The 127,784-nt window shown below is 48.7% G+C and overlaps 4 protein-coding genes and 1 non-coding gene across 5 annotated transcripts; 3 read left to right on the top strand and 2 right to left on the bottom strand.

Annotated features, from left to right (window-relative positions):
• The first annotated feature begins 5,264 nt into the window (after positions 1–5,264).
• On the top strand, positions 5,265–39,517 carry DHCR24 (24-dehydrocholesterol reductase). The gene is made up of 9 exons (XM_019957393.2): positions 5,265–5,611; positions 10,016–10,171; positions 19,226–19,331; positions 19,981–20,099; positions 21,263–21,526; positions 26,341–26,484; positions 34,636–34,833; positions 35,003–35,181; positions 36,679–39,517. The coding sequence occupies exons 1-9, from the start codon at positions 5,381–5,383 to the stop codon at positions 36,830–36,832; spliced, it is 1,551 nt and encodes a 516-aa protein (XP_019812952.2). The 5' UTR covers positions 5,265–5,380; the 3' UTR covers positions 36,833–39,517.
• LOC139182385 (small nucleolar RNA SNORA8) lies at positions 18,592–18,742 on the bottom strand. The gene has a single exon (XR_011566050.1). It is a non-coding gene; the product is annotated as a small nucleolar RNA SNORA8 (small nucleolar RNA).
• Positions 39,518–47,415: 7,898 nt separating the features above from the next.
• CIMAP2 (ciliary microtubule associated protein 2) lies at positions 47,416–78,224 on the bottom strand. The gene is made up of 10 exons (XM_070786473.1): positions 78,102–78,224; positions 75,856–75,943; positions 75,238–75,402; positions 74,926–75,048; positions 68,904–69,041; positions 68,623–68,766; positions 66,771–66,932; positions 65,632–65,739; positions 62,814–62,947; positions 47,416–47,538 (listed from the first exon to the last, which is right to left on the bottom strand). The coding sequence occupies exons 1-10, from the start codon at positions 78,149–78,151 to the stop codon at positions 47,472–47,474; spliced, it is 1,179 nt and encodes a 392-aa protein (XP_070642574.1). The 5' UTR covers positions 78,152–78,224; the 3' UTR covers positions 47,416–47,471.
• Positions 78,225–83,014: 4,790 nt separating this feature from the next.
• On the top strand, positions 83,015–107,345 carry TTC22 (tetratricopeptide repeat domain 22). Its single transcript, XM_019957394.2, has 7 exons — positions 83,015–83,736; positions 99,195–99,250; positions 99,443–99,558; positions 100,179–100,297; positions 102,063–102,224; positions 104,572–104,724; positions 105,273–107,345. The coding sequence occupies exons 1-7, from the start codon at positions 83,170–83,172 to the stop codon at positions 105,807–105,809; spliced, it is 1,710 nt and encodes a 569-aa protein (XP_019812953.2). The 5' UTR covers positions 83,015–83,169; the 3' UTR covers positions 105,810–107,345.
• Positions 107,346–121,523: 14,178 nt separating this feature from the next.
• On the top strand, positions 121,524–127,370 carry PARS2 (prolyl-tRNA synthetase 2, mitochondrial). The gene is made up of 2 exons (XM_019957396.2): positions 121,524–121,615; positions 122,602–127,370. The coding sequence occupies exon 2, from the start codon at positions 122,631–122,633 to the stop codon at positions 124,056–124,058; it is 1,428 nt and encodes a 475-aa protein (XP_019812955.2). The 5' UTR covers positions 121,524–121,615; positions 122,602–122,630; the 3' UTR covers positions 124,059–127,370.
• Positions 127,371–127,784: the final 414 nt, after the last annotated feature.

Raw genomic sequence — 127,784 nt, forward strand, 5'->3', positions numbered from 1 at the left:
CTGGTTCATGATAGTTTTCCTAGAAGGTCAAGTGCCCAGCACCTTATTTTCCTTGTCCAGCTCCCTTACCTCTCCAAACACTGACACATCAAGGGCACATCAAGGCCTAATTTACAGTATTGTTTTGAAAGTTATATTAAGATGATGGATGTCATGCCTGACCTGATTCAACAGTGCTCAATTCCTCTCCTTTTTCTCTTCTGTTCTGCCAGAAACATTTTCTCTCCTTTTTAAGTGTTCTGTGTAATTGGACCACTCATGAGGTTCACTCATGGATTCAGTCCTGGTCAGGGAGCTAAGAGTCTGCAAGCTGTGTGGCACAGCCAAAAAAGAGAAAACTTAGATGCAACGAAACCTGGAAATACTGTTGTTTATACAGGTTGCTTGTTAAAATAAAATTCTGAGTATATTACTCTGAAATTTTTAATAGTTTTTCTGGCTCCCAAGTGAAGTGCAGAGTCAGTACCATGGTCTGGCTCCTGCCTGCCTCCTCCACTCTTCTTTCCTTAAGCTCCAGCCACACAGGATTTCTTCCTATGTGTCCTCCCAGGCCCAAGGCCTTCCTTCCAAGAGGCTATATCCTCCATCTTGACCAGTCTCACCCCAAATTGTTGCCTGCGTTGTATCTGTTCACTTTTCAGGTTTGTCAGGGAAACTGTCCCCTTCTCCCCCAGACAAGATCTTGTTAAAATGAAGATTCTGTCAGTCCAGGGTGGAGTCTAAGGTTCTGCATTTCTACCAATCTCCCAGGTGATTCCAATGCGGTCAGTCCAACAACCACATTTTGAGTAGGAGGCTTTGGACCTCATGAAGTCCCTTGTTCCTTGAATGTGCAACTTGTGTACTGTGTTCAAAAACATGGATGATAACGAAATTCACTGGAACTTTGCCTGTCATGACAAAATAAAGATCCTTCAACAGAGGATTGATTAAATAAGTTAAGCCACACACACACACCTGTACACATACACACACACATACTTTGGAATATAAGGAAACCATTTTAAATGTCTATAGCTTATGGTTAATTTTTTATAAAGCAAATTGTAAAGCTCTCATTGAATTGACCTTCAGGGAATTATGTATGTATGTATATGTATATGGGGCCAGAGTTATATCTAGGAAGATGTTTATGAATATGGGAACTTTAGTTGTCTTTTGATGATAAGCCATTTGAGGGAAGTACAAGATTCAATCCACTGGGAATCAGATAGTTCTATAGTATATATTTAATGAAAGAAATCCACATATAAGTAGACTCACACAGTTCAAACCCATGTTGTTCAAGGGTCATCTGTATATACACACATACATATAAAATACAACTCTTCATGTGCTTTCATAGAACCCTATAATTCCTTACCATAGTACTTAACACACTGTTTCACAATTGCCTATTCATCTGTCCAGGTCCTTCACAATGATCTGTCAGGGCAATGGCTGTATCTAGTTCGCTACAGTATCCCCAGTACATTGCACAATTATTGCATGTCAACAATTACTGAATATATGGTTAATATCCATCTAAGAATGATCCCCCTTTTTCCCCCAGGATGTTGCTGTATCTGATGGATCTCCTGGAACCGTGATCACTCTGGCCATTATCTGGGAAGCTAACCCAGGAAAGACAGAGTAAGCAGAACAGGAAGAATAATGTCTTTCAAGCTGTCATTGAGCCAATGACTTAACCAACTCTGGGTCAATCTACACTAGGACTTTTGGCTATATGAGAAAATAAACACCCTTGTTGTTGCTGGTGTTTGAGTTAGAAAGCATGACCAGTGAGAAACTGAGTAAATCAAAGAATGAATGACTCTGACCACTAGCATAAGAAAGCCAGCTCCCCTAGAATGGAGTTAAAGTCTTGTCCTGGAGACTTCAAAAACTGCTTACTGTTCTTAAGACACTCAAGGTGATAAAACAAGCAAAGTCTTGATAATCTAGATGCGAGATTACAGTTTTCTTATTTCTTATTATAGTTTTCTAGATAAACTGGACTTTTAGGCAAAAACTGCACTTTGCAAGGAAAAACAATCTCACTAGGGCTTCATTTAAAACCAAAGATAAATATTCTTAGAGACATTTCAGAGTCAATACATATTTAATCCAATCTCCTAAATGTTAGCACATGTAAGCATAACTTGGAGACTTTTTTTAAAAGCTGACTCTTGGGCCTCACCTAGGGAGATTTTGATTCAGTGGGGTGTGGTGGGATTCAGGAATCTGCATTTTAGCCAGTAATCTGATGTGGATTGTCTCAGAATACATTTCAAGAAACTCTATTCTAAAGCTTCCACTTTGTATATCTAGATCCTAACCATAAGAAATGATGTTTCACATAATAATCAAGGGAGCAGATTCAAGTGATGGAAAGATCCACAAGATGGGAGCCATATCTGGACTTCTCTATTCACTAGACTAAGACACTGATCAGGCAAGTCTCTTAAGATCTCTATGTCTAAATGTCCCCATTTATTAAAAACTCAGATTAACAGTTCTCTGCATTGCCAGTCCTCAGACTGGTTATAAAGACCAGAATGATCTCAGTAGCTGTTCTGTAAAAATATAATAAAATGCTCTTTGTTAGAACTCTGGTGTTTACTGACCTCCTTAATAAGTAAAATTATTTGTGTTGTTTAGGGTCTATTCATTCACATTTTAAAAAGAGTGTTACATGGCCAAACTGTAAAAGGGATTTTGCTTAATTCCCGGTTAACCTGAGTACTTGTTAACCAGAACATCCTATTCCTAAGCATTATAACTAGGTTTCCATGAAAATAATACACATTTATTAACAACAATTTGTGAGTAGACTCCTTATCAAAGAGAGCTTCCTTGATTTGGGCAAAAATTAATGGGCCCAACAACTCACAGAACTGGAGAAATCGTATATCTGATAAAGGATAATATCTAAAGTACATAGAGAACTCCTAAAACTCAACAACAACAACAAAAAACCCATTCAAAATAGGCAAAGGATTTCATAGACATTTCTCTAAAGAAGACATAGGGATAGCCAAAAAGCACATGAAAAAAACATTTAACATCATTAATCAATAGGGAAATGCAAATCAAAATCACAATGAGATACTACCTCACAAACATTAGGATGACTACTGTCAAAAAAAAAAAAATAGAAAGCAACAAATATTGGGACAGCAACAGTGGAGCAATACGGCAGCTGAAAAATTAAACACACAATTACCATACGATCCAGCAATTCCACTTCTGGATACATGCCAGAAGAATTAAAAGCAAGGTTTTCAGAAAGATATTTGCACATCCATGTTTATAGCAAAATTATTCACAAGAGTTAAAACATAGAAGCAACCCAAGTGTCCATGAATGGATAAACAGATAAGCAAACTGTGGTACCTTAAAAAATGGAATATTATTCAGTCTTAAAAAGGAAAATAATCAAAGTCAAAATTAATAACGAGGTATTTTGCATTCTCTTTTTTGTACTGTCTTTGAAATCCAGTTCGTGTTTTACACTGAAAATGTCTCAGTCTGGACCAGCCGCATACCAGTAGCTGGTAGCTCTTGTGTTAAGACTGTACAGGTCTAGATGATTCATTTTTGAAACCCAGTGCAAACACCCTCTCACTATTTGATTTTGATCTTTGAATGTTCAAGCCTCTATCTACATTCTTCACTCATTCATTGGTCAGCAAACACTGGGATGTCCACTGTGCACCAAGTATTATGCTAGAAAGTGGAAATACAGTCTGTGATGGTGAGAGACACCCAGAGATGGCTATGAAATAATATAAAAGAATTGTAACATAGAATATTGTTGTTACTGAGTCTCTTAAGTCAGAATACAACTCTTTTGCAACCCCATGAACTGTAGCTCACCAGGCTCCTCTGTTCACAGGATTTCCCAGGTAAGAATACTGGAGTGGATTGCCATTTCCTCCTCCAGGAGAATCTTCCCCACCCAGGGATCAAATCCATGTCTCCTGCATTGGCAGGTGTTCTTTACCACTGAACCAACCAGGGAAGCCCCATGACACAGAATAGACGCACTCTATTTTATGGGCACCTGAAAGGGGAAGGACATGTAGTTTTAGAGGTGGCCCTGAGCTGACTTCAAGGACCTGTAATGTTAGCTACGAATAGAATGGCAAAGGGCATGCCAGAGGTGTCAGCTTGATCAAAGGCCTGAAATGAGGGATGGGGGTCCCCGGCAACCGCTAAAGAGTGCCTGTTAGGGCAAAGGTGAAAAAGGAAAGTGGGGAGGTAAGCAGAGCCAGTGAAAGGCCTAGTGAGTCATGCTAGGCTTCTGAAATTAAAAAAAAAAACTACACTTCCTAAAATTTCAGAAATAATTGTCTCTCTGCAGCATCCTGTGGAATGCAAATGATACTGGATTTAAGCTTTTGCTGGTAACAGTCGTGCTCCTCTGGATTAGCTCCTCCAAGAGGGCAGGGCCATCTGCTATGCTCACCACCCTGCCCCAGTGTCTGCAACACTGCCTGGTAGAGAGGGCGCTAGAAGTTTACAGAGCCGGTTCCTTCCTTTAGTCCTTTCCTCAAGTCTTCCCCTTCCGCTCAGTCCAGCGGGAGAGGGGGAAGGGCGCCAGCCCTAGCCTGCGCTTCGAAAGTCCTCCAGAGGCAGGCCTCATCCTTCTAGGATGTTTCCTCGTCCATAAAATGGGTTCATAACTACCCGCCGCGCCGAACTGTTGCGTAACTCGAATTAGAGAAAGCGCCTGGAAAAATGAAAAGGTGCGCTTCTTGGCCTTGAGGGTAGACTGACTTGACCCGTGGACTTCAAGGCCAGTTTTCCACCCTCCCTGGCCCAGATGGGCATCCTCGGCCAAAGTGCAGGGTGATCGATCCCAGAGCGTGGGACGCCCAGAACCGACACCCTGGGAGGTAACCCTACGCATGACTGCTTAACGCGGCTCTCGAAGAGGCGCCACCTAAGGAGGAGGGGTGGAGGTTGCAACCGCTCCCCTCGGTGTTGGGGCTACTCCTCAGTTTCCAGGGCCTGGACATCCGAATCCCGCAGCCCGCTCCCCGAAGACCCCCGCAGACCAGAGCGCAGCAGACCCCTCCAGCACGCTGGTCCCCGACCACCCCCTCCCAGCGTGTCCGAGAGGAGAAGAGGGTGGAGCGGACAGGCTCCCGCAGCCAATAAAATCAGCGGGTTCCTGGTCCGATCCCCGGCGCGGCTCGCCATTGGTCGCCACCAGGGTCTCGGCCCACCGAACCTTTGCGACCCGAGCCAATCGCTAGACGGCGAGGGGTCCTTAGGCTCGCGGGGAGCCGGAGGCGGGCGGCTGCGAGTGCAAGCAGGCGAGGAGCCGGTGGCGGTGACAAGCGGCGCGAGCCCGCAAACCGCCTCCCGCGTGCGGCGTGCCACCGGCTCCACCATGGAGCCCGCTGTGTCGCTGGCCGTGTGCGCGCTGCTCTTCCTGCTCTGGGTTCGGGTGAAGGGGCTGGAGTTCGTTCTCATCCACCAGCGCTGGGTGTTTGTGTGCCTCTTCCTCCTACCTCTCTCGCTCATCTTCGACATCTACTACTACGTGCGCGCCTGGGTGGTGTTCAAGCTCAGCAGCGCACCGCGGCTGCACGAACAGCGCGTGCGGGACATCCAGAAACAGGTGAGCGGCGCCGGGTGGGGCGGGAGCCAGGCGCAAAGTGGTGCGCGGCGCGGAGCAAGGGCTTCCTTGAAGAGGTGGCATTTGAGCGAGATTTGAACTCAACAGAAATGTGATGGGGGCGGGGGTGCTTCCTGAGAGGGAACGGAGTAAGCAAAGGCGTTGAATAGAACATTGCTCCGACATTTATGGAGTGCCTACTGTGTGCAGAGTACGTGCGGGTTATCTGACGAGATGTAAAGAATCGTACTTAGGTAGCTCTCACCAGGCCCAGATGGTTTCAGAGGAGGAGCCGGGCTTCAAGGAAGTGCACTTGGCGCTGGTGACTGGGAAGTAGCGGGAATGATCCGGGGAACGTGTGAGCATATAAGGGGAGGGGCTGAAGGTCCGAAAGTCAGTTTGAAGCTAGGTTGCGGGCGGGGGCTTCAGTTTGGAGTTTACTCTGTAGCAAGGAGCTTTTCACGCGCTTAGATTAGAGGACTAAAGTGACTAAAGAAGGTAGCACCACACCAGGGTGGGGAGCCTCGCAGACCCTGCGCCAGGCGCTCACTCAAGAAGGCAGTGTCCTTCCCTATGTCAGCGCTCACAGAACCCGTACGCCTGCTGCAGCTCACAGCCGAGCCTTTTCCTTCTGTGCCATCGCCAGAATGGACATCAGGCATGAACATCAGGCCTGGGCAGTTTCTTGGCGCCCTCTGCCCCTCCGTATGTTCCTTTCTTACTGGCCTCGGGTTGCACAGAGCTTCTGTTTCCTGCAGCCACCCTCACCACAGGTGTTGCAGCCTCCATGTTCTGTTTGCTGCTGGCTGAGTGCTGCCGATAAGAGCGTGAAGACGAATGCGGAGAGCCACCGATGGGAGGGATAGACCTTGGACCCCGTGGGAGCAGGTAGCATCTGGAAGCCCTTTACTCAGGCTGCCATGGATTGTGCTAGTCACAGTCACAGCTCCAGAGCCCTCCCGACTTTCGGTCCTGTTTCCTAGTTCTTTCTATGTGCTCAGATTCTCAATTTCCCTGCTTATCTTCCCTATCAGAGTGTGAGCTCCATGAAGGCAGACTGCTGACTCCTCTCTGTCCAATGAGTTCTGGCCCAAAGCAGCGCAGTGAGCACTTCTGAACCTAAGCTAAACCAAAGGGCTTCCTCAGTGGCTCAGTGGTAGAAAATCTTCCTGCAATGCAGAATCCCTGGGTCAGGAAGGTCCCCTGGAGAAGGAAATGGCAACCCACTCCAGTATTTTTTTCCTAGGGAATCCCATGGACAGAGGAGCCTGGCAGGCTACAACAGTCAGTCCCTGGAGTCACAGAGTTGGACACGACTGAGCGACTAAACAGCAACATTAGGGACAGGAAGACAAGGGGTCTTGCCAGACCAACCCACTGCTGTGGCCCTACCCTGTGCCACACTCTGTGCCACTGATGTTCATTATTTTTCATCCTCACCGCATTGCTGATAGGTCTTTGTGGGGGTTTTTTGCATTTATTACTTTTTTGGTGGCACTTCTTCCTGGACTATAAGTTTTTGTTTCTTCAGTTTCTTCTGGGGTATCCTCTTCTTTCATGCAACATCCTCTTCTGGTTGAAGAACGATCTGCTCTTTATCAGTAAGGATCATCCCAGTATGGCAGAGAGAGTTCACGTACAGGTTGATCCGACCAAGAGCTCTGTAAGTCCTGAGCTGCGTCTTGAGGCTCAATGACCAGAAAAGCTACATCTAAGCCCTTAAATTCACCATTACTCTCTGCACTTTTGAGCATGTGCAGTAAGGATTCAGCACTCTTTTTTGGGCCACCAATCCTGCATCCAGCCCCACTGTTTGGCCTGGGCCCACCTACAAGCTCCACCATTGTAACGGCGGAATGGCACACATTGCTTCTGTAGAGTGACATCCTTGGTGGCTTTTCGGATATGTATACTCTTAATGGCCTGGGCAGTTTCACGGGTGTTCTTAAAGTGAACACGAAGGTTCAAACCTCTTGAGTTGCATAATTTTGTGGAGTTTTCTGGGTCAAGTAAATAGTAAACCATTTTCAGAGGTCACCTCTGGCCACTTACCAGAAAAGGACCACCCTGGGAGATCTTGCACCTGTTCTACAGATGTGCCTAAGATGGTATAGCTAGTAAATGGGTCTGGAAGCCAGGTCAGCGCAATCTCTGAACCTGAACTCTGACGTTGCTTCTTTCCCAGTCCTTTCCATTCTACCCTGGAGGTCTGGTTCTGTTGCCTCACTCCTGGAAAGTGATGATAGCTACCTGACCAGTTGCCCATTTCCTGGGCCCTGCCCACCTTTCTCTGGCTTGCCCTGCCATAAGGGCATGGTGCCACAGGATTACCTCCCTGCCCAAAATCTTGGTTGGCTCCCATCAGAATCCATCCCAACCAGTGTTTCCAGCTTGGAACAACAGGAGTTCCAGTCCCGTCCTCCACCCCCAGTTCCCATTCCTGGCTGCATGCAGCTCTCCCAATGCATCCTGCCCACCTCCAGGTTTGTATTAAGTCCTGGAACTGCAGAGTTGGGCAGGGGCAAAGTCTGCTTGGTCACACACCCTACTCATAGGAATCCCTTCCTCAGTTACACCCCTCTGTGCAAAACCTCTGCTTCACATGGGACTCTGGCCTCTCTGATCGCAGAACAGTTCTTCCCCATGTTGAGCTTCCCCATGTTGCCTGATGAGTTTCAGTGCAGCCTATTCTAGGACTCTCGATTGCAAGTGACAGAAACTCAGCTCCAACTGGCTTGAGCAAAAGGGGACTTTATTGACCCAGGTCTTGAAAAGTCCCGAAGTAGGACTTGCCGGGGAATCCAATGGTTAAGCCTCTGCTCTTACTCTGAGTTTTTAATGCAGGAGGCACGAGTTCGACCCCTGGTCTGGGAACTAAGATTCCCACCTGCCACAGGGTCTGGCCAAAAAAAGAGAGAAAAGTCCAGGAAAAAAAGCGGCTCAGACCTCACTGGATCCAGCATCAGTCTCTGTCTTTCCACCCAGCTGTCATTCTTGGCTCTGCTTTGTTCTGAGTTGACTTCATTCTCAGGGAGGCTGTCTCCCTGCAGGGGCCCCAGCAGTGTCTGGCTTATATCCAGCCAGCCTAGCAACTCCTGTAAAGTGAGAGGCCCTCTTCTGGAATTGGTCTTCATTGGCTTAACTTGGATCATAGGCCTGTCCCTGAACTGGTCACTGTGGCCAGGGGAATGGAGTCAGACCTCAGTCACATGCCCATCTCTGGCGGCAATCAGCATCACCCGGACCAAAGAAAGATGGGACTGTTAGAAGCAGATGAAGAGGACATGGATGGTCGCAGGTCACAGCAGCAGATGTCCACCTCCCTGCCATTTTCCATCAGCAAGAAGGGTTTGCTTCCTCCCATGTTCCTCCTGAGCCGTTTGTTCTGTGTGTTTTGTGCTCGGGTCTCTTATAGCAGAGCTTTAGCAGAAGTTCTTCCTTCCATGTCTGATGGTGAGTCTGGCCTCCTTTGCTGGTTCCCTCCTGCTCAGAGTGATACACGAGTTAATACGCACAGATGCTTAGAACAGGGCTTGGCACATCATCAGCTTCAGTAAGTGTTAGCTGTTACTCTGTTGCCAATTAATATAAGCCCGTTTATCCTTCCAGGCCTGAAGTTGGGTAGTCCTGAGTTTGTGATGGACAGGGAGGCCTGGCGTGCTGCAATTCATGGGGTCGCAAAGAGTCGGATACGACTGAGCGACTGATCTGATCTGATCTGATGGTGAATCTGGGCTTTGCCCTTCAGCAGTTGCATAATGTTGGGCAAGTTATTTTGCCTCTCATTTTCTTCATCTGCAAAAGGAGGCAGATCATCCCAAACACCTGGGTTGTTGTGAGAATTAAATGAAACAAGACACAACAGGTGCCTGGCGCAGGGGGCGCAGCTAGTAGATACTGGGTTGAACAAAAAATTTGCTGGGTACGTGAAAGCCTGAACGAACTTTGCAGCCAACCCAATAGTTACCATTTGTGTGCTGCTGCTGCTGCTAAGTCGCTTCAGTTGTGTCCGACTCTGTGCGACCCCGTAGACGGCAGCCCACTAGGCTCCTCTGTCCCTGTGTGGTTGTTATTATTTCCAATATAACACCTGCCCTGAACTTTGCAGTTAGAATAAATGTTTTCAAAGCACTTTGATCCTGCTTTCCAGCTCTTTCTTCATTTTGCTTTGTGGTGTAGCAACACTTTGACTTTTCTGTCGGCCTCACTAGCCAAGGAGAGTCCAGAGGGTAAGGCCAGTGGGCCTTTCATCATCCCACTCCCCCAGGTGTCTGGAAGGATTCAGGCCTCTGTAAATGGTTGCTGACAAGTGAAGGCACTGTTCCCCGCCCCTTCTGCTGAAGGCAGGGCTATAAGCTGCCAGAGGATCCCTGCGGGTGCCAGCTCAGCCTCTGCTCGTGTCTGCAGGTTCGGGAATGGAAGGAGCAGGGCAGCAAGACCTTCATGTGCACGGGGCGGCCTGGCTGGCTCACTGTTTCACTGCGGGTTGGGAAGTACAAGAAGACACACAAAAACATCATGATCAACCTGATGGACATTCTGGAGGTGGACACCAAGAAACAGGTGAGAGAAGTGGCATGGTTCTCTGGCTCTGGGAGTGGGTGGGGCACTGCCCCTGGTGCAGATGACTCACAGGGAGATAATTTTAACCAAAGGCATCCCAGAGTGAACAGGACCAAGGCCCTCGGTCATCATAGAAGGCTCTGCCCACCATTGTCATCCTGCAGAGCCTCACAGCTTTGGAAGAGATTGGTCACAGCTTTGGAAGAGATTGGTCATAGCCCCATCTCACAGGCGGGCAGACTGAGAGCTCAGGGTGATTCTTTGTTTATCTGCCACTCCACAGAAGACAGGGATGGGGAAATCATGGGCAAGAATGAACCTGTTTACCTCTTCCCAGTAAGGAAGTGTGCTGGTGAAAATGGGACTGTGGAGGTAGCTCAGAGGATAGGCCTCATTCCAAGCTTTCTGGGGACCCACTTGTTAATAGCCCTAAATGTGTGCATCCTCTTTGGTCTATCTAGTATTTCTACTACTTGAAACCGGGCTCTCAGAAAAGGGAAATAAAGACAACAGAGAAAGAGAGGGATATTATATTACAACTTTATTTTTAATCAAAGACAATATGATATTCAATAGTAGGGAGTTGTTATATATGGTATATCCACATGATAGCATTTTGTTGTGACGCCTTATCCAAGTTACTTAATTTCCCTGTGCCTTTTCCTCCCCCTTAACAGCTTTATTGGCATATACTTGACATATAATAAACTGTACATAGAGTTTTTATACATAGAACATGTACCATGTACCCTCTCTTCTTTTGTATGGCTTCTTTCACTCAGCATAATTATTCTGAGATTCATCCATGTATTAGAAGTACACTGTTTTATTGCTGTGTGGTATTCCAATCACAGCTTGTTTATCCTTTCACTTATTGATGGACATTTGGGTTGTTTCCAGTTTGGGTCTATTACAAGTAAAAGGGTGAGGAACATTTGGATATAGTCCAAACTGTTGTGTGGACATTTGCCCTTTTTTGAGGTAAATACCCGGCAGTGGAGCCCCTGGGTCATATGGTAGGTGTATGTTTAACTTTCGAAGAAACTGCCAAATTATTTTCTAAAGTAGTTGTAACATGTACATCTCCACAAGTGTTCTAGTTGCTCCATATCATTGTAAACTTGGTATAGTTAATTTTAGCCATTCAATTGTTGTAGGTATCTCAGTGTGATTTTTAACTGTTAATGACTAATGAATGATGTTGGGCATCTCTTCATGTGCATATTTGCTGTTTTTATGCCTGTGGTGAAGTACTTGTTCAAGTCTTTTGCTAAAAATTTTTAATTGGGTTGTTTGTTTTCTCGCTGTGTATTCTAGAAACAAGACCTTCATCAGATATGCGGTTTGCATATATTTTCCCCTGGTGTTTTTGGCTTGTCTTTTGAAAACCAGAAGTTGTTTTAATTTTGACGAAGTCCAGTTTAGTAATTGCTTTTATAGATTGTGCTTTTAATGTTTTACTTAAAAAATCTTGCCCTACTCCATGTCTTAAAGGTTTTCTCTTCTGTTTTCTTCCAGAAGTATTATACTTTTAGGGTTTACACTTAAAACTATGATTCATTTTGAGTTTGCATTTGATATGAGATATGGGTCCAGAATTTTTTTTTGCATGTGGATTTCCAATTGTTCCAGCTTCTTTTGTTGAAAAGACAATCCTTTCTCCACTAAATTGCATTTGCACCTTTGCTGAAATCAGTTGTCCGTATTTTCAGGTCTTTTTCTGGACTCTGCTGTTCTGTTGATCTGTTTGCCTGTCTGTATGCCAAGAACACATTGTCTTGAATACTATAGCTTTATATTAGTAAGTCCAAAATAATGAGTTGGGAATTTTTCCTTCCTTTTCACTTTTCCAGAGGAGTTTGTATAGAATTGGTTTTGTTTGTTTAAAAGTCAGTGGAATTAACCAGGGAAGCCCTCTGAACCTGGAGTTCTCTTTGCAAGCAAGTTTTTAACTACAAATTAAGTTTTTTAAAAATAAATATAGGGCTCTTCAATTTATTTGTTTCTTCTTGGTGAGCTTTGGCAGTTTGTGTCTCTGAAGGCATTTGTCTATTTCATTGAGTTGTATAGTTGATTGACGTAAGGTTATTCGTAATATCCCCTTACTGCCTTGTGGACATGTATAGAATCTGTGGTGATGTCGTGTCTTTCATTTCTGATACTGATCATTTGTGTCTGCTCCCTTTTCTTCCTTAGCAATCTGACTAGAAGTTAATCAATTTTACTGATCTTCTCAAAGAACCAGCTTTTGGTTTCATTGATTTTTCTCTCTCTCTTTTTTTTGGTTTTCTATTTCATTGACTTCCACTTTGATCTTTGCTAATTTCTTATGCTGACTTTGGGTTTAATTTTACTCTTCTTTGTCTAGTTTTTTAAGGTAACAGCTGAGGTCATTGACTTAGACATTTCTTTATTTCTATTATGGATGTTTAGTGCTATAAATTTCCCCCTAAGCACTGTTTTAGAGCTGTCCCCAAATCGGATATCTTACCTTTTCATTTTCATTCAATTCAAATTACTTTCTAGTTTCGTTTTTGATATCTGCTTTGACCCAGAGGTTTTTTAGAAGCATGTTATTTAGTCTCTAAATACTTAGGAATTTTCCAGAGATCTTACTATTACTGATTTCTAATTTAATACAGTTGTCAGAAAACATACTTTATATGATTAAAATGCTTTTTGGCTTACTGAGACTTACGTATGGGCTAGAATACAGTCTACTTGATAAATGTTCCTTGTACCTTTTTTTTGTTTTTGAACCTTTTTTTTTTTTTCATTTTTGAATGTATATTCTGTTTGGGGATGATGTGTACTATAAGTCTCAATTAGGTCCAGTTGGTTGATAGTGTTGTCCAAGTTTTCTATATCCTTATGAAATTTTCTCTCTACTTATTCTATCAGTTATTGAAAGGGCGATATTGCAATCTCTGTGATTATAGATTTGTTTTTATCTCTTGCACTTCTTACAGCTTTGCTTATATAATTTGAAGCTCTGTTATTAGGTATACAAATGCTTGGGATTTTTATTTCCTCTTGATTAATTGATCCCTTTATCATTGTGAATTACCTTTTTTAAAAAATTTCTTTTATCGAAAACCAGTTGTTTACAGTGTCGTGTTAATTTCTGCTGTACAGCAAAGTGACCCAACTATATGTATATATTCTTTTTCATATTCTTTTTCATTGTGATTTATTATGGGATACTGAGTATAGTTCCCTGTGCTATACAGTAGGACCTTGTTGTTTATCCTTTCTAAATATAATAGTTTGCATCTACTAATTCCAAACTCTCAATCCAACCATCTGCCCTGCCACTCGGTTTGGCAACCACAAGTCTGTCCTCTCTGTCTGTGAGTGTTTTTGTTTCATAGATAAGTATATATGTGTCATTTTTAAATGTAAAGTATAATTGATTTCCAATGTGTTAATTTCTGCTGTACAACAAAATGATTCAGTTGTGTGTGTCTCTGTGAAAGTGAAGTCACTTAGTCGTGTCCGATTCTTTGCGACCCCATGGACTGTAGCCTACCAGACTCCTCCGTCCACGGAATTTTCCAGGCAAGAGTACTGGAGTGGGTTGCCATTTCCTTCTCCAGGGGATCTTCCTGACCCAGGGATTGAACCCAGGTCTCCCGCATTATAGGCAGACGCTTTACCATCTGAACCACCAGAGAAGTCAAGCTGTGTGTCTCTATATAAATATATATGTATTCTTTTTCATATTCCTTTCCATTATGGTTTATCACAGGATATTGAATGTAGTCCCCTGTGCTGTACCATAGGACCTTATTTATCTGTTCTGTGTATAATAGTTTGCATATGCTAATCCCAAGCTCCCAATCCTTCCCTCCCCTGTCGCAACCACAAGTCTGTTCTCTGTGTCTGTGGGTCTGTTTTCTGTTTCATAGATATGTTTATTTGTGTCATAATTTAGATTCCACATATAAGTGATATCATATGGTATTTTTCTGACTCCCTTCACTTAATATGATAATCTCTATGTCCATCTATTGGAGAAGGAAATGGCAACCCACTCCAGTGTTCTTGCCTAGAGAATCCCAGGGACGGGGGAGCCTCGTGGGCTGCTGTCTGTGGGGTCGCACAGAGTCGGACACGACTGAAGTGACTTAGCAGCAGCAGCAGCAGCATGTCCATCTATATTGCTACAAATGGAATTATTTCACTCTTTTTTATGGCTGAGTAGTATTCCATGGCAATGGCACCCCACTCCAGTACCCTTGCCTGGAAAATCCCATGGATGGAGGAGCCTGGTGGGCTTCAGTCCATGGGGTCGCTAAGAGTCAGACACGACTGAGCGACTTCACTTTCACTTTTCACTTTCATGCGTTGGAGAAGGAAATGGCAGCCCACTCCAGTGTTCTTGCCTGGAGAGTCCCAGGGACGGGGGAGCCTGGTGGGCTGCCGTCTATGGGGTCGCACAGAGTCGGACACGACTGAAGCGACTTAGCAGCAGCAGCAGCAGCAGTATTCCATGGTATGTATATACCACATCTTCTTTATCCTTTCACCTGTCAATGGACATTTAAATTGTTTCTGTGTTTTGACTATTGTAAACAGTGCTGCTGTAAACATATGGCCATGTTTTATTCCTAGGTCATATTCTTTGTTCAGAAATCTACTTTGTCTAAGTGGCAGCATGGTGTATTTTTTTTCCATCATTTTCCTTTTAATCTATTTGTATCTTTATATTTAAAGAGTTTCTTGTAGATAGCACATAATTAAGTCTTGCTTTTTATCTAACATGAGAATTTCTGCCTTTTAATTCAGATTTAAGGCTACTTACATTTAATGTTATTATTGATAAGAGTTAGTTTAAATTTGTTGCCTTGCCCTTTGTTTTCTGTTTGTGTCATTTGTTCTGCGTTCTCTTTTTCTGTCTGTTTTTTTGGATGAGTGAATCGTTTTTATGATTGTTTTAGCTCTTGTTGACTTAAAGCTGTAAGTCTTTGCTTTGTTGTTTTAGCAGTTGTGTTAGGATTTATGGCGTATACTTTCCTTGTCACTATCTACTTCAAGTGATGGTATCCCATTTGATGTGTACTGCAATAACCTTAATATGCTTCCATTTCTCTCCTCCCTCCTTTGGGCTATTATTGTCATCCTTTTATGTGTGTTATAAGCCCCACACTACATTATTATTGTTACTAGTAGTTATCTTTTAAAGACATTTAAATAAGAAAAATCTTATATAGTTACCTGTATAGTTACCATTTCTTCATTTTGAAGATTTATGTTTCCATCTTTTTCATTTTCCTTCGGCCTGAAGAACCTCCTTTGACACTTAAAAAAAAAAAAAATCTTTAGTTACTTAATTTCTGGCTGCACTGAGTCTTCATTGCTTTGTATGGGGTTTTTCTAGTTGCGGTGAGCGGGGGTTACTCTCCATTGCAATGTGTGGGTTTCTCATTGTGGTGGCTTCTCTTACTGTGACACACGGGCTCTAGAGCACAGGCTTCAGTAGTTGTGGCTCATGGACTCAGTTGCTGTGTGGCAGGTAGAATCTTCCCAGACAAGGGGTCGGACCCGTGTCTCCCTCAGTGGTAGGCAGATTCCTAGCCACCGGACCACTAGGGAGCTGCCATCTTAGTCGTTTTTAAGCATGTCATTCAGTGCTATTAAATCCATGCGACTGTCATTCCGTCACTACCACCATCCGTTGCCATAACTCTTTTCCTCTTGTAAAACTGAAATTCTATACCCGTGAAACAGTAACTCCCTAATCTTCCCTCTCCCTAGACCCTGGCAACCACTTCCTACTATCTGTCTCTATAATTTTGACCACTCCAAGTACCTCGTGTAAGTGGATCATACAGTATTTGTCCTTTTATAACTAGCTTATTTTCCTTAGCAAAATGTCTTTGAGGTTTATTCATGTTATAGCATATTGCAGAATTTTCTTCCTTTTTTAAGGTTGGATAATATCCCATTGTATATTGTACTTCATTTTGCTTATGCATTCATTCATCCATGGACACTTGGGTTGCTTCTATGTTTTAGCTATTGTGAATAATGCTGCTATGCGCATGGGTGTAGAAATATCATTTCAAGACCCTACTTTCAATTATTTTGGGTATATACCCAGAAGTGGAATTGCTATCTCACTTGGCAGTTCTATTTAATTTTTTAAGGAATGGCTGTACTGTTTTCCATAGTGATTGCACCATTTAACATCCCTACCAAGAGTGCACAAGGGTTTTAATTTTTCTAAATCCTTACCAGCACTTGTAATTTTCTGTTTTTGTTTGTGTTTAATAATAGCCATCCTAAGGGCTATGAGGTTGCCTTCATTTCTGAAAGATATCTTCAGTGGGTATGGAATTCCAGGTTGACGGGTCTTTTTCCTTCAGTACTTTGAAGATGCTCCAGCATCTTCTTACTTGCATTATTTCTAATAAGAAATCTCTCATGCTTTGTATGTAACATACCTTTTTCCTTTGACTGCTTTTAAGATTTTCTCTTTGTAACTAGTTTTAAGCAATTATTATGATGTGTCATGGTATAGTTTTCTTCATAATTCTTGTGCTTGGGAGCCATATAATTTTTCATCGTATTTTAAAATTCAAGGGTAATTATTTCTTTAAGTAGTTTTTCTTTCTCTTCCTCTCTCCTTGTGGACTGCTATTACACATAAGTTGGGCCAGTTGAAGTTGTTTCATAGCTCAGCTCACTGATACGCTGTTCATAAAAGTCCCCCCCCCCCGCCCACCGCACTGTATATTTCATTTTGGACAGTTTCTATTGCTGTGTATTAGAATGCACAGTGTCTTCTTCTGCTGTGTCTAATTTGCCATCAATCCTAACCAGTGTATTTTTCATCTCCAACATTGTGGTTTTCATTTCTAGAAGTTTGATTTGGATCTTTTTACTGCCTTTTAAATATCTCTGCTTAACTTTTTGAACATAAGGATTATTAGTAATAATTATTTTAATGCTCTTATTTGCTGATTCTAATATCTATCAGTTTGGGGTCTGTTTTATCAAGACAGATTGATTATTCCCCTCAGGATGGGTTGAATTTTCCTGCCTCTCTGCATGCCTAGTGAACTTTGATTGGATTCTAGACATCATGGATTTTACCTTGTCAGGTGCTGAATATTTCTGTACCCCTGTAAATCTTCCTGAGCTTTGTTCTGAGATATAGCTGAGTTACTGGGAAAGAGTTTGACCTAGTTGGGTATTGAGTGTTCAGGTGGGGTTGAAGTGGCGTGTAATCTAGGGGCAATTATTCCCTGCTGCTGAGGCAAGACCCTTAGAAGTACTCTACCCATTGCCCTAAGAGTCATAAAGTTTTCCAGTCTGGATTGTGGGAATGAATAGTATTTCCTGCCCTGTGTGAGCCCCTGGCTCTGTCACCTTCCAGGCTCTTCCCCTGACCTCAGCCTTGGGTAATTTCCTCCTGTGTACCCATCAGTTCCCAGCTGAATATTCCGTGGGCACTTTGGCAGTACTTCAGAGTTTTCTCTCTGCAGCTCTCTCTTCCCCAGTACTCTGTCCTGCAGACTCTGCTCATCTTTGTCTTATTGGGCCCTCAACTCAGAGTCCACAGGACTCCCCTTCCTGTACTGCCTAATTCCAGGTGGCTAGCTGGGGCAGCCACAGAACTCACCCTGTTTATTTTCTGTCTCTTTGAGATCATTAACTTCATTGTCTGATGTTCACTATGTTGAAAATTCCTGTTTCATTTATTTTGTCCTTTTTTTCCTAGGCAGTACGGTTAAACTAGTTCTTTTTGCTCCATGTTGACGGGAAGCAGAAGACCACTTGATGACACATTCATGTGTCTGGTTTTTTTTTAGTGTAAAAGTTTGTTTTTATGGTGACACAGGCAAAATTATTCAAGTCAACAAATTTTTAAGGAATTTCACATGGTCTGGTTTTTTCTACTGCCAATCATCTTGGTTCCTCCAATGTCTGAGTCATAATCTTCAAGATACCCCTTTCAAAAATAATTTTTGCTCAACCCACAGTTTTCATGTCAGTCGGTCCACAATTCTTTTAGTTGGGCTTCTTTGATCTCCAGGGGAATATGGACACACTTCAGAATTCCCCTACTGCAATCTTTGTGATCCACTTTCCTCAAGCAGCTTGACTTCCCTGGTGGTTCAGATGGTAAAGTGTCTATAATGCGGGAGACCTGGGTTTGATCCCTGGTTCAGGAAGATACCCTGGAGAAGGAAATAGCACCCCACTCCAGTACTCTTGCCTGGAAAATCCCATGGACGGAGGAGCCTGGTAAGCTACAGTCCATGGGGTTGCAAAGAGTTGGACACGACTGAGTGACTTCACTTTCACTTTTCACTTTCCTCAAGCAGCTTACTTTAAGACCATGTTTAGGGTCAGAAAAGATGGATCTGCCTCGAAGGTTATATTAAACTGAACAGTGTAAAAAATTACAGGAATACTGTATCAGTGGAAATACCAGGTCTAACATGAACAGAGCCAAGTAAACAAATCAGTGATGCCAGATACTGAATTAATATTGTACTGTCCTTTGAACAAAAATCGTGTTTTCCAGGAGCATTTAATGACAAGGAATGATGTCACAGTATAGAATTTTTTTATAAAAAGACAAAAATGTCCATGTTAGAAGTGTGTTTGTGTGTGTGTTGTATTAAAACAAAAAACAGCAATATAGATATGCATGGAAAAATATTGAAAGGAGATATAGTCAGTATTAAAATTGATACTTGAAAGAACTAGGATTAATGATTTTTATCTTCTTTGTGTATGCTGTTTCTTCCAAATAAATGAGTATTTCTTCTTCTAGAAGAAAAATAAACTATTAAGTATAAAGATTAAATTATAAATAAATATAGAAGTATAAAAATTAAACCCTAGCAAACCCAGTGCCAGAGGCCCCATTCAATGAAGTTAGAGGTTGTGGAATGCTCTAGAAAGAGGCTGTAAGAGGCCATCCAGGAATCCCCATGGTGATTGTTTGGGAAGGTCTGGGACAACACCTTCTGCAGGCAGAATCCCTCATTCAGCCTGACAGCTTCCTTGTGACCCAGGGTCTCTTTTCTGTGTCAATAGATTGTCCGAGTGGAGCCCTTGGTGACCATGGGTCAGGTGACTGCCCTGCTGACCTCCATTGGCTGGACTCTGCCTGTGTTGCCCGAGCTGGATGACCTCACAGTGGGTAAGCCCTCAGACAGTCCTAGCATCAGAGCCAAGGGACCTCGGCCCACCTTTCATACCATCTGTGATGGAAGTCACCCTGTCTCAGCTTGCCCAGCTCCAAAGTCCAGGTGCACACTGCCTGCCAGTATGTGTCTGAACCCCAAGTGTTATCAGACAGCACGTTTCAATCTCTGGTTCAAACCTGCTTCCCTGTAACATGCACCCATTGCTCCAGGTCTGCCCCGTGGAACACACAGAGCAAGTCTAGTCTCTCCTTCCATAGGATTCCAAGTCCCAGAGTCTTTTCTTCTCCAAGGAAACCCCTTCAGGTCCTTTAGCTGTTTGCAAGTCTTTCCCCCACCCAACCAACCCCCCTTCCGTCAAGGTTCCTGTTGAAATGAATGTGCCTTAAGTTGGGTCTGGCCAGAGGTGGTGGTGTGTCTTCCCCCCATCCCCCACCTCTAAACAAGCCCTCACGCTCACATCTCAGTCCTTCCTCCTCTCTCCTGCTCTCCACATCTGCAGAGATGGGACATCTCTCCTAAGATATGCCAGCCCTAAGGTGCCTCTCTCATGCTGTGAGCGTCCCGGGCTCTAGCGAGGTGTCTTTTCCTAGCTCTCCCCCAACCCCTTCCAGCTCTGCCTAGCTAACACACGTGTCTCTGCAGGAGGACTGATCATGGGCACAGGCATCGAGTCTTCGTCCCATAGGTATGGCTTGTTCCAGCACATCTGCACCGCCTATGAGCTGGTCTTGGCTGATGGCAGCTTTGTGCGATGTACACCGGTGAGTTCAGAGGTGGGAGATGTCCCCACCAGCCTGCCCTGGGCATTAAGGACCCCTGGGAGGTATCTCCCCCGGGGGTGCTTCGTTTAAAGTACACCTGTCCAGTCTAGGTCTGTATTCGTGATAATAACAGTTTCCTATAGCCCCTGAGGTGTGTTCAGATACTGTTATAAATGCTTCATGTATATTGAAGCATTTAGTTGTTAAGCCATCTTATGAGATGGGTACTGTTATTAGCCAGGCTTCTCTGGTGGCTCAGTGGTAAAGAATCCTCCTGCCAATGCAGGAGACACAGGTTCTGTTCCTAGGTTGGGAAGATACCCTGGAGAAGGAAATGGCAACCTACTCCAGTACTCTTGCCTGGGAAATCCCATGAACAGAAGAGCCTGGTGGGCTATAGTCTATGGGGTTGCAAAAGAGTCAGACACAACTTAGTGACTAAACAACACCAACAACTTTTATTAGCCACATTCTACACATAGGAAACCAAAGCACAGAGAGGTTAATAAACTTTTCCCAGATCACATATCTAGTAAATCCCACACGGCTGGGATTCAAACCCTGCTTATTGGACTCCCGTGTCAATGCCCTTAGCCATCCAGGTCACCGTACTGTCTTGAAGTCAGGCCCAAGCATCAACACTCTATGCCGAGGTGAGTTGTAGAGAAAAATAAGAGGGGCTGCTTTGGAGAAAAGAGGCAATTCCACTGCCCCAAGTAGGATGGAAACAGTTAAGGAGCAGGACAGGATCGAAACTTTAAATCAGCTCAGATCTCTCTGAGCATATGAGGGGGCCCCTGGGATGGGAGGAACAGTGATCCCTTAGAAGTAGATGTTTCTGAGAGTCACTCTGTTGACCTCACAGAGACCAGAGCAGGACTCCAGGCTTAAGAGTTCTGGTCTGAACAAGGTATACCTCTTTGAGGATTCATAGCAGTTCAGTGTATTTCCCTAAACCCTCGCCTGGGCCCCGCCTTCTAACCTGTTTACCAGCGGAGAGAGGAGACAGACATTCTTCAATTACTTCCCTGCCCTTGACACAGGTAGTGCCAAGACAGGGATTTAGCCCAGGCCCTGGGTTCTCTGCACCCCACTGCCGACGACACGCTGTGGTACAGGGTCCGGGGGTCAGATGTTCAGCATGTGTCCACTCTGCTTCGCAGATGGAAAACTCAGACCTGTTCTACGCTGTGCCCTGGTCCTGCGGGACTCTGGGCTTCCTGGTGGCTGCCGAGATCCGCATCATCCCTGCCAAGAAGTACATCAAGCTGCGGTTTGAGCCGGTGCGCGGCCTGGAGGCCATCTGTGACAAGTTCACCCGCGAGTCCCAGCAGCCGGAGAACCACTTCGTGGAAGGGCTGCTCTACTCTCTGCACGAGGCCGTCATCATGACGGGGGTCATGACGGACGAGGCAGAGCCCAGCAAGGTAGGACAGAAGGAGGATGGCCCGGGCAGGCTGGGAGCAGAGTCAGATCCCCACCCTGACCCTGGCAGCCACCCTTTTCAAGGGTGTGACCTGGGTCAGCCCACCTGGGGTTCAGGCAGCAGCATCAGTAGTTGGCCATCTTTGGCAGCGACCAAAGCATCCACTTCCTCTGTCCCTACCACCTGCCAGGGACAGGCATAATCTTTGATCCTCGAAGTAGCCCCATTTTACAGATGAGGCAACTAAGGTTCCAAGAGGCCATGTTAACTTCCACAAGATGACAAAGTAATTGATCTTATGCTTCAGAATCCAGATTGACACTGTGTAATTTTTTTTTTTAAGTTTTATTATTTTATTTTTGGCCACACCACCCAACATGCAGGATCTTAGTTCCCTGACCAGGGATTGAACCCACACCCCTGGAAGTAGAAGGGCAGAGTCTTAACCACTGGACCACCAGGGAAGACCCTGCTGTGTATTTTTTAATAGCCAATCTTTGTCCATTAAGAAAGTATTTGTGTCTGATGAGAGGCTTGGAAAGTATACAGAAGTAAAAAGAAAGGCTCCATGCATAAACATGACCCAAGCCAGCTCTTGCTAACCTGTTTGACGGATTTATCTCCTCTCTTTCAATATATAGATTTTTTTAAAGCCTTTACAAAGTCATGTAACAGTGTTGAAATAGTTAAAGTGCATCTCTTTACCCAAGCATGCACCCAGAGTAACCCCTTGTAACACTGCACTCTTTGAGGCCTGTATGTGTGCATGTGTGTTTATGCAAACACACGCTCTCGTATTGTCCTATGATTTCCATTGTTGCCTGCAAATAATTGACCCAACTCATTGCTTCCCAATGAGTATTTTGCTTAAAATGTTTTGCTCTTACAAGTAAGATTACATTGAAGATTCTCTTGCATCTATCCTTGGCCTCTTGTACATGCATTTCTGAAGGACTGAGTCCAAGAAAAGGAATTTCTGATCCAGGGGTTTGAACACATTGAATGTTGATAGATACGACCAGTGGCCCCCCAGGAAAACATGTGTTTCTGTCCACTTCCAGCAACGCAGTGGTGCGTGAGGACACCTTTCTTCCACGTTCTTGCCAGTGCTGGATAGCATCACTCTTTCATTTTTGCCAATCTGATAAGGTTAAAAATAGTAGCTCGTTTTATCTTGCGGTTCTCGGGTACTTTCAACGTTACCATCTCTTTGTAGAGCTTCGGTTTGTCTTCAGCTGTGCTCACTGGTATAAAATTGTTAGTTTTCTGGTTTAGTGTGATAAGCATTTCTGCATGTCAGTTACATTGCCTTCATACTTAATGACTGCAGAAACGTTGCAGTGAGCAAATGCCCTGTCATCTACTAAACCACTGCCCCGTAGTTGGAATGAAAGTTGCATCCAGTTTTTCATTATTTTAATTAACGTAGCAGTGGACATCTTTCGCCTGTAATTTGAGTAATGCCTTAAAGTAGAATCAAATGATAGGCCATCTTAAGGCTCTTATCAGTCCCTATGTACTTAAAGCATTTTAAAATCAAAAGGGACTCAAAAATCATCAGATATGATTCACTCTCCAAATAAGGCATGAAGGTCCAGAGAGGGAAAGAGGCTTCTCTGAGGACACACAGCAGGCCTGGGACAGATTTAAATTTGGGTCCCTGACTCCTGGTTGAGTGTTTGTTACCCTCATACCTGCTTCTAGAATTTAGCATCATCTGCAAACTTTGATCGAGCACCGTTCCTACTAGTGAGACACTAGTGAGCACTGGAGGATGAGGATCCGGGAGCAGGAACAGGACTTCGGACACCAAGCGCAGATGCTCTGGTGCCCCCACGCGCTCACTCTGCCTGAGCTCAGGTTGGGCCAAAGCCCAGGCAGCGTGTCACTCGGAATCTGAACCTAGTCACCTGGCAAGGAGGTCTCATCCAGAGGTTTTCTCTCCTCTGAGGCACTCCCCTGGAGACTGCCAGTGGTGATAAGCTGAGGGCAGGAACCAAGGGGAATCACTTCCCATCTCCCCACCAAAAGTCATCTCTTTGATGTGTTAGATGCCTAAAGCTGAGATTGTGTCCAGGGGGTTGCCTAGCTTTGAAAATGTTTGAACACTCTGACCAGTTCTCTTCTTCCCCAAGAAGACCAGGGTCTTCTCCAGAGGCTTGCCTGGTATCCGTGGCAGAGGGCCTGGGCCTAAGGCCACAGACCTTTGTAATGTGTTCCCATGAACAAGACCCTGTTTCCACATGGAAACTGGGCCGGGGGAGAGTGGTGGATGCCAGAGACGTGTGCACGTGTCATCTGAGGAGCGCATTCCCCCGACATGCCTGTTCAGCAGGCTGCTCAGGAATTTGTCCCTGGGTGCCAGGCACTGCCCACCCGGTGAGGATGCGGCCTGTCCACCCCGCAGATCCTGAGAGGAGCCGGTCCACACCCATTTTACAGGGGAGGCCCAGAGATAGGAAGTGGCTTGTAATCTGAGTGCTCGGGCTGGTACTGGAGCTCCTGTGGTCTCTCGGCTGCCAGTGGGCTGCCATGTGCCCTGGGAGACTCGTACCATCCTGGGCTTCTCTGACACAAATAGTTCCTGATGAGTCATGAGCACCTGTGTGTAGGTACCTCCAAGTCTCGGGTTCATCAAGCGGCTGGTGCCACTGCCATGTATGTGGGCCAGGCCCGCATGGGGTCAGGTCAGATTGCTCTGTTCCTGTTGCGCCTGACTCCTCTCTGCATACACAGGTGGAGGCCAGCCTATGGCGACTTCTGCTTCCATGCTCTGACTGACTTGCACCAACAGGCTCTTTAGCGCATTTGAGCCCAGGCTCAAAGCCTGTGCTTTGTGGTCCTGTTTACTCCCTGCAGAGTGACCTCTCAGCTGAGTGGACCTGCACACAAGGCGATACCTAGATGGGCTGCAAGTGTTGGCTGCCACAGATGGAAGGCACAGGCTGCCTGGCTCTGGGGAGGAAGGAACTGGCAAGGAGCTGAGGGCGTTGAGAGGGCGCAGGAACTGAATACTGTGCCCCTACTGTGGGCAGTCACTATGCTTTGCACTTTCTATATTATCTGTTTCAGTCTTTCCAACCATTTTGCCTATACTGAAAATGAGGCTTGGAGAGGTTAAGTAACCTGCCAGGATCAACCTAGTGCATCAAAAGTGGAAAAAGCAAACTGGCAAACAGCAGGAACAGGGTAGTCCCATTTCTATAAACCCATGTGTGTGTATGAAAATAAAACCTAATGAACACATATTAGCTTTCAGTAGTTCCCCCTGGAGGGTGAGGCTACAGGGGCGTCTCTGTTTCAGGTTACATATTTCTGCAGTGTCTAAGGTTTTCACCAGGAGCGTGTGTTGCTTTTAGATTCAGGAAAAAAAATTAATAGTTGTTTTTCTGTTTTTTTCTTAATAATGCCCACATTCCAGAACCTCCCATTCAAGGTTCTCTGCCATCCAGCCCTGGTGTTCTTTTGCAACAGGGGATGTGCTTGAGTCCTTGCCTTGCCTCTCGCCAGCCTTGTGGCCTTGGGTAGTCTCTTTAACCTTGATGATTCTTTCTCCTGGTTAGTGAGACAGGGACACCTCTTTTGTGGGAGGTTTTGGAGGAGATAATGCGTGTCTACAAGGTCATGGAGCGGGTAAAGAATGAACACATTGGGTGCTGGAGCCGCCTCCCTTGTGGGCATTTAGCCCATGCTAGGCTTATTCTCCAGTGACCCTGGCCTTGCTTCTGTTCTTCTGTTCTTGCTTCTGTTCCTGTCTTATCCTATCCAATGGTCCCCTCTCCTATGTGGCCTTCACTCTCTGCTTCCTCCTGTCCATTTGCTGAGCCCCAGCTGGCTGTTATCTCACCTGCCCCATAAAACTTGGGTGCCTCTCCCACCCCCAGAGAATGGGCCCAAGCGTCTGCAGTGTGTATGTATGTAATTTCTAACAGGCACAAAGATCTCCCACAAAGTATCTATTTTTACTGCCATTTAACATGTGAAGAAACAAGCTCAGAGTGACCTGCTCAGTGTCACACAGCTAGTGGGCTACTAGGCGAGGGCCAGGCCTCAGCCACCCAACCTGGAGCCTGTGACCTTTCTGGGCGGCTGCCCTGCCTCTCTCTCTCTGAAAGCATCGACCCACAGTCCCTTTCATGGGTGAATAAGCTAAGGCCCAGAGAAGCTAAGTCACCCCAGGGCACGCAGTAGGTAAAGTCCTGAACCATTTAAGACTGAAGAAGACACCAGCTAAACGTAAGATTGAGGCTTGGAGACGGCGGGGCTCAATGCCAGGAAGCCATAGCTTTACAGTGAGCATCTCCCTCTGATGTTGGCTGTCTGTGGGGGGAATGCCTTGGCCAGAGGACATGGAGCTTGGTCCAGGGCAGCAGGGAAAGCGTTTTGGTCAGTAAACACTGTCAGCCGAGGACCCAGTGGGACGGGTGAGCCCCACTGTGTGCCAACACTGGCCTCGTGGGAGGCAGGCAGGGAGGAACGTGTCTGTGCGGACCACTGCACTGTGGCCGACCTCAGTAGGCATCAGCTGTTCAGTTCTCTCCCTGACAAGGAGGGGGCTGAGCTCTCGAGACTGTCAGGAGCTCACCATTGGGCCCTGGGCTCACCATTAACCTCCGTGAGCTTTTGCTCTCTCTGCTAGAGAAAACCGCTGTGCTTAACCTCATCCAGCTTTCAAGAGCCTCCAAGGTGATTAACAGACATGAAAGAGCTCTAGGGAGGCCAGGAGTGCTAAACAGAAGCCAGGCATCTCTGTTACACCCCAGTGGCCTCTGGGGCTTGTCTGGAGCCTGACAGCAGTGCCCTCTGGCATTTCAGCTGAACAGCATTGGCAACTACTACAAGCCCTGGTTCTTCAAGCACGTGGAGAACTACCTGAAGACAAACCGAGAGGGCCTGGAGTACATCCCCTTGAGACACTACTATCACCGCCACACGCGCAGCATCTTCTGGGAGCTCCAGGTGAGGCTCGGATTTCCCAGTAGTCCTGGCTCCTCCTGGCCAGGCTGGGAACCGGCGCAGTTTCCCCTCCCCTGGGGGAGAAGAGTGGCTTTGTCCTCAGGAACCGGAGCAGCCTCTCACCGGGCAGTGCAGTGTCTCCTTCTGCGGAAATGGCCGCCTTCCATAAAGCAGCAGAGTTTCCCCGAGTACCAGCCAGAAAGTGGGTCCCCTGGCTGGGTGCTCTGGGGAACTCAGACCTGTCCCATCCTTGAGACACTGTAGCCTGGCCAAGCGGCCAGCCGCCGGCCCTGAGAAGGGCCACAGGAAGTGGCTGGTCCTGCCCAGGGCTGGGGGTTGCTGTCAGGCGTGTCCTTAACTTGTGGGTAAGAATTTGCTACTGTGCCATGAGAGATGGGGAGTGGTGACATTTTAAATAGGGGGTGAGGGAAGGCCTCTCAGGAGCTGCCTTATGAGCAGAGACCAGCATGGGGAAGACACACCAGGCAGAACTTGAGAGAGTGCTCCAGGCAGAACTCAAGAGAGTGCTCCAGGCAGAGGAAGAACCAGAGCACGGCTCCTCAGTGGGCTGGCTGAGTTGCTGTTTTCCTTTTTTTTAATTGAAGTGAAAACATAAACTTAACCATTTTAAAGTATGCAATTCAGTATATTTGGTACATTCCTGATATCGTGTGTCTACTGCCTCTATCTAGTTTTAAAATATTTTCATTGCCCTGCAAGGAAGCCCTGTACCCATTAAGCAGTTACTCCGCATTCTCTTTGCCCAGACTCTGGCAACCAGTGGTCCGTGTTCCATCTCTACGGGTTTACCTATTCTAGACATTTTATATAAATGGAATCACGCAACACATGGCCTTTTGTGTCTGGCTTGTTCACTAAGGCTGTTCTCAGGGTTTATCTACGCTGTAGCATGTATCCGTACATCATTCCTTTGTGTGGCTGAAAAACACCCCATTGTATGGATGAACCACAGTTTGTTTTTCCACTCATCTGCCGGTGGACATTTGAGTTGTTTCCGCCTGTTGGCTTTGTGAATAGCACTGCTGTAAACATTCATGTACACAAATTTATCTGGATACTAGTTTTTGGTTTGGGGGCAGTCTCTGCCTAGGAGTGGGACTGCTGGATCTGTGTGATAATTCTGTGTCTAACTTACTGAGGAACTGCCAGACGTTTTCACGGTGGTGAGCCGTTTTACATTCCTGACAGCAGCATGCAAGGGTTCCAATATCTCTGCATTCTCAGCAGTACTTGCTGTTTTCTGGTGTGTTGCTGTAGCCATCCTAGTGGGTGAGAAGTAGAGTCCTACTGTAATTTTGGTCTGCATTTTCCAAATGACTGATGATGTTGAATATCCTTCCAGTGCCCGTTGGCCATTTGTATATTTTTTGAAGAACTATCTATTCGGATCCTTTGCCCAATTTTAATTACACTGTTGTTGATCTTTGTTGTTTTAAGAGTTCTGTATATATTCTGGATTATTAGACCTTTATCAAACACATGATTTGCAAATATTTCCCCGCATTCTGTAGGTGGTCTTTCACTGCCTTGATAATGTCTTTTGATTTACAAAAGTTTTTGGTTTTGATGATGTCCAGTTTAGTTTTTCTTGCGTTACTCATGCTTTTAAAGGTCGTATCTGTAAGAATCCATTGCTAAATCCAGTGGAGATTTAGCATTAATCATGAAGATTCATTCCTGTGTTATCTTCTAAAAGCTTTATAGTTTTAGCTCTTATATTTAGGTTCTTGATCCATTTCAAGTTTTGTATATTTGGTGAAAGGTGGGGGTCCAACTCCATTTTTTTACATCAAGGCAGGATGCAAGTTGTCACGGCAAGTCTGCATGTTTTTAAAAAACAGCAAGAAGGCCCTTTAGCTAGACCCATGGTGGAGAATGAGGTCGAATAGCAGTTAGAGCCTAGATCATGTAGGTCCTTGTAGTTCAGGGGAGGACTTTCTGTTTTGCTTTGTGTGATAAGAAAGCTAGTGGAGGACTTTGTACAGAAAAATGACATGACCTGATTTTTGTTTTAAAACAATAGTTTTGACAGCTGGATGGAGAGTGGATGGGGTAGGGTGACTTAGATTGGAAGAGAAGAAAGAAGGATTCTGTTGTCTGGAGTGGTAGCAGTGGAGGAGGAAAGGAGTCTCAGATCTGGGAGGTACTGCGAAGATTGAACCAACCAACAGGATTTCCAACAGAGTATGACTCCAAGGTTAGGGACCCAAGCAACTGGGTGACCTGAGGTGCCACTGACTGCCATGGACAATGTGGGTAAGGGGTCTGGGAAGGAAAATTAGAAGTTTGGTCTGGGACATGTCAGCGTGAGATCCTTCTCAGACATCCAGGTGGGATGTCAAGTGGGCAGTTGGCACAAATGTCAGATCTTCAAAGGTTGAAGGATCACATACCACTGTGGGTACTATCAGCAGAGAGATGTTAATTAAAGTCATGGGACTAAACAAGTGAGGGAAGGTAAAGAAGACAAGTCCCAGAGCCAAGCCCTACAGGTCAGGGGAGGAGAAACCAGCCAGGAGAGGAGAATGCGGCATCAGTCGGAGGGAAGGAGAAACCCAGGAGAACTGGCAACCTGGACAGTGTGACAAGAAGGAAGATGAACAACTGTGTCAAATGTCCCTGAGTGAGACGAGAACAAAGAATTGACCTCTGGTCACTGATGACCTTGAGTCATGGGGCTGAAAGCCTGATGTGAGTTAAAGAGAAAACGGAGATAAGGAAGTGGGGACAGTGAAAACAGAGATCTAGGAAGGCTCAGTATCGGGGGAAGCAGAGAAATAGGGTGGTAGCCGGAGGGGGATGTGGGATCGAGAGGAGACAACAGAAGGAGAAATGACTGCATGTTGATGTGCTGGCAGTGCAGGAAAGAGGGTGTGCTCGCAGGGTGAGCCTTGAGCGTGGCGGATCCTGCGCTCGGGTGGAGAGGGTGCCCTTAGTGAGAGCCTGGAGAGTCACCCCTGGACAGTTAATGGAACAGTTGCTATGGGATGTGGGCCTTCTCTTCCAGTTGCTTCTCAGCGAAATAGGAAGCAAGGACTTCAGCCAAGATGAGGGGGCGAGGGGTTGTTGAAGGACTGAGAAGAGAGGAGTTGGGAACTTGTCCCTTGGAGAGTGGGAATGAGTTGACTGGGAAAATGTCATAGGGTTGCCAGGCAACAGTGGCCCTGCCAAAGATTCCTGAGCGTGCATTTACAGAGACCGGCCCTGGTGGCTGTAGGTTTTCACACATTCAGCTGTGTAGATGGGACAGAGAATAAGGAGAAAGTTAGATTTAACCACGGTTGAGATTTTGCGGATGAGTAAGACAAGTGAGGCAGGGTTGGAGAAGCTGGGACAGGATCGTGATGAATTCGGAGCCAGCTTGGGGGAGGGGGTGGTGAGGATATGCGGGGCTGATGGGACTGACATGCTGGCCTGGGTGCCCCTTGGGGTGAAGAGTTGATGTCAGAGCACTGGAGGGCGTAAGCAGCAGGAAGGGAGAGGTAGTGGTGGCCAGAGGACCAATGCGTGAAATGGAAACTGTGGTGTTTTCCCCGACATCCGGTTCTGCAGGAATGAAGTCCTTAGCCCCTGCAGAAGCTGACCTTCAACACACCCTGAAAGGAATTCAGGGTAAAGATCAAGAATGACGCTGTCTGTGCTCTGGGCAAACTACCAGAACAGACCTTCACATAGTTAGAAGATATTTTGAGGAGAAAATTTTCCAAAACTCTTGCATCTTCATGTACTTAGTAAAGCAATAAAACCATTAATAAGACATCTGTTCCTTGTAACTACAAACAACCTTCAACCAAGAGATGTGCTTGATGACAATTGTTTAGTCTCTGAGTCATGTCTGACTCTTCGTGACCCCATGGAGTGTAGCCCACCAGGCTCCTTCTGTCCATGGGATTTCACAGGCAAGAACACCGGAGTGGATAGCCATTCCATTCTCCAAGGTATCTTCCCGACCCAGGGATCAAACCTGAGTCTTCTGCATTGAAAGGCAGTTTCTTTACCACTGAGCCACCAGAGAAGCTCTGGATGACATGTATCCTTTGCCAAAATCACATACATCTTGACCTCACCTTTACCTCTTCACAACAGTTTCACAGCACTGAGAGTGGGTCTTCTGGGCTGCAGTCTCAGTGAGACACTGAATAAACTCAACTCATAGCTCTGACATTATTTTTTTTCTTTCCCCCCAAGTCAACAGAGGTAGTGAATATAACATCAAGAGGTCAGCAAACTTCTTTAAAGGGCCAAATAGCAAAGGCTTTAGGCTCTGCAGATCAAACTTCCTGTCACAGCTGCTCGGCCCTGCCTTTGTAGCCCAAGAGCAGCCCTGGGCGGCGCTTGAACAGATGAGTGTGGCTGTGCTCCAGTGAAACTATATATAAACACAGGCAGGGGCCGGATTTAGCCAGTGGGCTGGATCCACTTGCAGACCGATCCCCACATGCTCTAGTTTGTCATCCTCTGCTCAGGAGCGTGATGCGAAAGTCAGTGCAGAGGCCAGGTGAAAGGGAGGACAAACAGGATTATCGGGGGGGCAGGTGTTAAACCATATCAGTGATAGCATCAGTGTTGGGGAAGGTGGCAGTGATCCGGGCATTTGGGGGCTGGTGGGGGTGGAGGTGGTGGGGATGTCGCTGAGGATTTCCGGAGAAAGGAGGGGCAGAGACCTCGAAGCAGTAACGAGGGGCCAAGAGGAGCCCACCTCACCTCCATCTACTCCAGAGGGTCATGGAGAGAAAATGACACCACGCCAGAGGGCTGCAGCCAGGTATCAGCTAAGAGCACGGAGACAAGTAGATGGTCGAGAGAATAACTTGAGGATGGAACAGGTTTGCTGCTGTTAGACCATGAGAGAGCACAGGGGAGGGGTTGGGAGATGGGGAACAGTGGCTGGTGGGATCAGATGGAAAGATACTGCATGGCTGCAGCACAGCAAGGATGCTGGTTAGAGATACCCAGAAGTCCACAGCAGCTAAGATAAACAGGAAAGTCAGGCACGAAAGACTTACACCTGGTGGTGTCCTACAAGGGGGTGTCGGGCCAGTTCTAAACATGGGCGAGGTCTCTGGGCAGAATGTGGGGCAGTGGTGAGGGGTGCAGGAGTGGGCAGAGAGGGTTGGTTCCTCAAGGCCTGGGGAACCCTGGGCTTCCTCCATCCCTATTAGTCCTGCTTCAAGGAGTGTCCAGGCCCAGAGCATTTGGTGGAAAGTTTTGCCAAAGGCAGAAAACTCCCAACTCCTCCTTTATCCCTGCCAAGAGCAGTGTTAAGGTTGTGGGAGGTGTGAGCAGGAATATTTAAGAGACAGGAAAGGCAAGAGGAGCCAGCAAAGTACATGAGAGCCCAGAATGAGAGTCACAGTAGTTAACATTAATCCCTCCTTATGTGTTAGTTCTTATGTCAAACACTTTATGCCGCTCTCTCCGTCTTCCTGACAACCCTGGAAAGGTAGGTCCTGGTGTTATTTCCCTTCTACAGATGAAGAAGCTGGTTTAGGTTGTCTAAATTAACACAGCTCAGTAAGGGATAGAGTGTAATAGTAAGGGTTATCTATTGCTGCATAATGAATTCACCCCACATTCTGAAGATGAAAGCAGCTGCCATCTGTTACCACACAGTTTCGAGGGTCAGAGATTGGAGAGCAATGATGTGGGTCATTCTGGCTCAGAGTTGCAGTCAAGGTGTCGGTCAGGCTGGTGTGCTAGAGTCTTTAGGAAGGTGAGAATCTGCATTCTGGAAGGCCCCCTAAGGTGGCTGTCAATGAGAAGCCTCTGTTCATTGCCACCTGGGCTGCTCACGTGCCTCACCACAGGGCAGCAGACTTCCCCCAGAGCAGGTGATCCAGAGAGACCATGGAGGGGTCCTCAGTGCCTTCCGTGACCCAGTCTTATCACCTTGCGACTCCCTCCGTATTCTCCTGTTAGAGTGGAGTCTCCAGTCACTCAAGGTTGGGGGAGTTAAGCTCCACCTCTTGCTGCTAAACACTAGCCTTTACTGCCTGAAGTTAAAGGAAGAATCTGAAAGGATGGGTGTATTACTACTGAGATGTGCACACAGGGAGTTTATTTGCGGGGACTCTGGTGATCCTCAGCTGCGAGAGAAAATGCAAGTAGGGGTGGGTGGAGAGACAAGTCGAGGTGTGATACAGTCATAGCAAAGACCTTAGCCAAGCCACAGGGAGGTCTGCAGCTGTGTAATCCTCCCAAGTTGTCTCCCCTTGAGGCCAGGAGCCAGGACTTTGCAGCCCAAGCCCATGAAAGGTCACCTTGGAGACATTGCATGTTGGGTTCCAGGCCATTGCAATAAAGCGAATATCACACTAAAGTGAGTGACACAAATTTTCTGGTTTCCCAGTGCATAGAAAAGTTATGTTTATAGTATACTATAGTCTATTAAGTGAGCACCAGCATTGTGTCTTTTAAAAAAAAAGGATATACCTTAATTTAAAAATACTTTGTTGCTGAAAAATGCTAACCATCATCTGAGCTGTCAGTGAGTCAGAGTATGATGTCAGAGACCACTGGTCACAGATCAGAAGTGCAGTAAAACAAGACAGTCTGTACAGGGTCAGGAAGCCAGGACAAAGAACGCAGTAGCACCCTGTGTGCTGATGCTCAGGGTCCAGTGATAAGCAGGAGCCTAGCAGATGCTGCCAATTGTGAGTTGCAGGTTTTTTAAGCCCACAGACTTGTCTGTGCACCAATGTCTCTAGGAAGGGACACAAATAATTCCTAACAATGCCTGCCTCTGGGGAGGGGAATGAGACTGGGATGGAGGAGGAATGATGAGTGGTCAGGGCTGTGGAAGGAGGCTGGGCCTTTGCCGAGTGTTTCTGCTGTTTCTGCTGTGTGGCTTCTCCAAAGACAACCAAGAGAATAGTAAAGGCCACGCTATTTCCTAAGCTCCTGTTGTATTCCAGTAACTGGTGTAGGAGCTGGAATCGAACAGAGAAGAAAGCAGACAGGCCCCTCCCTTCCTTGCGGAAGAGGGCTGGCAATCAGAGGAGGCGATTCAAGGGGAGGGGAGGGGAGGGGCACACAGCCTCCGAAGCCTAGCATGGTGGCTCCTTTGGGAAGCTGCCCTTGACCCTAGTCTGACGTGGACCCTTTTATGTGCTGCCTCTCTCTGTTGCACCTCTTCCACACCTGGGGTCAGGGACCACGTCTTGGTGACCTGGGTATCTTCAGCACCCAGCACAGAACCTCGCACCTGAGCACATAGGCACCTCATCATTACATAATGAAGGAAGGAATCCCTTGGCTTCAAGGTCCCGGGAGCTGTGAGGATGGGGTGCCAGATGGACGCTGGTCACCTTGAGGAAGATGGCAAGCTGGGAGCAGAGAGGACAATCGTGAGCAGTGGCTCCTCCCGCATGGCAGTTGGAGGCACAGAAGAGGAAGGCCAGCCCTGCTCAGGGGGGTTTCCTGAGAGGCCAGCTTGGGGGAGGCAGGCGGGTGGCCCCATGAGGGGCCACAGGAACAAGAGGAAGCATCTAGTTCTGCCTAGAGTTGAAGATAGCTGTTGAGCTTGGCCTTGACAGGTGAGCAAGAACTTGCAGTTGTGTGTATGGAAGGATGGGGAGCAGTGACAGTTTAATAGGGGTGTCAGAGAAAGCCTCAGGAGATGCTGTCAACCGAAGGCTCGTGGGGCCTGCGCCAGACCTTTGCCACACACACTTGGCTGTGTTACCTTAGGGAAAGTTGCTTAAGCTCTGTGGGTATCCATCTGTCTCGGCAGTCAACAGCGTTTATTTCCCAAGCATTTATGGAACACCCGCACTGTGTCCGCCACAGTGACCTCAACAACCAGAACAGCAATGATGGCTTCGTTGTCGTCTTGCCCCAGGCTGAGTGCCTTCCATTTGGTATTCACTGTTCACTCTCACAAGTCCCATATTACAGATCAGGAAACTGAGCTCAGAAAAGTCAAGTCACCAGCCCACGGATATCACAACTCGTAAATGCCAGAGCCGGGAATCAAACCCAGATCCAGCTGGGTTAACCTTGGGTACCACCACTGCCCCTGCAGATAGGAGTGGACCCGTCGTACTTCTGTGAAGCCCCCAGGGAGGTCCTGGCCCAGGGGGACACTGGGCCCTGCTGGGCTCCTTCTCTCCATCCCCAACCCTCATCTTTCAGGACATCATCCCCTTTGGCAACAACCCCATCTTCCGCTACCTCTTTGGTTGGATGGTGCCTCCCAAGATCTCCCTGCTGAAGCTGACCCAGGGCGAGACGCTGCGCAAGCTGTACGAGCAGCACCACGTGGTACAGGACATGCTGGTGCCCATGAAGTGCCTGCCGCAGGCCCTGCACACCTTCCACAACGACATCCACGTGAGTGGGGCTGGGAACTCAGCTGGGGCTTGCGGGGAGCAGGGGAGAGATGGCTGTTTGGGCAGCAGGGGGCCCCAGGCAGCCATCCTCTGATCAGGAGCGGGGTGGACTGGCTGCAAGCCTTCCACCTGTGTGAGGAAAAGCACTGACCTGCCCTTCCGGCCCCCAGGTCTACCCCATCTGGCTGTGCCCATTCATCCTGCCCAGCCAGCCGGGCCTGGTGCACCCCAAGGGAGATGAGGCCGAGCTCTATGTCGATATCGGTGCCTACGGGGAGCCACGTGTGAAGCATTTTGAAGCCCGGTCCTGCATGAGGCAGTTGGAGAAGTTTGTCCGAAGTGTGCACGGGTGAGCAAGTGCCCAGAGTGTGGACAGTGTCCTGGGAGGGTGCGGGGAAGGCCAAGACGCCAGCTCCATGGCCAGACCCTTGGGTGCTGAACGACCCCTCAGATTCAGGAAGGGAGTTGGGAGATTCTAAGGAGGTGGAATTACAGGTGTTCTTAGCCTTCCCTTATACCTGCATCTCCCGCCCCTCCACTGAGTATCCCAACAGTATACCCTAGCTGCTAGAGCCAGAAACCCAGGAGTTACCCTGCTCCCCACTGCAGGGCAGGCCATGGGAGTGCTTTAGACATAGCCAGGGGCTCCCGCTCCAGGTTGGACACCAAAACTGAGGAGGGAAGACTCAGGACCATGAAAGCCACACAGAGGCCTGGGCAGAGCATCGTTCAGAAATGTCCTGAAACACTGTAGGTGAATCTCAAAATAGTTATGCTGACTGAAAGAAGCCAGGAAAAAAGAGTACTCTATGGTTCTATTTTCATATACATATATATATATATATATATGCTGTTTATATAAAATTCTGGAAAACACAGTTGAACCCATAGTGACAGAAGGCAGGTCTGCCTGGGGTTGTGGAGGGTGATGGATGGCACCAGGGAATTCAGGCTGTGAGGATGGTTATGGCTGTTGTCTGGACTGAGGTGACTGTTTCAAGGTTATAGACATTATATAACATCGAACTTATCAAGCTGTGGTTTTCCTTTTTAATGTATTTTAAAAATTTGCTTATTGTCTATATTTATTTTGTTGAAGTTTAGATGATGTACAATATTATATATTACAGGTATACGATATAGTGATTCACAATTTTTAAAAGTCACGCTCTATTTATGGGCTTCCCAGGTGGCCCTAGTAGTAAGGAACCCGCCTGCTAATGTAGGAGTCATAAGAACCACGAGTTGGATCCCTGGGTTGGAAAGATCCCCTGGAGTGGGCATGGCAACCCATACCAGTATTCTTGCCTGGAAAATCCCACAGACAGAGGAGCCTGGAGGGCTACTACAGTCCATAGGGTCCCAAAGAGTTGGACAGGACTGAAGCAACTTAGCATGAACACATGCCCTGTTTATAGTTATTATAAAATAGTGGGTCTATTTCCCGTGTTATACAATGTATCCGTATAGCTTTGAGCTATATGCTTTCATCACGTGCAGCTTATTGAATGTCAAAAAAGGGAAAGAAAGCGGCCTGGCAACTGCATCAGGGGAGCAGACATGCAGCACACTGCATCCTTCTAACTCTTCCTCTGCTGCCACTTAACGCCCTGAGCCCAGACTCCCCGTCTGCAAAATGGGGTTAAAATTCATGCCCCAACCTCAACCACTAGCTTGTTAGTGGGGGGGTCAAACAAGAGAAATCCCCCAAAAGCTCGCCCTGCCCTGCAGAGCAGGCAGTGCACTAGGGGCGCATTAGGGGTGACTGGAGTTCTCTGCACCCTTTTCCCCTCCTGGGGCCTCTGTGCCCCGCCCCTGAGCCCTCACCCCTGTGTCTGCACTGCAGGTTCCAGATGCTGTATGCCGACTGCTACATGGACCGGGAGGAGTTCTGGGAGATGTTCGACGGCTCCCTGTACCACAGGCTGCGGAAGCAGCTCGGCTGCCAGGATGCCTTCCCTGAGGTCTACGACAAGATCTGCAAGGCTGCCAGGCACTGAGCCGGAGCCCGTCCAGGAGGAGGCAGACGCGAGGGGGGACCCTGTCCCCAGGGCCAGAAGGCATCTACCCTTCACTCAAGCTTGGCTGCTCTGCCAGATCCACACTTTGAGAAAGAAACCCCTCCAGAGACACCCCCTACCCACATGGCCTTGACGGCTTGCTCCCAGCTTCCAGGGGCGGCGGGGTGGAGTGGAAAGGATGTGAGATTTGGAGTCAGACAAACCTGAGTCCAGTTCCCAGTTCAGCCACTCATTAGCTGTGTGACTCCAGGCGAGTCACTGAGCCCTTCTGAGCCCGACTCCTCATCTGTTGAAAGCTGTGGTGGGTAATGCTCCCTGCCTGCTGTGACATCTAAGTCAAGCACCCATTGCAGTAGATGTGCTAAAGAATTGACAGCTACTATTAGCGCAGCTTCCTGCTCAGCATGACATCAGACTAAAGTGCTTTGAATTCCGTGGTTGAGTCCGGGAAGGCTCCACATCAGGTTGCCCGGCTCAGGTTTGGTGGAAAGGGGTGCCCTGGAGTTGCTCTGCCATCACTTGTCAGCCAGAAGAGCTCCTCGCGGAGGGAAGGAAAGAAAGTTCCTTTCCATCGCTGGGCTCTTGGGAGGGCAACAGGTGGGGTGGGCGGGCCCAAGACGTGCTGTGCCAAAGTCAGGTCTGATTCCAAAGTTCCCTCTGTCTTCCTTGGTGACGCCCTGCCCCTTCTTCCTTCATGCTCAGGCTTGCAGGCCCACCGCAACCATTGCCCAAGTCCACTCAGAGAGGACCGTGTGCTTGGAGAAGACACTTCAGGGTGGAATCCTGTCTGGGCCTGGGGCAGGTGGGGTGAGTGGTTTTGGCTCTGAATTGAATCCATAGGACCTGGGCTCATTCTTGTCTCTCTACCCTCCATGCCGCTTGTCCCCAGACCCTGCTTCAACCTGCTGGGGTGTGTCCTCCACTCTGCAGTGGGGCTGGGACTCGGGGTGGGGGGACCACACCAAGCAGGAAAATGGAGCCTGTCATCCTTAGGTCTCGTGGGGATCCTCACTGTGGCGCTGAAAGAAAACAGCATCAACTTGATTTCTCCAACCACTCATCCCCTCCTTTTTTTTTTTCCTTCCTCTCCCCACCCCCAGCTGTAGTTAATTTTAGTGCCTTACAAATCCTAAGCTCAGAGAAAAGTTAGCTTCGTGTCTATTCCAGAGGGAAGGAAACCTTCCCAGGCCCCTGCCCACCTGTTAAAGCTTGGTTGTTTATGCAGCTCCATCTTAAGAACTGCCCAGCCTCAGCTGAAAACCCAGACTCTGAGAGGGAATTATGTAAGGGAATTAAGTGAGCTGGGCCAGGCAGTGATGTTCTGGAATAGAGGAGAGCACTGGCTGGGAGCTGGGAGGCCTGGGTTTCAGTCCTGGCTGTATTCTTCACAAGCTCTGCCTCCATGGACAAGTCATTTGTCCCTCTGAGCTGCAGTTTCCTCATCTGTCACATCCATGTACACAAGACTACCCGAGGCTCTTCTGCTTTAGAAGTGCACGGCTATCTTAAACAGCCGTGATTGCGAACCCCACGAGAAAGCCTCGTCTGCGTGGAAAGTCAGAGGGAAAGTAAATGGTCCAGGTGGGGGTTGTCTGCCATTTCAGATACTTCCTTCAGCCCACGGCCAGCTCTCATCTTTTCAGAAAGGCACATCTGTGGCCTGCAAGGAAGTGTCATTGTCACCACTGGTTGCCAGAAGCCTCCCAGGGTCACACTTTGGCTGCCAAGGCTCACTCCACGCACCCCAGGTTTGGCTCACCATGGTGTCTTGATGTGGTCCTGGGAGTGCCAGGTGCACTCGGGGCACTCAGAAGGCGGAGGAACCACTCTTACCCATTTGGCCTCTGGAGGGGGCATAAAATCAGAAACCTCATTTTCTCGCTTGTATGCAAAGCATGTGAACTCTGGCACTAGCTCCCCCAGTGAGGCCTGTGGGCTTCTTGCTCAGCGGTAAACTGATGATCCTACTTGCTGTAGAGGAAGGGTTAACCCGAGCAAGATAAGGCCCCATCCTTTCAGCAGTGGGGCCTCTGTCCCGGGACCCCTGGGAGTGCAGCCAGAAATGCCAGCAGCCTCTTGTCCTCAGTCCTACAAACCAAAATCCTGCCCTTCTCAGACCTTGCCCAGAACCTGGGGCTGGGAGGGAGGGTCTTGGGGTCACACCAGCCTCAGGGTCATGTTTTGCTTCAGTGATATCTTGCCTAGAAAGGGGCAGTCTTCCAAGCATGTCGAGCTGAGTTGCCAGCTCTTTCTTGCAGCCAGTCTTGTCACTATCCAGCCAGGTGGTGGTTTCAGGTGGAATTAAACTTGGCACGTGGTGGGGTGCAGGGAGCACGTGTGAAAAGTATAAGAAGAGGCCTCTCCCTTCCAGAACCCTGAGTTTCTTGGCTGCATGAAAGTTTTTCTGTAAGATCCAGATTCTAGCCAGTTTCTTTGGCTGGAAGGATGCATAATTAGCTGTTACGGGAAGGGAGGGGGTGGGGATGGGGGGTGGCAGTGTGTGACGTGTGGTATTTTTCTTAAATCATGGGGACCACAGAGAAAGGCGTGGTCCCTCTATCAGGCTCTTACAGCTGCAGGTGCTGTGCCTGCTGTCCGGAACACTTCCTGTCCCTGTGGCTGTGTGGCTGCTCCTTCTGTAAAAATAAAAGTGTGACCTGGAAAGTAGCCTCTGTCATTTCTTGCTCTGGGGACCACGATGTGGAGGCAGTCCTGGTTCAAGCGCAGGCTCTGCCCCTCACTGGGCCAGTTTCCCTTTGAACCTGCACACCCAGGTCTGGATGATGGCATGGCGGAGGGACAGGTGTATTAGGGTAGAGGGGCCAGGGTAATTTTCTTCCCCATTTTTGAATTTCTATCTTTGTCACAATGATCTGGCATGGATGTTAATAATATCTTCCTATTTGCAGGGTAGAGAACAGACTACAGGGAGAAACTGGGAAGCTAGGAGACAAGTGAGAATAGGTGAGGTGATGACTCAAAGTGGGGCTGTGCTTTTTAAGGCATCAAACATGACTGTCAGAAGCTCTGGGCTGCAGTCCTGGCTTTGTCATTGGGATGACCTGACTAATTCTGGCAAATCAGTTAGTCCTGTTGAGACTATTTCCTCGTCTACAGACCAGTGGAGACTACTAACTGTCCACTAAAACCCACTCCTCCCTCTGAGCACAGCCCTGGCCCACACTCCCCAGCCTCCCTTGCCCTCGGGTGTGCTCTTGTGCTAAGAGTCTGTGCAAGAGAATGTGAGCTGCAGTGGGAAAACCCTCTGTGAGGGTCGCCTGTCTTCTGGTACTTCTATGCTGGTGACAACCCGGCCATTGGTGGTGGCAAAGTCACATGGGGAAGGAGCCTGGATCCCCTAATCGCTGTCTGGAAAACTGCCCACCAACCTGGACTTTGGCCTGGTCTGTTAGGGGAACAAGAAATAAACTTTTACTGTAGCTGTGTCACTGCCTATTCAGGACTACTTGTTAGAACAGATTCACTCACCCTCATTACATGAACAGAGATATAAGGGTTGAGTTTAGGGCAATAAAGCTTTATGCAAATCCTAGATATACCTGATGGACATTGTCCCAAAATATATGTGATGTCAGGGTCCCGTCCTACAGTTATTTGAGAGGAACTCTTTAGGAAATTCTTTTTCCAGGTGTTGAGTTTCACAAATCAGGATTTGTAAATTCTCCTTGAAGGAAGAGAAATCTTTTCATGTCCTAAAAAAAGATTTTGTAGTTGAAGCCTTAAATATCACCTTACATATGAATAGCATATAACATAAAATATCTTCTTTAATCCTCACAGTCCTGTAACAAAAGCGGGTCAGTTTTATCCCCATTTTATAGATGAGGAAAGTGAAGCTCAGGAAAGGTCAAGTGATTTGCTTGGAGGCCACATCGAGGCTTTTTACTGAGTTAAACAAGGATGCAGACTCAGCATCTAGTCTTACAACAACAAAATGCTTCACGAGCCTCACCCGGAGCCAGCTGAGAGTAGCTCCAGGCCAGAAACAGTGAAAGCAGACCCTGGGCTGAGCCCCAGACGTGGTGGGGAATCAGGGATCTCTGCATGAACTCGGCTCAGAAAGGAAGTTGCTTAGGAATCAGCAGAGGATTCTGCTTTGACCCAGAGCAGTTCCTTCTGCCAGGGAACCATCTTGCCTGACCACGCCCTCAGCTACATGGGCCGTGTCCTGACACCATTCATGCCAGAGTTGCAACAATTGGTTCTCCAAAATTGGCTGATATAAGAAAGATCACGTGTGTGTGTGTGCATGTACACATACACACACACTACCCAAGTTGAATGTAGACGTATTTCAAAACTATGCTTTCTGGTCGCGTCCTGGTGTTAAGACGGCCCACAGGTTTCTTCCTGTGGGACAAGTCTAGTTACTGCAGGTGACTGCCTGGCATGCTACGTTGGGAAAAACTGGGAGGCTTTGTTGAGGTCTGCTGCTGTGTAGTCTCTAAGTCATGTCTGACTCTTGCAACCCTGTGGACTGTAGCCCGCCAGGGTCCTCTGTCCGTGAGATTTCCTAGGCAAGAGTACTGGAGTAGGTTGCCATTTCCTCCTCCAGGGGATCCTCCCAACCCAGGGATCAAACTTGTGTCTCCCGCTTGGCCGGCAGATTCTTTACCACTGAGCCACCTTGGGAAGCCCTTATGAGGTCTAGGAGGTGGCATTTTGATGCTGTGGACTGAATGTTTATGTCCCCCCCACCCCAAATTCCTATGTTGATGTTCTAACATAGTGGAATCGGGAAATGGGGGCTTTGGAAGGTTAATTAGGCCATGAGGTTGGAGCCCTCATGATAGGAGTAGTGTCCTAAGAAAACACGTGAACTAGCTAGCCCTCTCTGAGGGTACAAGATGTTCATCTGCAAACCAGGAAGAGTGCTTTCATTAGATCTTCCAGCACCTTGGTCTTGGACTTCTCAGCCTCCAAAACCATGTAAACTAAATTGTTGTATAAGCCACCCAATCTATAGTAATTTATTATAGCTGCCTGAACTGCCGAAGACAGATGGTTTGAAGATAGTTGAGACAAGGAACCCAGAAATAGCGGAATCCTTCTCTGCCCATCACACTCCTCCCCATGGGGTTTCCTTTAGGAAGCAGATCCAAGGAAATGATAAGGGGAAAATGGGGCACTGCAAGATGGTAGAAATAAATCCATATATATCTATTTATATCCATATATAGATAAAGAGATAGGTTGATAGATCTGCTCCCAGTTCCTGACACTGAGCTCCTAAATCTCTTGGAATGTCCTGGGTGATGGCATGTCTTTTGCTCTAATGAGATGACTATGGGTGGGCACCTGGATTGCTCTTGGATACGGGTAGTCACCAGAAAGACCAAGCCATGATTAGAAACTAGGAACTTTCAGCCCCTACCACCACCACCGCCACCACCACCCCCATCTTCCAGGGAGGGGAGAGGGACTGCAAATAGAGTTAATGATTGATCATGCCTATGTGAGGAAACCTCTAAAAATCCCAGTATTATGGGGCTTTGGAGAGCTTTTGGGTTGGTGAATACACCCATGTACTGGGAGGAGGACACACTCCAACTCCACAGGAATGGAAGCTCCTGTGCTCAGGACCGTCCCAGACCTCACCTTATGTATCTTTTCATCTGTGTCCTTCATCATATCCTTTAGTACACATGTGCTGTGCTGTGCTTAGCAGTTCAGTCATGTCCAACTCTTCGTGACTCTCTAGACTATAGCCCACCAGGCTCCTCTGTCCATGGGGATTCTCCAGGCAAGAATTCTGGAGTGGGTTGCCATGCCCTTCTCCAGGGGATCTTTGAACCCAGGGTTCGAACCCAGATCTCCCGCATTGCAGACAGATTCTTTACCATCTGAGCCACCTGGGGAAGCTTAGTACACATGTGAATATAAGTATTTTCCTGAATTCTATGAGCCACTCTAGCAAATAATGGAAACCAAGCAGGGAGGAGGTCATAGGAGCCTCCAATTTGAAGCTGTGAGTAACTAGGGGATATACTACTTGCAGTTGGCATCTGAAGTAGGGGGCAGCCTTGTGGGACTGAGCCCTTAACCCTGTGGGATCTGATGCTATCTCCATGTGGTACTGTCAGGATTCAGTTAAATTGTAGGACACTCAGCTGGTGTCACAGAGAATCACTTGGTGTGGGAAAAACCCCACAATCTGGTATCAGAAGTGTGAGTATTATGAGTGATAGTAAAGGAGGCATTGAGGAGGAAAGATTGGGTTTTTCAATGCAGGCACTTACTATCTGGACTGCTGCCGGAGAGCTCCCTGTAAGTCGGGGCTTAGGCTGTCGACTGCACAGTCAACCCCTATTGGGGTGTGCAGGGAGAGACTGGACAGACAGGGAGTTGTGTGGAGTGGCACAGTGGTGCCCAAAGAGGAGGAGTGGGCAAGGTGATACACTGGGATGCTGGAAAAATACTGACAAGTGCTTTGGGTTAGGGTATCCGCATTAGTAGACCCTGAGACAAGGATTTGGTGCGACTAGTTTTATTTGGAAGGTGAAGAAAACACTGGGAGGGGGATGGGCAAGGATGACAGTCAATGAAGTCTGCATTATCAGCAGGCTACAGGACTTCCCTGGTGGCCCAGTGGCTAAGGCTCCTTGCTCCCAGTGCAGGGGTCAGGGTTCCATCCCTGGTCAGGGAACTGGATCCCACATGCTGCAACCAAGAGTTCACAAGGCATAACTAAAGATCCCGGATGCTGCAACTAAAGATCTTACGTGCCACGATGAAAATCGAAGATCCTGTGTGCTATAACTAAGATCTGGCACAGCCAAATAAACAATATTTAAAAAAAAAAAAAGCTTACCACTGTGGGCAACTTGACTTTAATTGCACTGGAAAAAACTCTGAAAGCCTGTGTAAAACATGCACCTCAAAGTTATATCCCACAGAGGGTGAGGGAGCTGGGTGTCTATATCTCAACTTTGATTGGTCCACAGCTTGAGAGCAGCTCCTGAAGGGTGTTAATTCCGTGGCTCTTCCAACCTTCCATGAAAAGAAGCCTTCCATGGCACCAGAGAACCTTCTGCTCCATCATAAGTAGATGTCCCTTTTCAGTGTATGTGATGTTGGTAACACACAGTATTTTGGTATCTCACAGCAAAGTACTTGAGAACTGCCCAATTTAAAGTAGTACACAGGTTTTTCTTATACTCCTAACTTGCTGACTTTCTCTATGGTGACAGTGACTTTGAGTTATGTGGTAAGTTAAAGATATATTTTTAAATTATATTTATTCTATAAGATAAAGCAGTCTTCAAACAAGTTTTATTGTGTATATTTTTTAACTTTTTAATTTTGTATTAATTTTTGATTTACAGAAAAGTTGCAATGACAGTAGAGTTCTCATATCCCCTTCGCCCAACTTCCTCTGTTAATATCGTCTACATCACCATAGTGAAGCGAAGTGAAGTGAAAGTCACTGTCTTGTGTCTGACTCCTTGTGACCTGATGGACTATACAGCCCATGGAATTCTCCAGGCCAGAATACTAGAATGGGTAGCCTTCCCCTTCTCCAGGGGATCTTCCCAACCCAGGGATCAAACCCAGGTCTCCCACATTGCAGGTGGATTCTTTACCAGCTGAGCCACAAGGGAAGACCCATAACCATAGTATAATGATCAAAAATAAGAAATTAATATTGGCATAATATTAACTGAACCACAGACCCTACTTGAATTTCACCAATTTTAACACTAATGTTGCTTTTCTTTCCAAAATCCTGTCTAGGTTCCTACATTGCATTTAGCTGTTTTCTCCTTTGTTGCTGCTGTTGTTCAGTCACTAAGTCATGTCAACTCTGCGACCCCATGGACTGCAGGACACCAGGCTTCCCGTCCCTTCAGTATCTCCCGGAGTTTGCTCCTTAGTTTCTCCTAAGCTGTAAGGGTTTATTGAAATACAATTAACACATAATCAACTGCACATATTAGAAGTGTGCAGTTTGGTTAGTCTTGACATTTGTATGGATATACACAACTGTTTGTTCCTTGGCTTATTGATGGGCATTTGGGTTGTTTCCAGTTTGGGGCTACCACAAATGAAGTGGCTAGGAACATTTCTGTACAGTCTTTGTACAGACACATGCTCTCCTTTCTCTTGGGTAACTCTCAGGAAAGGAATGACTGGATCATGTGGTTGGTATATGGTTAACTTTTTAACTTGCCAAACTGTTTAAAAAAAAAAAAAAACTCATTTTAAAAATTTAGACTTGGGTGTGGTTTCTCCTTATTCTCCTGGGGTTATGATTCTCCTTTCATGCTGGTTGTAGGGCAACTTGAGATCTCATTTTGGGGTCTGTTCCCCATTACACACAGTTATTCATTTTTTTAAATCTTAATTCTATTGTTAAGGTCACACACGTGGTTAATCTTGCTCCATCATTTTTCTTTGATAATAAACTATCCCTGAGCTTAGTGGATTTTGGGGGGCGGGGGCCACACTGCAAGGCATGTGGCTCTTAGTTCCCCAACCAGGGATCTAACCTGCACCCCTTGAAATTGAAATGAGGAGTCTTAACCACTGGTTCACCAGGGAAGTCCCTTGCCAAACTTTTCCAAAGTGGTTTATAACACATATTACTTTGGTATCTCATGGCAAAGTCCTTTATCAGATATATTTTCTCCCACTTTGTGGCTTGTCTTTCCATTCCCTTAACAGTGTCTTTGAAGAATAAATTTAAAAAAATTTAATTAAGTCCAATTTAACTATTTGTTCATACCGTACCAAAGTAGGATCTATAAAAGAACAAATACAGTTGACCCTTGAATAGTATGGGAGTTAGGGTCTCTGACCCTCTGTGCAGTCAAAACGATGTATAACTTTAGAGTCAGTCCTCTGTATCCACAGATCGCTCACACTTGAACTGCTGGACCCACACAGCTCAACCTTTGTTGTTCAAAGGTCTACTGTTCATTTGTATCTAAGAAATTTCTGCCTAACCCGAAGTCCAAAAGTTTTCTTCCCATGTTTTCTTCGGGAAGTTTTATAGTTTAGGTTTTACATTTAGGACTGTGATTCATTTTGACTTTTTTTTTTTTTTCTATGCTGTGAGTCACTGATTACAATTCATTGTTTTTTACATATTGATATTTGATAGTTATAGCACCATTTGTTGAAAAAACTATTCTTTTACCACTGAATTGTTTTTGTACCTTTGTTGAGAATCAGTTGTCCATAGATAAGTGGGTCTGTTCCTGGATTCTTCATTTTATTAATTCGTCTATCCTGATCCCATTCCACACCAGGGAGGAGTAAGGTAATGTTTGTCCTCCAGCTTTACTCATTTTTTTCAAAGTTATTTTGGCTATTTTCTGTCTGTTGTTTTTCCATATAAGTTTTAGGAGCATCTTGTCAGTTTAAAAAATATTACTGGGACTGATCAGTATTGAATTAAATCTATAGATGATATAGGGGAACTGACATCTTAAGAACAGAGTTTTTGATCCATGATTATGGTATATCTCTCCTTTTATTTAGGTCTTCTTTAATTTCTCTCAGAAGCTTTTTAAAGCTTTCACTGTATGAATCTTACACATCTTTCGTCAGATTTATACCTAGGTATTTCACATTTTGATGTTATTATATATGGCATTTTCAATTTCTATTGCTAGTGTACAGAAATTGTTGATTTGAGTATATTGATCTTATTTCCTGAAACACTGCTGACTTATTAGACCTGGTGTGCACCTAGTTTGGCTTATCAGCCTTTTTGAGGATTCAACAGGACTTTTTTTTCGTAGACAATGCACCTGTGAATAATAACAGTTTTACTTCTTCCGAAACAGTCGTTTTGACATGAGCGAGGAAGTAACTGCTTTTCTGTAAAGCACCCATGCTCTCAAGGTGTCTGAAGTATTTTTATCATGATGTGGGTTTTGTGACTGAAGCCTTGAGCCTGTCTCCTTTTCCCTAAGAATAGCACACTCCTGCCATCCCACCCAATCTCTCTCTGTTGGAAAACAGTGAGGGCAGAAGCTCAGGATACTGTGACCAACTTGTGCAGACCTACCACTGGGCTGGACTGGCATGCCCGTGAGGTCTGACTTGAGGGGTGTAACTGATTGTTCCCAATGGCTGCATGTTCCCAGGAGGTCAGCAACTTCTTATGGCATTTGGCCCTGCCAAGCTTCCAGAAGCATCCTGGGATGGAGATGGAGTATTCCCAGAGAGGGCATACAGCTGCCTTAGGACATATGCTACACTCTGCCAACTCTCTTTGGATTTTACTGAACAGGGAGTCAGCATTTTGGCTTTAGAATAGGAGGGGTTCCAAGAGGGTCAACCACATCCCACTCCTTTAGTCCATCTGCTATCTGGCTCCCGTGTTCATGTCACTGGCCAATTTGAATTCTCAGGATAATCGATCTCTGGTATCAAAAGATATCCGGCCTTGCTGTCCCAGAAGACACCGTGACCTTCTGGTAGGTGTCTCCAGCAAAAGTGACCCCACCACACCCTTCCCCCTCTCCCAGGCACCCCCATGTGTCCTTTCTCCAAGAACCCCCATTCCCACTCCTACCCTCCCACCCCCAGATTCGTCTTCAGGCTCTCAGGTCCTCCAGTCACTGCAGGTTGTCCTTCATGGGCAGCTTTAAGGATCTGAATTATGATCCACAGTTGGCACACACTTCCCCTTAGTAAAAGGTGTGATTCTTTCCCTTTAAAAAGACACAGAGAAAGAGAAAATGAAACTGGTCCCTGGGAAGGATGTGAGCCCCCCATCCATGGAGAGGCACCTGTAGGGGAGGAACAGGTACCTATTGGTTGTACTTCCCAGGGGAACCTACACTGACTGAGAGGCCAAACTGATGACCTCTAGAGTTTTTCCAACAAAACAGCCTGGTTCTAAGGGCAGTCCTCTGCTAGGTACCTACTTTGGCTCATCAGACCCTCAACTGGTTTGTAAGAACTTCAAACACAAAATCCTAGTGCCTAAAAGATCATTCCAATAAGGACACTGAGGGTCAGAAAAATGAAAGAATTTGCCTAAGGTCACCCTGATGCCCAGGATTCCAGCTCAGAGCCCCTGACCACAGTCCAGCATTCTTCCTATTGCTCGGATTCTTTCCTGAGAGTGGAACACGTGAAGACTCTTCTCTGGTTCACTCTCAGTAACCATTGTGAAGGAGGCATTTCATAAGAACTCCTTGCCTTGTGTGTCTAACAGTGTCTGCCAGCCATTACGGCATACACGTGTGTGTGTCTGCTCGTTGTCTGTCTTCCCCACCAAGACGTAAACTTGATGAAGGCAAGACTTCGATTTCTTTACTGATATTTCTTCTGTATTGTATTGCCTACACTGTTTCAGGTAGTGTCCACCTTGAAAGGTGGTGTCCACAAATATCTGTCAGAGGAAGGAAGGCAGGAGGGAGGGCTCAGAGGGCCACAGAGGCCTTTACAGCCATCTGGTGGGTCTCCAGGCCTTCTGCTTTCCACTCCTCCCCAGTCTACCGCCCTGGCCTGTTCAGAGCCCCGGCTCTCACCTGACGCTAAGACAGCCTCCTTGCCTCCGTCCAGCCCCATCCCACTCTTTCGCCCACAAGGCCACAGAGCACCTCTTTAAAACACAAGAGCTACTTCCTGTTAAGCCCCTTTTGAATGTCCAAAAGAAAATATTTGCAAAACACATACCTGATAAAGGATGCATGCCTAGAATATATAAAGGACTTTCAAAACTTAATACGAGAAAATAAGCAACCATTTTTTAAAATGTGCAAGAGATATGGAGGAAGTACATGCAAAGATGTCCAACATCTTGTCATTAAAGAAATGCAAATGCAAGCCACAAGGAAATACCCCTAATTAGGCTGTCTAAAGCCGGAAGCAAAAAGGGCCTTATAATATCAAATGTAGGACAATTAGATCCTACATATATTTTTGGTGGAAATACAAACTCGTACAACCATTTCAGAAAATAGTCTGGCAGCTTCTTATTAAGTTTTACATATATTTACCAAGTGAGCTAGATATTCTACACTAGACATTCATCAAAGAAGAATGAAAGCATGTGTCTACATGAAGACCTATATGGGACTGCTTGTAGAACTTTATCCAAAATTGCCCAAGCTGAGAACAACCAAATGTCCCTCTCCTTGAAAGTGTATAAGCTGTGGTACATCCATTCAATGGAACATAAGTCAGCATTAGAAAGGAACAAACTGCTGATCCAAGCAACAACATGGATTAATCTCAAGAACAATGCAAAATGAAACAGACAAAATTCTATATACAGCATGATTCCATTTATACGACACTCTGGAAAAGGCAGAACTATAGTGTTGGTAATCGTATCAGTAGTTGCTCGGAACTGGGAAAGGGGGAGGAAACTGACCATAGATGGCACAAGGAAACTTTTGAGGGCGATGGTCATAGTCTATATCTCGCTTATTTTGATATGACTATATGCATTTGTCAAAACTCACCGAACAGGAAAACATTTATACAGCTGTATACCTAAAAAGGATGAATTTTACTGGCTATAGGTAATCTTTTACAGAACTTCTTCTGTGGCTTCTCACAGGTCAGATAAAGTCAGAGCAGCTTAGCTTCAGAATCAAGGCCTCTAAGAACTGACCTAGCCAACCCCACCAGGCTTATTCTCTACGATTGCCCTTTACGCACTGCATACATCATCCAAAATGAACCGTCTAGTGTTTTCCAGACATGCCCTGAGATTTTTTGCTTCCTTTCCCTTGCTCATGCACTTTCCTCCTCTCTAATTTTTTTCCTCTTCCCTGAAAGAAGTGAACCCTCGTGCAAAGAACATAGCTAGGAGCCCTGGGGAAAGGGGACTCTGCACTGAACTTCCTGAGTCCTCTGTCCAAACTTCCAAATCTCCACCAAAATAGCATGCACAGAGGCCTAGGAGGTAAAAGGGAGTGACCAGGTATGGACAGGGGAGATGAGGAAGAGAATGCGGATCATGGTGAAGGCTATTTGTTGCCTTAGCCTTCCTAGGCTCAAAGGGTCCTCCCTCCTGGTCTCATCCTCCAGAAGGCTATAGGCTTAACAAACTTCCCCTACAGCCTGGATGTAGAAAAATCCTGGGCCCTCCTGCCTCACCCTCCTCCTCATATTGCCCTATAACTCTAGAGAAGGGATTGAGTGCCCTCCCCAGAAAGCTGGGAGCCTCTCTGGGACAGAACTGCTGTCTCTCTGATTCTATTCTACAATGTCCTAGTAGCCAGGATACACCTGGCATTTAGTAAGTGCTCAATTAATTTTTGAAGACTGCACACATGAATGCTATTGCCCAGCAGCAACTTTAGGAAGTCCCTTTCTCTCTCTCTGAATTTCAGTGGACCAATTGAAAAATATTGAGAGTAATTCCTACCTTTTAAAGTTACTGTATAGACTTCCCTGGTCCAGTGATTAAGAATCTGCCTTGCAATGCAGGGGACATGGGTTTTATCCCTGGTCGGGGACCTAAGATCCCAAATGCCAAGGAGCAACTAAGCCTATGCACCACAACTACAGAGTCCGTGCACTGCCATGAAAGAACCCACATGGCTGAACAAAAGATCTTGCAGGCTGCAACTAAGACCCGACACAGACACATAAATAATGAATAAATATTTAAAGCTACTGTGTACAGTAAATACATATAAAATCACTTTCAATATTATAAACTCCAATAATATAAGAATTTATTATTATTATTATTATAAAAATGGATATTTATGATTCAGTTTCAGATTCCTGGACAAGGAATGGGACTTCAGTTTCAACTGTTAAAAAGTCAGTATGCCTACTCAAGTAATCATGAGGAAGTATTGATGTCTGCCATTCACTTCAAATTTTATCAAATTGTAAGATAATTATTGGGAGTAACATGTAAATTTGGCCTTGGAGTATAAAACAAAGCAGGTCAAAGGCTAACGGAGTTCTGCCAAGAGAAGGCACTGGTCATAGCAAACACCCTCTTCCAGCAACATAAGAGAAGACTCTACACATGGACATCACAAGATTGTCAATACTGAAATCAGATTGATTATATTCTTTGCAGCCAAAGATGGAGAAGCTCTACACACTCAGCAAAAACAAAACTGGGAGCTGACTGTGGCTCAGCTCATGAACTCCTTATTGCCAAATTCAGACTTAAATTGAAGAAAGAAAGGAAAACCACTAGGCCATTCAGGTATGGCCTAAATCAAATCCCTCACAATAGTGGAAGTGACAAATAGATTCAAGGGATTAGATACGATAGAAAGAGTGCCTAAAGAACTGTGGACGGAGGTTTGTGACATTGTACAGGAGGCAATGATCAAGACCATCCCCCAGAAAAAGAAATGCAAAAAGGCAAAATGGTTGTCTGACGAGGGCTTACAAATAGCTGAGAAAAGAAGAGAAGCTAAAGGCAAAGGAGAGAAGGAAAGATATACCCATTTGAATGCAGAGTTCCAAAGAATAGCAAGGAAAGATGAGAAAGCCTTCCTCAGTGATCAGTGCAAAGAAATAGAGGAAAACAACAGAATGGGAAAGACTAGAGATCTCTTCAAGAAAAGTAGAGATACCAAGGGAACATTTTATGCAAAGATGAGCCCAATAAAGGACAGAAATGGTATGGACCTAACAGAAGCAGAAGATATTAAGAAGAGGTGGCAAGAATACACAGAAGAACTCTACAAAAAAGATCTTCATGACCCAGATAATCACGATGGTGTGATCATTCACCTAGAGCCAGACATCCTGAAGTGGGCCTTAGGAAGCATCACTATGAACAAAGCTGGTGGAGGTGACAGAATTCCAGGTAAGCTACTTCAAATCCTAAAAGATGATACTGTGAAAGTACTGTACTCAATATGCCAGCAAATATGGAAAACTCAGCAGTGGCCACAGGACTGGAAAAGATCAGTTTTCATTCCAATTCCAAAGAAAGGCAATGCCAAAGAATGTTCAAACTACTGCACAATTGCACTCATCTCACACACTAGCAAAGTGATGATCAAAATTCTCCAAGCCAGGCTTCAACAGTATGTGAATCGTGAATTTCCAGATGTTCAAGCTGGATTTAGAAAAGGCAGAGGAACCAGAGATCAAATTTCCAACATCCACTGGATCATTGAAAAAGCAAATGAGTTCCAGGAAAAACATCTATTTCTGCTTTATTGACTACAGCAAAGCCTTTGACTGTGTGGATCACAGCAAACTTTGGAAAATTCTTCAAGAGATGGGAATTCCAGACAACCTGAGAAATCTGTATGCAGGTCAAGAAGCAATAGTTAGAACTGGACACGAAACAACAGACTGGTTCCGAATCAGGAAAGGAGTACGCAAAGGCTATATATTGTCACCCTGCTTATTTAACTTATATGCAGAGTAAGTACATCATGAGAAATGCTGGGCTGGTTGAAGCATAAGCTGGAATCGAGATTGCCAGGAGAAATATTAATAACCTCAGATATGCAGATGACACCACCTTTATGGCAGAAAGCTAAGAAGAACTAAAGAGCCTCTTGATGAAAGTGAAAGAGGAGAGTGAAAAAGTTGGCTTAAAACTCAACATTCAGAAAACGAAGATCATGGCATCCGGTCCCATCATTTTATGGCAAATAGATGGGGAAACAATGGAAACAGTGACAGACTTTATTTTTTTGGCCTCCAAAATCACTGCAGATGGTGACTGCAGCCATGAAATTAAAAGACGCTTGCTCCTTGGAAGAAAAGCTATGATCAACCTAAACAGCATATTAAAAAGTAGAGACATTATTTTACCAACAAAGGTCAGTCTAGTCAAAGCTATAGTTTTTCCAGTAGTCATGTATGGATGTGAGAGTTGGACTATAAAGAAAGTTGAGCACCGAAGAATTGATGGCATTTGAACTGTGGTGTTGGAGAAGACTCTTGAGAGTCCCTTGGACTGCAAGGAGATCCAACCAGTCCATCCTAAAGGAAATCAGACTTGAATATTCAATGGAAGGACTGATGTTGAAGCTGAAACTCCAGTACTTTGGCCACCTGATGCAAAGAACTGACTCATTGGAAAAGATCCTGATGCTGGGAAAGATTGAAGGCAGGAGGGGAAGGGGATGACAGAGGATGAGCTGGTTGGATGGCATCACCAACTCAATGGGCATGAGTTTGAGTAAACTCCGGGATTTGGTGATGGACAGGGAGACCTGGCGTTCTGCAGTCCATGGGGTCACAGAATCAGACACAACAAAGCGACTGAACTGAACTGAAGATAATTAGAGATGGGTAGAAGGATGATACCCATCCTGGGCTTCCCTGGTGGCTCAGATGGTGAAGCGTCTGCCTGCAACGTGGGAGACCTGGGTTCGATTCCTGGGTTGGGAAGATCCCCTGGAGAAGGAAATGGCAATCCACTCCAGCACTCTTGCCTGGAAAATCCCATGGACGGAGGAGCCTGATAGGCTACAGTCTGTGGGGTCGCAAAGAGTCGGACACGACTGAGCGACTTCACTTTTCAAAAGGATGATAGACAATAGACAGGTGAGTAATAGATGGGTAGATAGAAAGATATGTCAGAAAGCAAGAAGAGTGAAACATTAATGACTGGAATATAAGTGATGCATGTATAGGGATACACTGCAAAATCCTTTCTATTTTGGTGTATGTTTAAAAGTTTTCATAATAGAACATCAACTGAAAAACTTAAGAAAAATAAGCTTCTGACAGATTGAACTGGATGTTTCCTTGCATAGAGTTATCCAGACTCTGAACCATTTCATCAGAGTCTATTCCTTTAACAAATATGCATTGAGCTCCTTCTACGCGTGCCAGCTAGATACTGGAGTTGGAGAATAGAGAAGTTCTGTTCAGTAGGGACCACAGGCATATGAATAAATAATTAAAATATGATGGGAAAACGCTCCGATCTGGGAAGGCTCAAGAGGCTGAAAATAAAGAGACGTCATCTGGAAAAATCAGGGAAGGCTTCATATTTAAGTGAAGTTGTAGAAGATAAATAGGAATTTTCCAGATAGAAACTAAGAGAAGAGTGTTTCAAAACAGATCACAGTGTGGTTAAAGCACAGAGAGTGGTACACAGCGTGGCCTGGCCGGAGTGCAAAGTGGGCATGTCCACACAGCCAGAGGGTGGCCAGATGGAGTAAAGCAACCAGGTTGTAAGAGCCAGAAAGGTGACCGGGGGTGGGGGGGAACTTGGTCCACTGGTTGGTCAACCACATTTTAGAAGCAGCTATGGTGTGCACAGGTCTAAAAAATGAAGAACAAAAGGCTGCCTTTCCCACACAGGAGTCAAATCCCAGGCTGCCTAGCTGGAAACCCAGAACCTGCGGTTTGGCAGGAAGAAGCAGGTGAGGCTTGGGAGTGACAGATGAGAAAGATTGGCTGTCACTACACTCCAGAAGGAGATTTTACAACTCTTCCGCACACATGCACCCTCCCTCACCTGGACTGAAGACAGCAAACTGTTCGAGGCCATGTTGTGTTGCTACCCAGTCGTAAGTTGCTCAGTCATGTCCAACTCTTTGCGACCCTATGGATTACAGCTTGCCAGGCTCCGCTGTCCATGGGATTCTCTAGCAAGAATACTGGAGTGGGTTGCCACACCCATGGCCTCTCGAAACCTGCCAAGGAGGAGATGCTGACGTTCAGGGTGTGACTCAGAGCCCTGGTCCCCACCCTGCCTGCTATTTGGCTGCGGGCCTCTGAGCCATTTGCATCACCTCTACCCCTCTGCACCTCATTTTCTCCCTATATGGGAAGATAGGAGGAGGGCATGGCAACCCACTCCAGTATTCTTGCCTAGAGAATCCCACGGACAGAGAAACCCAGTGGGCTACAGTCCATGGGGTTGTTAAGAGCTGGACATGACTGAAGCAACCGAGCACGCATGCACACACATGCAAAGATAGCCCTGACAATCCCCATAGTCTGTGAGCTCTACATTTCTCCACCCACACACACTGGATTGTGGTTACCACTCTGGAGCCAAAGGCAGGGATTAACAATAGCACATCAACACAGAGGAGCTGTGAGGGTCCAATGAGAAAGCCTGGCAACCCACTCCAGTACTCTTGCCTGGAAAATTCCACGGACAGAGGGGCCTGGTGGGCTGCAGTCCACGGGGTCGCTAGGAGTTGGACACGACTGAGCGACTTCACTTTCACTTTTCACTTTCATGCACTGGAGAAGGAAATGGCAACCCACTCCAGCGTCCTTGCCTGGAGAATCCCAGGGACGGGGGAGCCTGGTGGGCTGCCGTCTATGGGGTCGCACAGAGTCGGACACGACTGAAGCGACTTAGCAGCAGCAGCAGCAGCAATGAGAAAGCCTGCATCCTTCCAGACTCCATTTGTTCTCATTAATTCTTCTGCCTTAAATTTACTCTAATTTTTTTAAGCTTCTAGAATCAAATGATTGCTTCTGTTGGTTTCAATCTTTCTTATTTAATACTAAAAGCAATTAAAACTATGAATTCTAAAACTATGAATTTTGACAATATTATATAGGTTTTGATACAGAGTTTTCATTGCAATTGACTTCTAAATGAACTATAATGTCAAACTAGATTTTCTCTTAGACCCAATAACTTTGAAGAATTCTTACTATTTTCCAAGTACTTGGTTTTGAGGGTTATCCTTTTATTGTTAAGTCTTGTTTTATTGTACTTTGTTTAGAAAGAGTAACCTAAAATTTTCTATATAGGGTATTTTTAATTTAGATATTTTTAATGAGATCTTCTTAGAAGATCAACTTTTATTAATGTTCTATGAGTATCTGAAAATAATGTGGAGTAAAACATACCTATTCAAATCCTCCAAATAAATATTTATGTCCTTATCTGTCAAATTTTCAGACAGGTCTATTAAGAATTCCCATTATGACTGTGCAAGTTTGTCACTGGTATTTTGGGTGTGTGAAGGTTCATGGTGTTTATAACTGCAACTACTCGTCTTTGTAGGAGAAGGCGATGGCACCCCCACTCCAGTACTCTTGCCTGGAAAATCCTATGGATGGAGGAGCCTGGTAGGCTGCAGTCTGTGGGGTCACTAGGAGTCGGACATGACTGAGCGACTTCACTTTCACTTTTCACTTTCATGCATTGGAGAAGGAAATGGCAACCCACTCCAGTGTCCTTGCCTGGAGAATCCCAGGGACCGGGGAGCCTGGTGGGCTGCCGTCTGTGGGGTCACACAGAGTCGGACATGACTGAAGCGACTTAGCAGCAGCAGCAGCAGTCATCTTTGTCCCATTTAGTATTTTGCCTTAAATTCTATTTTGCTTGGTATTTGTATTACCACTTTTTCTTTTTGCTGTTTGAGAATGAGAATGCCTCCATCCTGGCAAATCACAGCTAGATATATTCTTATATTTCATGTCATCTTCTCCTTTCTTGGGCTCTTATGCTAATTCATTTTTCACTTGATTGGAGTATATCCCCCAGTAATATTTTCAGAAAAGATATATTTGGTATACATCCCAAATCCCTGTGCATCTCTATTTGCACATGAATGATGGTTTGGCTACATAGAGAATTCTACAGCCTCAAGTCTTTTTCATGTTGTATAAACAGTGTTTTCTATCATTCATGTTTCAGAGGAGAGGCCCAAAATATGTCTGATTGCCTTTTATTTAGATTGTAGGTTGTCTTCTTAGGTCTCATATTTGTAAGATTTTTATTTTACCTTTGAAACTCAGAAATTTCACTACATTTTTAGTGGACTGAATGCATATATTAACCCCCATCCCTCCTGAAATCTCACTAAAACAGGAGTAAAGGAATACAAATTTGAAATCATGTACCCACAAGGACAAAAAGAATAGAAGCAGCAGCAGTAAGAATATTTTGGAAGTTGAAAAGCAGATGGAAGAACAGTAACTATGTTAACATACTCAAGAACGCTAAATCCCAAGGCAGCAGAAGTTAAAGCTAAGAATTCCCTCACTCCAAAAACCTAGGTACTGGCAGCGCCTGGTACCTCTGGCAGTGGGAGTGAAAGCAGAACCAAAACAGGGCTACTGATGGAAAGTCTGTGTAATATCAGCTTCCCTCTCCACTCTCTGCAGCCAGAGGAGAGCCCTTAATAAATGAAGACTGCAGAATTGATTCTCTGGAGACAGAGAAGTTCTCTGTACAGGATGACACCAGGCAGAGTCAATGTTATGAGTATCCTATTTATTAATAAAACAGGGAATCAAATGGGAGTTCGGTCACTAAATATTGAGACCTCTAGGTTCTTCTCCCCAGCATAAAGCTCTGGCACCCAGGTTTACATCTCCCAGAACTTTCTCTGGCCAAGGCCAAGAGGAAAACATCTAACATCACTGACATTGAAATTCCCCCAGTGAAAATACCCAGCTTGGTCACGTTACGGTTAAACCCACGAACAGGTGCTCCAGGAGAGAACGAAAACTGCCTCAGAGTCTTCAGCAGGATGTTCACTTGGACATGAGTGCACAGTTGAGGATCACCAGAGGGGCTTCCCTGGTCCAGCGGTTAAGAGTCCACCTTGCAATGCAGGGGACACCGGTTCAATCCCTGGTCCTGAAAGAGTCCACACGACTTGAGGCAACTAAGCCTGTGTGCCACAAGTACTGAGCCCACACTCTAGAGCCCCTGAGCCACAACTACTGAAGTTTGTGCACCCCAGAGCCCATGCTCTGCAACAAGAGGAGCCACTGAAATGAGAATACCGCACACTGCAACTACAGACTAGACCCCACCCTCCGCAACTAGAGAAAGCCCATGTGCAGCCACGAAGACCCAGTGCAGCCAATAAATAAATGAATTAGAAAAGTGATTACCAGATATTTGAGAACATTTTTTCGTATGGAAGACTGAGGCCAAAACAAACACACGGGGAAAAAAAGAGAGAGAGAGACAATGACAGAAAAACTTGTCTTAATAATATCTTCAAAGGATAATAAAGCATTGTGTCCATGAAATAAAAGTATGTTGTTACTAAAAGGAACATTCAGAAGACAAACATAACTCTTAGAAATTCAAATATGAACTCAGAAATGAAAACCTCAGTGAATGAATGAGAGAATATTTCTCGTCACCTGAAAACAGCTCAGTCGTACCCAGGGCAGAACCAAGAACAGACTAGGCTTTTCAAATGAACCAATAAATGAAACAGCATATAAAGAAATCTTTCTTCCCAATGTATGACCTACCTTCTGTGCCTCATGGCACAGTCCTCCATACCCAAGAGCCCAACTGAGTCAGGACTTCACGAACAATGAACTTGAGCCCCGGGGAGAATCATATACCAGCCTGACCATCAGACTCTCACAGGCATCTGCTGATTAGCTCCCATTCAGTAACATTCATAAGCCTTAATTATACCTGGCCATGTCCTATAGGGTATAAAGCATTCCCCTTTTACAGATGAAAAAACTGAGGTCTAAAAGACAAAGGTGACTCTTGGCTAGAGACAGGTCTACAAGGAGAACCCATAATTTGTGTGGTCAGCTTCAAGAGTTCCTGCTTTTGTTGTTGTTGTTTTTTATTCTAATGATAAAAGTCACGTTTATTTGGAAAAATTCAAACATTTCAGAAATAAAACAAGGCAGAATGCCAAAGACCCTCCAGGTTTAACTATGGTCAACATTTTGGGGCCTAGTCCTCCATAGTGCTATCTATGCATAGGGCAGTGCATTTTTAAAAAATAAGGTAAAATTCCTCTCTTTCCTTTATACATTTAATACGCCACTATAGTTGAATGTTAAACAATAACCACAAAAAGCAACTGGTGTTAAATGAAGCTAGTCAGAATCTCCAAGGTAGAAAAAAATGATTTGCTTGGAGTGGGGGAGAATTTTCTATTACAGTACAATCATTATATCATAAAACTAACCACATTTAGTGCATTCACACTGTTATGAGGATTTCTTTAAGTCTAATAAACAAAGCATTTCCAATAAAGGAGCCATTACCTTTAAAGACACTACTTTAAAAACATTTGCCAAAAATTCTCACTTTGGCAATGCATCTTTAATGGATTGTTATTCTATTTTTTTAAATATTCACACATACTTACTCTTTCAAACAAAGTTTATAATAAATTTATTCAATTCACCCTACCAACCCCCTTACAATTTGATAAAAATGGCATTAAATGTGTACATCAATGGGAAGAATTACTATTTTTCCAATATCATCTTTCCACCCATGAACATGGTATTCTCTCCAGTTATTCAGGCCTTTTTTTAATATCTTTTAGTAAAGGTTTTTTTTTTTTTTTTTCATTTAAGCCTTAAATATACTTATTAAGTTTATCCCAGTGCATTTTATTGTTTGGGTGCCTAATAGGAATGGAATCCTGTTCTTCTTCTCAATTAAGTTTTCTATTTGTTGTGGTATCAGAGGAAACTTTATACACATTACAGCACTAGCTTCCCTGGTGTTACAGTTTTAAAATGAACTCTTGGATTTCTTTAGGTAAACACACATATCATTATAAATTGTGATGATTTTGCTCCTTTATTAATATTTTTATTCCTTGTCTTACTATGTTTGCTAGAACCTCCAGAACAATGTTGAACATTCCCAGTGATATAAGCATCTCTGTTTTGTTCTTGACTTCAGGAGAAATCTTTAGTATTTTACTCTCACATTTAAAGTTTTTGACCTCCTCTTTCAAAGCTCCCACCCTCCCTCAGGACTCAACTGTCTCCCTATTTCTCTACAGTCTGTATCAAATATCTGTCTGAGTAGAAGCTTTTCCTTGGGTCTTTAGACAACAGAGGGTGGTTTAAGCCGTTGTGGTTTCTTTTCCTGGATCATGTGCATTTCCAGCCTCTGTAAAAACGTAACCCTTGTATTAACAAGACAGAATTCTGTCAAGGTACCGCAGAAGCTAAGGGCAAGGGAAGCCAGCACTTAAACATGCCTACAGAGTGTCATCCACAGGGCAGGGCGCATGTACATGCATGATCTTCTTTAACACTTAACGCAGACTCTACAATGTGGTAATTTTGTTCACTCTCACTTTTCAGATGAAAGTCTGTCTCCAAGTAACATGTCTCATGCCACATAGCTGTGTAGGAGACACAGAATTCTGAGCCAGGTTAAAAGGGAAATCCTATAACTCGCACAGGCCTAAATGTTGGGTGTTTTAACAGTGGTGAAGGGACAAATTTGTACCAGAAGGGAGGCAGATGTGCAGGGGGAGAAAGCTGAGGGTCCAGTGGGAGTGGGCCATCCTTCTCTCCTCTAGAGCCCTTTGCTGAGCAAACAGTATGTAGGATGGGGCTTTGCTGACAGGTTGCAGGGGAGGGTTGGCCTTGCCAGAATCAGAGCATCACACTCTTCCCAGCTCACCATCCCCCAAACCCTTACATGGGCACTGGTGTGTGGAAAGGGCCCTGAACTAGAAAGAAAGGCCTGGAGCCTAGCCCCAGCTCTATCACCATCAGCTGTGTGACCGTGGGCAAGTTGCTGCACTCTCAGGTCCTGGTTCAACACCTGTAGAAGAAGGCTAGCCACCTTGTTTAGAAAGGGCAACACACTTTTGCACACAAAAATAGTCCGCGTGGCTTTCAGTTAAACAAGGAAGATGAATCTGTGCATTTACCTCTATTCCTTCTTGCAATTCACTGAATGAACTATAAAGGAGTTGTTTTTAAACAGACGAGCAAGAAAGGGAGAAGAGGTATCAGGGGACAAGGATGTTTACAATTTCAAGGAAATGCAAAGTGCAGGGAGTCATGAGCAGAGCTGAGAGGGCCTAAGAGCAAGCTGCCTGCAGCAGGCAAGCCAATGAGAAGCTCGCCAGCTCCTGCCACAAACCCCAGAGACACCCGGAAATTAGAGCCACAAGTATCTCAAAACGCAGGAGCGAAACTGCTGAAAACAAGAGGAAAGTCAGACCTTCTGCACCACACACACTTCGCCCACCCAGCAGGAGGCTGGAGGGTTATTACTGAGAGAGCGAGTCAGGGTGGCAGTGGGGGAGCTCAGTGGATGGTGGGCAGACAGGCACTATAGTAAGAACAGAGGGAGTAGGTGAAGTCCATATACTGACTGGGACTCCTCAACCCTCCTTCCCTTAAACACCAGCAATCACATTCACCACCATCCCTACCCCTCAGGATATAGGATTCTTGTCTAGAGAAGCTAAAAGGTGCCACTGAAAATGCCTAGAAATATTGACTTCAGAGTCTCCCAATGAAATGACCAGATCCCCATCTTCGCTCCCAGTGAAGCCCTACCCAGACCCATAGCATTTCTTAGTGCTTTCTTCTCAAATATGAACAAGTGAAAGAAAAAAGGGGAACTGGGAAGAAGTGGAGACCATGCAGGGAGCAAAAGGAAAAGGAAAGAAGACTGTCATTGTCGTCCTTAAATGAAAGAACGCCCTGCATGCAGAACCAGGGGCTAGGAGAAGATAAAAATGCAATCCACACTGCACAAGAACCCTCGGAAACTTAAAAAGATGAGATTCAAATTTTCAAAAGGCAATAGCAGGGTCTGAAATGTTAAAAAAAAAAAAAAAGTAGGACAAAAAAGGCAGAAATAAGAAACAAGGAAAAAAAGAAGAACAGAGCATCAAGCCAGAATGTCTACCATTCATCTAAAAAAGAGAGGAGAGAACACAGAAGACAGGAAATCACCAAAGACAAAAACACAAAAAATTCTCCCAGAATAGAAGGTCCTAAGCTTCCAGAAGGAAGGAACGCATCAAGGACCCAAAACAATGGATGAAAATAAACTCACACTAGACCCATCATCTAAGACTTCCCTGGTGGCTCAAAAGGTAAAGAATCTGCCTGCAGTGCAAGAGACCTGGGTTCAGTCCCTGGGCTGGGAAGATCCCCTGGAGAAGGGAATGACTATCCACTCCAGTGTTCTTGCCGGGAGAGTTCCATGGATAGAGGAGCCTGGCGGGCTACAGTCCATGGGATCACAAAGAGTCGGACACGACTGAATAACTAGCACTTTCACACTTTTTTCAGACCTGTTATCATGAAATTTCAGTACACAAGGGACAGAGGGACAGAAAGAGGATCCCACAAACTTCCAGATAGGAAGGTGCAGGTTGCCTACAAAGGACAGGAAAACCAAGATGGCATTGAAATTGTTAACAACCACGCTTGAAGGTCGAAGGCAATGGAGCAAAGCCTTCAAAATTCTCAGGGAAAATTATTTCCAACTAAAGTTTTATTTCCAACCAAACTACTGATCAGCTGTGCAGGGAGGAAAAAGAATCTTTTTCAGGCATGCAGCCTATCAACAATGTCACCTCCCATTATCCTTTCTAAGGAAGCCATAAAAGCATGGGTGTCAATCAAGAAGGAAGACATAGGTCCACTTTGATTAAAGACACATATATATCTATATACAAAAGCTGGTTTTCCCTGAGAGATCTGGTCCCATGGAATATGGTCTTCATGCCCACACGAGAATTTCCAGCAATGGAATTTCCAATTCTTAAGTTCATGTTTATTCACCTTTTAACATTCCTGAAGTTGAGATTGCATGGCAACTGGTGGCACAGCATCTTAGTTTAGTAAAACATGGAGGCAGCTAACATTCACAGTTTGACAGTCAGCCATGGTATTTCATGCATATTTTTTCTTAGGTTTCCCAACTTCCTGAGATGAGTTTTACCAACCCCATTTTCAACACCAAGAAATAGATGCCCCATGGTGACGGCACTCAAGGCAATCCTAGACTGTGTGGGTTGTGGGTGAGGGAGTCCGTGTCCATCGAGTTCCTTTCCTCCTTACCACCAGCTATGGACAGAGTATCTCACAGTCCTCCACTCATTTGACAGCTGAGGGAAATGAGGCTCAGAGAGGTTGATTGATGTGCCCTACCTCCCACAGCCAGTACGCATCAGAGCTGGCATCTGAACTCTTTCCATTGCCACAGCTGTTTGGCTGGCCCTAGGGACAGCAGCTGTGTTCCCATGGGAACCAAGCATGAGCACACCCCCGCCCAGCCCAGAGTAAGCCCCTCCGTGCCCTGGCCCTCTGCTGGAGCTCCAGCGACACTCACTGCATGATCATCTCCCGCACTGGGTCCGAGGGGTAGCGCTTGGATCCACCCATGAACAGGGACCGGTATCGCTGCCGACAGTCCTTTGTCTCCAACAGCTGAGTGTTGAGGTAGCGACCCACCCCTACGGGGTTCTGCACCAGAGACAGGAGGCAGGACATTAGCAAGCTGGATGCCTGGCCTGGAGACTCAATCTCCAGTCTCCCCCCCGTCTCCCTATTCCATCTGTTACAGATTGAATTATGTTCCCCAAAGAGATAGGTGGAGTCCTAACCCCCAGTACCTCAGAGTGTGAGCTTATCTGGAAATAGCTACAGGTATTACCGGCTAAGATGAGCTCATACTGGAGTAGGGTGTGTCCTTCCTCCAATGTGACCAGTGTCCTCATAAGCAGGGACACACAGTGGGGAGATGGCCATTCAAAATGGAGGCAGGGTCTGCAGCAAGGCATTTACAAGCCAAGCAGTTCCAAGCATCACCAGCCACCACCAGCAGCTTGAAAGAGGGCAGGAAGGATCTCCCCTACAGGTTTCAGAGGAAATGTGGTTCTGTCGATACCTGGATTTCAGACTTCTGGCTCCCAGAACTGTGAGAGGGTAAATTTCTGTTGTTTCAAGCCATCTGGTTTGTGATACTTTGTTATGGCAGCTTTGCTACCTTATGTAGGAAGTTAATACCCCATCCCTTGGACTGCAAGGAGATCCAACCAGTCCATTCTAAAGGAGATCAGTCCTGGATGTTCTTTGGAAGGAATGATGCTAAAGCTGAAACTCGACTACTTTGGCCACCTGATGCGAAGAGTTGACTCACTGGAAAAGACTCTGATGCTGGGAGGGATTGGGGGCAGGAGGAGAAGGGGACGACAGGGGATGAGATGGCTGGATGGTATCACCGACTCGATGGACGTGAGTTTGAGTGAACTCTGGGAGTTGGTGATGGACAGGGAGGCCTGGCGTGCTGCAATTCATGGGGTCGCAAAGAGTCGGACAGGACTGAGCGACTGAACTGAACTGAACTGAATACCCCATCCCACCCAGAAACTTGGGTTGTAGGTATAAGAAGCCCTCGTGGAGAGGTTCAGAGGGGAGATGTTGCCTGTCCATTGTGACTAGTGAGGGCAGGAGGAAGGCAGGACAGGAACCCGCTATCCGTACAGAATCTGTCCCAAGGTCAGACTGGGTCTCCAAGTGATGACCCTCCCCCTGTAGGAGGTGCAAGCTGGAGGTGAGAAAAGGAAGACGTGGAGCCTTGACTGGCTCGACCTCACAAGAACAGAATAGGGCAGGGGGTACTGGCACACGGGGGCCGAGATATCACTGGGAGATGAAAAGGTGGAGCAGAGGGGGAGAATTGGGGTCTGGGGATGCGAGATGGGGCAGGAAGAGCTTAGTGGCAAGATGTTCCCAGGGAAACCTGGAGAAATACACAGCTTAAAAATACACAGCTGCAGAGAGCGGAGGGGCAGGGGGTGGCGCCAGCCACGCGGGAGCAGCAACCATGTCAGTTTCAGGAAGCTGTTCTGGGCCAGAGAAGCCCTGGGTTGTTTTTTTTCTAAAACCAAGGCTTTTCCTTGTCCTAAACTGTAATAATGCGTCTGATTTTGGTTTCCTCGAGAGCTATATTTCTGTCCGTCACCTGTGTACTGGCCCCTCTGTTTCCCACTCTGGCCCACTCCTCACTCCCACTCCCCCAGTCTTTTTGGAGTTTGTGACGCTAATTTGAAATGGACAGTGTTCTCTTGAGAGCACGTGAGGTTGTTAAATTCCCGCTAGACATTTTTCTAACATGGCTCTAAGGTCCTTGTTGCCATTTGTGATAAGTGATAGGTAATTTATTGGAAACGTGCATACATTTATATTCAGAGGAAATTATAGTTTGCACTGTCTATTAAAAGATCTTGACTGATTTAAAAAAAATACCCAGCTGTTTGGAAACAGGCAAAACTAACCTGTGCTAATGGAAGTCAGGACAGGAACCACCTGATGGGGACAGAGGTTGAGGGGGTGGCCCTGGGGGGCTGAAAACGTTCTTCAACCCTCTGGGGGACCATTGCACAATGAGTCCATTTTGTGACCTGTCGTGGAGCTACTCATTTAGGACTCGTGCTCATTTCTTTATGGTTATCAGACCACAGGAAAAGGCGGGCTTGGAAAGTGAAGGGCAGGAATGAGAAACAGAATACTCAATGCCATCTAGCAAATGCAGAAGGCCGGCACACGAGCTCAAGAGTGTGGCTGTCTTACAGGAACACCAACAAGCTGACAATGACATCTTACACGCGGGGCGGCTGCCACTGGTGGGGAGGGGAGAAGGGTCAGGAGGGCCCTTGATTAACCGGAGACGAGAAATGGGCCAACTCCCTCAGGTATCCCTGAGGCCCCAAGACAAACACAAAGACAATGGAGGGAGCATTCCCCTGGAAAATAAGAGTGTGATGGTTCTGGGTGATGTCCATTAGCACAGTGGTTCTCCAACTGGTCCCTGGAACAAGCACTATCAGCAAGGCCTGAGAACTCATTAGAAATGCATGTTCCTGGGCCCCGCTCCAGGCTTACTGAATCAGAAGCTCTGGTTTGCAGCCCAGCCATCTGTATTTTAGGAAGCCCTCCAGGTGATGCTAATGCCCACCCAAGTTTGAAAAACCACTGCCTTAGAGCAATGAGACAGCGGGGGTACGTGTTAGTCACCAACCTGGTGGGAAAAGCAGGTGGGATCCACTCCCTCGGAGCATCAGTTTCCAGGGCTGCCTGGAGAGGGTTCCCTGCCCCTCACCGTGTGCCCCCCACAAAGACCTACTCGCCCAGTTTCCCATGATCACCTGGTAGGCCTTCGCGCCTGTCCGCTTGGAGGACAGCAGGAAGGGAGGCTGGCTGGTGCGTTTGCACTCCTTCTCTGGAGGAAGCCACATACCAGGACCAGATGTAGCCTAGGAGAGAGGAATGAAGGCTGGAAGCTTGAGAGGGCAGGCGCTGGTCAGCCTGGGGCCAGGGCAGGTGACCTCACCTACCTGGCAGCCCTGGGCCTGGAGCCAAGAATACTGGGAGGCACCCAGCTACCCCCAACTCACCTGGAGCCCATTCTCTAGGGGTGAAGGGGCCCTGCGGTGCCCTCATGACCCCTGCTACCCGCTCTGTCCCTGCCCATCAGCCTGACACCTCTTTCCAGATTCCCGGGGTGGGGGCCCTCCGGGTCTGGCAGGGTCCAGAGAGGTGTTCCAGAACCCAGCCTGGGGAGCGGAAGCCACTCAGACTTTGGAGCTAGTTGAGCTGGGCTCCACTCCCAGCTCCTTTTCCCCTTTGCTGGGAGCCTGGGCAAATCCCTTCTGATCTCTGGGCCTGTTTTCTTTCATGAAATGTAAAAGACAATCCCTTCCTCAAGGAGGCTGAAAGGTGCCTGGCCCAGAGCAGGTATTCAGGAAGTATTGGTACCCTTGCTCATTCCTCTCCACCCCCTCACCTTCCCAAGCCCTCAGCGATCTATGGGGGGCAGACCATGCGTGGGGGTCAACTAAAGTCCAGAAGCTACTCAGATCACTGGCTGCTGAGCCCTCAGAGAGGAGCCCACCACTCCTCTGAACGGAACAGGTGTGTGCTTCTTACACTCAGCCCACCTCCAGATTTCCCCTCATCCTCTCTGCAGGGGAGAGAGGGGCAGAAATGCCCGCTGAGCACTTCCCGGCTGCCAGGCTCCTTGCTAGAAACAGTAGTACTAACCTCATTGAATTCTCACAGCCACCTGGTCACTCTCACGGGACAAGTGTGTAAACCAAAGCTCAGAGAGTGAGAGAGACTGACCCATTGAGACCAGTGAGTACCAGACCAGGATTGGGAACTAGGTGAGTCTGGGACCCAAACCTGGGCTTTCCCCTGAAATAGCCACCTCCATCCCACCCTGCCTCTGCATAGGGAGTCCCCTTCCAAGAAAAGAGGGAAGGAAGGCCACTGCGGGGACACTGACTAGTTTTCGGGGGCACTGGCTAAGGGTGGTCCAGTAGATTCTTTCTGTAGGGGTTTGCGGGTTGCGAGGAACTTTTGAAAAAACTCCACGCCTCTTATTGTGATGCAGGTTAAGTTCCTCCACGAAGCTCTGGAAATTCGTCAGTTCCTTGGGTCTTTTTTTCTGAGAAACAGAGGGGGATAAAAGAGATCTGTTATGCCAAGAAAAGTAAGGTCTGTGTTTCCAGAGCCTCCCCACAGAGACAAGCAGGGGGTCCAGCCGGTGGCGGGGCAGGCAGGTGGGGGTCTCTAACAGCCCCTCCTGTGTGCTACACCCTGCAGCCCAGCTTGCCTTCATCTACTTCTTCCACTTGCTTCGTGGACATTTACTGACATTTATTCTAAGCAGGAGCGATAGTCCAAATACATACAAACCAGTGTGATGGGGGAACACTCAGGATTCTTAGGGCAGTGGAACTACTCTGTATGACACCATAATGGTGGATACATGTTATTATACATTTATCCAAACCCATAGAACACACAACACCAAGAGTGAACCCTAACATAAGCTATGGACTTCAGGTGATAATGTGTCCATGTAGACTCATTGTCTGTAACAAATATTCCCCTCTGGTGTGGATTACTGATAGTAGGGGGCTGTGCATGTAGGGGGTGCAGAGGACATATGAGAACCTGTACTTTCTGCTCAGTTTTGCTGTGAACCTAAAACTGCTCTTGAAAATGCCTATTTTTTCGATAACACAAAATCTTATCCTGTGGACCGGGCATTGGCTGTAGGGCCTGAGGAGGGTCCAAGGACCCTGCTATGCTGTGCAGGACACCTTATCAGCTGGTCATCAGGAGGACTGGGAGGCCACAGGGAGAAGCCAGGTTGCAGGGAGGGGCCAAAAGTATTTCAGCATTTCACCACCACCCACCACCCCTCACATCCTAGCGCTCCTGATGCCTTGATCGTAGGCTCCACCTCCTGCTAACACTCTGCCTAGTTTTCACTTGTGATTGTGTTTCTTTTTGCATTAAAATGTAAGTACCACAGGGGGAGGTTCCCCTGCAGCTAGACAATTACCTGGACCAAGGTACACATGAGTTACATGTGTAACAGGGAGTTAGATAAAGTGAAAGTGTTAGTCGCTTAGTCGTATCCAACTCTTTGTGATCCCATGGACTGCAACCCGCCAGGCCCCTCTGTCCATGGAATTCTCCAGGCAAGAATACTGGAGGGGGTTGCCATTCCCTTCTCTAGAGGATCTTCCCAACCCAGGGATAGAAGCTGTGTCTCCTGCAATGCAGGCAGATTCTTCCAGTTGCTATGAAAGCAAAGCCCAGGGTGCTAGGGAATCACATAACAGGATTTGGTGGGTGCAGGAAATGGTTGCACCAAGCTAAAATTCTACCTCAGTTTCTTCTCTTGACCCTCCAGTTCTCTGCCACTAACCCAGACAGCTTAGCTGGGTCTGCGGTGGCTGGAAGTGTTTGTAAAACAGCAGGACACCCAGGCTGCACCATCCAGGTCTCAGCAGGCCTGGTGGCCTCCAGGCCTGGCACTGTGACCACTTGCATCTCCTCTGTAGTTCACGCTGGTGCAGACAAGAAGGGACTGGTGGTGAAGCCAGACAGCGTCCCGGGGTTCAAATCCCGGCTCTGCCTCTTCCAGCTGCGTGGCTAGCCTCAATCTCCCCATCTAACACAAAGAGCCTTATCCCTCCGTTGCTGGGAATGGGGAGTGAGCAGGATATGGGGAGGGCCCCCTGTTCCCCCACCTCCCCCTCGCAGAGCCTGGCACACAAGGTGCTGTGGATGAGCGAGGCTGGTCTTCCTGCCGGGGAAGGCACAGCCCGTCTGGCACACACCTGCACAGAGTAATGTCCGTAAGGCTGGGGCTTGCTTCGGTCACCAGAGAAAATGTCGTAGGGGCCACGGGTGCCCGTGATTTTTGCCAGGCACACTTCGATGCCACTTTTAAAGGTGTACGTGCCCGGTGCCAGACCACTCCCCTGGAACAGAACACAGAGGACAATCCCTACAGGTACATCACCCTCTTGGGGCCTCAGGTTCCCCATCTGCCCTGGGACTCCCCCCACCCAGGGCTGTACAGGAAGCTGGGTGAGGCCTGGCCAGGTGAGGGGGATACCTGATGAGCCAAGGGGGGCGGCTTGTTGGCCATTCTGCACATCAGGCCCTCGGAGTGAGACCGGTTCCAGGCACTCTCCTCCAGCTTCGTGAATGGGTTGCCCTTCTCCCCATAATTTCCAGGCCCTGGATAGTAGTTCTGGGGGTGGGGGAGGGATACAAAGGCCATTAGTCCCACTCCTTGTGCTACTGTGTGCACCTGAGGGAGAGATGCCCCCCAGAGGGGAACGGGATTGTCAGAGACCCTGCATGTTAACTGCCTTCCAGAAACACACAGCACTGTGGGCCTGCGGGCCTCTGCCACCGCTCAAGACTTCAGTTCCGAAATTCAGATTCTCGAGACTTCCCTGGTGGCACAGCAGATGAGAATTCACCTGCGAGTGCAGGGGACGCGGGTTCCATCCCTGGTCCCGGAAGATCCCACATGCTGCGGAGCAACTAAGTCTGTGCACCGCAACTACTGAGTCCTTGGGCTGCGACTGCCGAAGCCCGTGCACCTGGAGCTTGCGCTCCACGGCAAGAGAAGCCGCTGCAGTGAGAGGCCTGAATACCACAACCAGAGAGAGCCTGCACACAGCAAAGACTCAGCACAGCCACAAAAAATAAGAAATAAAAAAGCTCAGATTCTTCCCTGAGGCCCCACTAGTCTGTCCAACTTATCCCTCACAGCTCCCTTCCTAGGTCTGACACTTCAGCTAAAGTGAGGTTCTTGCTGGTCCTCAAACATACGCAGTCTGCCAAACTCCCTGCCTTTGCTTGCTTGTGCCGTTACTGCCACCCTTCCTGTCTTCTTGACCTTGGAAGATTCTAGTCCTGCAAAGTCAGCTCAAATGTCGTCTCTCTTGAGAATGAAGCTATCCTTCCCCTATCCCCAGACAGCCACTTGCTTTGGTGATCTCAGAAATCCCATCCATTATACATACCCCGGTGTCGTAGCCCTGCGTTTACATGAATGGGTTTTCCACTGTTCTGTGAACAGTGCTGTGACCTGGGGGTATCTGGAGTCCCAGGTTCGAATCCTGGCCCCTCTGCTTCCTAGCTGAGTGATCTTGGGCATGCCACTTAAAGACCCTCCTTAGCCTCATGGTCCATATTGTAAGCACAGGGACAATGGTACTTTCTTCCAGGGTAATGAAAATGAAAGGAAATAATGTCATTAGAGCCTCCTGCACATTCTCAGCCCATAGCACATGCCAATATCTGATAGTCAGAGTCGGGTGGCTATCTTGACAGAGGGGGTTGGGGGAGTGGAAGTGGTGGAGAAAGAGGTAAGAGAGGTTGAGAACTGGTCATGGGTGGAATGAACATCTGGGTCGGAATGACCCTGGCTGCAACAACTGCCAGGGTCAGAGGTATGGCCTTTCTAGGTGTAATGAAGAGAGCCACCCTGCAGGGTAGGTGGGTAGACGGGTGGGTGGGTGGGTGGGAGAGGGGCCATCTTTGGGTAAAGATCTGGCAGGATGTTTGCTGCTGCATTGCATCTTTTAGCCACACGGAGTCACTGCTGCTCCACAGATGATGGCTCAGCCCTGCCTCCCTCCAGCCCCTGGAACCTCCCGGAAAGCAGCCCAGAACTAAGCCAGGCAGAGAGAACAGGGAGCTTTGCTGGGAGAGTCAGGCCACAGAGGGCATCAGATTTGTTCACCCTCAGAGGAGCAAGACTGCTCTTTGCCTTCTTCCAGGACCCAGGGTTTCCAGGTGTGTTCAGGAGAAAAGCCCCAAAGTAGGAAGGTGGGTCCTGGCATCAAGCATTAGGTGCTTTACAAGCCTTAACATCTTGGCCCTAGAAGCAACCTGATGAGATCGGATCAGTGCCACTGCAATCAACGGATGGGGAAACTGAGTCTCAGAGAGGGAAACCTTGTGTCCAAGGTCCCCCCTTGGAAAGGGGTGTGTGTGCGTGCTAAGTCGCTGCAGTCGTGTCTGACCTCTGTACAGCCCCATGGACTGCAACCTACCAGTCCCTTGGTGCTGACAAAAGGGACTAGCGGTGAAGCCAGACAGCATTCCGGGGTTCAGACCCCATCTCTGCCCCTTCCAGCTGCGTGGCTAGCCTGAGTCTCCCCGTCTAGCACAAAGAGCCTTATCCTGCCCTTGCTGGGAGTGGGGAGTGCTGTTACTGCCACTCTTCCTGTCTAAGGCAAGAATACTGGGGTGGGCTGCTGTTTCTTTCTCCGGGGTATCTTCGCGACCCAGGGATCAAGCCCAGGCCTCTTACATCTCCAGCATTGGCAGGTGAGTTCTTTACCACTAGCGCCAGTGCAAGGGTTTTACCTTCTAAATCCATGTGTGATCTTTCTGATCCTCTACTGTTTCCCAGACAGTGAGCATCATGACCTCTGGGGAGAACTTAGACGTGAGGGTCATAACAAAGCAGCAAGAGCAGCAGGAGCTCAGAGGCCAAGAAGAGCCCAGGGCTGGCACTCTGTCAACAAAGCGCCACCTCTCCCTTTGACCCTTCAGGATCAGAGGTGCAGTAACACATGTGGGCTGATGTAAACGCCCCTGATTTTAGCTAGAATGTTGTTTCAGGCCTTTGGGAACCTAAGCAGGAGTGATTAATTCTGGGGGGGAGAGGTGTGTGGGAATGGAGAAATTGTCACTTGTAATTTTTTTCAGCTGGACCATGAAGAAGAAGAAGGATCCCAGAAGATGAACGGGGAGGGACAGGTCCCCCAGGTAGAGGGGGCAGGAAGAGCGCCTTTGAGACAATGGGAGAGGTACGCTAGAAGAGAGTGGGATGGCCCTGAAAGCCAAGCAGGGTGTCCAGACTTGATTCTGAGGTATGGGTGGGGGGGTGCTTAAGAAGGTGCACAGCAAAAATAAATAAATAAAAAACAAGTATGATGCTGTTGGAGAAGGCAATGGCACCCCACTCCAGTACTCTTGCCTGGAAAATCCCATGGATGGAGGAGCCTGGTGGGCTACACAGTCTGTGGGGTCGCTAAGAGTCGGACACAACTGAGCGACTTCACTTTCATTTTTCACTCTCATGCATTGGAGAAGGACGTGGCAGCCCACTCCAGTGTTCTTGCCTGGAGAATCCCAGGGACGGGGGAGCCTGGTGGGCTGCTGTCTATGGGGTCGCACAGAGTCGGACACGACTGAAGTGACTTAGCAGCAGCATGATGCTGTCTCAAGGGAGGAAAAAAAAGGAAGAGGGTGGTGGGAGGGTGGGGCCTGGGAAAGAGGAGCCGAGGAGAGAAACTGATGAAGGGACCCCAAAGCTGGGAATCCTGGTGTCCCCACAGCCCAGGGAATGCAGAGCGTACTAGGAGGGGGATGGAGGCAGATCCCAGGCCAGCAGAGAAGGCGTTGACTTTGCAGGGTGTGGCTCATCAGCCCTATCCTCTCTGGGGAAGGATTCACAGGCCCTCAAGCAGGCACCCAGAGCTTTGACCTTGGCACTGGGGAGGCCCCCACGGGGAAGTCAGCAGCCTGTACAGGTGGCATCTGTAGGCCTGTCCCACCAGCAGTGGGGGTATGACTGCAGGGACCAGAGGCCAGAGGAGGCCAGTCCAGGACTCACAGCAAGATGATAGTGAGAAAAGCAGGCCTTGGATGTGAGCTCCCCCTGCTCAGTGCCCCCTCCTTGAAACTCACTGTCTGGCCCTGAGCCCAGGAGGGCAGCTCAGAGAAATCCCGCAGGGCCTAGTGAGTTACCGCAGCAGCAGATATGGGGACCAGAGGGGAGGAGAGACAGCCGGAAGGGAGGGACAGGCCATGGGACCTTCACCTGCTCAGCCAGCCCTCCCAGAAGCCCCAGTGTTGAGGACCAGGAGGAAACAGCCAGCATCTGATCTGTTCCCCCAAATCCTCTGCCTTCAACAGGGCTGGGCTCTGACATCAGACCTTGTCCTCCACATATCGTCAAGGGACAACGCAAGTGAATCAAGTGCAGTGGTTATACGTGGAGACCTTGGATTCAATCCTGCCTCTGCCACTGAGTAGCTCTGTGACCGAGGGCAGTCACTTAACCTCTCTGTGCTCATTTTCTGTCTGTAAAGTGGAGATGATAGTGCCTGCTTCATAGGTTGTTGTGAGGACTACATTAATTAGTATACTCAGGTGCTAGAACGGTGCCTGGCACGTGTCGAGTGCTGTGTTAGTGTCAGCTATTATTGCTGTAGATTTGAAGGTAGTGACTCATTTTTCAATGCCTCCAGACAGCCCCTCTCCTACAGGGCAGTTACAGCTTCTGCACCTGAGGATGCATGTGTACATCCCCTGAACGGGGCAACGAATAATCTCCAGGCTCCATAGGAGTTTTCACGGTGAAGAGGTGTGGAGGAAAGGCCCTGCCTTTGTGGTTGGACATCCCCCCTCCTTGCCTGCTTGGCCCACTGGGGCAAGACGTTATCTTCTCTGAGCCTCCAAGGACTGGTCTGGAGTGGTTATAAAAAAAAAAAATCAAGAGTGTTTCAGAGAATGGGTACTTAGCAGGCAGGTGTGCCCTTAGTACACAAAGACCTACCTCGTGCCTACTATGTGCCAGGTGCTGCCAGGACCAGGGAATTCTGCAACGAATCAACCGGGCAGATGTGTCCACCCTTGGGGGCTGCTGTGCTCTGGGAGGAAGACACACTAAACACAGCCACAGTCGGGGCTCCTGGGACAGGGTGGCATCTCACAGGGTCAGGTCAGACCTTGGAGCTGAGAGCTGAGGGGGGTGGAGGGAGCCCTTAGGTGAAGGGGCTGCGGGAGGAGGAACAGCATTGCTGGTAGGGGAAGAGCAGGAGCAAAGCCCCCGTGTTGAGAGCTCATGGCACACTGAGGAGGGAGGAGGATGGGGTGTCCAGCACAGCATGGGGGCCGGGGAGGGGGGCAGTGCTGGCAGTGTGGGTGTGACCCCATCTCTGCCCTTGCTGCCTTATAGAGGCAGTGCCCACTCAGTGTCCTCCCCCCATGAGATGGCCATCCCTACCCACATAACACCATGCAGCCCTCCTGCCACCCCCACCTCTCACCACCATCACCTCCTATCTGAATGCCTCCAACCACCCCCCAACATCAAACCCTTCTCCACTGTCCTCCAGCAGCACCTGGAATCAAACCTGGGGCCTCCACCTTGTCAAAGGTCCTCATGTCTGGGTCCTCACCCCTCTGCTCTCGCCTCCTCCACCCTGACTCACAGATTCCATGAGTCTCCATTGAGCACCTACACAGATTTGGCTCAAATGCCACCTCCTTCCAGAGGTCTTCCCTGCTGCTGCTGCTGCTGCTGCTAAGTCGCTTCAGTCGTGTCCGACTCTGTGTGACCCCATAGATGGCAGCTCACCAGGCTCCCCCGTGCCTGGGATTCTCCAGGCAAGAACACTGGAGTGGGTTGCCATTTCCTTCTCCATTACATGAAAGTGAAGTCGCTCAGTCGTGTCCGACTCTTCACAACCCCATGGACTGCAGCCTTCCAGGCTCCTCCGTCCATGGGATTTTTCCAGGCAAGAGTACTGGAGTGGGGTGCCAGGTGCCATTTATAGGGTAGTCAGGGAAGACCTGCCCTATAAATGGCACCTCCATTACTCGTTCTCTCCCTGTCTCATTTTCCCTCATGGCTCAGATTATATGTGATTTGCTTCTTTGTACTATTGTTACTACCACTAGGACCAGAGCTCCATGGGGGCAGGGACCTTGTCATTGTCACTGCTGGAACCCCAGGGCCTAGAACAGTATGTGGCACTAGAGGGCGCTCCATCATTATTTGCTGGATAGATGGCTATAGAGATGGATGAGTTTGCTGCACGCCTACTGTGTGCCTGGCTTTGTGTTGGTGACTCAAAGATGAACCAGACCCTTTCTTGCCATCAGAGAGCTCCTGGTCTGGTGGGGGAGACAATAGGACCCTACGACAGCCAGTGGGCTCAAAGAGGTGGTGCTGGAAGCAGAGGGGCTCTGGGGTCTCAGAGGAGAGCCTAGCCAAGCCTGGCAAGGAGACCATAGGTGAAAGTGTGCTTCCAGCCCCAGCCAGGTGCATGCTCCAGAGGAGACAGTGGGAGGGCTCCCACTCCACATATGAGAACACCTACCCCAATGAGTCCTCGGAAGCGAATCTCCCCAGAGCTGAGCAGCCCACGAGTGCTGCCTGGTTTTGACTGCAGCTCTTCTAGGAAGTCTTTGAAGTTGTAGGAGCCAGGCCCCAGCTTTTCCTTCTGCCCCAGGAGAACAGAGAAGAGGTAAGAACTTTACACCCGTGTCCATGTGGGCAGGAGCCCAGGGGATGGTGTGTTCCTTAAAGGAGGAGCTCTACCTGGGCATGGAAGGACACTGCAGGCCACCCTAGGGCTGCACGGGAGGACCCGGTGCCCGGGACGGGCGGGATGGGGCCCCAGGGGCCTCACCTGCTGCCGCTTCTCTTTCATGATGGCCTGGTACTGGAAGTGGGGCAGCTGGGTCAGCCGGGTGGCTTCCTGGGCCTTGGCCCAGCCTGTGCCCACCTCTTTCTTCAGTTTCTCGTTGCTGAAGCAGGTCTCCTTAAAGCCATAGGTCCCAGGTCCTATGTGGGACTGAGCCAGAATGGAGTCAGAGCGGGGCCAGGCGCACCCACCAGTCCATCCGCAGAGCAAGTCCTTGCCATGCTGTCACCCTGACCTGAGAATGGACAGGCAATGCCTGTGGGGCCCCTCCTGCAGCCCCCAGCCTGGCACTCAAGGTGTGACCCTGACATCCTCTGTCAATAGCCCCCTTGCACTTCAGAGAGGGCCCATGGCCAGTCTGTGCAAGAGCTGCCAGTGGAACCCACTGTCTCTGTGGTTCCAACCCACACTCTTTTCATTACAGTCTTGTGTTTATCAAACACCTTGAGAGCCCAGCTCTGAGCCAAGCCCTGAGCTGTGGGCTGAGGCACCGAGGGGTGTGAGACATGCCCCTTTCACAGCTGAGCTCATCTGCCATGGTGGGGGACTCAGAGGGACAGTGCCCAGACCACGTGGGAGAGTCAGGAAGCTGGGCAAACTTACCACGTCCACAGAGTAAACCCTGGAGTAAGGAGCTTCCGTGAAGGTGCTTAGCTTCTTCTGGTTGGGATAAACAGCAGAGACATCAAACCTGGGAGGACAGACACCCAGTGAAAGGCGCCCAGCCCTGATGAGGGAAGACTAGGGGGCAAGGAAGGGAGTTGGTGTCCCAGGGGAGGTGACTTTGGAGCTGGCCCATGAAAGATGAGATGAACAGGGCTGCTGCCTCCTCTTGGCCTTTGTACTTCTGTTCCCTCTCCCTAGACTCCACCCTAGTCTGGTCACCTACCCCCTGCTGAGGACCTTCACTCAAAAGTCACCTTCTCAGTGCAACCCCACCCCCGCTCCAGCACCTACCAGCTCGTCCTCCCCACTGTCTGTTTTTCCATAGCCCTTATCACTATCTAGTACTTTATATATTTTTCTTTCTTTTTGCTTATTATCCATTCCAGCCACCTCTCCCATAAGAAGGCAAGCTCATGAGCAAGGGTTTTGCTATTTTGTTGTTTCATTCCCAGATGCTAGAACTGACCCTGGCACATAGTAGGTGACATTTATATAGAGATATAGATATAAACATAGATATAGATGGGGCTTCCCAATAGCTGCAGTAGTAAAGAATCCACCTGCTAACGCAGGAGATGCATGTTCCATCCCTGGGTCAGGAAGATCCACTGGAAAAGAAAATGGCAACCCACTCCAGCATTCTTTCCTGGGAAATCCCCTGGACAGAGAAGCCTGGGCAGGCTACTGTTCATGAGGTCGCAAAGAACTGGACACCACTGAGCCACTAAGCACAGCATAGTGCATATATATATATGGTATACCCAAGATATATATATGGTACACCCAAGATATATATATATATATATATATATCTTGGGTACACCAAGATGCTCCTGAGAAATCTGTATGCAGGTCAAGAAGCAACAGTTAGAACTGGACATGGAACAACAGACTGGTTCCAAATAGGGAAAGGAGTACATCAAGGCTGTATACTGTCACCCTGCTTATTTAACTTATATGCAGAGTACATCATGAGAAATGCTGGGCTGGAAGAAGCACAAGCTGGAATCAAGACTGCCAGGAGAAATATCAATAACCTCAGATATGCAGATGACACCACCCTTATGGCAGAAAGTGAAGAAGAACTAAAGAGCCTCTTGATGAAAGTGAAAGAGGAGAGTGAAAAAGTTGGCTTAAAACTCAACATTCAGAAAACTAAGATTATGGCATCCAGTCCCATCACTTCATGGCAAATAGATGGGGAAACATTGGAAACAGTGGCTGACTTTATTTATTTATTTATTTTTTGGTGCTCCAAAATCACTGCAGATGGTGATTGCAGCCATGAAATTAAAAGACGCTTGCTCCTTGGAAGAAAAGTTATGACCAACCTAGACAGCATATTAATAAGCAGAGATATTACTTTGCCAACAGAGGTCCATCTAGTCAAAGCTATGGTTTTTCCAGTGGTCATGTATGGATGTGAGCGTTGGACTATAAAAAAAGCTGAGCACCAAAGAATTGATGCTTTTGAACTGCGGTGTTGGAGAAGACGCTTGAGAGTCCCTTGGACTGCAAGGAGATCCAACCAGTCCATCCTAAAGGAAATCAGTCCTGAATATTCATTGGAAGGACTGATACTGAAGCTGAAACTCCAATACTTTGGCCACCTGATGCAAAGGGAGACTAATTAGAAAAGACCCTGATGCTGGGGAAGACTGAAGGCAGGAGGAGAAGGGGACAACAGAGGATGAGATGGTTGGATGGCATCAGTGACTCTGTGGACGTGAGTTTGAGTAAGTTCCAGGAGTTGTTGATGGACAGGGAAGCCTGGTGTGCTGCAGTCCATGGAGTGGCAAAGAGTCGGACATGACTGAGCCACTGAACTGAACTGATACCCAACATACATATCATACATATGAATGAAGAAAGACACCTGGGCTGAAATTCTACGCACGATTTTTTGGCTGAGTGACCTACTATGGGACAGGCCACTTGGTCTCTCTGAGCAGCACATAGTAGGTCCTTCAGAAAGGATTTTAAACAACTTAACAGGATAATTAAAGGACTCTGGGCAGGGAAACGCAGAACCTGGAGGCGGATATAAAGTCCCGCCGGGCCACCCCTGACTGCCAGCCCTCCCCCCTTTTCACTCCCTGTCCCCAGGCTCCAGCCCTCTTTCATAGGCCCTCCAGTCACAGCCCCTCTTTCCCGCTCCCCACCCACCTCCGACCCCACCCCACCTGTGGCTCTGCACCCCGAAGGGCGCGCCGGTGAACCACTTGGTGGCCATGATGCTAGCCTGCCCCCTCGCGGCGAAGTCCTCGCAGGACTCGGGCCGTGGGACTCCTCCGCGGCGCCAGCCTCGCGAGCTGGCCGCCGACTGCAGCCACCGCTGCCACGGCAACCCAGGCCTTGTGATTTGTGATCCGCCGGAACCCGTGTGCTGTGTGTGTTGCGTCTTTGCCCGCGCAGCGCCCCGGCAGGCACGCCCGCGAGGTTCCCGACTTTTCCACTGGGCTCTGCACATTTTCACTGCTGCCTTGCCAGACATCCTTCCTCCAGGCGAGCCCGGCAGATTTAATGGCCCCTCATGATGGTTAATATGGATGCCATTTGGTAGAGTTTTAGAGTCATTTGTTGAGGAAATAAAGTGAAGTCGCTCAGCCGACTCTTTGCGACCCCATCAACTGTAGCCTACCAGGCTTCTCCGTCCATGGAGTTTCCCAGGCAAGAATACTGGAGTGGGTTACCATTTCCTTCTCCAGGGGAATCTTCCCGACCCAGGGATGGAACCCTGGTCTCCCGCGTTGCAGGCAAACGCTTTACCATCTGAGCCATCAGGGAAGCCCCATAAATTGAGGAACTGATTCTGATTTCCTGCTTTATGCCGGTACCCTGCACCGGGCCTGATGGAGAGCAAAGGCCTCTTAATGTTCACCTTATGCTGTTGGGACCAGTGAGACCCACAGGGGAGGTCTTGACTTAGGCAAACGGCCTCCCATTCCTTCTCCACTCTGTGAGGAGAAGGAGAAAGAGGGAACAGGCAAAGGGAGCCAGAGCGTGGAAGGTAGGAATGAAATCGGTGCTGGGGTAGGTGTTTCAGGGATGGAGTCAGGACTCTGTTCCTCCCCATTACCCACCCTACCCCCACCATGACACCCACTCTGGCCAGACAATGTGCACGGTGTCTGGGACCCAGATGTGGCCCCTTCTCAGACAGTCTAGTGGAGGGAAACAGTGACTGCACAGTGTGAGCAGGTCCAGAAGATAGGGAGGTCTCTGACCCAGACTGCAGGTGGTGGGTAGGTTGGGGAAGGAGGAGGAGCAGAATTTCTTCCTGGAGGAGAAGAATTTCAAACTCAACATTAAAGAGTGTGTATATCTTGCTTGGTAAAGAAAAGAACTGAGGTTATGTGCCCCCCCTAAGGCATGATCAGCTCTCTCCTGTCAACCTCCCTTACCTTCCACCAGGGCCTGGGGTCATGCTACAGACTGTCTAATATCATCTCCTGTGACCGCCTTTGATCCTCCCAAGGGTTTTAGGCTGAGGCAGGGCAAAGAGTCATATACCATTTGATGAAAACAAGACTGAAACCAGAAACAGAACTTTCCTAGGGGTCCTGCATCCAGTCTGTGGTGGAAGTGGGTTACCAGATCAGTGGGTCTCCTTCCAGGCCCCACCCAACACCCTTTTGCCATCCCAATATAGCATTTAATCCATGAGCTGGACTCACAGGCCCCAAGCTGGGCGGGCACATGACCACAGCACTTGGGGCATCCGTGCTGCCCTGCTGAGCTGAAGGTCGGAGGCATCAGTACTCAGGAACACACACAGGACAGCCACCCCAGGTCATCCAAGCATTGACTTTGCCCCTTCCCAACGTGCAATCTTGAGCAAGTCACTTCCTCCTCCGCTTCTCACCTTTCTTACCTTTAAAATAAAGCCAGTAATCTCTGTGTCTCCAGACTGCTATAAAGATTAAATGAGCCATTTAGGTACGCTCCATAGCAGAAGCATAATAAGAGGTCATTCCTAGCCCTTGGAAAGGGACCTTACAGAAGGCCCAGGGGCAGAGACTGTGTGTCCTTCACTGCTGGTGCAGTATGTGGCACAGAGAATGTGCTCAGCAAATATTTTTTGAATGACTAGTGAACAAATAAATGAATCTAATCCAACTTCCCAGAAATGCATAAATCCTCAGAGAATCGCTTTCAAATCCTAGCCCTGCTGCTTCCTAACTGGTGGCCTCGGACGAGTTACCCTGGCTTCAATTTCCTTGTCTGTGACATGTGACTGCAACATTCTGGAGGAGCTGTTTTGAGGAATGAGTGACAAGTGGCTGTGTCCACTACCACATTCTATGAGCTGGGGAGGCCCTGCAACCAGACCCAGGGCTGCTCAGGTGTTCTTGGGCCCAGCCTTCCTGGGGTTACTTTCTTTCTCTCCCAGCCTAAGCACCTTGGCTCTGGGACTCATGGAGGAGAAGCCACAGGATATAAGCCAAGGTCCATTGGGCTGGGAGTTCTGGCTGCCAGGCAGGCCAGAGCAGGCCAGGGTGAGTCAGCGGTGCAGCAAGGCAGCTGGCTCCAGTCAGCCCAAAGCATCCCCATCACAGCACTTTCCTGATCACAGCAATTAACTCTCTCTTGTAGGTACAATCGCAATCCTCTCCAACCCATATGGAACAGAAGAGGAAACTGAGGATCAGCCAGAGAGAGTAACTTGTCCTGGTCACATCTAGTGAGCATCACACAGTAGATACAAAGCTTATAAGTAAAGTGTGCTAGAGTTTCTAACCCATCCTCCGGTGCCATAAGTTATGTCAACAAAGTGAGTCAAGCTTCTGAGCCAGAGGATTCAGGCCTCTGAGACGGGGCTGTGGCTGCTGCCTTCAGTCCTCATCCGCTGCTGTCTCTTTCCCATGCTCTGTCCCTAGGCATACCTGGCCCTGGCAAAGCTCTAGCCTTTTCATGTGCCTTTGCTGCTGCTGAAATGCACCAGCAAACTACCCTCCCCATTCACCTCCTATTCATCTTCTCAGAGTCAGATCCAATGCCAAAGCCACCGATTAGAATGGCCATTATAAAACAAACAAGAAAAAACAGAGACAAAGTACGAATGTTGGTGAGGATATAGAGAAATTGAAACCTGTGTGCATTGTTGGTGAGAATATAAAATGGTGAAGCTCCATGGGGGAAAAAAAGTATAGCAGCTTTTCTGAAAAATAAACATAGAATTACCATACGACCCAGCAATTTCACTTCTGGGCATATACCCAAAAGAAGTGAAAGCAGGGACTCAAAAAGATATGTGTGCACCCATGATCATAGCAACATTATTCCCAAGAGCTAAAATGTGGAAACCACCCAAATAGCCATTGATGGACAAGTGGATAAACAAAATATAATATATACATACAAAGGAATATGATTCAGCCTTAAAAAGGAAGGTAATTTTGACGCAGTTACAACATGGATGAACCCTGAGTTATGTCAGTTTGACTACTATAAAGTAGTCAAATTCATAGAAACTAGAATGATGGTTGCTAGGCTGAGGAAGCAGGTATAGGGAGTTGTTTAATGGAATCAAAGTTTCAGTTTGGGAAGATGAAAAAGTTCTGGAGGTGGATGGTAGTGATGGTTGCACAATGTGACTATACTTAGTGCTACTGACTGTACAGTTAAAAATGGTTAAAATGGTAAATTTTATGTAATGGTTAAAATGGTAATTTTATGACAATGAAAAGAGGGGGAAAAAGTCAAACACCCCAGGAATCCATCTCTGATCTTCCCAAGCAGAGCAGGAGCCCACGTTTCACCTCATGATCACCAGCAATTTATAGTAACAACTTTTCATTAAGATCATTAAATTTCACATTTTAAATTATGGGTGAAAAATATCTCCAGAATGATGTTTTAATTTGCCATTTTATTGCTCAAGTCAAATATTTTTTTCCAAGTTTACAAATTGGCTCTATTTCCCCTTCTGAAAATGCTGATCAGTTTTTTTCATGAAGATAAAGTAACAGGGTCTTAGGAGCCCAGCCCCAGAAGAAATGAAGGGTAGGAGGAACTCAGAAGTTCAGACCTGAAAAATCCAAGTCCTGGAGGACTAGCAGCTTTGAGGCAGGGAGCATAGCCCTTCTATTAGAGGACAGGGGCTAATGCCAGGCCTGGGGGAACACTGGCAAGAGCAAGAAAACCCAGAGTGCAGAATGAGTGGGAGCTGGTAGCTATCCAGAGTGACATTTACAAAGTTTACCCAGATATCTACCCTGGTCTTGGGGGAGGGAATATCACCTTCATGTCACAGATGAGGGAAGAATAAAGTGTGAAAAAATCTAGAGACTCATTCACACATTGGATGCGTCACTCATTCACACACTGTGCTAAGTCACTTCAGTTGTGTCCAACTCTTTGCGTCCCTATGGACTGTAGCCCACCAGGCTCCTCTGTCCATGGAATTCTCCAAGCAAGAATATCGGAGTGAGTTGCCATGCCCTCCTCCAGGGGATCTTCCCGAACTAGGGATCGAACCTGCATCTCCTCCGACTCCTGCATTGCAGGCAGATTCTTTACCTCTGAGCCACAAGGGAAGCCCCATTCACACGGTATCAGGGATTAAAAGCAGCACAGGAATCCCTGTCTTTCCACTGGGGCCCCACTGCAGGGCAGAGAGGAGGCAGAGAAATCCCAAGTGGGGAGGCCTGATGAATAACAGCTAAGGAAGATCTGCAGAAGGGGACAGGTAAAGCAAACACTGAGGAGCTTTGAGGAACTGGGACAGCTACAGGAGTGAGGGCAGCTTTGGTGCTGACTGGAAGGGCCAGGCCTGACTAGGTGAACTCACGCAGGGTGGAGGAGTGCTCACGGAGGAAGGGACTGGCTTGGGGTTCAGCAGACTGGGTTCCAGGCCTGCTTGGGCACACCCAGTTCTGTGACCTGGGCAAGTACTTTTCTCGTCTGAGCTTCACTTTTTCTCATCTGCTGAGCAGAGAGAGTAAAAGCACACCTTTTGCCAGGTACTGGGCGTTACACGCCCCGCATTTGGCACTACATCAGTGTATCAGGCACACCTGGTTGTGCAATGCAGGCGTCTAAAAGCCGCTGAGCAGCGAAAGCGGAAACACCCACAGGGCGCTCCTGAGTGGCTCTGACCCACCCACCGGCGGGCGGCGCCGGGGATGGGAGGTGGCTGTGCCCCAGGCTTCTGCGAGCTGACCCGCGCCTTCCGCGCCGGGCTCGCTAGAGGGGCGCCCCCCTCCACTGCAGCCTTGGGGGCCAGGCCCGGGGAGCCGCCGGGCAGCCATGGCGGAGCCCGAGGTCGCGGCCGAGGACCTGGACGCCCTCATCGACGACCTGGACTACCTCCCGGGCCACTTCCACCTGGAGATGCAGCTGAACTTCGAGCCGCGCTCGCCGGTCTCGCTCCGCGCCCGGGACCTGAAGCTGCAGCGGGAGGGACTGCGGCAGGAGCTGGAGCTGGCATCCGCTCCGCAGCGCCCCGCCGTGCGCCACCTCCTGGGAGCCTTCGCCTTCTACCTGGAGGAGCTGGAGGAGGCCCGCGAGCGCTTCCTCGAGGTGGCCCGCGAGGATCCGGGTAACCTCAATGCCTGGGCCAATCTGGCGCACGTGTACGGGCGGCTGGGGCAGGAGGAAGAGGAGGAGGCGTGCGCCGGGCAGCTGGCCAGCCTCATGGGCCTGGCGGGGGACCGCGGGGCAGCCGAGGACCCCCAGCTCCGCGCCGCGCGCTGCCTGGCGGAGCAGGGCTACGCGCACGGCTTCGACGTGGGCTGCGCCAGCCCGGAGGAGCGAGCTCGCGTGCTGGAGGCTGGCATCGCGCTCTACGACAAGGCGCTGAGCTACGCGCAGCAGGTAGGTGACGTCTCCAGGTTAGGAGGGCTGGCTGGGGTCGCGGCCCCTAACGTCCACAGGGACGCCCATGGCCCCACACTCTCCCCTGGCCCCGGCCCGCTGGCTTCCGGAACACCATTCCAGTGTGCCTCTCCCGTCTTGAGTCCCAGACTGGGCTTGTAGCTTTTCTCTGCTGGACTAGGGAGTGGACCCACATTCCAGCCGGTTAGCCTGCCTAGGTTTCTTTGCTGGCAGTACCGCAAACTCAGCACACCAACTCACCCCTGTCGTCTTGTTCCTCCAAGTACCTATCCCTGCATCTGTGTGCACCCACCTCTCTATAAGGCACAGCTCTGCATCCTGCCAGAAACTGGCAGCATTCTTGACTCCTTTCTCCTCCTCACCCACCATCCCCATCCACTCAGACCCCAGATTCCGTCCATCCCACCTCCTCATATACCCGTGGCCTATCCACTCCTCTAATGCCTCCCTCCGCCAGCCCATCCTCCATCATTCCCTGCCTGTACCAATATGGTCGCCATCATCCTGCCTGGGTTTCTGCCCTGACCCTTCTGCCCCAACCCTGCTGCCAGTGTTCATGTTGCTCAACCTTTCTGGTCACATCCCTCAGCCGCTTACAACGCCCAGTGACTCCCCACTGCCTAGCAGATAAGTCTCAGGCTCTCTGGTGGGCACTGGAGAGCCTCTGTGATCTTGCTGTCTGCCTTCCCTCTTCTATGTTCCCCCTTCCAGTCAAGCTTTTGCCCTTGCTTCCTGTGGGCCAGGTCTCCTTACAGCCCACCTTGGCACGTCTTCAGCCTCTTTCTGAAGTGCCCTTTGCTCCACCCTTGCCTGGAAGGTTCTCCTTATTCTCAGACATCCCCTCCACTGACTTCACCAGGCTGGGTTAGGACATCCTTGGGGCTCCTACAATGTTGCTCACACTGTCCGTTTACAAGTCTGTCTCCCCAGCTCAACCTTGAGGTTTTGAGAGTAGAGATGTCTGTCTGTAAACTCAGTACCTGGCATGGTACCTGGACACAGCAGCGCTTTCTTGAGTGAACGTCCGTGTGGCGTAGGCCTGGCACTAAACAGACAAATCCTGGGTATATGAGTTACCCATTGTTGTATAACAAACATCCTTTGAAATTTAGCAGCTTGAAAACAACAAGCACTGATGGTCTCAGAGTGTGTGTGCTCAAGAACCTAGGCATGGTTCAGTAGGTGCCTCTAGGCTGCAGTCTCATCTGAAGGCTTGCTCAGCCTGGGGGAGCTGAGGGGATCTCCTTCCAAGTTCACACACTTGGCTGTTGGCAGAATTCAATTCCTCACTGGCTATTGGTCAGAGACCTCCCACAGGTCCTTCTCTCATGGATATCCCATCAGTTTTCCCTTCATTAGAAGCAAGTCATTAGGTCCAGCCCCCATGCAAAGAGAGGGGGTTACACAGGGACATGAATACCAGGTGATGAGGATCACTGGGGGCCATCCCAAAGGCTGCTTGCATTAGATGGCTGACACTGATATAGAGGGCCTTATCCTTCTGTTACAGAAGAGGAAACCACAGTTCAGAGAGGTACCGTGACTTTTCCTTGAAGGCATAGCACAGGCAGGATTGAGTTGGTAATGATGACTTTTTTTTTTTTTTATCATGGTTTAGGTTTGTGATAGTTAAATGACAACAAGCTTTCACATGAGTAGGATGGCTGCATTCACAAGGCCTCTGCACACCCCCTTGGAACATTTTCCACCAAAGCTTAAGAGGAAATGTGGAGTTAAGACCTCAGGGAGTGCTATGTGGGAGGCACGGGCTTGACTTAAAGGGAGTAGCGCAGGGTGGAGGTTAAGACGGTAGGCGCTGAGTCAGACAATCCAGGTCCCAATCCCAGTCCTTCATGCTCTCACCTCTAATTGGTCCTTAGCATCACTGGGCTTCCCATTCTATGAAGTGGGGATAATAATGGTACTTGTATCCTAGGATTCCTCATCTGTAAAATGGAGACATCATCATTTGGTAGATGTCATAACTAAGAGCTGATGTTTGGAAAGCACCTAGAATAGAGCTTGCACAGGGACAGCAGGATCACAGACGACCCCAGATCTGTTTTAAAGCCTGAGTCTGAGGCCCTGAATGTCAGCTGCTCTCCAGGGAAGACTTGGCCAGCTCGGTATATGTTGACTGTGGTCACAGTCTCAGAATGGGGCCTGAAGAGCCCTGGACTGGGGACCAGGAGGCCTGGGTTCTCATCTCAGCTGCAGCCACCCACCTTGGGGCCTTCTCCTGTCTGGGCTGCAGTTTCCCCACTGCGAAAGGGGAGTGGGAAGGGGGCACTGGATGGTCTCCAAGGTTCCTTCCTGCTCTCAGGAGGGGGCTCACTGGAGGAAGGCGTCCCGGAGGAAGTGGGGAGGGAGGCAGAGGTTTGGGCATAGAAATGGAATAAAGGCTGACTCCTCCCTCCCTGCTGCTGGTCTGCCCCACCATGGTGTGTTCACACCCTCCTCTTTAGGGACCGCCAGCGAGAATGGCAATCGGGGCCCTGCCCAATGCTTCAGGGAGGGAACTAATGTCTTCAGGTGGGAGGTGGCTGCCAGGCCCTGTGCCGTATCCTTGTGCCTGGCCCAGTGGCAGCTCCCCAGGTCTGCACAGAGTGGCTGTGGTCAGCCCCCATCAATCCCAGGAGACAGTTGGGGATTTGGAGTCCTCCCTCCATTTCATCATCTGAGGATTAGGAGAGATCATGCTTATAAATAGGCTTTCCAGGTGGCTCTAGTGGTAAAGAACCCACCTTCCAATGCAGGAGACATAAGAGACACCGGTTCCATCCCTGGGTCAGGAAGATCCCCTGGAGGAGGGCATGGTAACCCACTCCAATATTCTTGCCTGGAGAATCTCATGGACAGAGGAGTCTGGTGGGCTACAGTCCAAAGGTTTGCAAAGAGTCGGACACGACTGAAGCAACTTAACACGCACACATGCGTGTGCTTATAAACTATCTACACAGAGCAGATGCTCAAGAAATAGTCACAATCAGGAAGACAATGATGATTTTGTATAGTTAGAGCAGAAGGCTTGAGTTAAAGCACCCAGCTCTTATTATTTTGCTGTGTGACTTTGGACAAGTCACTTTTCATCTCTGGCCTCATGTCTGCTTTATAAACATTAAACAATAGTTTACTGTGGTTATCCAATCAAATCATGGGGTAAAGGTGCCCATAAACTGGTAAATTATGGACAAGTCTGAGAGGCACATGCTCAGCCTAACATTTATTGAGCACCTACTGTGTGCCAGGCCCTATCTTTAAGAACTCCTGCCTTTCAGAAGCTCATGGACAAAGGGAGGAGCAAACATTTGTTCCTTCATTAACTAGACCTCTTGGAGTCCCGTCTCTAGGGGAGTGGTGCAAAGGGATGAGTCAGATGTGTCTATGACTGGCTGAGGTCACAGATATTTATTGCATAGCCTGTGCCAGGTGACAATTGTCTCTCAGCTCTGTACACCAGTTCAGTTCAGTTCAGTTGATCAGTTGTGTCCGACTTTTTGTGACCCCATGGACTGCAGCATGCCAGGCCTCCCTGTCCATAGCCAACTCCCAGAGTTTATTCAAATTCATGCCCATTGAGTCAGTGATGCCATCCACCCATCTCATCCTCTGTCGTCCCCTTCTCCCCCTGCCTTCAATATTTCCCAGCATCAAGGTCTTTTCAAGTGAGTCAGTTCTTTGCATCAGGTGGCCAAAATATTGGAGTTTCAGCCTCAGCATCAGTCCTTCCAATGAGTATTCAGGACTGATTTCCTTTAGGATGGACTGGTTGGGTCTCCTTGCAGTCCAAGGGACTCTTCAAGAATCTTCTCTAACACCACAGTTCAAAAGCATCAGTTCTTCAGCACTCAGCTTTCTTTATAGTCCAACTCTCACATCCATACATGACTACTGGAAAAACCATAGCTTTGACTAGATGGACCTTTGTTGACAAAGTAATGTCTCTGCTTTTTAGTATGCTGTCTAGGTTGGTCATAACTTTCCTTCCAAGGAGCAAGCGTCTTTTAATTTCATGGCTGCAGTCACCATCTGCAGTGATTTTGGAGCCCAAGAAAATAAAGTCTGTCACTGTTTCCATTGTTTCCCCATCTATTTGCGATGAAGTGATGGGACCAGATGCCGTGATCTTCGTTTTCTGAATGCTGAGTTTTAAGCCAACTTTTTCACTCTCCTCTTTCACTTTCATCAAGAGGCTCTCTAGTTCTTCTTGGCTTTCTGCCATAAGGGTGGTGTCATCTGCATATCTGAGGTTATTGATATTTCTTCTCGCAATCTTGATTCCAGTTTGTGCTTCCTCCAGCCCAGCATTTCTCATGATGTCCTCTGCGTAAAAGTTAAATAAGCAGGGTGACAATATACAGCCTTGATGTACTGCTTTCCCTATTTGGAACCAGTCTGGACGTGTTGTTCCATGTCCAGTTCTAACTGTTGCTTCCTGACCTGCATACAGATTTCTCAAGGGGCAGGTCAGGTGATCTGGTATTTCCATCTCTGTACACCAGAGACCATAGTTTCTGAACCAAAAACAGGACACCGCCCGCACCCCCCGCCAGAGGATTACAAGGGAAATCCACTTTGGGGACATCAAGACCTGTGTTGGAATCAATGGGGACCTGGCAAGTTGAGGTCCTGGGCATAGAGTGACAATAACTGAGCTTCAGAGAGGGCACAGTTCCTTTCAGTACAGGTGACTGGGGGAGGCTTCGGGAAGAAGCAGGAGTGTCCTGGCAGGAATCTGGGGCGGTGGGGGGGGCACTCCTGGCAGGGGCGTGGTATGTGCAAAGGTCCTTTGGTGACAGCTGAACTGGAGCACAGGGTGAGGCCTGGAAAGAGGGTGGCTGGAAGCTTCCCAGGGGGAGGAGAGTGTGGCCCTGCTGATATGGACTCTGAAGCCTGATTCCTGCCCTCCTCAGCTGCATTTCCTGTCCCCGCCCTCCCCTTGGCTGCCATGCTTGTCGGAGGTTAGTTCCCAGACCAGAGATTGAACCCAGAGCCCCTGCAGAAAAAGCACCAAGTCCTAACCCCTGGACTGCCAGGGAATCCCTACTCTTACTTCCCAGGGACTCTAAACTACTCATACTTCTCCAAACATGCTGTGCTATTTCACACCTCCCAACGCAGGAACTGTTCTCTTTGCCTAGAAAGCAAGCTCCATTCATCAAAACCCAGCTCAAATTTCACCTCCATGTTGAAGCCTTCCTTCGTACAATGCACACTTTCACACAATAATTAATATTCATGAATATTCTGCTTGAATATTCAGCACATTCAGCATGCAGAAGAATATTCTTCTCCGGGTGCCTTGCGAATTTCATCTTAGTCCTCACAAGATCCCTCTGATCCCATTCTACAGGTGTGGGAACTGAGGCATAGCAAGGCTAAGTAACCTGCCCAAGACTACAGAGCTAGTAAGGGGCAGTTGGGTTCACGCCACTCTGTCTGATTCCAAAGCCTTTGCTCTTTCTGGAGAAGTTGGAGAAGTGGGGTGCAATAAGGATAGTGCAGATAGCCAGTGGGGTGGGGAGGGGAGCCCCCCGCCAGGGCTGCCTCCTGGAAACCTAGGGTTGCCATATGTGCAGGTAGGGGGTAGGCAGGATGAGGGCAGAGGTGAAGTCAGCACTGGGCTGGCGAAGAAGCAGGGACAGTGGAGCAGCAGCTGAGGAACCCATCACTGAGAGGGTTGCCACCCACAGGAGCCGTGACGGGGGGTCCCACCTGCCCAGTACAGCGGCTCTAAGAGGTTCCTCATCCTGAGGGGGCTGGGACTATCCCAGGCAGGGAGGAGACCCCCAGACCTCAAAGAATAAAGGTCAGCCAAAGAATCAATGACAGCTGCTCATCTGCTAACTAAAATTACAAGAGAAAACGTTATAAAAGTTAGTAATTCAGCCCATAATCCAAAAACAAGCAGCGTATCCGTGTGCGAGTGGGTGTCTATGACTTCCCTCTCAGCCCTTCGTTCCCTCTCTTTCCTCATCTTCAAGTTACAAAAATATGATGAGGCAGATTGTTTTATCCATCATTCCTCCCCCGTCAGCCCTCCACACAGTCCTAGATGGTTTCTTGGTGGAGTCTTGAGGCTGAGAGGTATTAAGAGCAAACCCTTTGGAGTTAGACAGATAGAGTTTAAATTCTTCCTCCTTTACCAGGTGGTTAAGGGCAAGTCACTTCACTTCTCTGAGCCTCAGTTTCCTTATCTGCAAGCTGGGATTCTAACATCATCTCACAGGGTTGCTGTGAGGAGTAAGAAAGAGACTACGCAGGGCTCCAGGTGGAGTGCAGATCACGGTGGGGCCCAGCCCCTTGCCTGCCCGCCCCATCCAGGGCCCCCACGGCCCTGGGCTTTGCTCCACAGGAGAGCTGTTCTCAGCCTCTGACTCATCACCAAGCAGTTTCTCTCTTGCCCCCAAGAGGGTGAGCCTTCTGTCTCTATCTGCCTCCCAGCGTCTGGCACAGGGTTGGACCTAAGAGGAATTTGTGACTGTTGATAAATTTAATTTGGTTTTTTAGTCTTAAAATTCCTATTATTTTTCTAAAATAAGGTAACAAACTTATTTTTCTCTGAAAACAAAATCTCTGTCCCAAGCTGACTCGGTTATGTGAGTTCCTCCCCCTTTTCCTAGAATATTGGTGGCTTCACACACTCACCCACATGCACATACACACGCTCATGCAGAGCTTTCATCCCTGCTTCTGGACCAGGGCTGGCTCTGGGTGTAATAGGAACCAGCGCGGAGCTGAGTTTTACGTTCATTAGCACATTTCATTTTAGCACATCAAACCTCACACACACACTGCTGCTGGGTGCTGTGATTGTCTGTCGCACAGAGGACAGAACAGGCTCAAGGTGACACACAGGCCATCCAGATTTCACCTGGCCAGCTGGGGCGGGCAGGACGGAGCCGGTGCTGGGAGGCCCAACAGCCAGCCTCACAAACAAAGGTGTGGGCATTCCACACTGTCGCCGCACCCAGCGGGTTGGGACCTAGCAGGAAGGGCCAAGAGGTCACTGCTGGTCAACATCCAGGGTCCCTGGTATGCACACACCCACACACACATACACACACACACCCCTCTGCCACCATCAGGAAGACGCACACACACACACACACACACCCTGCCACCATCAGGGAGGCACACGCACACACACACACACACACCCCTCTTCTACCATCAGGGAGGCACACACACACACACCCCTCTGCCACCATCAGGAAGACGCACACACACACACACCCCCCTCTGCCACCATCAGGGAGATACACACACACCCCTCTGCCACCATCAGGGAGGCACACACACACACACACACACACACACCCCTCTGCCGCCATCAGGGAGATACACACACACACCTCTGCCACCATCAGGGAGGCCAGGACCAGAGAACTCCTCAAGGAGCTGCCCTCTCAATAGATTTCTTCTCCCCACATCCCTGTCTCCCCCAGCCTCCCTTCCCACTCTCCCAGTCATCCCCCCGCAGCAATGCAGCTGCCCAAGACCCTGGCGACTGGGCCCACTGTGCACACAGAGGCACTGCTGGGATCCCACAGTCTGCCAGCTGCAGGACACCCTGAGTGACCTGGGCCGGCTGTGCAACCTCTCTAAGTGTCCGTGTCTCCCTCTGTGAAATGGAGACAGTGGTACCAGCCTGACGGGGGGTGTGGGAGGAGGTAACGGGGTCGCAGAGGGAAGGCCAGCCCCAGCAAGCCTGGCTGGATGTGGCCTGCTCATCCTCAACCCCTGATGGGTCAGCCAAGACTCCTTCTAAGTGAGCACCCACCCTCCTCTCTGCCTCCTCAGGCTTCCTCCTGCCCCTGAGCTTGCCCTCAACTCTGCCCAGAGCCAGCTTTGGGAAAAGAACAATGAAATTGGGAGAAGACCCCACTGGGAGCCAGGGCTCAGGATTTGGTTTCCTGACTTAGCCCTGCCTGAGTGGCTGTGCGAGGTAGGAAAGTCCTCCTCCGTCACTGGACTGAAGTGGTGGCCAGGCTGATTTCAGGGACAGGAAGGGCTTTGAGAGCAAGAGGTGGGGGAAGAAACAAACCTCCTGGCAGAAGAAAACACATAAACACACAGAGGGGGAGGAAACCACAGCTTGGGGAACGTCAGGAATGGTGCTTTGAGGACTTCAGAGTTGATCTCCAACTTTTGAGATCATGGGCAGGGTTTCTCCTCCCACGGTGCTTGCAAACACGCAGGCACACGCGTGCACACGCACACACACACACGTATACATACATTCATGGCTCCACAAATCTGAGTGATTTGATTGGGTTCCGCTAGAAAAGGAGCTGGATGACTGACACTGGACAATGAGCTAGAGACTGTGCACTCGTGTGCTCTTCACAGATGATCTCACTTGCACCTCCTAGAAATGCTGGGGAATCAGAACTGTTACTAACGCCATTCTACAGATGAGCAAACTGAGGCTCCAGGATGTGTAGGAACTTGCTCAAGGGCACACAGTCATAAGTGGCTGGCTGGAAATGGACTCAGGTCTCTCCAACACAAAGCCTTGGCTGAGGGACAGTTTTCCCGAGCTCTGGTCCCAGCCTTCTAATGGCCTCGGTGCCATAACAGCACTTTCTGAGTTTGCTGCTGGCTTCATTCCCTCTGTTTCTGGCCATCTGGAAAACTGGTTCTCCCCTCCTCATTGATACAGGACCCCAGAGCCAAAGCTGCCTTTAGCATCTTCTGACCCAACTGCCTTCTTTATAGGAGGAAAGACAGAAGTGTGTTAAGGGCGCACACAGCCCAGACTCACAGGAGGAGCTGAGAAAATGCAGGCATCACTGTTATTACCACAGAGGGCAGGAGACTTCGTCAGATCCACCCAGCGCCAGAGTCGGGTTTGGACCTGGGACTAGACAGAGCCCCTTTTCTCTAGGGACCAGGGACTAAAGAAATGGCTCTGGATCTAGGACCAGAAAGGGGGTGACAATGGGGAGCTACCGTCCATCTGCTCTGATCTTAAAATCCATGAAGACCATGCAGGGAACCCAGTCAGGGCTGAACAGGTAGCTCACCTCCATGGCTCAGCACCCAGCCCCCAGCCCCCTCTGCCCAGTCACGCTGGACCACTCTCACCCACACACCTGTGAGAGGCAAGACCAGTGCATCATCCCCGCTTGTAGACGTGGAAACTGAGGCCCAGGCTGGGCCAGTAGGCTTTCCAGGAACTCTGGGGGAGGTAGAGGCAGTGGGGGGCAACTCCCATCCCAGCCCTCTGTTTACCCCCACTGAGGCAGGAGCTGGGTGAGTAGGAACCTCACCTGCCCTGCCTTTCTGGGGCAGGCCCCCATGGGAGCCAGGTGGGGTGGGGTGGGGCTCCGCGTGCAGAGCCCAGAGGCTTGCTCTGTGTCATCACTGAGGACATTCCAGTTGAGCAGGAAGAGCTTATTTCTGAGGCCTTCCACCTGGTGACTTTTATTTCTGCAGCATCAGCCTCCACAGGGTCCGTGTGATGAGGTGGAAAGAACAGGGGCGCTGGAGGGAGGCAGATCTGAACTTGAATCTTGGTACTTTCCCCCTGACCTGTGGGGCTGGCTGCAGCTCTTCTCGTAGTCTCTCTCTCCTCACCAGTAAAAGGAGGAGGATGTGTTCCACCTTCTCAGTCTGCTTTGCAGGTTCAGGGCCACAGTGCACGGAAGTGCCCAGTGGACAGTCAATGGTCGAGAAATATTCATTCTCTTTCCTCCTTCTCATTGCCCCTCCCTTGAAAGAGAATTAGTCAGCTCTCAGGAACTGACTCTGAAACACAGATTACAAAGTCCTCAGGGGCAAAGTTTGAACTGCAAGGCAGACATTTTCCTTCAGAATCAATGGTCACAAAGAACTGAACGCAACTGAGCACACGTGCACACACACAGAGCCTGTGCACACACAGAGAGCCTGTGCAGACACATGTAGATTAATAAGCCATTGGCATATTAAGAGAGCTTCTGCTGAAATCCCCTAAAGTAGCTAAAGTGAAAGTCGCTCAGTCGTGTCCGACTCTGCAACCCCATGGACTGTACAGAATTCTGAAGTGGGTAGCCTTGCCCTTCTCCAGGGGATTTTCCCAACCCAGGGATCGAACCCAGGTCTCCCGCATTGCAGGCGGATTCTTTACCAGCTGAGCCCATTTCCTTGTTTGAGGGTCACCTTTTGAAGTAAACGGACTAGCCATCTGAGACCCATCCTTGTATCTGCCAAGTTAGCACACACCTGCTCTGTAGGGTCTCATCCTAACCCTGATATTCACTATAGGTTCTGCCAGATCACCCACCTTTGTCGATTACCCACCCAGCTGTGGCAGCGTGGATCTTCAGGCTACCCTGTGGATCACAACTGCTGATCCTTCGGCTCTGTTAAAAAGAGATACGTTAGCCTGCCATTTTCCCTCCGCTCTCCACAGTGCGAGAGTCTCGTACAGTGTTTCTATCAAGTTCCCAGGTGATGCTGATGCTACTGTCACGAGACCCCACTTTGAGAACCACTCATCTGGGGTAGTTTGGAGAAGGCAATGGCACCCCACTCCAGTGTTCTTGCCTGGAGAATCCCAGGGACAGGGGAGCCTGGTGGGCTGCCGTCTATAGGGTCGCACAGAGTCAGACACGACTGAAGGGACTTAGCAGCAGCAGCAGCAGCATCTGGAGTAGTTAGGTGCAGGGACTCTGGGGCTAAGCTGCTGGGTTCCCAGGTCTGCTACCGTCTAGCAGGGCCACTTAGGGCCACAGGTGCCTCTTCTGTAAAATCGGGATAATTGTATAATTCTTGATAACCCATGTAAATTATGTGCCTCGTTTATAGTAAGTGCTCAATAAAATGCACTTTTATTCATATAGCAAAAAAACCAGCATTTCCAGGTTTCAGTCCAGGCTGTCACACTAGTCGTGTGTCTTTGAGGACATCATCTTACCTCAGTGTTCCCATATGTACTAACAGGGTGATGATGACCCACTTTACATTCCACACAGGGCTTTCTGAGGATCACTTGGCATCTGCAATGAGTGCACTTTGTAAACGGTAAGCACCATACAGAGTTGCAGCGAGGTGTTGGGGGTAACAACAGGAATTTGAAGAGGGAGACCTGGCATGAAATATCAGGAGACTCCGCCTCTGTGAGCCCATCTCTAAAGTGAGGGAAATATTGGCGAGGGCCTCAGCGGAGCTGGGAAACGTCCTGAGAACCCTTGCCTGTGCCTCACTCTCACCCTCAGCTAGTACCAGGATCTACCCAGCTACTGCAGGGCAGCGCTGGAGCTGGGGCCCTGCTGCGTCCCCTCCCACCGGTCTGCCACGGAGCAGCCACCAAACTTGAGCCCGTCCAGCTTGAAGCCTGGGCGGACTCTCCTACTGGCCAGCACCCCCTGTAGACCCTGGAGCCCCCAGCCCACGGGGTTCTGATGAGGATGAACAACAGAAAGGGTGGGGTGTCCTGCCCCAGCTCACCCGGGGCGGCCCCCAGTCAACATTCTTCTCCTGGCAGAGGTCCTGTCAGCCCCCTTCCAGGGGGCTGCCTCCAAATATATTGCCTCTGGGAGCCATCAACTCTGGAAGTGAATTCCTTGCAGCCATCAGAGGTTTCACAGCAACTTCATTCTCCAGGAGAGAGGAAGAACACCCCCTCCCTTCTTCAGGAGGGGAGGCGGGGGGCAGTCAGAGGCCTGTTTAATTTAATTTAACGCACCATGGCTTGCCAGGTTGCCCTTGGTAACAGCTTCAGCTGCTGCTTCAGTTACAACCAGAAGGATTTTTAAAGAGACAGCTCATTTTAGGACCAGAATTGCACAGCAGAGTGAATGGTCTCTCTCTGTACTAGGGATGGAAGGTTGGAACCCAAGCACAGGGAGGCCTCAAGCCAGGCCTGTTTATACCATTAACTCCACTTCTAATTTGCAACCCTATAAGCCCTCCTTCAAATGGTACCTTGAGTGGGATCTGAGGAGGGGCTCCATTTGGAATTTATCAGAGAGATGTCACTCAGCTAGCTACTTCTCTGAAAATCAGTTTTAGTCTTCAAGTAGAAGGGAAGAGAGTTAACATTCAGGAGTTGCCCCGGCAATTCAGGCAGTCTGCCACTAGATGGTAGTATTGCTTACTTAGTGCAAACTATTACCAGGCTTAAAGACTATCAGAATGGTGGTGAAACCACTGGGTTTCGAGTCTTGATGGTAACCAGTGTGTCACCCTGAGCAAGCTGCTTCACCTTTGTGGTCTCAGGGATATAATAACGGGATAGATCAAAACAACTGAGTGCTGTTGACGGGCATTGGGGCTAGAACTATGAAGGCATGAGTTTATGTCCCAACTCTGTCATTTATTAACTGTGTGATTTGGACACATAACTTAATTTCTTGCATCTTGAATACCAAACAAGAGGGTGGCTATGACCCAGGCAGAGCCTGAGAATAGCACATTGCTCTTCAACCTTGGGAACCTGTGGACCCTACGGGGCATCTGAAGCCCCAGGAGCACAGTGGTGGTGGTGGGGCTGTTAGAAAGTGGGTAAGGCAGAATGACTGTATGCCAGAGCCTGAGACCTCAACGCTCCATCTAGAAGTGAAATAGGGCAAAGAAGCCTCCCAGACACTCCTAACCCTGCACGTCTCTAACCCAAACCAGGAGAAAGGGGGCAGATATTTATGGATATTTGTGGAAGGCTGGGCACTGCCTCACAGTGCCCTTTTGCAGATAGGGATATAGCCTCTAAGGGGTAACACATCCACCCAGGGCCACCCTCCTCTTGTGGCCAGGCCTGTTAGCCACTGAGCCTCTGCTCTGGGCACTGCAGCCCTCTCCTTGTCTAGTACAACTGCTGTCTCTATGGTCATGTTTCCTTGTCAGGAGCCTCAAAAGGGGAGCGGGTTCTGTGTCTCCCCACCATGACTCAGCCTAGCCAACCTCAAAGTGGGCATGAAACCAGAGGTCATGGGATCATACCCACAGGCAGCCAGGGAGCCTGAAGCACACGTGCTTTGGTCCTTCATGTGGACAGGTGCTGACCTTGTGCCAAGGTCCTTGGCCAGCTTGGCCTATGAACCTGAGTCCCCTTCCCATGTCCCAGGTCCTATGTAGGTACAGCAGGTTAAGTTTATCCAGCAGCCTATCCCAGCTTTTTGCTTTGGTCAGTGTTCTCCACTGAGCTCTCATGGATGCCCCTTAATCCTTAGACCTGCTGCTCTCCCTTCCAGACAGCCCTGTTCCCAGCCAAAACCCCCATACACATATTCCCACATAAGTAACAGGGTAACTTTCCAAGGTGATGTGGATGTAAAAACACATGGGATCCTGGTACTCCCCAGCTCAAACCTTTGCTATGACTCCCCATTGCCTTGCAGATGACTTCCAGGTTCTGAGCCTGGCATTTGGGGGCCCCTCCTGATGTCCCCCTGCTGGCTCCTCCCTTTGCCCCTTATAACTGGGATGCTGGTCACTCCAGGCTGCATGCAGCCCCTGACACACCTGCTCACTCATCTCTGAGCTTGTGCACAAATGTGCCCTCCATCTGATGTCCTCTCTCGCTATATCCACCTTGGTGGTTCCTACTTGTCCCTGAGAATCCTGCTCCAGCATGCCCTCCTTTGGAAGCCTTGGGGGTCCCCCTGGATCATATAGGAAACGTCCTCCCACAGCCCCTGGTATCCCTTCTGCTCATTGTGTCTTAGTCTGGCTTTCCCACCAGACCTGGCTTGGGCCTGGGCTCACACCTCTCTCCTATGAGCAGTCACACAGCTCACTGGGATTTACTCACAGGTCCCCCTTCCTCTCTTCCTCTGAACAGGCCACCCCAGAACAGCCACAGCCTAAGTTGCCAGCATTAGCTCCCCACTGCCTCCATTCTTACTCACTGTGCTTCATGCTCCTCAACTGCTCACACATGTCCAGGCTGAGCCTCCATCTGAAATGCCCTTGTGCCCCACCCCACCCTCTGAAATACCACTCCAATTCAAGACCCACCTTACAGCCCACCCTGTGTGTGTATGTGTGTGTGTGTGTGTGTGTGTGTGTGTGTGTGGCGTGTGTTAGTCACTCAGTCGCGTTCAACTCTTTGCGATTCCATGGACTATAGCTGGTCAGGCTCATCTGGCCATGGAATTCTCCAGGCAAGAACACCGGAATGGGTTGCTATTCGCTTCTCCAGGGGATCTTCCCAATCCAGGATTGAACCTGGGTCTCCTGCATTGCAGGCAGATTCTTTACTATCTGAGCCCTCTGTGAGACCTTCTGAGTCTTCTGACTGGAAATGGCATCCCCCTCCTGCTCCATTTGTCTAGATCCACCTCTTGGTCTTGATCAAACTCTGCTTCATATTATAGCTATTGGTAAGCCAGTGTGATGAGAAGAGCAAGGGCTTTGGAGACTAACAAATGGGGTTCAAATTCCAGCTCTGACACTTGCATGCTGTGTGACCTTGGGCAAGTCATTCTACCTCTCTGAGCCTCAATCTGTGCCTTGGTAAAGTGGGAGTGATGCCTACCTCTTAGGGTTGTGAGATTGAGATGATGGGTGTCAGATCCTGGCACATGGCAGGTGCCCCTTCAAGCCCTATTATTCATGCCTGAGTCTGTCTTCCCAGGCAGGTTGTGATCCATCCAGGGTGCGGGTCCCATTCAGTGCCACAGCCCATAAGCACCCAACACAGGGCCTCACACCACAGATACCCAGAAATGCTGGCTTGACTGAAGACTTGGTTCTGACTACTGAGGGTGGGGGGTGGAGGCATAATGGGACCCTAAGCTGAGAAGGCCATGGTGGGTGGGGGGTGGGGAGTGCAGAATGGAGCCTGGAAATCAACCACGGGAGATGAATCTGGAGGGAGGGGCCAGAGCCTGAGGCAGAGCTGCTGATATGCACTGGGGGTTTTATTGGTTTTCATTAAAATTCCTTCCAGAGGCAGGAGCAGCTACTCCCATAAATAACGGCATAAATATTTTATCTGGTGCCCAAGTCAGTCTAAATGCACAGCAAAGTTGGCAAGAATAATAATGGGAAATAAGTTTGGTGGGTTGGGGGGGGGCTTCCTGGGCTTCAGCTGAACTCACTCACATGCCCAAAGGGGCTTCTCAGGAAGGTGGAAGGCGAGAGATGGGGCCAAAGAGGAGATGCAGGTAGATGGCGGGGAAGAGAGAAGGTGACCAGTGGAGTATGGGCCTTGCGGTGGGGGGATCAGGAGCCTAGGGGAGGGGAGGGGAGGAAATGGATCCCGTCCCTGCTCTGTGATGGGCCCCTTGCTTGGGGCATTCACTCAGGTCATCTTGTCAAATTCTCTGTAGTCAGAGAAGTGAAGTGACTTGCCCAGGCTCACCCAGCCAGCCAGTGGCAGAACCAGGCAGGATTATGATCAAGAGTGTACTTGCTGCTTCTTGGGGTTCAGGGAAAGCATGGGACTCTATGAACAATGTCCCCAGTGCCTCAATAGCAGCAGCACAAGCCATTCTCTGCTTCCCTAGATCCCAATGGAGGAGAAAAGGGGCTGGTACTTCACCATGGCAACGCTCTTCATCAGGTCAGGCTGGGGGTGGGGATGGGATGGTGGGGAGGGACGAGGGGGAAAAGTGGGGCCTGGAACCCAGGGGGGAAATCTCCATGGCAAGGGTGCTCCAAGTTCCCCTCCCTGCCACTACCCTGGGGAGGACTCGAGGCAACCTGGGAACCACTGGGAGGGTCCTGATCAGCCACATCCCCTTCTCGGGCACAGGTTAGATGGCATATTCCTGGAGCTGGGCAGCAAGGAGCAGAAGAGGCTGCCAGCCTTCAACCGCACACTGGCCCTGCTGCAGCAAGTCCTCAAGTCCTCAGACCCCCACCCCCGAGGTCGGGCTCATGGGGGCGGCAGCGGGGAGTGGGAAGGGGGTGGGCTCTCCCTACACGCATCAGCAGCCCTCCCAGTCTTGTCACTGTCCCCGCCTCTCGTTCTGTTTCTCTCCCCCTCAGCCTGTCCCCTCCACTCCCTGTTCCCCTCAAGGAGCTCACACCCGTCACCCAGCGAATATGCGCCTGCACATCACTCCAAGGGCACATGTCCAGGCCTGTCTGCAACCCAGTGTGAGAGACAGAGCTCTCCCCATTTCAGCCTCTTATCCCCGTTTTGTGGTGGGGGAATGAAGGCCCTTCTGGAGACGGGAGGGAGGGGTCACTGTCACACAGGGACCAGAGCTGGGGGAGAGCTGGGGTCAGACAGCAGAAGGCACCCTCCGTGAGGGCCCCTAGGGGATGTAGAAAACACAAAACAAGCACTGGAATCGTTCCCCCTTCACTCGCAAGTCCCCTCTGCCCTCCTTTGTTTGTCTTTCTCTCTGGGTGGCCCGCAGTGATTTCTGCCCCTGCCCCTGACCTTGTCCTCCCAGGGCTGACACCTGGGTGGTGCTGGCCCCTGCCTGCTCTCCCCTTCCCCACATGCTACTCCCTGAGACGCCTCTCCCCCCGCCCCCTAGCTCTGGCCTGGTGCTACCTTGGAATGCTGCTGGAGAGGAAGGACACCTTCTCCACCACGCCCATGGGTGTCCATGACTGCGGGTTTTCGGGAACCGATCCCCTGGACTGCTTTGGCAAGGTATGTGCCCCTGGTTACAATCACCCTCCAAACCTGGACAAAGCCTGACACCCCAGCCTCCTCTCCCTGGAACCAACTGCTTCTCCGGGTTTCTCCCTACTTCCCCGCCCTGCTCAGGAAGTGCCCTTACACCACACCTTTCTCTCCATCCCAAACAAAAGCAAAGTGAGTCAGACCCTCCCAACACCTGGTCTGCTGCTGCTGCTGCTAAATTGCTTCAGTTGTGTCTGGCTCTGTGCGACCCCATAGACGGTGGCCCACCAGGCTCCCCCGTCCCTGGGATTCTCCAGGCAAGAACACTGGAGTGGGTTGCCATTTCCTTCTCCAATGCATGAAAGTGGAAAGTGAAAGTGAAGTCGCTCAGTCGTGTCTGACTCTTAGCGACCCCACGGACTGCAGCCTACCGGGCTCCTCCATCCATGGGATTTTCCAGGCAAGAGTACTGGAGTCGGGTGCCATTGCCTTCTCCGACACCTGGTCTGGCCTACCCCATTTTCCAGGCCTATCTTCTAAGCTAGTTGCAATTTTCTAATGCTTTGGCTTCCTGGTGCAAAGAACTGACTCATTGGAAAAGACCCTGATGCTGGGAAAGATTGAAGGCAGGAGGGGAAGAGGACGACAGAGAATGAGATGGTTGGATGGCATCACCAACTCGATGGACATGAGTTTGAGCAAGCTCCGGGAGTTGGTGATGGACAGGGAAGCCTGGCATGCTGCAGTCCATGGGATTGCAAAGAGTCAGACACAACTGAGCAACTGAACTGAACTGAACCCTCAGGCTTTTCCCCTTTGCAGCCCCATGGCACAGTGGAGAGAAAATGAGCTTGGCACAGTGTAGATGCCAGCTCTGCTCACAGGGCCTGTGACCCTAAAACAAGTCACTTCCATCCCTGAACCTCCTTATATGTTGATTATGTGATCTGTCCACCTTCTAGGATATTTAGAGGCTCAAAGAAGGTAGTAGATGAAACTGTCTATCGTAAACTTTAAAGTGCTGTTCAAGCCTTATTCTTGATACCTTGTTTCGGTGGCAATTTTCGCACTGAGCTCAGTTTTTTAAGATTTTCCTGGAGGACAGGGACCCTGTGATTCTCATCCCCCTGTACAGTCAGCATGATGCCCTGGGGCAGGTCACAGTGTTGGCTGATGGGTGATGAGCAGTTTCTTGGTGAGAGATCTCAGAACAGAGTGGAGCATAAACTCTAGTTCACGTGTGCTCCAAGAGTTGTGTCTGATTTAACACACTGCCTTTGACCCTCCTTGGGAACCTACTCTGTGCCAAGCACAGAGGCGGAGAGATGGGGCCCTTGCCCTGCAGGAGTTCACTATCTCAGGGGCAGCAACAAACACAAGGCAGGAGCTGTCGGTAACTGTACTAGGATTGGGGCAAGTGCTGTGGCCCGGGTAGAAACACTGTGTGAGTTTGGGGGATGTAGAGGCTGATTCTGGCCCCTCTTCCCACCTGTCCTGGAAAAATGAGGGAGCACACATTGATATGTCTGAGTGAGAGGGGTTGACCTGGGGTCTGGAGGGATTCACCGGACATGTCCATGAAAATGGCAGAGAGCATGGCAGTGAGTTAGGCTCTTGGGAGTTGAGTGTCAATGAGTTGTACCCCAAAGTGTTGGGCCCCATGATATGATTGCACTTAGAGCTGGAAGGTGGATGAAAATTTTGGGGTGATATGGCCCTACTGAGAGATGACATTCCAGTTCTAGCAAACAGCCAGACAGATGGTTTGCTCTAACCCTTGTCCCTTACTCAGGCCATCGAGATTGCCAAGGACCAACTTCCCATCCTTAATCGCCTAGCCAAAATCTTCCACTTCCTCGGAAAGCAGGACATGGCCATTGGCACCTGCAACATGGCCCTGGACGTCCTACGAGATCCAGAGCTCAACTGGCAGGCATACTGCACGAGGGCCAAGGTGAGTCAGCCTGCAGCTCTGCCTCATTCTGCCATTGAGAATCAGAGAGCAAGGGCCAAGGCTCCGTGGCCAGAGCCCAGAGGTCAGGGTGCCTTCATGGTAGAAGGGCGCTTAGGTGTCTTCAAGGCTCGCAGTTTGTGTTCTCTAAGATTATCAAGGTAGAGAATGAAGGAGCTTACCACCCACTGCTCATCCCTTCTACAATGACCTGGCCAGCTACCTACCAGCCCCCTCTCTGATTAGCACCTCGGGCAGTCAGACTGACCTGGGTGGAATTCTGGCCTCTCCATTTATCACTGTGGGACCTGGGACAAGTGAGCCACTTACCGCTCCAAACCTACATTCCCAAACCTGGAAGATACGGATCATAACATCTGTGTTAACAGGTTGTCAGAAGACTAAGTGAGGTCACATCTAAAGCAGATGCCAGGAGTATGAGAGGTGCTCGTAGAAGGCAGAGGGTATACTGGAGGAAATCTAATGTCGTAAAGCACAGCTCTGGCTCTCAACACAGCTAGCCTTGGTTCAAATCCCACATCATCACTTACACTCTTGCCTAAATTCCGAGCCCCACTTTCTTCATCTATAAACAGGCTGAAGGTAATTGTACCTGCCTCACAGAGTTGTTATGAGGCTTAAATTAGATTCTGTGTGTAAAACTCAGTACTGAGCACATAGTAAGAGTTCATAAGTGGTTGATTACTATTATTAGGTATATTTTTAACTGGCTCACTGTCTCTTAAGGCAGTCCACTATGGTCATTCAGCTCCGCAGATTACTAATTTAACCAAGAGCTGCCTGCCTCTGGCTTCCCCACACTGGTCTCAGATCTGCCCTCAGGAGTCCCCACAGAATGCACTGCTTGGGGGCAGAGATCTGGACCTCTGAGTTTACATTGCTCCAGGCTAAACAGCCTTCTCTATTACCTTTCATGGGACATGAGGGCAAATCTGCTCCCTGGGTCTTGGTCCTGATGACATAATCATGTTGCCAGCAGTTACTAGTTAGGGTCTCTGCCTAGAAGGCTCTTCTCCCAGATGTCCCATTGGCTTCCTCCCTCACTTCACTGAGGGCTTGAAAAGGTAGCTGCTAGCAGCCATCCTCCTGAAAATGCCAGCCTCTCACCAGCACATCGTGTCCTCCTGTGCTGGTTTATTTTTTCTTCTTAGCATTTATCATTCCCTAACATACTATTTTCTGGTTTATGTTTATTTCTCTCCCCCCACCCTCCAGGTAAAATACATGCTCCACGAGGGCAGGGAATTTGCCATTTTGCTCTCAACTATATATCCTAGAACAGTACCTGGCACATAGCAGGCTCCTGACGATCTTTTGAATGAGTGAATAAACTGAGCACCCACCATTGCTAGGTCCCGGCTAGAACATGTTCTCTCCATTGTCACGGTAACTCTCCAAGGAAGATCTTAGTGTACTGATTTTTCAGATGTGGAAAATGAGGCTCACAGAGGTCATGTAAATGAAGGGGAGGAAGGGCTGGAATTCAGCCAAGTTCAACTGGCTCCAAAGCCAAAGATTCCCACCCCCACCCCACCCCCACCTTAAAGCTACCTTAGAACCAGAGCCTACTGATGGCTATAAAGTATTAATACCTTCAATGACAACAACCCCTTTTTCTTACTTGCTCTTTCTCCACCTCTTCCCTACCTCTCCCGAACCTCTAGATTTTCTAAATGCTCCAAACAGATGTGGGGGGAAAAGGAGGAAGTGGTGATGAAAGCAAGGGTCTAGAATCATTTGTAATTTGATGCTTGTAAGCTGGGGCCACCTGCCATTCTTCCCACACTACTTGCTTACACAGACCCTCACAAAATCGGTGCTGCCATCCCATCTCAAATAACTCCCTCCCCTAGTCAGCTGTATCCCATCACCTGTTTATTTTTTCATTGTACTCGTCACCACTTGAAGTGGTACCGTTTACTTGTTTATGATCATCATCCCTACTAGAATGTTAAGTTCTGCCAGGGCAGGGACTTCATCTGTCTTATCACCACTGCACTCCAGTACCTAGCACAGGGCCTGGTATATGGTGGGCACTCAGGACATATTTGTTGAATGAATGAGTGAGAGAATGAATGAATGGCTCTTACTTCATCCAACCCCCTTTATTGCACAGAGAGGGGAACTAATGCCCAGAAAGAGGCTGGTCCAAGCTGGCACAGGACCAGGATCCAGCACTTCTGAGTCCCAGTCTCAGGGGCTTTCAACTGCACCACAGAAACTCCCTGAGTTGCTGTCGAGGGAAAAAACACAGGCTTTATGGACAACAGCAAGGAGGGCAGGGGTCCTGGCTTGGAGCATCTTCCCTCAGCTGACTCTCTCTGGGCAGATCCACATCAGAGCCTACCTGCACGACCTGGAGCGAGGCAAGCTGGGGCTTGGGGGCATGCCTGACAGGAACCACCTGGCCTGCGCCAAGGCTGACCTCGAGGAAGTGGTCAAGGTGTGCCCAGGCCTCAAGACCTACCTGGACATCGGCCAGGTAAGGCAGCCTCTTGGCTTGGGTAGTCAGTGGCTTACTAAACAAAAACTATTAACTCTATGTCACGCCAGGGCACTGAGGACACAGAAGCATACGGGGGCATCCTTGTGCCTGATAACCTGCCTGTAGTACCTGCCTCCTACAGCTACAGGGAGGGTTATAGGTGGTGATGCACCAACAGCATTCAGAACAGGGCCCAGTTCTTTCTAAGAGCTCGGAAAGCGTGGGCCATTATTCTGATTCCTTCTGTGCCCAGGGAATAATCACCGAGAGATTACAATATCTTTTGTGAGAGAAAACTGCGGCCCTGAGAGGGTCCCGCTCAAGGTTATATGGCCGAGATTCGTGGGGCTGGAGCTGGAATCAGAGAGAGCACTGTCTCCTTCTCTAGGAGAGGGAGACCAAACTTTGCGATGAATAATTGTTGAAGGCGGGGAGGGTGGGAATGAATGCATGGAATTTTTAAAACAGTAAGTAGTGAGACTGGAATGAAGGGGGAGCAGCGAGAGAGCCGGGGAGGAAGGCTCACGCCGCCGCCCCCACCCCAGGTCTACTACTACATGGGCGTGGACGCCGTGCAGGAGCTGCTGGCGGTGGACGAGGCAGCGCTGAACCAGGCGCTGGTCTTCCTGGCCAAGGCCGGCGAGTCGGAGCTGGGCGCCACGCTGCCGGAGCTGCAGCTGCTGCGCGGCAAGTGCCTGCGCATCAAGGGCGAGGAGGCCAACGCGGCGGCTTGCTTCAAGCGCGCCGTGGAGCTGGACGACGCGGGCTGCAGCCACGCGGAGGGCTTCGGCTGCCTGCTCGAGGCGCTGCTGGCGCAGTGGAGCCAGGCGCAGCTCAGCGACGGCGAGGTGGGCCGAGAGGTGGACGTGTGGCTGCGGCGCGCCCAGGACAAGTACCCGGCGGCGCGCCTGCGGCAGGAGCTGCAGCGCGTGTGGCGCGCGCACACGGACGAGGTGCTGGGGCTGGCCCGGGCCTTGGTGGCCCAGGGACGGCCGGCGCTGGTGCGGCTGCTCTTCGAGACCATGGAGCGGAAGGGCGAGGGCGCGAGGTCCCTGCGGGACCGCCGCGCGTTCTCCGTCTGAGGGTCCCTGAGTCTTCCCCCTCTCCCCACCGCTCGGAGATGGTTGGACCTGGTCCAGGCGCTGGAAACCGGCTCGCTGTGCCATAGGCTGGCGGGTAAGTGGAGCCCATCAGACTCTTCCGGGAGTTGGAATGGGGACCTTGAGACACAAGGACAGTTGGACGTGTACACGGAGGCAAAAGAGCCTGATCCAGGAGAACAAGGGAGGCTGGGGGCAGACGCGAGGGGCCAGTGGGAAACTGCCAATGGGAAGGCCCAAATTGTGCAAATATGCAGAAAAGTAACATGGCGTCTCCCAAGAGATGCAGAAGATAATTGCCTCCATTTGGGCAGGTGCTCTAGTACCCAGGAGCCTGTTACTGGACTCCCGTGAGCCACGCTCTATCCTTATAATAAGGCCTCCTCTACTGGAGTGGGTCTCAGGTCTGGCAGTGGGAGAAGTCGTGGCTAGAGCAGAGGGCACAGCTGCCAGATAAGGGCAGGGCCGCAGCCTACACCTGGCTGCTCAGCGCTCTTTCCTGCCCTCTTAACAGTCTTCCAGCAGGCCTCATTCTTGGCCAACTTGGTCTGAAAGACCCTCAAACTCCCTGAAATAAGGCCCATTGGTAGAATCTTCCCTTGACTTCTCTATTCTTTGGGGAATGTAAGGGCCCCACTCAAGGAAGTGCCCCCTGTGCCCAGTCTCAAACCTTCTACCAGACACTGAAGAAAATCTTGGAATTTTACACTCTTGAAATCGAAGTTATAGAATCATAGATGTAGAATTTTATTGTCAAAGACTTCAGCTTTGATTGTTAGCAAATCTGGGAACCATCAAGCTAGATTCTTATGGTCTTACTAACAAGAGCTGCTGCTGCTGTCATTTCAGTCGTGTCCGACTCTGTGCGACCCCATAGACGGCAGCCCACCAGGCTCCCCCGTCCCTGGGATTCTCCAGGCAAGAACCCTGGAGTGGGTTGCCATTTCCTTCTGCAAAGCATAAAAGTGAAAAGTGAAAGTGAAGTTGCTCAGTCAAGTCAGACTCTTCGAAACCCCATGGAGTGCAGCCTACCAGGCTCCTCTGCCCATAGGATTCTCCAGGCAAGAGTACTGGAGTGGGTTGCCATTGCTAATTTAACTTAAAACTCTAAAAAACCAAGTTCTTTCCAGACTACAAGACTGTTGGTTGTATGTAATCGCAGTGGCAAGACACCCCACCCCCACACCGGTCCATAATGGTTTGTGATTTATTTTGCATTTCCTTCCCCCACTTAAAAAAAAAAAAGTTTTACTCGCTGCTTCACTCATTTTCCTGACACTTAGACAGTACCAGGGGTAGGCCAGCACCCCTGCCTTAGTTCTCATGTCCCCAGTGATAGATGCAGAACAGACTGAGAAGTGTGGTCCCTAGAGATCTCTCTTTCTGGGAAGACTGAGAGCCCTGGAAGGGAAGAGGCTTGCTCAGAGTCACACTCCCTAGCCTCCTCATCCTGTCCCTCCAACTTACTTACAGCATTCTTCAGGTTTGGAAAACTACTAATAAACTGATAACACTGAAGCATTAAGTGTTTATGTGTCGCCTGTCACCCAGGGCCCTCTGGGTGATATCCATTGGCATAATACTGTCATTCCAGGTTCCTGTGAAATCTGGAAAGTAAGGCCACCCAAGGCCTCTGAGTTCCATCCCAGGACTCATGAAGACTTCCTTTCCCTCCTTCCTTCCTCTCCGTTGCAGCAGAGTCCGGGAGGTGACTGGACAACAGGCAGCACACGCAGCCTGCCCACTTCTCCCGCATCCCTTGTCTACCCGTGACAGTGACCTGTGACCTTCCCTAGGACAGATGGTGGTGGTTTAGTCGCTCAGTCATGTCTGATTCTTGCAACCCCATGGATTGTAGTCCACCAGGCTCCTCTGTCCATAGGATTTTCCAGGCAAGAATACTGGAATGGATTGCCATTTCCTTCTCCAGGAGATCTTCCCAACCCAGGGATCGAACCTGGGTCTCCTGCATTGCAGGCCTATTCTTTACCAACTGAGCCACCAGGGAAGACAGGAACCCATCTCTTTCTTCTCCTACTTCCCAGACAGTCAAACTGAATTCAAAGTGGTTTGCTGGTAAAGCTGGGAAGCTGGTGAGGTTTGTTGCCTCCCCCAGGCTTCCCAGTTTGTTTTCTTTCTTGCTTTTCCTGTCCCCAAGGTTATGCATTTCTCCTTCCATTGCCTCTTCCTCCTGCCAAAACTCTTCAATAAACTTTCTTTCTGGTAATCTCATTCACATTAATCATATAAATGACTAACAAATACCCACTAGAGCTTTTGTCAGGAGTATCTGCATACTAGCCAAAAGCCGAAAAGAGAAAAGAAACCCCACTTCCAGGACTGCCTCCTATGTGCAAGGCACTTCATACACATAAACTCATTCAGTTCTCTCGCCAGTCCTGAAGAGTAGGCATTGCAATCATCATTTTACAGATGAGAACACAGAGACACTGAACAAGGTCGCAGATAAGCATGGGAAGAGCCAGGCTTTGAACCAGACTTACCCCGTTGTATGCTGCTTCCTGGGACACAGCCCTTCCTGGGAGGTGTGTCATGAGTGGTCTAGAGTTGGGCCTGGGATCACCAACACAACCTGTCACCACCCTGCTCCCTCCCCACAGTGTACTAGTCTCCCTGCTCACAAACTGCCTTACTTCTGTATCTTTGTACATCCTATTCCTCCACTGACTTGTCTTCCTATCATTTTTATCTCTAGCGCTCAGTTCAAACCTGCCTCTTCCAGGAAGTCTTGCCAAATCCTGCAGCTCTCATCCGCCACTCCGTTTTGTGTATACTCTCAGGGCATTGTATCTCACTGCATTGCTTACATTGCTTTATCCTTGCACCATAATGATCTCACCATGTCTGTTGTCCCCATTCGACTCTGGTTCTGTTCAACAAGGGCCACATCTGATCCAGCCCCATGGCCCTGCACTGAGCTTGGCACATAAGAGAGGCTCAGTTTGGGTTACTGTACTGAGTAAACTCACAGCAGGGACGTGGCTACCTCAGTCCCAAACAGGTGACTCCATCACCAGGTCCACAAGGGCTGAGGATGGGACCAAGACTACCCCCTAGGGACCTTTGCAGGCTAGAGCTCAAGGAGAAAGCATGGGCTTTCCTTCCACCTCCTCTCCAGCTTTAGGCAAAATCCCCAAATTTGTGGCCAGGAAGCCGAGGCCCAGATAAGGAAACTGAGGCAAGGGAGCAAGGAGTTGTCCAAGGTCAAACCATGAATCAATGACAGATACTAACTTGAACCCCACCTCCAGACTCTCGGGCCAGTGACCTCTGCCCTTTGGGCTGCCTCCTTTGTCAAGTTTACTTCTGTCAAGTTCAGAAAGACTATAGGCCTTCGAGTCACTCACTTAACATTTATCAAGCACTGGTTAAGCGCCAAGCATAGCTCCAGGCTCTGGGGCTAAGTGGAGAGCAGACTAGCTCCTGCCCACGCCTTCGGGGAGCTCAAAGTCTGGAGTATGTAGAGTGGGTCGTGCAGGGCCTTGTGGGCCACAGTGGGGACTGTGGAAGACCCAATGTGATGCTCTCGGAGGTGTAAACTAGAGGTGTGTCCCACCCTCCACCCTGGGCACGTTCATTCTGTGTTAGTGGCCTTTCCCCCAGCCCAGTGGGGAGGAGAGGGTGGCTATCCCTGGGGCTCAGGACCTGGCCTTGGCCACCCCTCTTCAGCAAGGCACTGCAGAGGCCAGGCCTAGCAGGCACCTGGGATCACAGCTCTGGCTTGTAGTGGGAGGCTAGTGGGTGGGTGATCTTTATTCAATTACAGCTTCAAGTCCTGTGAAACACCCCTGCCTACTGGGCGGCTGGGAGGACAACTGTCTGTCACGTAGCTGAAGCAGCAGGCACTCCTTAGGGGAGCACTGCAGAGTAAAAGCCTTAATGACCCCATAATCAGAGTAATGAAGATGAATCGCACCTTGTGCTGCCTGCCCATTCCTTCCTCTGTGTCTAGCAGCCAACATCAGATGCTGGAAACTCCTGTGAGTCAGTATGAGCAAGGCATGTTTAAGATCATGAAAACAGGTGAGATTTTTCAGTTATAGGTTTCTAGAAGCTCAACATTGAAAATAATCTCAGCCATCACCTCTTCCAGCCTCTCCATCTAAATCAGAACTCCTCTCAACAGTGAGTGTTCTGAGAGAGTATCTAAACCACTTGCATGCCTCTGGTAGACAGGCAGATCACTACCTCTTGAAGGCATCAGTCCATTTTTTTTAAGTCTTCTGAGTTTGTCTTTCTATTGCGTTGAACCCTTATTTTATGTAATTTGTATGTCTTGATTCAAGTTTCACCTTCACCACACAGTGAAAGTGAAAGTCGCTCAGTTGTGTCCAGCTCTTTGCGACCCCATGGACTATACAGTCCATGGAATTCTCTAGGCCAGAATACTGGAGTGGGTAGCTTTTCCCTTCTCCAGGGGATCTTCCCAACCCAGGGATTGAACCCAGGTCTCCTGCATTGCAGGCTGATTCTTTACCAACTGAGCCACAAGGGAAGCCCAAGAATACTGGAGTGGGTAGCCTATCCCTTCTCCAGTGGAGCTTCCCGACCCAGGAATCGAACCAGGAGCAGATGCTAAAAAGCAGTCTGTGACCTTGAACAAGTCACTTTGCTCTTGCCCCCATTCTCTCTGTAAGGTGTTTGAGGTGTTCAGAGGGTGGGAGCTGCCTATTCTCCTGGCAGCCAGGCACAGCTCTGACCTGCCTCCAGCCGCCGGTGCCCAGCCTGGAGCTGACACAGAGCGGTGCTAGCAGTTGAAAGCAGAACAGAACAGGGCTTCTCCCAACCTTAATCAAGCCCCGAGGGAACACCCTGTGTGGATGATGGTGGCTGGATGCCAAATGAAGTGAAATATCTCCTTTTCTCAGGCTGTTAACTTTTTTCTTGTTTAAGGAAGGGGAGGATAATGACATTTAGCACTTTACAACTCAGCAGTAAAATGAGCAGATGGAAACAGATCCCCAGCATCGTGGGCATGCTTCCAGCAAGAAACCCTCCCTGGCTCTAGCTCTGGCTCCATAGGCCGAAGTTACTGGCAAGGTTTGCTGATGGGGTGAAGGACACCGCCTGCTCCCTCCCACCCCAGCTCCTCCCACAGGCAACCCCTCCAGGTTGCACGTCGTTGGTAGTTCTGGCCCCCATTGCCTGCTTCTTGTCTCTGGTCACTGTGTTCCACCTACCTGCACCGTTCCTGTACACCAGGTCTGTCTGGGATGTGACCTCTCTAGTTTGGAGATGACGAGGAGCAGAGGTAGGAGGAGCAGAGGTGGGAGGGGCGGGTTCTTAGAGAGCTTGCTCAGTCGCTTCAGTTGTGACCAACTCTTTGTGACCCTATGGACTGAAGTTCGCCAGGTTCCTCTGTCCAAGAATCCTCCAGGCAAGAATACTGGAGTGGGCAGCCATGCTCTCCTCCAGGGGAATCTTCCTGACCCAGGGATTGAACCCACATCTTCTGCGTTGCAGGAGGATTCTTTACCATCTGAGCCACCAGTGGTGAGTAAAAACTTGCGGAGCTGTGGAAAAGCTCCGGCTGGCCTCTAGGTGGCCACAGAAGAACAATTTGAGTGCAGAAGGTTCCCACAGGGAGGTTAAAAAAAAAGTTGTTCCCTGTGGCTGATTCATGTCAATGAATGGCAAAAACCACCACAATGTTGTAAAGTAATTAGCCTCCAATTATAATAAATAAATAATTTTTTATAACATTTTAAAGTTGTCCTTGTCATCATCAAAACTATTATTTACTGAGAACTCTCCATTGGCCAGTCCCCATGGCTCATGTTTCACACACCTCACCTCATTTTAACCTTCCCAAGCCCAGGAGCTATGTATTAGCACTGCCTGCATTTTACAGATGAAGAAACTGAGGTTCAGAGAGGTTCAATAACTTTCCTGAGGTCCCTCAAGGCAGGCAGGCTAAAGAGTACTAATGAATGACTTTTTAACTGTTTTGAGTTTAGATTACTTTTTCTCTTCTATCACATATGTTGCTCTATTAACTGCACACTTAAAAAAAAACTGAATGCACTTTTCATGTTTGTTTCCAAACTAGTCAATAGCTCTATGCTGGGACTTGTTCTATCTTAGCATGTAAATTGTTTCATTAAATTGCAGGTCTTCTGTGAGTTTTATTTGTAATCCACAAAGTCAAAGAAACCAATAGAAGAACCCCTACTGTGGTGGAGAGCGATTACCTCCATCATCTGCCCAGTGTGCCTCCCTGCTGGGAGTAGCACCTCTCCTTCCTGGGCTACTAACCACTCAACCATAATACCCCACCCCTGACTGCAAACGCTGCCGTGACCAAGGTTGGGCCAATCAGAGTCCTTCCCAGAGAGTTTTCCAATTGGGTGCAAAGGACAGAAGATGCTCTCAGTCTATCTGCTGGAACAGCTATTAGCAACTGTCCCTGATAGGATTACTCATTGGAAAAGACCCTGATGCTGGGAAAGATTGAAGGCAGGAGGAGAAGGGGACGACAGAGGATGAGATGGGTGGATGGCATCCCTGACTCAATGGACATAAGTTTGAGTAAACTCCGGGAGTTGGTGATGGACGGGGAGGCCTGGTGTGCTGCAGTCCCTGGGGTCGCAAAGAGTCGGATGTGACTGAGCGACTAAACTGAACTGTGGCCATCAAAGATCTGAAATAGTATCTTAAACAAGTCTGTGTGTTTATCTTCCAATACTAGCTCATGTATTACTTCAGTGTCCCCTCTCTGCTCACCCACCAGGTACCCAGTAAGGTCATCCTACTGCAAGCTCCTGACACTCTCCACCTGTCTGGAAGCACTGGGTAGCTGACACCCCGGGAGTAGCTTTCAACCAGCGGGGCATGGGAATTGCATAAATACCTAAGCCTCATAAGCCGGGGTGGGTGGGGGGATAGGATAATTTGGAGGAATGTGAGATTAAGGCCCAGTGGCCCATAGAAGTAAGCTGTTCATTTTTTATCACAGTCTGTATTCATTTCAAGCTCTTTCTTCTCACTTCCCTACTCTCTTCTCAGTGTTTCCTGAGATCATCTCCCAAATAAACTAGTAAGTACAAGTGAAAGTTGCTCAATTGTGTCTGACTCTTTGCAATCCCATGGACTATACAGACTATACAGTCAATGGAATTCTCCAGGCCAGAATACTGGAGTGGGTAGCCTTTCCCTTCTCCAGGGAATCTTCCCAACCCAGGGATTGAACCCAGGTCTCCCACACTGCAGGCAGATTCTTTACCAGCTGAGCCACCAAGGACGCCCAAGAATACTGGAGTGGGTAGCCTATCCCTTCTCCAGTGGAGCTTCCCGACCCAGGAATTGAACTGGGGTCTCCTGCATTGCAGGCGGATTCTTTACCAGCTGAGCTACCAGGGAAGCCCCGTGTGCCCTCAGATCTTTCACTTGGGACCTGCTTCAGGGGTGGGGGGCAAGCTTTAGATGCCCTTGAAGCCTTTCCTCATCCCAAGAGGAAGACTCTGCCACCTCCAAGTACTCGCATGGCACCTTCTTTGTGCCTCTAATAAATACACCATGGCCTGCCTTGTAGTATTTATTAAGTATAAAATAGGAAGGAGGAGGGAGATGGGAAGGTGGTTCAAGAAGGAGGGGACATATGTGTACCTATGGCTGATTCATGTTGATATTTGGCACAAACCAACAAATTTCTGTAAAGCAATTATCCTTCAATTAAAAAATAGATAAAAATTTTAAAAATAAATAAAATAGGAAGAAATAAGTGTTTCTTGAGTACTATGCCTTATACCAGGTGTCTTATGCACATTATTCATTAACTTAATTCACTTTTAAGTAAATATTCATTTATTAACATTAATTAATGATCATTCATTCATTCATAAAATCTTTATTGAGCATTTATAATGTGCCAGATGGTGATCTAGGCCAGGGGTTGGCAAACTATGGTCCATAGGCCAAATTAGGCCCACTGCCTGTTTTTGTAAATAAAGTTTTATTGAAACACAGCTGTGCTCATTTATTTGCGTATGTTTATGGCTGCGGTCCGAAGAATTGATGCTTTTGAACTGTGGTGTTGGAGAAGACTCTTGAGAGCCCTTGGACTGCAAGGAGATCCAACCTGTTCATCCTAAAGGAGATCAGCCCTGGGTGTTCTTTGGAAGGAATGATGCTAAAGCTGAAACTCCAGTACTTTGGCCACCTCATGCAAAGAGTTGACTCATTGGAAAAGACTCTGATGCTGGGAGGGATTGGGGGCAGGAGGAGAAGGGGACGACAGAGGATGAGATGGCTGGATGGCATCACTGACTCGATGGATGTGAGTCTCAGTGAACTCCGGGAGTTGGTGATGGACAGCGGGGCCTGGTGTGTTGTGATTCATGGGGTCTCAAAGAATCAGACACGACTGAGCGGCTGAACTGACTGAACTGAACTGATGGCTGCTGTCTTGTTATAACAGCAGAGTTGAGTATTTGTGACAGAGACCATATGGCCTGTAAAACACAGTAAACAGTAACAGTAAACAGTATTTACTATCTGGCCCTTTGCAGAAAAAGTTTGGTGCCCCGTGGAATAGGCACTGGGGCTGCTGCAGCGAACAAAACAAACAAAGATCACTGCCTCCTCCACTCCACTGGGGTAGTCAGGGGCCAAAGGCGGGAAATCTAACACAATGAACCCAAAACTAGATATTTAGTATGTTAAATGATGATAAATGCTATGGAGAAAAAACAAAGGGAGAGAGAGAGTATCAGGAGCGCTTGCCAGCAGGGGTGGGAATTGTGGTGAAAATTAGGGTGTCAGGAGGTCCTGGCTGTGAACATGACATTTGAGCAAAGACCTGAAGCAGGTGAAGGAGTAAGCCATGTGGACATGGCAGGGAGGAGCCTCTGGGTAGTGGAGCAGCAGACGGAGGGCCACTCTGGAGTATTAACAATAGTTCATCCTATACCAAGCGTTAGTTACCATGTGCCCTTCACAGGCTTTACATACATAATCTCATTTAATATTTAAAAGTTATCACCTCATTACACATTTAATCTTACAAAAAAATGATCTGAAGATATTTCTATTATTAAGACAGAGCTTTCCATTTACATAGTTATTTTAAAGTGCTGTTCGTTTACTCTTCATAGCATTTCAAAGAGGTTACTGACCCCATTTTAGGCAGCTAAAACCCAGAAAGGTCAAGTCCTTTGTCCCAGGTCACACAGCCAGTAAATGCTGGCCCTGGAAAGCAAGCCCAGCTCTATCTGCCTCTAGACACGGCCTTGCTCTCTCTAAGCCACCAGTCTTGGAGGGTGTAAACTCCACCTGGTCCACTCACACCTAACAACTCCTTGTTAGGAGTTGGCAAAGGCTTGTTGGAAGGAACTCAGTTACTGTCATCCTTCTGGATGAAAGTGACCAGGTAAACTGCTGGAGTCATCCTTGGAATTCACAAATGTGATCATTCTCTCTGTCTTGGGGCATCTATACCGTGTCCCAGCCTTCCAGTGCTGTGTAGTGTTAACCCCAAAGCAAGGGCTCAGAAGGGACTTGTTGACTGACAGATTAACTATTGCTGAGATTCTGTTTCATTGCACTTTTAGCAAGGCTTTCTTATGAACGGAAGCAATCATTCAGAAAGACATTAATTCAACAAATATGTACTGAGAATTACAATGTGGAGAAAAATTGAGTTTTACCATGTACAAAGCCTTTCTACATAGTAATCAGATTTACTACGAGAGGGACTAATAGATGAACAAGAAATAGGTCCTCCTCTCTGGGAGCTTGCAGCCTATGGGGGTGAGGAGACAAGTGTTTTGTATGTGCTACAGGACCAACTGTGTGCCAGGCCTTGTGCTAGTCAGGGCACTTTCATCATTAAAAATAATCCTAATAATAGGACTTCTGAGTTGGCCCAGTGGTTAAAAATCCACCTGCCAATGTAGGGGATGCAAGTTCGATGCCTGGTCTAGGAGGATTCCACATACCAAGGGGCAACTGAGCCCATGCGTCACAACTACTGAGCCCACACGCCATAACTCCCGAAGCCTGCATCCCTAGAGTCCGTGCTCCACAGCAAGAAAGGCCACTGCAACGCGAAGCCCGTGTAACACATCTAGAGAGTAGTCCACGCACGGCAACAAAGAACGAGCACAGCGGTAAATAAGTAAATACAAATTTTAAAGAATAATTGTAATAACAGCAAACATTATTGAACCCTGATACTCACCAGGCACTGTGCTAAGCCCTGTACCTGGGCTAACTCCTTGTGTCTTCATCACAACTCCATGGACATATCATCACTATCTTCAGGATGAAGGCACCTGATCCTCAGGGACATTGAGTATCTCACCCCCAGGCTTATTGTAAGTGGGTGACAAAGCGAGCATTTGCATTCAGCTCTATTTGCCCACCACATATACACACTCAGCTATGACACACCAGAGAGGGAGAGTAGGTCAGAGGAGAGTCAGGAAAAAATCTGAATGGTCTCAAGAGAGGGGGAGGTGGGACTTCCATGGTGGTCCAGTGCAGGGGGCCTGGGTTCGATCCTTAGTCAGGGAGATAGATTCCACATGCTGCAACTGAAGATCCTGTGTGCCACAGCAAAGACCCAATGCAGTTAAATAAATAAATTTTTAAAAAAAAGGGAGGTGGAGAGGCCCTGCTAGAGGAGGCTTCGAGGGCGGGTTCCTCAAGAGGATACCAGGATACCATTTGAGACGGTCCCCAAAGAGTGAGCCTCCAGCAGAGGGTATCCAGTCAGACAGAAAGGGTCTATTTGGGTAACTGCTCCACAACTTGAACTGTATATTTGTTACAAACAAGTTGCCATTGGAGGCTCTGAGTAGGGAGATGAGGCTGTGCATCAGACAGACCTGGAGATTAATCCTTTCTCTCCCTGTTACTAATTGTGTTGACCATGCACAAGCCAACCAACCTTTCCAAGCTTTGGTTGTCTCATCTGCAAAATGGACATAACAGTGATAATTATACCTCTGGGGGTTTTATCGTAAGGATTTAATCACATACAGGTGTAAAGTGTCTAATACTGTTCTTGGTACATAATGAACAGTGATGATGATGATGACAATTGGTGCCACACTTCCATTCTGAGGAATCTCGATTTAAAAAACGAGGCCCACTTTCTCAGCTCCCTTCTAATGTCTAATCATCCAAGACTTGGACACTGAGCAAATGAACAAGTGGGCACTCTGAGCCCAGGGGGACGAGGTCCCTGTAGACAGAAGGGCGTTGGTGTTCCACACAGTGGTCAGCGGGGGCAGAAGAACGGTGGCTGTCTCCTCACGGTGGGCAAGGGCAGCTGCAGTCCTGAGAGTCGGAGTGATTGAAGGCTGAACCAGATACTTTCAGTCACGTCTCTCAAGGGCCTGTCACAACAGCTTCACATGGTGCTCTGTTTTACTGAAGAAACCAGGAAGCAACCGGCCCAAGGTCTCAAGGCTGGGAATTGGCTGGGCAGCATTCCCAGGCAAGGCCACGTTCCCACCTCCAGTCTAGTCTGTCTGGGCCAGTCTGGGCTAACAGGTTAGGGGGTGGGTTCAGGAGTCCAACAAGTGGCCTGTCCCAGTGGCTCTCTGGAGTCTGTCTCCTCCTCTCCCCTCATCAGTCTGGGCCATTACAGGAGTCTCCCATCTGGCCTCTTTCTCCATCCCCCTCCTCCCATCTCAGTTCACACCTCACTCAGGCAAAGAAACACAACTGACCACGTTCTTCTCTGGTATAAAACCCTTCCATTACCCACAAGCCTGCCTCTCACACTGGTCAGCGCTCTCAGCAGAGGAGGCGGCCATCTTTCTGAAGTGACGATTACTCTTGTTTTCAAGTTATAACAAATACATGCTCTAGAGTGCAATGCAAAATGTCCAGGCATTTTTCTCAGAGGAGGAGCTGTTTCGGGTTAAGCCTCAAAACAGATGCGTGTACGTTGGTGGGGGCATTCTTCACAGAAACAATTTCAGCAGCCTCAAGATAAGAACCACAGTCTGTTCCAGCAAGCCCTGACACAGTGGTGCCCACTGCCTTTCCAGCTGTGCTTCCCTGACACCTGGGGGTGCTCTATACTCCAGCCAGAACTATCTTGAAGCCTTTTTCCTTACAGCAGTGTGACCTGCTGCCCCTCTGAATAGAACTGTCTTCCTATTCACCCTCTGCTACTTTTTAACCTGCAAAACTCCTAGTTATTGTTTAAGTCTAATTTCTCTTCCCCTCCTCTGCAAAGCCCTCCTGGATTCCACCCCTCCTTGCAGTGCTCCCCTCCCAGCATCTTGCTCTCCCTTCTTCACAGCTTCTTACCACAGTCTGCTGTGACCTTCACTTTGAGACACCTCCAGGAGGTTAGGAGTAAGTTGAGGTCAGGGAGTTCACCATGAACTCAGCCATCCTTGTTCATTCAGCACACACTAGGAGCCCTTCTCTGTGCCAGGCTGTGAGCACTGTGGCTGCTGAGACAACTCAGCATGTCCTAAGAGGAGCTCTGACCCCAAGTAGACAAACCATCCACTCATATACTGATTGATATATTAAAACAAGCGAAAAGCAAAACCTCTTGCTGAACCCAACATGGCCAGGCCTTCTGCTTAGAGGTAAGGATCCAGAAAAGAGCCAGACCTGTGCCTGCCTGCAAGGGATTCCCAGTCTGACCAGTGGCCAGTGGAAACTACTAAGCTTACGATGCGTCTTAAGCTTATGGCTGTGGGGCACCAAGGCACCTGACTTTTGCTTTGTTGTGGATGACAATGAATGAATGAATGAATTTCTCTCTCTCTCTCTTTTAGGGAACTTGTGAGGTTGTAACCATGAATGGGCTCTGTAAATCAAGGCACTCAATAAATGACTGATCAATCAATCGATTGAGATGTCACCCACGAGGTGGCTAGCAGCGAGAGGGCTATATTCTGGTCTCCACCACCCTGGACTTTCTCAATGGGGAGTAAATCTACTCTGACCACAGCCAGCTAGAGTGGACCTGCAGCTCCTGGCTGCAGAGCCTCCTGCAAATTCCCAGTAAAAGGCGGCAGTTCTCGGCCTGCCTCCCAAGGGGGTCGTGAGCATTAATTAGTTACCATTGGTAAAGTGCTCTGAAGACGTGGAGGTGTATAAACACGGCAACTCATTAGGCCTCTCCACACCACGAGGCTATACAACCGGGAAGAGCTAATTGAGAAATAATTAACACCTCAGGGTGCAGAGGACGATGCCTGGCTTTTCTAGGATTGGAAGGGATGTAATAAAGTGCATGGAGAGCAGGAAGAATTATAAGGCTACTTTAGATCCCAAAATATACTAAAGATTATTTGCCTTCTGCCCCCAGGGAAGAGTGCGGGGACAGTTGCCCCACTAAAGCCTTTGGGACTGCATTCCTTGGGAAAGCCCAGAGCACAGTGCTAGGCTGCAGAGGCCAAGTGACGCTCTTCACACAAAAGAGCTCAGGTCCAGCCCAGGTCTGCCCGGCTTCTAGCATGTGAGCAGATGCCAGTTGTGGAACTCATCAAGCAGTATTTTCCTCAGTTGTAAGACCCGGATGATGACATGTGTCTACCATCCTCCTGCCCCAGCACCAGTGTGTCTGATGTCCTTCCTCTACATTAGCAGATCTAGCCCCAGCTTCATGTTAGGATCGTGGGGGACTATAAGTACTGGCCAGCATCTTGGGGCTGGGACTGGGGGCACACAGTGATTCCCAGTTCAAAGTTAAGAACAACTGCTTTGGTTTGTGTATCAGGCGCTGTATTGGGAGCTGTAGAAAATTGAACATGTAAACCCTACCACACTCAGGGCTCCCCTCACAACAGCTCATCATTCCTGATTCAGTGCCTGGGAGTGTCCTGGACATTCCTCTTCACTCTCACTGCCATTCTTGTGCTGCCAAACCTCACCCATCCTTTAGGCTCGGTTTGAAGCTCACCTCCTCAGGGAAGCCTTCCTTCCTGTGTTCCCACAGGACTGTTCTCAGCCCTATTGTAGCACTGATCACACAGTGTTGTTCCTGGCAGATCCTGGTGGGCTGAGAGCTTCTTGGGGTCAGTATCAGAACCACCAGTGTCTTGCACTGGGTCTGGTATCTTTCAGGCTCTGAATAAACTGTAACAATTATAAGTTAGATAGAGTTATATGATATGCAACTCCCACCTCAGGGCATTTGCACTTATTGCTCCCTGTGTCTGAAGCACTTTTCTCCCAGATATCTGCAAGTCTCTCTCAGCTCCTTCAGGTCTTTGCTAAAATGTCACCTTCTCCCCCAGACTTTTCCTGATCCTTCTGTTTTGAATAGTAACCACTCGACCTCCAACCCTTTCCCTTCTCTAATTAGTTTTTCTCCATAGCATTTAAAACCATCTGACTATTGGGTCCTGTCTTTATACAAAATTGTTATAATTTATCATGGAGTTTTTACATTAATTTTAAAAATTCAGGGATTGACATACTACTATATATAAACTGAAAGAGAAAGTGTGAGTCGTTAAGTCTGTCTGCCTCTTTGTGACCCCATGGACTGTAGCCCACCAGTCCATGGGTTTCCCTGGTGGCTCAGATGATAAAGAATCTGTGTGCAATGCAGGAGACTGGGTTTGATCCCTGAGTTGGGAAAATCCCCTGGAGAAGGGAATGGCTACCCACTCCAGTATTCTTGCCTGGAGAATTCCATGGACAGAGGAGCCTGGTGGGCTACAGTCCACGGAGTTGCAAAGCGTTGGACAAGACTGAGCGACTATGTGTAAAGCAGATAACTAGTAAGGAACTACCACATAGCACAGAGAACTCTACTCAATACTCTGTAAATGAACTATATGGGAAAACAATCTAAAAAAGAGTGGATATATGTATGTGTATAATTGATTCACTTTGCTGTACATCAAAACTAACACAACATTGTAAATCAACTACATACCAATAAAAATTTGAAAAATAAAAGGTAATTGCATTAAAAAACCACTGGTCTTGATCCCTGAGTTCTTTGACCGCCCCTTAAAATTCACCGTATTGGATAATTGACTAGAATGTAAACCACACTGAAGGCAGGGAACTTTGTCTACTTCGTTTACTATTCCTAGTTTCTACAAGGGGCTGGTACCTGGTTGCTGTTCTTCAGTCACTCAGTCGTGTCCTACTCTTTGCGACCCCATGGACTGCAGCACGCCAGGCTTCCCTATCCTTTGCCATCTCCTGGAGCTTGCTCAAACTCATGTCCACTGAGTCAGTGATGCCATCCAACCATCTCGTCCTCCTCCTGCCTTCAATCTTTCCCAGCATTAGGGTCTTTTGGTACATGGTAGCTGCTCAAAAATATTTCGTGGAAGTTTGACTTAGTGTCGTTAAGACTAAATAGAATGCCTTATTTCAATTATTTAACATTTTAAATTGAAAGCCTGTAAAATCTTAGGACAGATTCGAAGCCGCATTGCCCATTGTTATGGTTACACACTCCCCAGCAGTTCGGTTCTCTCATTCCAACACAGAGGCGGGCCCTGGGATCTAGCGCGCGAACACCAGACTCCAAAACCTACCCGGCTCGGCGTTGATCATAGAGTTACACCTCCCTCAATCCTAGAGGGCACTTCCCGGACGGTGATTTACTTATTGCGGCCTAGGCCAATCAACGAGCGCGTTCTCTCTCCTTGGCTAAGTTTCCGGCATACCTTTCGCTGGAGTCTAGAGTGGGGTGGGACCAGGCCCCGAGAGCGCGGCTTTGTGATTGGTGGGAAGGGTAAGGGGCGGGCTTGTGCTGGCACGCCTCTGGCGCAGGCGCGGTGGTTTGTGTGGCGGTGTCTTCGTGGGCAACGTTCCATGGGACTACGGTTGGTGAATGGGGTAACAGTGAGGGCTGAGGGACGGGCGGGACACTGCGGAAGAAGAGCGGGCTCGGTTCTGGGCGCGGAGACCGAGGACTCTGGTGTCAGTTTTTCCACTTGCATCCCGTCCCTAGATTGGGGCGGGGCCACAATCACATAAACTCTTGAATAATTTTTGTTTCTTAGTCTTGTTTCCTCCATTGTGAAATGGCAGGACTTCCTTGTGTGTGCCTCGGGTCTTTGTGACCCGTAACTTGTGAGAAATACAAGTTCTCTGCCCACACCTCAGACCTACTGACTTAGAATTTCTGGCGATGAGGCCCCACAAGCTTTCCAGGTGACCTGACGCTTGCTGAAATTTCACAACTACTGGGCCACTGTAATGTGAGGGGTCGACTTGAGAGAAGTCTTGGAGACAGACTCATTTGCTTGAGGAGGAGACAAGGGTGAAGGAGTTTCTGGCTTGAGCCGCGGGCCTGAGGTGGGACTTTAAGTGATGGCTCCATGTGTGAGCCACATGTGTCCTGCCTCCAGGGCCTCCATTTTTCCTCGCAGGCACACTAGGGCTCTGTGGCCATGCCTCCCAACTGTCTTCAGGTCATGGGCCATAAAGGAAATGATAATATTTGTACAGTGCCCAGGGGAAGTTGTTGAAGCTCCTGGAAGTTGAAGGGGACCAGCTGAAGGACTGAGGCTGCTGAAAGTTGGAGGAAAGCACCTGGGGGATTTGAGCTTCCCAGAGCTGAGGGGAATTAGTAACCTGTTCTCAGCATACTGCCGGAGAGCTTTTGTTCCGTGGGATGTGCTGATGATTAGGGGTACTCACCAAGTTTGGCAGTATAAATCAAGAACCTTGAAAGAGTTTATATCCTTTTGCATCTGCAAAATTGGTGGCTGTCATAGAAGTTTTATTGGAGGCCGATCTGTGCTGACTGCTGCAGGGTGTCAGATCACAGTTAACACGTATTTCTACTCAACTCGTTTTTCTTCAGGCACAAGTGCCTCCCTGTGCCAGGGTGTCATGGAAGGGCTGCTGACAAGATGCAGAGCACTGCCCGCCCTGGCCACCTGCAGCCATCAGCTCTCACAGTATGCTCCTCAGAGGTTTCACCACTGTGCCCCCGGGAGAGGGAAGCGCTTGATGCTGTCCCGCATGTTCCAGCCCCAGAAACTTCGGGAAGACCAGGTGCTCTCTCTCGAGGGCAGATCTGGCGACCTGACCTGTAAGAGCCAGCGGCTGATGCTGCAGATGGGCCTCATCCACCCGGCAAGCCCCGGATGTTACCACCTCCTGCCTTACACTGTCCGCGCCATGGAGAAGCTGGTGCGAGTGATAGATCAGGAGATGCAGACCATCGGGGGACAGAAGGTCAACATGCCCAGCCTCAGCCCAGCAGAGCTCTGGCGAGCCACCAAGCGGTGGGACTCAATGGGCAGGGAGCTGCTGAGACTTAGAGACAGACACGGCAAGGAATACTGCTTAGGACCAACCCATGAGGAAGCCATTACAGCCCTGGTCGCCTCCCAGAAGACACTGTCCTACAAGCAGCTCCCATTCCTGCTGTACCAGGTGACGAGGAAGTTTCGGGATGAGCCCAGACCCCGCTTTGGTCTTCTCCGTGGCCGAGAGTTTTACATGAAGGACATGTACACCTTCGACTCCTCCCCTGAGGCCGCCCAGCTGACCTACAGCCTGGTGTGTGATGCCTACAGCAGTCTGTTCAACAGGCTGGGGCTGCGATGCATCAAGGTCCAGGCCGACGTGGGGAGCATCGGGGGCATGGTGTCCCACGAGTTCCAGCTGCCGGTGGACGTCGGAGAGGACCGACTTGTAGTCTGTCCCAGCTGCCACTTCTCTGCCAACATGGAGACTCTGGACTCGTCACGGACAAACTGCCCCGCTTGCCAGGGGCCACTGACCGAAACCAAAGGCATTGAGGTAGGGCACACGTTTTACCTGGGCACCAAGTACTCCTCTATTTTCAATGCCCAGTTCATCAATGTCCATGGCAAGCCGTCCCTGGCTGAAATGGGGTGTTATGGCTTGGGCGTGACGCGGATCTTGGCCGCTGCCATTGAAGTTCTCTCTACAGAAGACTGCGTCCGCTGGCCTGGCCTCCTGGCCCCTTACCAAGTCTGCCTCATCCCCCCCAAGAAGGGCAGTAAGGAGGAGGCGGCCGCAGAGCTCGCAGGGCATCTTTACAACCACATCACAGAGGCGGTGCCACAGCTCCAAGGGGAGGTGCTGCTGGATGACAGGACCCATCTGACCATTGGAAACAGACTGAAAGACGCCAACAAGTTGGGCTACCCCTTTGTGATCATTGCAGCCAAGAGGGCCCTGGACGACCCTGCACATTTTGAGGTTTGGTGCCAGAATACCGGAGAGGTGGTCTTCCTCACCAGAGAAGGAGTCCTGGAATTACTGAGCCAAGTGCAGGTTGTCTAACCACCCCCTGGACCCCTCCCACTGCATCTCACAGCCTTGGTGTTCACTGAAATGCTGCCTTTCCTATACTGCTCTCCGGAGCTGGTATCCCCAGAAACAGAGCAGCTTGTGGAAGGTCAGACCATGTTAGGAAAGCGAGTTGTAGTCATTTGTTCGGACTACTGTATTTAAAGTTGTTACCTTGATCCCTTTGTCTGGGCTGGCCGTGCCGCCACATACCCTATCTTTCATATTCCACTGTGGAAGCTTCTGTTTGGAGGTAGTGGCTAGAAGGAGCCAAGTTGTCATCTTGGCCCTCAGGAGAGTCACTTCCCTTCTCTCAGCAGTTTCCTACACCACATGTAGGTTGGGGGGGCCTCCTGATGGCCGACGCCCTCCCAGCTGCAGCAGTCTGACCTTGGGCCTCTTGCTGCATTCAGTCCAGAGAGGCAGCCGGCCAGTCCTCCTTTGAGAAGTGGGCTGAGGGTCTGGGGACAAGAATCAGGACACCTGGCTGCCACTGAGTCACCAGTGACTTGGACATGACCCCTCCCCTGCTGGGGCCTTCAAGTTTCCCCATCTGTGACATGAGAAAATGGAACTAGATCTGTAAAGTCCTCACAGCTGACTGGCTGGTTCCTCAAGAGGTTTATGACAGGCAGATCTGGTTCCTCTCATCCTCCATCGTTTAACCTACCCAGAAAGTTAAAACAATTAGCTAATGGCCCCCAAACCATGTCCAGAGACGTGGCTCTCCCTCTTGAGTTGGTCTGGCACTGAGATCATGTTATATTGATTGAATAAAGTCAGACTGTTGGGGTGAGGTTTGGAAACAGTGGTAACACCTGCCAAGTTAACAGTGCAGCAGCTTCTTGCCTGGAAACTCTCCTTTTTCTACTTCTCCACTGGAAAAAGAAAAAATTGGGTGACTGGAAAATGCGTGTTATACCATTTCTTCCGTCAAGTGTCTGCAGGCTTCCAGTGCTACAGTGACTTCGTCCTGGCTGCAGAGTTGGATCCTAGAGCCATGCATGATGAAGGTGAATTATTAGTAGAAGGTCACTGCCTGAGTGCTAGGGAGAACTGGCAGCAAGCTTGAGTTTTCATTGCTCCTTCCCCCAGGAGCAGGATCAGCTTCTCCATCCTCGGCCCCTGGTGTCACGGCTTGTCCATACCTAAGGAGAATCTTTCAGGGCTAAGCTCAAAGCCATCACCTCCTGAAACATGCTCGGCAGCTCCTGGCAATGGTTTCTGTCTTTGGCATCCCCTGTGCTCTCCTACTAGCACCGACACCCTTCTCACTGGGCGCACACAGCTCACTGTTTGGCTGCCAGCCTCTTGTCATTGACGGTCAGCTCCCTGAGCCTGGGTCCTAGGCTGACTCCTAGTGCACTGAAGTGTTGTCTTGGCCTGTTGTTCTGCCTGCCAAACAGCTTCCCAGCAGCTTGTGACCGCTGATTCTGCCAGAGTAACCTCACCCTCAGCACACACCATCAGGGTTCCTAATGAATGTAGACGCCAGGCCCTAATGACTCCCAGGCTACCGCTGGGCTCTGGGCCAGCATTCAGGCCAGGAGACGGGATTCAGAGAGCAAACCTAGAGAGGCTGGGTTGTAAGACAAGGATCTTACTCTTGGGTGCACAGTGGAATCCCCTGGGTCCCACCCCGAGGTTCTGTTCTGGGGTATGGCCTGGGCGTCAGCAGTTTTAAAATTCCCCAGATAATTCTAATTTGCCAACTTTGTGGAGTGTCCTCTGAGCCCACATTGCAGGGATGAACGTTTGAGTCATCTCAGTTGTGCATTATCAGGTTGACATGAGCTCTCTGCTTTCAGCACTTATATATACCATGTTCAGATCTTAAAACTGTGCAAGGTAAGTGCTGTGAAATCCTCATTTTACAGATGAAACTGGAAGCTCCATTTAAGCAATTTAAGAATGCACAGCTATTATGTATCAGAGCTAGAATCTGGGTACTGACCAAAATCTGTGCCTGTCTCACTATATTGCGTGGCCTCTGCCTGGGCAAGATGATTCCAGTAAGTAAAATGGATTATGTATGTCTGATCAACTTAGCCTGAAGTAGAGAAATTAGAATTACGTACAAATGAGCACTTTAAATATTTTTTTAAATTTAAATTTGTGCTTCATAAGCATACTTTATGGAAGGCTAGCCTAATGTAAGAATAAGCACTTCTAAAAACCAGCTTCAGGGAATAGAGAACTAATTAATTTAAAACTGTCATAAATGTGTATGATATGGAATGATTTGAGGGTAAGGTAGAATCATGGAACTGTAGAACAGGAGAGCTTGCGGCCTGCTTGTCCAGCCCTCACTTCACAGATGGGAGACAAGCCTGCAGTGGGAATTAACCTGCTGCAACCCATCTGACTGGCAAAACTGCCTGATTGCAGACCAGGTGCCGCATCTCCTGAATTAGGCTACCTCAGGTCAATCTTGTTGCCAGGAGTGACGACTGGTTGAGTCAGCCTTTGAGCTACAGGAGCCTTTAGGTTTGAAAGAGATACCCATTTTCCAAGGAAGACACATACAAGGAGCACAGTGATTTGCTTAACATCCAGCTGAACTGAAACCCAGGTGTCTTGATGACTTAGTATTTCTTGCAGTAGCCAGGGGCAGTATAATTTGGTGGAAAGATTAGGACCTTGAATAGAGAATCAGTTTTCCACTTAGCAGGTATATGATCATAGACGAACAACTTGTCTTTTGTGCATCTCAGTTTCTTCATCTGTGAGATGCTTTCATAATGGCACCCACACCTTGGGTTGTCTGAGCTGACTTATATGAAAAGCTTAACCCCTAGTGTGCTCTCTGGAACCACGATGCCTTGCATAGGATGACTTAGGAAATAATCCATTGGGAGCTCAGGTTCTGCTGTTCACACTGAGACCTGGGTTTTGTTTTTTTGTTACGTTGCTTCACAACTTTCCTGGGGAGTGGCACAAACAAGAATTAAGTAACATCTGCAGAATGGTTCCATCTCCCTAGAGGAAAGACGGAAATATTCAAACCGTGTACATTCCTCTCCTTTCTGAACTTGCCAACATTACTTCTTGCCATAAATTGATGAAATGGGGTTACTGGCAAAATAAGGGGTACAGGCTGTATTTGCATTGCTCATTCCTTGGGGAGATGGAGAAGCAACTGGCTGGGAAATACTTAACAGAATTAATACTTGGGGACAAAGGCTGGTGCATAACAAAACCATCATGTAAATCAAGCTTAGAATGTAAATCAAGGGCTCCATTAATATTCAGTGTTTTAATGGAAGAAACACCTGCTGGGCTATCAATAAAGGAGCTTTGTGGAAATCTTGAAATTGTCATTTCCTTAACTACTTGACCGCCAGGCCTCTTCACACCCCTGTCCATTTCTACGCCTAGGGGCCAGGATGCTTTTTAGAATTTGTTTGCATCTAAGGGCACACATGACTTTTAGAATTAGGAAAAGAATTTTTTTAAGTTTTCTATAATGTGGAAATTGGAGAAAAACGTATTTTTATGATGTTATTGCAAACTTTTGGGAAAAGATCGATTTCACTTAAAATAATAAGATCATAGTGACCCAGACAGAGAGACTCTACTGTCAGACTGCCTGGGCCATTTAGCAGCTATGGGACCTTGTGCAGGACACTTCTTGTGCCTGTTTCCTCACTGGGAGAACAGGGACAGCAGGGCCTGCTCACAGCAGGTGCTTGGGAAGTGTAGCAGCCCTTCTGGAAGGCT

The sequence above is a fragment of the Bos indicus genome, chromosome 3, assembly GCF_029378745.1.
Source record: "Bos indicus isolate NIAB-ARS_2022 breed Sahiwal x Tharparkar chromosome 3, NIAB-ARS_B.indTharparkar_mat_pri_1.0, whole genome shotgun sequence".
Taxonomy (NCBI): Eukaryota; Metazoa; Chordata; class Mammalia; order Artiodactyla; family Bovidae; genus Bos; species Bos indicus.

What these genes read in the sequence shown, in the direction of transcription:
- DHCR24 (XM_019957393.2), top strand. Translation starts at nt 5,381, where the DNA reads ATGGAGCCCGCTGTGTCGCTGGCCGTGTGCGCGCTGCTCTTCCTGCTC. An exon ending in AGGTGGACACCAAGAAACAG is followed by an intron (nt 10,172 to 19,225) that starts GTGAGAGAAGTG and finishes CTGTGTCAATAG; the next exon opens with ATTGTCCGAGTGGAGCCCTT. An exon ending in TTTGTCCGAAGTGTGCACGG is followed by an intron (nt 35,182 to 36,678) that starts GTGAGCAAGTGC and finishes TCTGCACTGCAG; the next exon opens with GTTCCAGATGCTGTATGCCG.
- CIMAP2 (XM_070786473.1), bottom strand. Translation starts at nt 78,151, where the DNA reads ATGGCCACCAAGTGGTTCACCGGCGCGCCCTTCGGGGTGCAGAGCCAC. An exon ending in TTCGGGGTGCAGAGCCACAG is followed by an intron (nt 75,944 to 78,101) that starts GTGGGGTGGGGT and finishes CTGTCCTCCCAG; the next exon opens with GTTTGATGTCTCTGCTGTTT. An exon ending in GCTTCCGAGGACTCATTGGG is followed by an intron (nt 69,042 to 74,925) that starts GTAGGTGTTCTC and finishes CCCCACCCCCAG; the next exon opens with AACTACTATCCAGGGCCTGG.
- TTC22 (XM_019957394.2), top strand. Translation starts at nt 83,170, where the DNA reads ATGGCGGAGCCCGAGGTCGCGGCCGAGGACCTGGACGCCCTCATCGAC. An exon ending in ATGGCAACGCTCTTCATCAG is followed by an intron (nt 99,251 to 99,442) that starts GTCAGGCTGGGG and finishes TCTCGGGCACAG; the next exon opens with GTTAGATGGCATATTCCTGG. An exon ending in CCTACCTGGACATCGGCCAG is followed by an intron (nt 104,725 to 105,272) that starts GTAAGGCAGCCT and finishes CCCCCACCCCAG; the next exon opens with GTCTACTACTACATGGGCGT.
- PARS2 (XM_019957396.2), top strand. Translation starts at nt 122,631, where the DNA reads ATGGAAGGGCTGCTGACAAGATGCAGAGCACTGCCCGCCCTGGCCACC.